This window comes from Rhinolophus ferrumequinum, chromosome 21, assembly GCF_004115265.2.
Source record: "Rhinolophus ferrumequinum isolate MPI-CBG mRhiFer1 chromosome 21, mRhiFer1_v1.p, whole genome shotgun sequence".
In the NCBI taxonomy this organism is placed as follows: Eukaryota; Metazoa; Chordata; class Mammalia; order Chiroptera; family Rhinolophidae; genus Rhinolophus; species Rhinolophus ferrumequinum.
The window spans coordinates 40,119,942-40,247,745 of NC_046304.1; the positions used below are offsets into that span (position 1 = coordinate 40,119,942).

Genomic DNA, 127,804 nt, shown 5'->3' on the forward strand with positions numbered 1-127,804 from the left:
CCTGCTATGCGGGACCCCGGAATCCCCTGCCCAAATGGCCTCAGGCCCATTTCCTCAAGGGTGGACCAAGGGACAGCAGGTTGCAGGGGGCATGGCATTTTGCACCCGTGGACTGGAGTGTCCACATGTGTACATCTGAACCTCTTCTTGGCGCAGGATGGTTCTGCGGGTGGGAAGCTCTTCTCATGCCACCATATTTGGGCACAGAATTTGGAAGAATCAAAAAAGTTTACATTCAAACCTGGCCGTCCAGGTCAGTATGAAAGTGTATTTGTCAGAGTAGGAGACTAGAACATATTTTATTGAACAGTTGTTAGCTTGATGTATAACTTTACAGTATTTCGATGTGTGAGTCCTCCATTTGTCTTGCCCCAGCCCTGCTGGCATTAGGGGGGGACTTGTGTCAGCCTGACCCACCAGACCATAAGCTCCACCAGGGAGGCATGTGCAATACCCCTGCCCCAGAGCACAGTGCCTGGCACAGAAGAGCAGGTAATAAATATTGGCTGTGAGAAACCAACAAGATAATCCAAGTAAAATGCTTGGAATGGTACAAATGTCAATAAATATTAGCAATTATTGCTTGTTTAATAAATGAATGGGTAGGTGGGGCAGGGGGGTTGAGACCCATTAACTGAGGTGGTTTGTGTATGAGGGAAGGGGGCCTGCTGACCCCAGGGCCCACACTTCCTTTACTGAGGTTATGTTCTCCTTCCCCCTTCACCCTGCATGCCTTCCTAGCTCTACATGGCAAGGTGGGCACTAGGTAGGCACACTTGACAGCCAGAATGCTGAGAGGGGCTGGGGGCTCCTGCTAGTGCTATTTCTCCTCCCCCCAAGTCCAGAGAGAACCCACCCAGCTTAGTTTCTTTTGCTTTACCCATAAGCCCATTCTGTAGTTTGGGGGTAGCTGAAATACTCCATTTCACCTCCCAGTAGGCTGCGCCCTGGTGTAAAAGGAGCCTGAGCTGGGGAGTCAGAAGATCCCCTGGACCCTGAACAAGTCACTTTGCCTCTGCAAGCCCGTTTTCTCATCTGTAAAATAGGATTGTGTGTGGAAATGGTGCATGTCAGAAGGTAGGTATGGGAAGAACCATTGCACAGCACACACGTGGGTCAGGGAGGGCAGAGGCCCAGAACCCTAAACAGAAAAGCAGATGAAATGGTCTACAACCAGCTAGTGACAGCGCTGGGCAGGAGTTTCATCCCTGAGGCCTGAGGGAAGGCAGGGTCAGCTGGAGGCCCATGCTGGAGGCCCAGGTCAGTCCTATTTCAGCAGCAGAGAAGTTGTCAGTTGCTACTTCATGACAGATGCAGTGCCAGGGGCCCCACGGGGTTTCCTGGAAGACCTCAACCAGGTGCAGGCCTGAAGAAGCCAGCAAGCCGTTCACCCAAATTCCTCTTCCCAGTACGGGGCGTGGGCCATCCCAGAAAACCGTCAACCCCCACCCCACATTCTCGCACACGCACAGTAGGTGGCGCTGTAATAAAGAACAGAACCCAATTACCCCAGAACAAGACAGGCAAGGGGGGAGGGGGAAATCACATTTTGTGAACTGCCCACTAGGAGTCACCATACCCTCAGAAGCGAGGGGTGCAGAATTCGCAGCGGCCTGTGGACATGTGGGAAGTAAAGGGTCTCAGAGTCCAGCAACGTGGCCTCCAGCTTCTGTGGCAGCACCACAGTCGCCGCCCCAAGTCTCAGGTCCGCAGCGCCAGCAGCGAGGGTCAGTGTGGAGGGAAGATGTCTAAGCACTGCTGCAGGATGAGCTCCACCACCTGGTTCTGGAACACCATGGTCATGGGCATGCTGGTTTCCTCCGTCTCAGGCCGCAGCAGCGTGGGCCCGAACACTATGGCCACGCTCTGCACGGACATGCGGTTCTGTTCGCCGTGCTCGATCACCCTGCAGCGGGGGTGGGGTGGGGTGGCATCAGGACCCAGAGCTGGGGGGAGGGGCTGGGAGCGTCCCGCGAGGGCCCGCCTCCCCGTTCCCTTGGCTCGCCCACTCACCGGCACAGGTGCTGGAAGAGCAACCGCAGGGTGTCGTGGTTGGGGGAGGGCAGCGATTGCACCAGGTCCCGCACACAGCGGCTGCGCTGGGCCTGGTCCTGCAGCTCTGGGGAAGGGACGGATCGGAGGGAGAGGGAGAGTCAGCTAGGCGAGGGGAACAGAGTGGGCTGGCTCCCAGTCTGTATGCGGGGTCCTGGCCAAGGCGATGCTGGAGAAGGCCAGCTGCACCCCTACCCCGTCCGCCCCACCTCCCCGGGCACTCACTGATGGCTGCGATGAACTGGCGGAAGTGCGAGAAAGGGAAGAGGGGCTCAGGCAGCTCCCGAAAGAAGAGCTTCAGGGCACCGGTAATAACGTGGACGTCCTCCCAGCGCCCGTCGTCCAGGTCGAGGCGCTCATCTGCAGCAAGGGCGGAGGTGGGGGGAGGGAGGGAGGAGAGCGGAGAGCGGGAGGAAGAGGAGGTCAGCATCCTTTCTAGCCTTCGGGCCCTGGGGCGGGGAATGGGGACCGGCTCACCGTGGTCCACCTTATAGCGTAATTTCTGGATGGTGGCTAGGTTTCCACTGATGCGGTACAGCCCGTCGATGTCCAGCCCTGGAGAGAGGGAGGCGCAGAGCCGGGGTTTGGTGGGATGGGGCAATGTCCTGTCTATGATTCCCACTCAGGATCTCCAGGTCTTTTCCCCTCCACCCTGCGTCCACCCGAGATCTGCATCGTGGGGTCCTGGGAGGAGGCGGTCAGGCGCACAGAAGGCCCGGCCAGCCCGCCGCGTACGTACCGCGGGCTTCGACCGCGCGGATGCACTGCTGCACAAAGCGCGGCACCGGGCTCTTCTCGCGTTCACACAGCGCGGCCAGCGCGCATCCGAACACCTGGTCTGGGGGAAAAGGCTCGTCAGCGCCGCCTGCCCGTGAGGCACCGGCGCCTCGCTCTCCAGGTCCCTCCGGTACCTTTGATGTAGCCCTTCTCCCGCAGTGACTGCAGCGTGGGCCGCCTCAGCAGGAACTTGCGGAGCTTTTGCCTGACCTTGCTCAAGTCGCTCTCCTGGCCCCCGGGGCTCGGGGCGTGCGCGGCTGCCGCAGGGAATGCGAAGCGAGTCAGTCGGTGGCGCCAGGGTGGCTCGGCCGGCCCCAGCCGGGTCCTGACACCCCGGTAAAGATGCCCTCCATGCTCCACCCTAACCCTGTGCACACCTGCTCCGGACCGCGCCTCATCCTCCCGCCAGCTTCCCAGGCGCTCACTGGACCCAAAGTCCACGCTGCTGCTCTCGCTTTCCTCCTCCGGGGGCAGGTCTGCGGACTGGAATAGCACAGCCTCAGAGAGGCAGAGCCTGGGGCCAACTGCAGGTCCTTCCGGGGGACGGTGAGGGACCCAAAGTGCCCTCCTAGCAGGCCTGGTAACGCACCCTCCACCCGCACCCCGAAGAGAGTTTACTCTTCCCTCACCCAGGTTAACTCCCCTCACGTCCACCAGGGAACCTCAGAACATTCACCTCCCTTAGCTGCAGGGCGCCCTCAGGTGGTGGAGGCCCCCTTGTTCCACCTTACCCACCTCCCAGATCCTGACTCCTTTCCCCATATTTTCCCTCAGCAACTCCACACACTCCACTAGGTCAGATTCTTCAGTATGCGGCTCCCAGTTCTCAGCTTGCAGTTCCAGCTGGGACCTGAGCACTGCCAACAACTGCACCAGCATCACCTCCCTGAGTCTGGATTCCTACCTCTAGCAATACAGCCAAATGCTGTACCCATTGTTGGCTCCTAGGGAATGAAGGGTCAAAAAGCCCCAGGTTGTTTCCAGGTGAATAATTGTCAGAGGGGGCCTATCCTGTATCTACTCATGAAATCAATATTTTGAACCTAAAAAAATGGTAGTCTCTTCAATTCAATCCTTTTAAGTTTTATCTTCTAGTTTCAGCCTGTCATTCTAGCCTGAGGCTGTTTCTTGAATATTTTCTTTTCCTTTTGCCTCCCTTAAAATAGAGGATGTGCCTCCACCCCTACCTGGACAGTCCTTCAGGGCCAATCTCAGAGACTGGATTCATATACTTAAGAAAGGCTATTTCTTTAACAGCCCTTTTGCCATCCAGCTATCAGGGGGTACTGCATTTGCAGGATGGGGCACTACCCACTGGTGCCATGGAGCTCCCAGGGCCTGAATGAAGGGCCCCACCCACAGTGGGCACATCTACCCTGCATAATGGCCCATCATCCTCTCCCCACCAGCCTTGGAAGCCCCGGGCTCTACCTACCAGCTCCTGGATGCCCTGGGCAATAGCCTTGTGCCAGGTGCTGATGATGGCCTCTGAGTCGTGCTGGATCAGGTACTCTGAGCCATCTCGGCTCCGGAGCTGGAAAGACACAAGCAGTCAGTTATCCCTTGTTCCCTGGGTCTAGGAGTCCCTGTCCCCAGGAACTCAGAGCCTAATGGAGCAAGGGTCCCACCCCAGGCCAAGGTATTCCACCTCATTAAAAGCAGTAGGTGACAGCATGTCTGTATTATAGATGAGCAAATTGAGGCTCAGAGACTTGAAGCAATTTCCTTGTGAACCCTAAGCTGGTGAGTGATGGAGGAAGGATCTGAGTGAAGTAGATCTGCACGGCTCAATTGTCTGGTCCATTTTCCCCTGCCCTTCCTGCCTCCCCATGAGCCACAGAACATGGCAAGCCTCTCCCAGAGCACTGGCTAGCAAAATGGTCAATGAAAGAAACTCCCTGTGGAGGCCCCTTGTCACTAGAATTAACAGCGAGGTAAATACTGTTGGAAGAAAGGCGCTGAAAGCAGATGATGGCTGATCCGAGAGAAAACAGCATCCCCTCTCCAGATACACACTGAGGCCCTAGGGGTGTTGTCCCCCTTTTGCAGCCAGAAGTCCCATCCTCTCCCAACCTCCAGCCTGGGCAACACATCCTCTTAGAAGCATAAATTAAAACTTGAGGGAAAAACTTTCTGACTACTCAAAGTTCTTTCTGACTAGCAGGCTGGGGGGTTCCAACCCACTTACTCTTGTTCACTTCAAGGACATGCACACACGGTTTGGAGAGGTCTGTGAGCTGGAGGAAGCACTGCCCTGTAAGTCTGCTGGATGCTCCATCCTGACCACAGACCATGTTCTTCCTTAAGGAGCCCAAAGTCCGGGCTTCCAAAGCCACTATTTTATACTATTGAGGAGCAAGCAGGTATCAATAGCCCAGGCTTTTCTTCAAACTGACTGCTGGTGAGTGTCCTTATTTCCTAACAAATCTCCGAAGAACAGGGCGAGGTGGTCAGCAACTTGGTTAAATCTCTCATCAGCCTCTGGCTCTGAGAACCAAGTGTTCAAGGTTAATGTGAATGTTTGGTTGTGCCAGTTCACACCAACCCTGGCCCTAGGATCCAGTGAGAGTCAGGGTCAGCAGACACTGTCTCAGACAACAGGGTACAACTTCCAGGTCAGAGGGGACTGTCTTTTGGCTGCCCACCTTTCAAATGTAGACTTGAATGCTATTTAAACAGCTTTGAAAAATGAAAAAAAGAAGAAGAAAAAGAAAAAACTGCATGTTCCACCCCACCCTCATCCCCACAAAGACTAGAGAAGCTTCAGCAGGCAGACAGCACACCATCACTCCAAGCCGACAGAGTCCTGCCTCTGTTATCCCCAAAAATGGCCTAACGATGCTTCTAAAACAATCATCATTTATGGAAGTTCTCTCAAAACATAATTGGTTCATATTTGAAAGTTTCATACAGAAGGTGAAGCTATATAGTTAGTTACATAGCAATATATTTCACAAAGCACTCATCCTGTCGCACAGACAGGCGAGCCACGCTGTCCCAAACCAGCTGTTTTCAGGGGACTATAACTGAAGTTTTCTGTGGTTCCTGGGTGACTAGGAAGAGTTGCTGTGACATTTTGCCAGGCCCAACTAACCTGGCCATGACATAGAATTGGGGGCTGTCTCTTGAGGAAAATCCTAGAGTTGCCCGCAGGCTACCCAAGTGGAGGGAAGACTGCCACCTGCCAGCTGGGAAGCAGGGGGTTCTTCGACTTCCATTCAGGACTGCCAGCCTTCCCATCAGTTTGGGTAGCTTCCAACAGTCCCATCTGCCTTCTAGTCCATGCCAGAAAAGATAACTCAGAAGTGTTTACTCTGAAAGTTTCATTTAAAGCCAGTCAGGGAGGTGACACTTTACAGAGGACGGGTTGAAGGATGTCCCTCTAGGTCATGGAAGGACTATGCCTAGCAAAAGTGATGTCCCCACTCAATTTGACACCCGTTGCAGACATTGCTAGTTGATCACAGCACTCTATACTGCTAAGCCCAGAGAAGGCTCCAGACCTACGGATCAGAGTAGCTCATGAGATGAAACCATTTCTCCAACCCTGCTCTGTGGATACTCTGGTACTAGAACTGAACGAAGCTTGGTGAATCATCAGAAAACCACACCCTCAAGCTCCTTGCAGAATTACTTTTTCTGTGCTGAGATGTACCACCGTGATTTTGGCTTTCATCATAAGTTGCCTGAAGAAGCCCCAAGAGTCCCTACTAAACTAGAACGGAGCTGCATACTAAAAAAATTTTTTAAGAGGTAAGGGCTAGGAAAAAACTTTGATTTCCCTCAAAATCTGGGAAGGTTCCTCCCCACCAATAATAAGAACCATGTCCTTTTTTCACTTTGCCTACCAGGAAACCCGGAACTAATTTTTTTCAGCAACAACTTAGACACCCACGCTTCATCTGCTCCTAATTCCTTTCCACTTTGACCCCCTTCTCTAACTTGTTTGCCTGGTCCTGGCCTTTCAGTGAATTTTATCAACTCACCATATGTATGTATTTTTGTCGTGAATTACTTCAAAACTTTTCGGAACTGAAGTGAGGGTAAAAGCAGTTTAAAAACAAGACAATATGAGGACAGTGAAAGGTGTGGCAGGTGAGAGTCCCACCGGGCCTCTGTTTTCCTGCTGGAGGAGCCTAAGAAAAGTGTCCACTGCCCTGATGTATTCACTGGGGACCCAGTCCAGTCGGAAGCGGGGCTCTGACCAGCCAGAGCAGGTTTCCCAGCCTGTCAGAGCAAGTAGCAAGGGTCTCCTGTCTGTCTCAGGCCAGAGCAGCTGGGCTGAGGGCTGCCCTTCTAGGCATGACAGAGTGTCATCCTGCACAGACCCTCTATTCCTCACCACCCGCCCGGTCCAAGGATTGGTGAACTATGCTCCGGAAGCAGAAACTGCAGAATCCATGATACCAAAAATACTGTGGACAGATCCCTGACGTGGGGGCAACTTTGGCTTTGAGCCCTGAGAATTCCAGCTGCAACTCTCCCCAGGTCCTCCTTCTTGGGGCTTGGGGCTTGCCTAGTTTGGGTCCCAAGCCACCAGTAAGCCCCTTCTTCTCCCCACCCCCACAACTCACCTCTAGCACATTCTTTTTGCTGGATTTGTCTTTGGGGGCCCAGGTAAGAGAGGCCCCCTTCAGCTCCACCGTGTACTCGGGGGTAGAGAGTTTAGAGGGCTGCCTCTGTGAGAGAGGGAGGAAGGGTGAAGGAGCCCTCAGGTCAGACAGGCCTGCCACAGCACCCCGGCTCCAACCCACCAGGCTCCCTCTGCTCTAGTGACAGGATGGGGGTGAGGGCCCCCTGGTGAGGGATTCCTGGAACCCAGCGATCCTGGTACTTCTTAACCACAGAGCCTGCAGGCTGGCTGGTCCTTTGCTGCCTGCCCACTCAGGAGAGGAAAGGAGAAAGGTGTGCAGCCCCCATCCCTGTGAGCAGGGTGCCTAGTCTTCAGCTGCCTGCCCACTGGGCAGGAGCTGGCGGGGCTCAAGGACTGCCCACCATGCCCAAGGTGGCTGCAAGCGCTTGTCCTGGGGTGAATCAGCTGTTGTCACCCCCTGGCAAAGGCCCAGCTCCCTTGCTACTCATGTTCTACTGTCTCAGATCTGGCCTTTGACAAGTTAGATCGGGTGAAGACCCCCAGGAGTCAGGAGAGGTGGGGCGATCCCAGTTCCGGGGGCCTGGGCCTCACCAGACCGCCTGCAGCTGAGGTCTTCGAGTCCTTAAAGAAGGTCAGGACGCCGCCCTCCAGCACTGTCCAGGAGGCACTCCAGTGCTTCTTCCTAGGTGGGGGTGGAAGTGCAGGGTGGATTGGGCCTTGGGCTGAGGCTCCCTTCCCAGCCAAAAGAGCAGGGCACAGAGCTTAACATCGCTGGGGCACCCAGCTGTGAGGGGGACTCCCTCCCTCTATCTCTCCGTGCCTCAGTACCCTCACAGGACCTCTTAAAAAGTCGCTATGAGGATTAACAAGAGCCTGGCATAGGAGAAATCCTCAGTGAACACAGTCATTAAGGCCCACCCTGCCCGGCTCTCACCGGAGCCGCTTTCCCTTGTCCACTGTCTTGGTGCGATGGAGCACGCCTGCCTTGTCCAGGGTCTTGATCTTAAAGAGAGAAGGGGAAAGGGTAGGCAGTTAAGGGAGTGAGCCGGGGAGGGTCTCCACGTCACCCAGCAACTCCCCACAGGCCAGGCCGGAGTCTCCACTGAACCCTCTTTGCCGCTGCTGGTGGTAGGGTGCCTGTTCCCACAGAAGCAGCAGCAGCAGGAGTGATTCCCCCCAGCTCCCATCCTCACCCAACTCTGGGCCTGGGGTGACCCAGTCCCAGGTTCATTCAGCCCAGGCTAGTGCTGGGGCCTATGGGAGAGACATGCCGTCCCAATCCCAGCCTCCAGGACCTCTAGAACTCCCCTAGTTCTTCTGTGGGGTCCTGCCAGGGCTTATGTGCCCCTTTCCTTACTTTCTCCTCAGGAGGGCTGGCCTGGGCTGGGGTCTCACTGTCCTGGCTGGATTTGCGGATGGTTCGAGGGGCAGGAACTGGGACCTGGGGAGAAAGACACTCTCATGTATAATCACCTCCTCGCTCCCCAGGACTCTCCCTTCCCCATTTGGTTACCTGGGGCAGCTCCCACCGAACTGAGGTATCATTTGGGTTGTAGAAGTAGGGCTTCCCATGCTCGTCTTCCAGCTTCACCCACTGCGGGGAGAGGGAAGGTCAGGGCTCCAGCGGGCCTCATGAGAGGGGAGGAAAAGGTTCCCTCTACCCAGAGCCCAACAGCAGAGTTTGGAGGGGCAGGTGCAGGTGACCCAGTGTCTTGGACTGGCTTGGGCCGGCGCAGGAGCTGCAGTTCAGTGTTAAGGGGAGCTACTCGTGAGGAAGGAAGGGTCGGAGGCGTGTCCCCGAGGCTGTCTGCGCCCATCTGCACACCGCCCCTACCTGCTCTAGAGTGAAGTTGTTGGTGTAGAGCGTCTGCCCGTCTGGGTCCACGTGGCAGGACCAGCCGGGGGGCGTGGCCAAGGGAGAGGCGGGCCCCGGCTCACTGAACGAGCCCGCAGGGGAATAGTCCTCCTCCGGGTAACTGGTCAGCGACTCCGGGTAGTCCGTTTCGGGGGTGGGGGGCTGCAGGGAGCAGAAGACAGAGTCAGATGTTCTCAGATCCTGTACTGACCCTGGCCCGCTCTTTGGGATCAGGCCAGACCCTTCACCGAGAGTCCGGGGGATGTAGGGAGCAGAGACTGGGTCAGGGGTCCTCAAAGCCGGCCTCGCCCACCCCCGCCCAGGCCCCGCCCCTCACCCTCTGGTCCCTGGGGCTGCCCGGGCTCAGGCCCGGCTGCATCTCCATCTCGTCCTCGTCCTCCGGCTGGTCCTCGGGCTCGTCCTCCCAGACCGTGTCGCCCGTCAGTGGGTTGTAGAAGAACACCCTGCGGCTCTCCTCATCCCAGTACTGGCCCCAGTCGGTCTCGAGGCTCTCGCGGCTGCCCACCGAGGCCCGGGAGGTGGTCGGGCTGGCAGTGCCCTCGGCAGCCTCGAAGGGTGACTCCCAGGTCGTCACGCCCGTGTCTGGGTTGTAGTAGTAGAGCCTCCCGGTGCCCGCGTCCGTGTGCGTCTCCCACACCTGGCTGGGGCGGGGGGCCGCGGTGGCGCCAGGTAAAGTACCCGGAGGCTGTCTCTCTATGTTCGCGTACACGGGCTCCGGGGTGTCGTCCACCTGTGCGAGGAGGAAAGTCAGTTCTGAGGCCACTTGCCACCTGGGCGACCCTTCAGCAAGTCACCGTACCTCCCTGCCTCCGTTCCCCTGGCTGCAAAATATCTGCCCTGCCGGGAAATTGTAATGAAGAGCGAATGAGGAAATGTTCTTGAAAATGCTTGGTAAAGTACGAAATGCCCCAGAGGCCTGGGACAATTACATGAATTATTGATTAGTAATAAAATATCGATAACCGAGTTCTCCCAGCTGTGCACTTACAGGGGTGAATCAAAGGTTGGGCAGGAACAGAGAAATGGCCTGGGACTCATCCTTTCTCCGCCTCCATTTGAGTCACATGGGGGCAGGGCCCTGTTGCATTCTACAGCCCCCACCAAGAGCCGCCACCCCTTCTTCCTTCCTGGCCCGGAAAACTCTGGGACTGGAATCAGTGCTTTGGATTTGGGGCTGGAACTTCCTGGATGTGGGGTTTGCAGGCCTCAGCATCCACTCCAGACAAGGGAGAGACAAAGGAGAGCCAGATGGGACGGGAGAAGGAGGGGAAAAGAACAGAGAGCACCCTTTCCCCCTCCAGAGGAAAGTGAGGTGGGCTGGAGGCTTTAGTCACACAGAATGTGAGGCTGCTCATGTTTAACACCCTCAGGGCTCCCTGCTGCCTGCAGAGCAAAGTCTAACCCTTGAACAGGGCACTGGAGGCCCCATCACCTGCCTGACTTCCATCTTATTTCCTGCCGCTCCTTCCCCTGGCCTTGAACTTTAAGCTCCTGTAGCACCCAGTTTGTGGGAGGCCCCTGTCCTCTCTTCTGTGTCTCCTACATGCCTCAGCTCAGTCACAGACTGCCCAGGCCCACGCCCACCCCTTTCTCACCCGGTGAATCCTTCTTTAGGACTCAGCTCAGGTGTCAGGTTCAAGACTTTTCCGGGATTTCTCCCATGTGCCCACCACAGCCTAACCCCCTCAGCCAGCCAGGGGGATCAGTAACTGCGCTATCGAACCCCAGGCAGCAGCACACCACCAGGAGATTAATTGTGTTTTCTAAGAATACATAATGCTGTGAAGGAAAAGCACATTTCAAGATGGTACACTTAGCAGAATTCCAATTTTGTGTGTTTTTAGAAACCTTCCAAAATGCTAACAGAGGTCATCTCTGGGCAGGGTAATTATAAGGATTAGATACATTTCATTTAGTTGTTTTTCCTTTAAACTTTTCTGCAGCCTCAACATTTTGTACCATAAACCATTTTTTTTTTTTTAAATATAGAAGTTTCTCTGTTGCTGTGACTCCTTCATGAAGCTGTAAACTTCTCAAGAGGGGAAGCAGCTCCTGCTCAAGGTGGCCTCTCCCTGAGCCTTAGGCAGGTACCTATAAAAGCATGGTTTGTTCAAAAAAGATTCGCCAGCTCTGCCCCAGGCACTGCTCTAGGCACTGGGCATGCAGCAGTGAGGAAATGGACATGAATCCCTGCCCTGGCAGCCTGCACATGTATGCAAATGGTGGGGGAAGGCTAGGGGAACAAGCAGGGCCGAGAATGAACGGCACAGCATGTCCATGATGGTTGCTGCTAACAAGAAAACAAAAATACTGTCGGAGAGGGGTTGTGCCTGGCAGTTTTACCCAGGGTGGCAGGTCCCACGCACGTATGGGGAAGGAAGAGCTGGGTATATCAGTCCATCAATGCCTCACTCCTGTCCATTACCCACAAGCTCCCGTATGGCCGAGACAAACTCTCCAGCCCACTTCTCCTTTCTCTCCACCCACTACACCTCCTGTGGCATACTGTATTCCAACCACACCAGCCTGCCGACTTTCCCCCAAACACAACGGTATCTTCCTACGTCCGTGCCTTCGCTCCAGCCCTGCCCTCAGCCTGGAACTCCCTGCTCTCATTCCCTGCCTACCAAGTCCTACTCCCCCACTGGTGCTCAGCTCACAGGCCTCACTTTGGGGAGGACTTCTCCTTCCAGAGAGAAGTCTAGCCCGCTGGCACTCTAGTCTGTTAGGGCCTGCTGGCACTCTGCCTTGGTGGTCAGTTGGTTGTCCACCCATCTGCTTTCCTTCTCTGCCCCCAAAAGGCAGGAGTGTCTTGAGAGCAAGACTCAGGATGATAGAATTGACCTCAGTTGCCGCCCCCGCACTGCCCAGCACATGGTCCAATGCCCTGCAGCACACAGAAGATCCACCAAAAGCACCCACTACTTGAGTACACAAGTCAAATCCATGCCAGACTTCAGCAACAAACAAATACACCTGACACTACAGAAGACGGGTCGCTTTGAGCAAGAACTTCCTGCAAACCAGGGTTCAAGCACAAGAACAGGAGACTCCTTGGGAGGACATGATGAAGGCAGTAGAGGAAGGTGGATGACCAGACACACCTCCCGTGCACCCCAGCTGGACAACTGAGGCACTGGCCTTGCTCATCCCTGGGACAGGGGCTGGAAGGGCGCATGGTAGTGGACCAGCCAAGCAAGAAGCCAGACTCTTTGGAAGGGGTTTCCCCCCTGGCTAGGCTGCTGGCCTTGGCTCTGTGTCCACAGGGAGTCCCAAGCTGGTTGGTCTGATGAGGATCTTGCACGAGGAACATCCCCAGCAGGTACAGCATAGACCTGGGAGGTAGAAGTTTAGGCTTCCAGTGTGACAGGCTGTCACTGTGGAGCTTCAGTCTATGGGGGCAGGGCAGTGCCCCTTCGAAGGAAGCACAGTCTCAGGATTGGGGCTGGCCCAGCTGGTCATAAGGGGTCTTCACTGGAGGTGAGCAAACAGAGTACCACCTTGTTAGGGATGTGGCAGTCCTGCGAGGGAGCTGGACTGCAGCAGCCCCGACGCCCCTTCAAACTCTAGAACCCTCAAGAGAGGCCCATAGGGCTGAGACAGAGGCACTTTCCTCTCCCGGCAGGGCCTCAGCCAGGTTCAGACCAGCTCCTGGAAGCTGGTGGGGCCAGTCCCTCCATGTCCTCTGGCTTTCATGGGGGAGTTTTTGCCCAGGTTAGAGTAGTGTCACCTCCCCACCCCTAAGTCCTACAGGCCTAGTTAACACCCAGATGTAGTCTATCAACAGGGGCCTGACTAGGACACCAAGGGCTCTTGGGGCCCAGACCCAGTCATGATAGAGACGCAGGGAACACTCATTAGCAAAGAGGAAGTGTTCTCCCACCTCAGGCCAGACAACAGAGCCAAGAGGGGCCCGGCTCTCACCACATTCAGCTTCCCAGCCCCAAGCGCTCCTCTTGTTTTCAGTTCTCACCCACAAGTGGGTGGCAGGCCTCTTTCCCTGAGCTGAACACTACCTCTCAGCATCCCTTTGCAGCCCCTCTCAGACAGGCAAGGCCTCAGAGACAGGAAGAAGAAAGAAGGGAAGATTCCAAGCTCCATGAGACTCCTTGCTCTGCACCCCAGCTCCCCCAGCTCCTGACAGGGCCAGGGGATGGAGGCCCACTGGCGGCCCACAGGCCCCCCTGCTACCCCATCAGAAGCCGAGTTCAGCCCCCAATGCAAGCGCCCCCTACCTGTCCCTGTGGGTGACGACTCTGCCTCCTGGTCAGCTTGGCAATCATGTCCACCATCCTGTCCCCTCTGAGCTGCTGGGACAGATCTCTGGGAAGGTGGAGCCAAGGGCACAACCCCGGGGCTGGCACAGGGCAACAGGGGAACAAGAAGTTGCCTTGAGATGGCGGGAGGCTGAGCCTTCAGCTTATTTCCTGTCAGGGCTGCGGAAGTGCTGCCTGAGACAGAGGCTGCCTGAGAGAGTGTGTGTGTGTGTGTGTGTGTGTGTGTGTGTGCGGCGGGGGGGGGGGGGTGCCTCAGATCTGGAGTACTTTTATGTGTCCAAGGGCACCACTGGTGGCCCCACTCAGTGCTCTAATTACCAATGAGTTCTAAATCCCAGGCCCAGACACAGCCACTGAGCAGGCTCCAACAAAGGATGGCATTGGAGCCCTGGGTGGGGGAGGGATGGGCTGTACAGATGGGACAGGCATGGGGGCAGCTGGGTGCTCGGGTCTGAGCTGACTTAGATAGGACAGTAAGTGGCCATTAACTCCCTCAAGGCCCAGGGAGGGTGTGATGGGAAAGAGGAAGCTTGCGTGGGAGGAGGGGTGTCTCAAAGAGGAAGGGGTCTGAGCAGATGTGGTATCAGCAGAACCAGTGTCTGAATCCCTCCGGCCACGTGGAGCCCAGGAGGGATCCTGACCACACCACCATCTCTCCACCCACCTGACCACAGCGTCTGCCTCCTTCAGCCTTGGTCACCAAGAGGCGTGCTGTCGTGCGGGCTGCATGGCCACATATATAAGCAAGTATGCCTGTGTCCCTCCGCCACTCTCCCGGGACCCAGAGCAGGGGAGGGGCGGGAAACAGCACCCCTTCCACCCTAAGTTTCCTCCTAGCCACTCCTCCCTTAACCCTGTCATGCAGGTGGGTATTCAGACCCTGACCATGCATAGCAGAAACAGTGTCTCCGGTGAGGAGCTGGGCCCCTCCGCTAATCCCTTGGGGACAATCTTGTCGCCACTAATTCCCTCAGGGGTGCTTCCTCCCTAGCCCCAAGTGCCAGGCAGCACCCTGCCCTCCCACTCACCAGCCTGAAGGCTCTCTCACAGGGGCACTCAGCTCCCAGTTCAGGCTCTGACCCCCACCCTCCCACCCTGGATCCCAAACCCCTCACCTCTTATTCCTCCATTTCGCTCATCTTCCTGCTCCCAGACCTGGCTTTCCTTTCTCCTCTGCCCATGTCCCCCAGGGCTCTTTCCCCTGCACCCACTATGGGCTCAGAACAGGAACACTCAAGTTAACCAGGCATGGTATGGATTTGGGGTGTGGGACACTTGGGGAGACTACATCCAGAGCAAGTCTGGGGTCAATGCCCTGCTCTGCCCTTAAAAGCTCCCCTATAGTCCTCTGTGCCCCAACTCAGAACCCCAGAGGTGGACTAATCCCCCAGAACACTTGACACACCACACTGCCCCACCTAGGCCACCCAGGATAGGACTGGGCCCCCCCACACACACACACACAGAACAGGTCAACAAGATTGCTGGAACCATGCCCAAGAATAGCTATAAATTCCAGAGCAACCAGAAACTCTGATCCACCAGGGAGAGGTCTGTAGCCAGGAGGGGAGAGAGGAAGGCAGGTGTGAAAATCCAGGCCCTAGGTCTGCCCAGCATGTGAAATTGGGGAGCTGGGGCTCCATGTGGTAGGGACCAGGAGTGACAGTGTGGGGGGCTAGGACCACAGGAAAGGCAGTGAGGACCCCACCCGCTGCTGTTCCCCAGTAAGAGGCCTGGCCAGCACAGCTGGGGTCTCCCAGTGGCTCTGACCCCAAACTACAGGGACCAAGTAAAAGCCACACAGCTCTGGCCTGTTCTTGGTCACTGAGGTTGGCTCCTCAGACCTCCTGTCTGGGCTTCCCCTCTCCAGCAAGAGGACATGGTCACCACAGTGGCTCCCCAGTGGGGTCCTCCTTCCTCCACCACAACCTCAAGTCTCCAGAGGCCCATGGTAGGGGAGGGGACAGAGCCAGCCAGCTAGCTGCACATCACCCATCTCTCCAGGCCTCTGTCCTTATCGCTTCTCTCCAAAACCCTCTGAGGAGTGTCGGGCCAACCAGAACAGGTGCAACCAGAAAATCCTATCAGCTCTCTGGGGCCAGAGGCCAAAGAAATGCCCAAAACCCGTGAGTGGAGCCCAGGGACTGGCTCAGGGGGCTGGGGAGGGGACAGAGCCTCCTTCTCTGACTCTGAGCCTGCTCCACGCCACCTGGGCTGGGTGGAGGGACAGTGGGAATGAATAGTGATCTTTGCCTCCGGGAGCTTAGCCAAGGGCACAGAAGTATTCTGGCGTCTGTCTGTCCCTCCCCTGAGCACACCTCCTCCAGGACGGAGTCCGGGCCTCCTCTGTATCCACCCCAGCCCTGAGCAACGTGTCCACCTACATACAGTGGGGCGGCTGGGGGTCACCTGCAGGGTCCCGGGCCTCAAGCCTCAGAATACCAGGGAGGCACGCCTGGCTCCACCCCCTCTGAGTCCGATGGCACTGGGCCAGGCTGGGGCCTGGGCAATCCATGTTGTGCCAAGGGCCACATGGCTCAGTGTTAGCTTATCCCAGGCACGTCAGAGATTCCAACACAACGGCCTGAGGTGAGTCTCTTCTCCTGGATTTGGGGCAGAAGATTCATCCGATTAAAAGGACAAAAGAATGGGGCTGGAGTCCAGAGACCCTGCGTCTTGTGTAGACTGTTTCAGTTTCTCTCTGGACGACCCCTTGAATCTCTGAGTCTAAGTTTCTTTATCTATAGAATGGGTGTTGTCATTCTCTTCCCCTTCACAGGGTTGGTTTGTGAAAAAGCTGAGTTCCCACACCCACCAGAAAGTGGGGAAGAGAGCAGGGCCACGCTTCTGCTTTTCTGGCTTTGGGTTTTGATTGAGTGCCCTTCGCTTTGGACTCTGCCCCAGCCTCTTGGTGACCTCACAGGGCTGCCGGCTTGGCCTGCTCCTCCAGGGCGGCTGGGCCCTGGGGTGGAGCCCCTTTATGGCTCACAGCCCATGTGCTCTGAGTAAGGCTGGCGGACACCGGAGGTCTCCTGCTGCTAGGCCAGGAGGAGTCAGAAGTGGTCTGTCAAGGAAGCCGCCCACCAGCGAAGGCCATGGTTATGAGTCAAGCTCTAAAGGTGGGAAAATGTGATGGTGGTGGTCCTTCTGCCCACCCCTCAAACTTATCTACACCTGCACCCACCATTCCTCCTCCCTCCCCCAGGGAGGGCACAGGGTGTTCTGGAGAACCTTCTGCCTGTCACTTGCTCAGAAGCTGCCTCACCTCAAATCTCTAACCCCTGCCACCTACCTGCCTTTGCCCCTTTGGCATTTCAACAAACTCAAGGTCCACTCCATCTTGAAAACAGAAACTATGGCCTTGGATCCAGCTTTTCCTTCCTCCTGTTCAGAGTCAACTTCGTGAAGGCGTGTATGTGCCCCACTGTCTCGCCGTCTACACACTCAGACACCCAGCCCACGGCTCAGGTCTCCCACAACTTCCCTGTGGACAAATCAGGTCCTCGTCTGGCCTGACTCCTCTCTGGTACTTAGTCCTTACAATCCTCTCCCTCTGGGACTGCCTCAGACATGGCCTCGTGGTTGGCCCCTCTTCCTCTGCCCGTCTCCTCGGTACTCTTCATCTTTGTTTCTCACTCTACTGTCCTGAGAAAGTTCAACTGACTTTATTAGGTTAACGGCTCACAAGTGCATGTCCAGCTTCAGAAATGAAACCGCCCAACTGGACGTGCTCGGACGTACACGGCAAAGCTGCATGTCCTGGACTGAGTTCATCTTCATCCTCCTCCTCCTCCGCATCTCGCATCCCCTTTGTCGCTCAAACAGAGACCTACTGTTTATCCTTGATTCCTGCTTCCATGGGATCATCTGTCGCCGAGACCTGGTGACCTGACCGCCTAAGCCTCTCAGACCTACCAATCCCCGGGAACACAGGGCTTAGAGGAACTAACCCCTGGGATCGCTGCCACAAGGAAGCACACATTTCAATCTAAAACAGACATTCTACAGGGCAACTGGTCTGGTCTCTCTAACAAGTCAGGGCAGAAGGAAGGGAGGGGCCTGTCAAGAGATTTAAGAGACAACCAGATGTAATGCACGGTCCTTGCCTGGGTTCTGGTTCAAACAAACTGGCTGTGAGAGACTTGTTTTAAGACAATGGGGGCAACTTGACTATGGCCTGGGCCTTAGATGATATTAAGGAATGAATGTTAACCTTGTTAGATGTAATAATGGTACCGTGGTGATGGCAGTATTTTTAAGAGGTGCATGCTGAAGTTTTTAGGGGCGAAATATGATGAAGTCTGGAATTTATTTCTTGGGGGAAAAAAGAATAAACATGTCAAATAGTAATTGTTAAATCTAGACAATAGGTGTAGTTATATTCATTTAAATATTCCCTTTATTCTTTTGTATGTTTGAAAATCTTCATAATAAAAAGTAAGAATAAAACCCTCCAACTTTTTTTTTTTTTTTTTTTTTTTTTTTTTTTTTTTTTTTTTTTTTTTTTACCATTCTGCATCCTCGGTGTTATTACTCTATGAGTAGTCCTTATTTCTTATCTGGAGACAGACTGTCCCCTACCCCCAATCTATCATAGACAAGGTCCTACCAGCTGTCCCCTACCCCCAATCTATCATAGACAAAGCAATGTCACTCCCTCTAGGATACAGCTCTAGGGCCAGGGATTCTGGGAATATGGCAGTTTAAGCATGTCTGCTCCCAACTGCTACCCTCTACCGCCCAAGCCAAGCAGGGTCTGGAGCTGCTGGATGGGCAGGACTGTCTGGCACAGGTGAGAGTGCCTGAGACAGAGGCTGGAACCTGGGAACTCAACTCGTGGGGCAGACTGGGCCCACCATGGGGCCCTCAGGTGAAGGCCCCGTGACCCCCGTTGCTCCTAGGAGCTGAGTGAGAACCAAGCAGATGGGCTAAGCACTCTTGGCCCTTCAAGCTGGGAGCACTGCGGAGGCGGGGGCAGGCAGAATTCTGGCTGGTGTCTTAGACAGCAGGGGCTAGCCCCGCTCCACAGGCCTGCTAGTAGAAGCCACCAGTCCTTCTCCTCGCTAGGGTCCCTCACCAAGTGGGTAATCCAACAGTTTGACCCCAGTCCTGGTAAGCAAAGACATATAAACTCCACTCCTCTGACAGCCCAAGTGGCTGGAGAGAGGGAAAAGGCAGAACAACCAAACCAGCCCCTGCTCTCAAACCCCAATACAACTGGGACCGGAACATGCTAAAGACACCCTCACAAATAATGGCAGGAAGAGGAACTTGTCAGTAAGAGGTGACAGAACAACTGGATAGCCATTCAGAAAAATATAATTAAAGGTGGGTCTGCATCTCACTCTGTCCACTCAGATACACCCCCTCCCAAAGGATGAAAGATTTAGCTGTAAAGAATGAAGCCATAAAATAATCAAAGAGGAAAACACGAGCAAAATTTTATATTAAAAAAAGACCTTCATAACAAAGACTCAAAATCTAAAAGCCATAAAACAAGTGATTTATACATTTGACTACGTAAATGTATTTTAAGAAAACCAGTGTGGCTAAAACAAATACCATTAGCAAAGTCAAAAGACAAACTTGGCAGGGGGATTACAACTTATACCATGGACAAAGGGCTACTTTCCTTGTTATAAAAGACCAACTACCTTATTATAGAAAAACCTCCTAAAAATCAATAAGGAAAAGACCGATAACTCAATAGAAAAAAAGGCAAAGTACATGAACAGACCAATCGCAGAAAAAGAGAAACGAACAGTTCTTAAATACATGAAAACGCAATTTCAAGGTACCTTAAGATAATATGTTTTACAGCATTTTGTACTAGCAAAAGATGGGAACAAACCAAGTGTCCATTAACAGTGGACTGGTTAAATGAATTGTGATATATCCTGACAACAGAAAACCATGTTGCTACAAGGAAGGAGATGGTGCTCGCTACGTAAAATCTCCAAGATACACTATTAAACCAAAAAGGCAAAAAATTAACACAATGTAGGACCATGTGCACTGCCTACTACCTTTGTGTAAGAGAGACAGAAAATCAAGGAATCAAATGTATACTCATGCTAGTTTGTAACTGTGTAAAGAAACTCTGGAAGAACAGAGAAGGAACTAATAAAAGCAGTGACTCTGGATCTGATGGAGAACAGGACATGGAAGCAGGAGTGTGTGTGGGAATTTTTACTATATACTTTTGAAATATTGCTTTGGTTTTTAAAAACCACGTAAATATATTACCTAGTGAAAAAATTCGCAGTTATTAGCAAGATAGAAGGGCTGGAAATACAAAGACAAGTTGAATTAAAAATAAGGACTCATGAGGAGATTCAAGTAAAGCACAAAAGAAAAAGACAGGACTACGTTCAAAGTTAAAATAGATCATTGTACTACAACTTGAAGGAGAAAATGGTCACTCTTGAGACTCAAATCTGCAGCCTGGAAGATCAAGCAGAAGAAATATCTTAAGCCTCAAAGAAAAAGTACACAGAAATAGAAATAAGGAGGAAAAAGATAAGAGACAAGGAGGATCCAGTCAGGAGACACAGGCAAATAAAAGAAAAAGTAAAAGAAACAATAATCATGCAACAAAGATTTCTCTAAGCTGAAAAAAGACCTGTACAGGCTGATGGGGTTCTGTGAGTTCCGGATGTCGGACTGCTGAGAAAGAATCCCCATCTCGGCGCATCTTATATAACACATTTGATTAGGAACCCCAGGGAAAGCAGAAACCCCAAATGAAATGGAAAGTGTAGCAGGACAACAGATTAACAGTGGGAGGAAAAGAGAATCAATAGCAAGCTGATTGAAGGGAAACATATATAAATACATGTAAAATTCAGCCATGTAATAAAATCAAGTACAGTGTATCAGTTATTCAACGAAATGTGAACAGATTAAATTATCCCATTAAGAGACAGAGTCAGCTTGGGTTTAAAAATGTAATCATATGATATATACAAATACACTTTTTAAAAAAGTGATAACAGCTGGAAATAAAAGGATACCAAGAGATACCAGTAAGTAAAAAAATAAAATGAAATCAGATCAAAAGTAAGAGTGGCCATATTAATAACAGAAAGGGGGAGGGGAATTTCCGTTTAAAAGCACTAAGCAGGATAAAGAGGGACACCACGTACGTAATGATACGAAGGCACAATCTGTGACGACAGAACAGTCAAAATCTGTACACTCCCAACAGCATTGTCAGTTAAATACAAAAAGCAAACACTATTGAAAGTTTAAGAAGAACTTTATAAGGAAAATTTGAGTGAGAGATGTAATAAACCTCTATCAGAATCAGAGCAAAAGATTAAAAAAAAAGTATACAAAGGAAATGCAAGTTTGAATAATATAACCAATAAACTTGATTTGATCCATATGGAACCTTAAAATATATACTTTTCTATGTCTATGAAAAACAGAAAAATCATTTGCTTGCTCACGAAGAAATCCATAAATAAATTTAAAGCAGAGATTTCATAAATCTAGAAAAAAAAAGAGTGCTTTCCTAGTAAGATATGAAATAGCCAAAATTAACTGGAGAACTAATGGAAAACTTGAAAAGACCAATTACCACTGATGAAAAAAAGTCTGCCACTGAAAAAGCACCAGGTCCAGAGGGTTTCAAGGAGGAGGCTGAATTGTAGAAACCTTCAGTATTCACCTCTGACATCACCTTCCTGGCCAGGAGGTGGTCCTAGATTTCCCTCTCACTAGTGAGATCCTGGAGGGGGGTGCTCCTCCAACATGCCCCCCACAGTACCTGCAGAGGTACTTGCGACACCAGATCGTTAACTGTGGGTTTGCTTGTCAATTTCTCCGCCTGGACAGACAGTAAGCTACCTGAAGGTAGGGACCATGCTTTATTTTTCATTGCCTCCCAGTACCCAGTACAGGACCTGTCATTTACTGAATCAATGAACACAGTACGTGAAAAATTATAGTATAATTGTCAGCATGCCATGATGTCCCTATGTCTATAAAACGCCCCAATACATAAGCCTAGGAAAGCAGAATGGATGGAAAGAAAGAAACCAAAATGCTAACAGTCATTAAACTGAAACTTGCCCCCATTAGCCAGATATTTATAATGGAGTGAAGCTATTTTTATAGGGAGGAAGAGCAATTTACAAATTCAGACAGGGCAAGGAGTACTCCGGCTGTGTGGAAGAGAAAAGACGATGGCTGGGAGGATCTGAAAGCAGGCCCCTCTGTCACCTCACTTCCTCTCTTGGGCCCAACTCAGGCCAGTCCCCAAGGCAGGCATGGAGGCTTAAGACAGAGACCTCTGCCCCACTCACCTGCATGCCTCAGTGGACCAGCCCCACAAGAGCCCAGAGCCTGGATAGAAGGGTCCGGCAGGGGTCACCTTGACTAGGCAGAAGCTCTGGAAATCCCCTCAACACCACAGTCCTTCCTCAATTTGGAAACAGTCTCCCTAATTTTAGCAAGAACACCTGTGCCCCTGGAACCCAGCCCTGGTAGCCCTACTTCCCTCCACACCAACCCATATCAACGGTCCCCTTGCTCCCCCACACTCTGGAGTGGAACCCTGACCATGTTCTGCTCATCTGCTACCCTGGTCGTGATGATGGAATTTTCCATGTCCAGGGTCTGGCACCAACCAGCCATCAGGTCTGACATTCAGTACCCACTGCCCGGCCCCACCCACTATAGGACACAGCTCCAGGAAAGGCAGAGAAAATAGATCTAGAGTGAGGCCAGCTGCTGGGGCTCAGGAAGGAAGTGGGGAGGCAGGTGGGCTTGGCCTGGGCCCATCTCAGGAGTCCCAGAGGCTGAAGGGAACCAGAGACTGAGAGGTGAAATGAGGCCCAGTCTTGGGGGAGATCACCCAGGGGATGAAGGGGCCACCACCAGCCTTCAGGGTAAGAGGTTGCTCCTTTCTGGCTTGGGAGCAGTGGCGGGGGGGAAGGGTTCTTGGTAGCCAGGAATGGGGGGTGAGGAGGGGAGGGGGCTACCCCAGAACCGGCTCATTCACAAGACGGTTCACAGCCTGGGGCTGCAGGTGAGTTATGGGGAGGGGAAGGTCAGGCCAAGAGGGAAGAAACCAGTTGGGCCACCCAGGGGGGCTGCCCTCTGCTGGAGGGTGGAGAGAGCTGTTGAAAGGAGGGCGTCCAGACAGGGGACTCACTAAACCCTCCCTCCTTTTGGCCTCAACTCCCTGCTTTTACCAGTCCTCCTTTCCTAAAGGCTGCCTGGCTGGCCCCAAAGACATTCAGGTGGGTCTGTCCAAGGCCAGTTCTTTTGTCTCAATCGTAGCTGCCTGGGGCTGCCCTTGGAGTTTGTCCCAGGGAGTGGGTGCCAAGCCTGGGATCCGGAGAGGATGGTGGGGGCACCTCTGAGCGAGTCACCAGGTGGGTTTTAGCATGAGTCCAGGGAAAGACTGGTGGGGAGCTGGGGAGGGGGAGAAGAGAGTGGGAAAACTGCCCTGGCACCTCTCCCCCAGAGCCCCAACTCTACTCCCGCTTGAAGGGTCACTCACAGTTCCTGGCAGAGGGAGAGCCTAGGGCCCGGGCTCCTTCCTTCCACGCCAGGCCGCCTACTCAGGTGAGGCGCCTCCTGCACTGTTTGCATAAGAAGCTGCAGAGGCCCAGGCTGTAACTCCTTCCTCCTAGTGGCCAGTGCCCCAGCGGCAGGGACGGGCTACAGTCCAGATGGCGGTCTGGGCGGGGATGGTGACGCACCCTGAAATCCCCGAGTCAGGAGGCCCCTCGCCCCGGGGTGGGCCCTGCAGCCACAAGGGTGGAGTCTCAGGCCCCTTCCTCACCAGGCTTCCCTGGGATCCTGGAGCACTCCTTGGAGGGGAACCGGGGTGTGGAGGTGGTGGTGGTGGGAGGGGTGGGGGGGGTGGGGAGGGGGGTAGAGTGCTCTTGGTCACCTCCCCCTCCCCTCCATCTCTTCCTTCTCAGAAGTAGGTGCTCATGCGTTCTCCTGGGACATCTCATTCTCCTACTACACCCAGCTAGCAAGGTGAGGGTTTGGAATTCATGCCTCCTTCCCTGCCACCCATGCTCACGACAGGACTGGGCACATAGAGGGCACTTGGAAACGAGAACACCTCCTTGCCTTTGGTTTATACTGTCCTTGCTGAGGGGACCAGAGTGGCCAAGCCTGAAGGCCACCAGGCTGAAACTGAGCCTGGTGCCCAGGGTAGGGTTTGGGGTCAGGAGGCCTCAAACTGACATGAGTGCTGCCACCTCCTGGCTGTGTGACCTTTGGCCAGTCACTGAACTTCTCTGAACTTCTATTTGTACTTGGGGCAAATGGGGGTATCTATGCCTGCCTTCTGGGCTGCTGGGAGGATGAGCCTTTGAAGGATAGCCCATGGAACCATGCTGTATGTTACCACGTTTTGTGTCCCAAGTGTCCAGCTCAGCTGGTATATGCTCATTACGTGCTGGTTGAGTGAGTGATGAATAACAAGTCTGTAAACTGCTGTACAGTGTAGAGGCTCCTCTCTCCTGGGGGCGGTCCCTGCCTTTGCCAACTGTCCTGCCCTCCACGCTACCCTCTCCCCTTGTCCAATGGCCCATAACCTGGATGCTGTTTCCTACCCTCCCCAGCGACCTCATGTTACCTACATCCTCACATCCTTGCCCACCCACACCCATCAGCCTCTTCTATGGACACCTCCCTCACTCTTTTCTCCTGGGGACCCCATCTCATCAATCCCCTCCTCGCCATCCTTAGTCAAGCCCTCTCCTGGCTCCTGCCCAGTCACGTAGGTTTGGGGGCGTCTCCACCCTGGACTTATACCTGCCTCTGGCCGCACAGCGTCTCTGCCTTCCCTGCGAAGCTTCTGAGAGTTGTCCACACTCTGGCTCCATGTCCTCATCTCCATTCCTCTAACTCTCTGCCTTCAGCAACCCCCGTGACCAGCTCCTGATAAGGTGGCCACTGACTTCCGGTGGCCACTGCCGATAATGTTTGACGGTCTTTATCTAACGTTCCCTTTCTTCTGGACACTTCTCTTCAGCTTCTGGGCCAGCCCTCTCCTGGTTCTCCTTCTTGTTCCTGACTGTTCCTTCCTCTCAGGCTCCTCTCTCCTCCTTTTGTCTGTCACCCAAATGCGGTGGCCCCAGGACTGTGTCAGGTGCTTCTGTTCCCATGTTCACACTCTCTCCCACCCACAGCTCCAAATCACATGCTGAAGGCCTTTTCCTGGGTGGCAGACCCAGCTATCCAACTGCCTCCTGGACCCAGCAGGGCCGGAGAGGTTTAGCCTCATTCCTCCATCCCTCTGTCCCCGTCATTCCCCCTGCAGTGTGCCAACTGGGAGGCTGGCGCTCATCTTGATTTCCCACCCCCATCAGCCATCAGCTACCAGGTCCCACCAAATCTACCTCCCAAATCTCCCATCATCACCATGTGTCCGGGAGACCATGAAGGTCCTCTGCCATCTTGAAGCTCCCATCACAGGGGTCTTTTCTCAACCCCACTTCCTGTTCTGCTGAGAGCCTTCCAACGTCTGCAGAATAAAGCTCAAACTCCTGGTGGGAGCCCATGAGGCTCTGCCCAGCCAGGCACCACCCACTCCCCAGCCCAAGCCCCATCCCTGAGCTCAGCTGTACAGGGTGGGGGTGGGACTGTAAGGCCCCAAAGATGCCTTTTTTTCTCACACCTCCACCTCGGCCCATGCACCTGAGTGTAGTTCGATCACAGACGGCCTGTGCGATGCTGGACTGAGGCATCTGGCCCCTCCTGCCAGCCTCCCTCCAGATGGTGACTGGGGCTGTGCCTCAGTCAACTTTAGATCAAAAGGCTCCCCTGGTGCTTGGCAGGTGTTCAGTCAATTCATGCTTAGTGAACGAGTGAATTGAGAGGAAGGTAGGGCCTGCTTCTCCTGCCTCTTTCAGGAAATTCCTTCTCTAAACGCTACTTTGAACAACTGAGAGCAAAGTGGGGTTTCCTTCCCAGGGGAGAACTAACTCCCCACCCCTGGAGTTTGTTGGGGATGGGGTGTCAGGAGACCCATCGCTGACAACAGAATAAAGCTGGCGGTCACAGGGAGTGTGGTGTTATACCCATACACAGGGAGGAAACAGGACCAGAGATGTTAAGCGACTTGTTGAGGTCACACAGTGAATTAGGGACAGAATTGGGATCGGACAGAGCCTCTCTGCCAGGACCCAGGTCTCTGGCAGGTGCTTTTTTCTCTGTGAGGAAGCTCCACCCCCACTATTACCTGTGTCCCCCTCTCTCAACACATCACTGCTGGGAGCTGAAGGAAGGAACGTGACTGACCATAGCTGCTGGGGTGATTTGGGGTCTTCTCCCCCTCCTTCTTCCACCCTGATCCTGGGCTCTGGGGTGGTGTTTTTGGGCAGACCTGCAGGGCCCTGGTCTTGGGAAAGGGAGCCAGCGCTCCTCCTTCCTCCTCAACACGCTGTTGCATAAGCTCTGGGCCAGGTCCTGTGCGGGACGTGGGGGTTCAGAGGGCAAGGCCAGTCCTCCACCTCGGGGAGCACACCTCAGAAGGACAGATAGACATTCCTACCACCACCAGAACAGAGAATGTGAAGAGGCCCAGGAGTGCGCCGCCACGAATCTGCCCAGGAAGCCGAGGGGAGCCAGGAGAAGGAGGGTTGGCATCCAGTCATCTATCCCAGTAAAGCTCTCCCCATAGCCGGCAGAGGCGCCGGGCACCAGGATCCCACTGTCCCCACTCCCCTCCCCAGGCCGGGTCCAGGTCCGCGTCCCCACCCGCCGGTTGCTGTTCTCAGCGCTGACCACAAGGAGGCGAGCTGCCACCTGCAGAAACCCGAGCGAAGGCTGCGCAGACCAGGAGGAAAGGTTATTAAGTGGGACTCCAGCCAGTCTTGGTAGGCCGCCTACTACGTGCCATAGGCGTTCACGCCTCATCTCGTTGAAGGCTGTCAACAATTTTAATCCTTAGGTATTGTCCTGCGACTACACACGAGAACACTGGGGCAGGGGGATTAAGTGTCTCCTCAGCAGTTAGCCAGTGACCCAGCAGAGTCAAATTCGAGTCTATGTAGATTCAAATTCTGAGCTCTTTGCACTATAAACCAGACGTGGCAGAAGAAGACCCAGGAACTCGCTGATGGGAACGGGCCTCCTTCCTCTGGGAAGCCTAGACTCAGTCCTGGCACGTGGCAGGGATCAATGTTTATGGTAATTATAATAAGTACAAAGAAAGAAATGAGAGCCTCATAAGCTTCAGGGGCCATCCAGCCCCTCGCCCCGTCCCCTTTGGGCTAAAACACATACTGAAACCCTGAGAGAAGAAGCGAATTGCTCATCACTACACAGCTGGTGGCAGATGTCAGAGGGGATCTGTGCATTCCCCGCCTCTCCCTCCCCTCCCCGCCCCCCGAAAAGTTCCTAAAGTACAAGATGTCAGGGCCGCCGGCAGACTTCTGAGGATGCAAGAGTGTTTTTAAAACGTGCTCTATTTTCGATTTCCCAAATTAATATAACTGGATTCTGAAGGGGGGAGGGGAACCCACACTCTCTATAACTGGACTTCTTTCTGAAACAAACCCATCAAGTTTCTTTTTGTTTCTTTTTCCAAAGAGGGAACTGAAATGTTGGAAGCAGACAAAACGGGAAGCAGACCTCTGACTTTCATATCCATTATCTCTGACTCGCCAAGCTCCAGCAAGAAAGGCGAGGCAGGTGGAGACGGCTGCAGGTCCACAATCCCCTATTTCATGCCAGATGCATTTAGGAATGGTTCGGATTTTACAAAGGTAATACGGCGCAAACACCTGCCATGGGTGCTATAACCTCCCGGCAAAGCTTGGGGCAGCATTCTGTAATCAAGTTCATTTGCATTTCTGCAGCAAAACCTGAATATTCACACTAAATAGGATTTAAAAAAATACCATCAACGGCTTCGCAACAGTTCAAATCAACGAAAAACCTTTGGGTTCCAGGGAGTTTTGGCATTTCGAAATTGCAGATACGAGATTGTGAGCCTGTACCCCTCGTTTAGTGGTTGAGGAAAATAAGGCTCGGTGTGAGGGAGCTCGTCCAAAGCCGGCAGACACTGCTGCTTCGCGTCAAACCGAACGCTGAGCCAAGTGGGTCTTCTCGCGCCCGGGCTCGGGCGCCGCAGCCCCCACCCGCCTCCCAGCTCCGCGCAGCTTACCTGCTCCGGGAGCTCCTCCGGCGGCGGGCCGCGCAAGTCCTCGATGGCCTCGTACACGTTCTCAGAGTCGCTGCGTGTCAGGGGCCGCGGGCATACCCAGGAGCCCGCCACGCTACAGGCCTTGAAGGGGCCGGCGCTCCCCAGGAGGCCGGCAGGGGGTGCGGCCGCAGCGCGCGCCAGGTCGTCCAGGGACTGCGCGGGCCTCACCTTCGGCGCTGGCCGCGTGTACAGGCAGGAGGGCTGGCCCGGCGTCAGGCTGCTGCGCTGGGTCGCGGTGCCGCGCCGCGCAGGGCTGCACAGGGAGCTCGCACGGCCCCGGGGCTCCGCAGGCGCGCCGTCGGGGCCCTTGGGCACCGGGGCGCTCACGAAGCGGTAGTCATAGGCAAGCGGTTCCGGGGCTGCGGGGCGCGGGAGGGGTTCAGGCGGCGATGGGGCGGTGGCAGGGTCGCCGATCGCAGGCAGTTCGCGCACGTACTGCGCAGGCAGGTAGAAGGGGCGTCCCCCGGGCTCGCGCCGCACATGCCACCAGTGCTCGGTGCTTCGGCTCAGCAACCTGTAGCGCTCATTGGGCTGGATGGCGACTCGGCGCCCATCCTTGCTGGTGTACTCGAAGGGGTGCTCCACCAGTACGTACACGTCCCCCTCGACGTCCGCCGCCATCGCGGCCATGGCCTCTCCCTGTGGACAGCAAGAAGGAGGGGCACAGAAGTCAGTGTCACAGAGCCCGGAAGCACACCACGTTAAGGAGACGGAAGACCTGGGTTCGAGTCCCAAGGTTGCATTCATCGCGTACGGTCGGGCCTCGGTCTAAAACGGGAGATTTAGATAAAACAATCTCTTAGGTGCGCATTCTTATACCCAATGATGGAATTCTGACAACCCTTTTATTCTGTGGCGTTGATTATAAGAGTTGAGCCTCGCTCAATCCCTTGGTGGGGAGATTGTGGGTAATACTGGTCCAGCTTTACAGCCAGGGAAGCCTTGGCTCAAAGAGATGGGGGTGATTGCTCGCGATAAATTCGACGCCACAATTTGCCCAAAAGTTGATTGGGCCTCAGTTTCCCCTCTGTGAAATGGGAAGAACAGCCCATTCCCCACCCCCACCCCATCCCGTCCTGACACCTCCAGTCCTCAGGGAATTTGCGTCCACAGTGCCTCTTCTCTCCAGGCATCTGTGCCCCAGGCCGCGGGGTCAGGGTTGGGGCGCAGGCTTTGGGAGTGTCTCTTCTCCGCTTAGCCCAAGAGCCTTGGCATAAAGGGCTGCGACTGCCAAGGCCGGGGAACCGGTTCTGTCTGTTTTTGTTTCCTTCCCCAGCGGCTTCGCCACAGACGTGAATCTGGAGCTCGGCCCGCCCAAACTGGCCCACACCGCCCCTGCTCTCCAGCTCTCACCTCCACCTCCGGAGAAAGGCTCGGCCTCCTCGGCCTGCCTAGCTGCCGTGCGATCTCTACATTGCCCCATGAGAGTGGCCCCTAGACAATGCACTTTGTGTCAGTGACTACCTGTGCGGTTTTTCCAGGGGTCCCCAAAACTCTCCTGGAGCCATCACCACAACCCCCACCCACTCCAGGCCGGCGCAGCCTGGCTCCAGGCGTGTCGGGGGAGGGGGTCAGAGCCTAAATGTCAATCTGCCTGTGTCCCTCCATCAAAGCGAGGAGTTGCTGGCCTCCTCCGGAAGTGACTGGTCCTTCTAATCCTTCACACTGACCACACCTGCCCCTCAAAGGTGGCCCGGGACCAGCAGCTGGGAGCTCGACTGCTTACTGAGGCTGAGGGACCCAAGGAACAGGGTCTCGCCGTGGGGTGTGTAGCGCTCCTTCTCTATTTTCCTCAAGCTTTCCTCGATGAGAGAAGAAGTGTAAACTGAGTCACTAAGCACACTGGGCCCTGGAGGAGGTGTTAGTGAGCTGCGGTAAGTTAGGCCAACAAACCCCATGGAGGACTTCTTGCTACCTTCCCCTGCCCCCGCCCCCCTGCGCCAGTCACTCACGTTGGCTGGGCGGGCCTCAGGGAGCCCATGGGCTGGATGGGCGGAGCCGGTGGATAGAGGCAGGTTAGGCCCCTGCCATCCCGTTGGGCGAGGTTTCCAAGAGTTATGCTGAAGAGACCTCCGGGAGCAGGAGCTGGCAAGGAGAGCAAAGGGGGAGAGGAACGCTCAGGAGGGTTGTCCCCAATCCCCAAAGCAGCTGTGTCTGGGAGGGACGAAGAGAGCCTGAATGGGTCTGTCTGGTCCGGTGGGGACATTGGAAGCGAGGCCCGGCGCCAGAGAAGGCATGAGAGAGTGACAGGGATAGGGAGGGCTGCTACTCAAGGGGCGCTAGCGGGTCACAAGCAGAGCCCAGGGAAGGTAGAGTCCCGCCCCTGCCCCTCCCCTCCCCCCACGCGGGATCTATAGTCCGCCAGCCTCTGTGTCTCCGGGACTGCTCGACCCGGGCTCGTCTCGCCCGGGCGTTTCCAATCTGAGCGAGGCCACTTGCACTCTGAATCACCAACTACAAGCCCTTTGCAGCCGGATTGCAGGCACTACCCGCTCCGAGCCCACCTCCTCCCTCCAGGCCCTTTCGCGGCTCAGCTCAGCTGGCCTTGGAAAAACTCATAGAGGGGTTCCCAAGGCAGGACACCGACCGGAGCGCAGGGTCTTGGCTTGGGTGGGGAGGAGACTCAGGCCCCGGCTCCTTTCCCCGACCATGGAGGAACTAAGAGAAAGGGAGGAATGCAGGGAGGATCACTCAGCGCAAGGACGGACCTGTCGCCAGGAGGTGCCCTGCGTCCATTGCCCCAGCGACGCGAGTCACAGTGGCGCCAACGCCTGGATCGGCGCTGGGGCCCTTCCTGCGTTCGTATGGGGAGCCGCCCTCAATCTTCCCCGCCCTCCTGGTGGTGGTGGTAGTGGGGAATCCGTCCCGAGCGGCCTCCTCCCGGGACCACGCAGCTTCCATCCCAGCGCGGTGCGAACGGGAGCAGGCGCGCGCTGCTCCCGGGTGAGGACCCGCCACCTGCGGTAGCCCAACCCCACCCCCGGCTCAGCAGCCCCTCTCCCGGTCCGGCCTGGCTTTGGCACCTCGGGGTGTCCACTCGCTAGCCTTGCCTCCACTTGTCCCGGCAGACGCGCGTAGATTCGGCGTCCGGCTCTCCCTCCTCCACCGCCCAGCTCCGGAGCTGCCGGGTTTCCTGTTCAACAATATAGCGAGGGAGGCACCAGCGGAGAGCACCCGGCAGAACTTCCTCCCGGGCAGGGGCTGGGCTGCGGCTGCGAGAGACAATCCCCGGTGTCCTGGCTTCCTGTCCCCTCTGGGCCGGGCCAGCGCCCCAGGAGCAGAGACACCACCCCTCCTCCAGCACCTCCCGGGATCCAGGGCCAAACCTGGCTATCTCCTGGGAGGCAGAGGCAGCAGGACCAGGATGGTGGGATCAAGGGAGGAGGGAGCCTTCTCACCAACTTCTGGCCAGATTTCCGTCCCACTGCTTGATCCCCACCCCCTCCGTGATCCTAGCGGGTGATCTGCCTAGTGTGATTCTCCAATCTGCCTATAGGGTAAGGTCAGAGCAACCTCCTGGGCTGGACTCAAGAGCCTCATCTGCACCTGTTTTCTTTCCAGTAAACTGGGGACAGTAACACCTACTTCACAGAATTGTTGGGAAGATTAAATGAGATGCACCAAGAACAATGTTATTTTCATATTATAATAACAATATATTATCATTATCACTACATTTATTATGAGATGAGCCGTCCTCCTCTTTGGGGTTGGATTGAGGTCTCCAAACCTTCCATCCTTTTAGGCAGGAGGGGGAAGGGAGAAACAAGTGTCTTCACAAGCACCTTGCTGAGGATGGAGGCACTGAGTCCAAAGGCAGGGCAGGTCACGTGTCCCTAGGTCTCTGGTGGGTCTGCCTCCCCCAGACCCTCAAACCAAGTTCCACTTGTCTTCCCGGAGCCCACCACCTACTCTCCTGGAGGTGGGTGAGGCCCTTGAAAGAAGCTGGGCTCATGGGATGGGCAGAGGGTGCTCCCTCATGGGCTGAAGGGACAGAAAACTGCAGACTTGAATGTTGTCTTCTTCAGTCCCATTTTCCTGCAACCTGATTTCCCTGGGAATTAGTCTGTTTCCTTCTTCTGTACTTACAAAGAACACTGCTGGGCTTCCCCCTGCAGGGGCCTCCTGGACCTCTCCTGGATTCAGAGAAAGGTCTGCAACTAAGTAAAAGCCACTTTGAGCCCTGAATCAGGGGCCCTTCTCAAACAGCCTGTCCTTCTGGAGCCCCTTCTCTCTTAACCCAGTGGGAAATGCAGGACTGAGGTTGTACATGTCCCAGTGTCAGGGGTCTGTGCTTTGACATTTAATGCACAAGGAAGAAGCCATCACGATGGGATTTCAGCATCAGCTTCAGTTGTTATATACCAGTGTCTGTGAGTAAACCTCCCAAAGGCTCTGAAATCTGACCCCACGGGGGGCCCTGCCTCCCCGGACTGGCCAAAGGTGGAGTACAGACTACCTGTGACTTCCTCTCCATGCCCACCACTGGCACACAAACCCTTTGCTTGCAAACGTTCCCCCCATCACACACACTCTCCCCTGTGCCTAGGGACTAACAGGACAGTGGAAGCCTCATCAGAGGGTAAGGAATGGCCCGTGGTCGCCCCCAAACAGTGGTAGAATTAGGAGTCAGAAGCCAGACCAGCGATTAGAAAGATCAGGTCTTTACTGTACAATCATTCAAAAATCACCCAACAGCAGTTCCTTCAGTACGTTGCAAAGCACTTCTCAGGATCCGGGCCCCTCACTGCAAACACTTTATTGAATAACATGACATTTTAAAAATACGATCTGAACTACTGAGGTTCACATGAGCTTTCCATTGGAGGTGAGGAGGTTCAAGTCGCTCATCTGAAAGCGTCAGCAGCAGCTTCTGGTAATGCGGAGGGTTAGCTGTAATGCTACTCGTCTCTGGGAGAGCAGGGCTGGGGTGGGCTGAGGGCGGCGCCTACAGGGCCTCAGGCCTGCTGCCTCCTAGGCTTCCTTCCGGAATGTAGGATATATTCACAGGCCCGAGGACACAGGGCCAGGCTAAGGTGGCACTGCCCACCCCATCCTGGGTTCCTGCCCACTCAGAGATATGGGGCAATTCCGGCTCTCATGACGCTCTTTCAGGTAGAGCATTAATGCTGCTGTCAGGGGGTGGGATGGAGGTAAGAATCCACTTTCCAGTACCGGAGGCTTTGCTGTACTGCGCCCAGGTGTGCACCACCTTCTGTGAGGGGACAGAGAGGCGGTGTGGCAGCCCTTTCCCCAGCGCCACCTGCCTAGCACCTTCTGTTCTATTGCACAATTTACCCAGCTCCACAGGGCTGCGCAGGTGACTCAGCAGCCAAATCACCCCAAGGGAGAGGTGAGAGTAGGTTCATCTCTTGACAGGGACAGGCAGATCTGCACCTGAGGCCCCCGATCCAAGCTGAGTGCAGAGAGGATGGACAGAGGACCCCAGGGCTGAGGGGGAGGCCCACTGGGCCCAGGAATGGTGGGGGAAGGCAGCAGAGAAATCATGCCCCCCAAACCCCAAGGGTCTAAATATCACTTTGAAAACAATTCCAGGATCCCACCGCACTCCAAGACCCCTTCAAAAGGCAATGGTGCTCCAATGAAATTGTCCAGTCTCTGGCAATGACCCTCCTGGGCCAGTCCAGCAAAGCGGTGTGAATTCATGGCTTTGTAAACGGGGATGAAGCATCCTTCCGTGAGGTGGCTTCTCCCACAGGTCCCTGCACATCTCAGCAACAGGGCTGGCACTCTTGGTGGAAGGACAGGGTCACTGCTCCAGTGTGGGGCCTGGCAGTCAGGGTGCAGAGGCTGTCCCCTGCCTGGGCTCGCTGCCCTGTGGGCCCAGCCTACCTCTGTCCTGTAGATCTCTGTCCCAGGGGTCCTCAGGTGGCGGTGGGTCCCCCGAGATCTGCAGCAGCATCCCCCACCCAGACATGGATGCTTGTGTGTGGCAGGAGTGGGGGGCACGGGGCTCAGGAGAGGGCAAGATGACGACCCTTCCCTGGACCAAGGAAGGCGCAAAGTGCTGACAGTGCTGGTTCCAAGTCATTCCCTTTCTCCTGCAGCGACCAAGATCCAGGCTACAGAAGAGCCGGGGGCTCTGAGAAAGGTGACGGGGTTTTCAGGGGGGGATGATGGGGGCAGGCAGTAGACAGAGGGAGAGGAAGCAGGGTGATCAGGGCCGACCACGCCTGGCCCCATGGGCAGTTTGGCACGTTGCACTTGAGCTGTTGGCAGCAAGCGCCTGGTGAGGGTGAAGGAAAGGCACTGGGTCCAGCAGACGAGCTCTGTCCCAGGGGTGGTCCGCTCACCCAGCCGCCCAGCCGCCTGCACACCAGGCCTGAGCGGTTCCTGCACATTTGCTCAGATGAGAATGCCTGGATTTTTTACGTGACTTGTGTAGGGTTCAGAATAAAAATATATTTTCTGTTCAAATGTGAAGGGAAAAAAACCCACCTTAAAAAACTAGACCTTTTAGGAACGTGGAATTGAGAATGCGCCCCAAGTCTTGTTTCCACAGTGTGTGAAGAGCCCTGAAGGAGGCGCCGTGCCAGTGAGGTGGGCTGGGGCTGATTAGTGCAAAGCCCCCTCCCCCAGGATCTCAAACAGGGGGCATCTGTTGGTGTCCCCATCTCCTGGAGCAGATATGGGGGTGTAGGGACATCATCAAGGGCTTCCTCTGGTCGGCTCGTGCTCTGGTCACATCTGACAAGGGAGACAGCTGTAGCCAGGGCTGATGGCAAAGCCAGCTGGGATGGCTGAGCTGAATCCTCACCCCACACCTCCGGGGTGGGGACAGGAGGCTGGGTTAGGTGAGAGTGTTCTGTTCTTGGTACTTGCGCCGGCGGGCACAGCGGGGGCAGCCCTTTTTCACCACGGCCTGGCAGCTCTGGTGGAAGACGGTCTTGCATTCGCCACACCTGGAAGAAAGCGGCAAGTGTGGCTTATGCCAACGGGCTGGAGGCCTCCCCGGGGCCAGCCAGTGTTCCTGCCCAGAGCCCACAGTCAGGCTGTGCTCTACCCACAACGCCAGGCACGCAGGCGCTACTTCTCCCTCTCGGGACAAAGGATTCTTGCAGCAATGTTTACCCTAGGTCACGCAATGCCTGCTGGTACTATTTCATTTTTTATAAATGCTGCTGAGACTCACCAAATGACTTCCTATGTTTAAGACATTCTGCAGTGTGTCAAAAACTCAGGCCTAGGAATGTTTAGGGGCTGAATCCAGGACAGGGGACACCCACTGAAAATGAAGTAATGCTCCCACCAGTTCAGGCTTCCACTCCTACATGGGTTGGAATGGAGGTTTCATGGATGAATTTGTCCATTTGGAAGCTTCTGATAATGAGCGATAATGGGGGACAAGAACGATCATGACGGGAACAGAGGCAGTGGCAGGTACTACCCACCAGGTGCCCAGTTTGTGCTGGACCTTGTGCCGACACTTCAGGGCAGTAACTCTTTCAGTCCCTGCTCAACCCATTCACAGATGACAAAACTGAGGCCAAGGGAGGCCTCCCACTCAGAGAGCCAGCAGCCACCCCTTCTGTAGGAAGATGGATGGCTCAGTAGAGGCCGGGAGACTTGTGAGGGCTTGTCTCGTCCCCTGAGCTGGACTGGGGCTGGTCATGGCTGTCCAGGGCGCCAGCTGGACCTCAGCACTCCGTGGCACCAGCACAGAAGGGAAGTCCTATGTTCCTGCACGATGGCGCCAAATGCAGGCGCCACCCTGCAACGCTGGGGCAGCTGCGGGTGTCCTGCATACCTTACTGTGGTGTCAAACTCAAAGGGGAAGATGATGTCCTGGTGGTGGCAGATCTGACAGATGAAGCCACGCTGGGTACACAGGTCGCAATGATAGACGTGCTGGGAGGCACATTCGATCAGGGCCTTGAGGAACCCTTCATACACGCCCTCCGCGATCTGTGGGGACAAAGGCAGGCCACCAGGCCACGCAGGCAGCTGTGCTGAGGCTGTGGCCATCTGCCAGACGTGGCCTGCAGCTGTCCACGGCAGCCTTCCCCATAGAAGTGTCTTTCCACTTGGGCAAGAAATCCTGCCCAGATCAGGCTGAGCAATGCAGGCGTCAGCCCTTGTGCACACGGGGGATAAGAGGCTTGACAGATGAGACCCAAATCCACTGTTCCCTCCCCTGACGAAAGGAATATCCCAAACTCTCACCCCTGTGGCCTTTTCTCCCTCTGCCCTCCAAGCTGGGGACGAGTCCAGATGCAGGAAGGGGCTGAGGAACCCTGTGATCCTGGGCTTTGCTGCAGTGCCTGCTTATTCCAGGGGGGTTGGGGGCTCACTCACTGTCCCAAGAAGCAAGGGAGAGTGGGACACCCGTTCTGAGGTTCTGAACAGCTGAAGACTGCTGTCTTGCCTCAGTGAACTCAGGTCTCAGCACCCCCATCTCCCTTTCTGATTTCTCTCGGAATGGCGTCCCTCTAGAGAGGTCTAGGGGGGTGATATTCTCACCTGCTGGAGGTCAGCGACACTGTACTTGTGGGGAGACTCCAAGAGATAATTCCTGTGGTTGAGCCTTCAAAGAAAACACAAGAGGTTCCTTAGAAGGGTTTCCAAGCCTGGGGCTCAACCCTGTGTTTGTTTTCCTCGCTCGCTCAGCCTGCTGACCAGTTGGAAGGACCTCCTGCCTGGGCGTGGGACCGGGGCTCCCAGGTGACTAGCTGTTGGGACCCTGGCGAGTTCCTTAACCTCCTTGCACCTCAGGTTTCCTCACCTGAGAAACGGAGCTGTTTTGAGGATTAAATAATTTATTTAAAGCATTTGGCAAAGTGCCTAGCACATAGTAAACACTGAATAATTATCTGCTATATTGATAATATTGTATTGCATACTTGAAATCTGCTAAGGGTACAACTTAAAATGTTCTCACCAAAAAAATAGTGACTAAACAAGGTGATGGGAGTGTTAATTAACCAGATGGGAAGAATCCTTTCACGGTGTGTACATATATCAGATCATCAGGATGTACGCTTTAAACATCTGACAATTTTATTTATTAATTATACCTTAATAAGACTGAAAATTTTAAAAAATTTAATGGCATAAAAATTAAATACATGTCTATAAAAAATAATAATGAGGAGGATGAAAGGTAACAGTTGGTACCAGGACCTGGGTTGAGAGCTTTATATATAGTAACTCATTTAATCCTCACAGTAATCCTGTGACGTCGGCACTATTATAACACCCATCTTGAGAAGGAGAGGCAATGGAGGCACAGAGAAGTTAAGTAACTTGCCTGGGTCACACAGCTAGTAGGTGGAGTTTGAATGCAGGATCCTGTTTGGCTTCAGAGCCTGCATCCTTACCCATCCAGTGAAAGCCTATTGGTATTACCTGTTGTCATTATTGCCACCATTACATGCCAGGGACAGTGCTGGGGACAGAAATGCACAGGGCATGGTGTCCGCCTTCCTGTAGCCCCTGGTCTAGCTGAGGGACAGACATTTAAGCATCTGGTTTCGGTGCTACATGAGAGGAACTGAGACCTGTCCTAAACACCATGGCAGATCCTGTTTCAGAGGTGGGGTGGGGAGGCAGGGAGACCGGACGAGGCTCAGCCACCAACTGGGCTCTCGTCTCCACCTCGCCAGTGGCAGGGATCCCGAGGGTTACATCCTGAGGGGAGGAGAGGAAACACCTGCAGAACTTCCCCTGTACAAAGCCTGCCTGGCCTTGCTGCATGTGTCTTCGTGGTGCTATAGGGGAGCTTTGAGGGGGAGAATATTCCAAGTCCAAGAAAGCTGGGGACACCTGGGGGCAGGATGGGGCCAGGCCCTGGGGCATCTGGAATGAGGGCTTGGCCATGGCTCTCCTCACCGCCTCAGTTGTGGGCCAGGGGAACTCAATCCAGGGCAGAGATGGCAAGTCCCACCAAGCAGCTGGGCAGGCCACACTGCATTCCGTGGGGTGGCGACACTGCCGACTGGCCGATCAGTTCACTCTGCTGGTCTCCCCAGGAAAATCCCAGCTTTCTGGGAACAGGAAGCCACCATTTATCACCAGGAAAACACGGGGGTGGGGGGGTGCACAGGCTGTTCCTGAGCTGGCAGGAAGGGTGGAGCTGATTTGAATGGAGAGTCACCTCTGTCATCTGCCCTCTGCTCAGTCATGGAAGCCCTGGGGGCCAGCCAGACTCAGAGCCACTGGATGAGCCACTGTAAGCCACTGGCAGCTGGGTCGGTCACACTTAGAGAGACCTTACGACTGAGGTGGGAGGTGAAGTCAGGGAGGAGCTCCCTTTGCCAGTGGCAGCCCCCTGGCCAGGTCCTCTGAGAGAAAGGGGATCCCACATCCAAGACCTGTCCATTCCTTCTCCGCCCTTCTCGTCTTCTCACCCTCCACCCTGGGCAACTCACCTCACCTGTACTAGCCTGTGCCCCACTGCTGCCAAACTGGGTCTTTTCTAAACTGATCAGAATGTGACAATCTCATGCTCAAAGCCCTTCAGTGGCTCCCAATGCAGGCAGAATAAAACCCCAACGCCTTTGGTGTGGCACATAGGACCTCGAGGTCTGCACCCACAATTAGGCTGCACTGAGCCCCTTGTAGGTCCTGGCGAGCCACACTCCCACCCCCCGCACCTTAGCCAGGAAAGTCGGGCCCCCCTTCCCCTTTCTTCTCTTTAGTTCTTCTTTTAAGCCCCGTTTCACTATGTACGGGATGCTATTTGTGCTGCAGCAACGCTGTCTCCCTCTGTGTAAGGACAGAGCAAGGTCTGGAGAATACTCTGACAATACTGACGAGGGTGGGGCTGGAGCAGGGGTGCGCCCAACTTCCGGCCTGACTCTTTCATACTGTTTGAATACCACCTTTGTAAAGAAGAAAAGCATATTTTTTCTTAATAAAAAAAAAAAAAAAAAAAAAATCCACAAACCCTCAGCTCAGACACCATCTTCTCCCGGAGCCTCCCTGGCCCTCTGGGCCCTGCCAGGCCGGGTTAGGTACCCTCCCTCACGGCACATGCCATGCTGATCCAGGGACATCTGTCTGCTGAAGCCCTCACGTAGACTTCACCACAACGCGACTCGGGAAGGCCACGTGCATGCAGGGATGACTCGCACATTTTATGGACAAGAAAGCTGAGGCTCAGAGACTTGAAGCAATTTCCCCAAATCACACAGTGGGTCTGAGGCCAGGCCAAGTCTGCTCTTGTGCTCTTTCCTCTATCTGTGCTGCTTCTAGAATGGGACTTCCATAGGTGTGGCTCTGTTCTCACAAGCCGGGCACATAGTAGGTGTATAGAGCTGTCGCCTAAGGATGAGGACAGCAGGGTCAGGGAGCAAGAAGAGGGACTGCAGCAGCACCCAGCACAGGCCAGCCCAGACAGGTCAGTGAGGCCAATGACCAAACCATGTCAGCAGCGTGGGGCTGAGTGAGTGGGAACAGCTCCCAGGACTCATCCTGCAGGCAGCTGATCTACTCAGGTCTGCAGAGACCCCCTGACTGGGTCAGGTGACGAGGTCCCACCTGAACCCAGAGATTTCACCACCCTGGTCACGGTAGGGGGCAGACTCTGAAGCCCTGGGTCCTGGAATGTCAGAGAGGATGGGAGTGAGTGAAGACCCAGGCCCGCAGCTGATGGCTGAGATGTGCAGAGCCTCCCAGGGAAGCAGCCTTCTAGGGTTCCTGATAGTAGCCCCCAGAGGGCTTCTGTTCTTCCAGGCGCTGCAAAAGAGACCTTTGCTAAGAGAGCTCCCTGCAGCAGCCCCCTCCTTGAGAGCCCTGGGGGACCTGCACTGGGCATGGCCCTGGCCCCACAGAGCCAGGCCTGAGGAGGCACAGCCAGTCAGACAGGTGGTCTCTGTGCCAGCCCTGTGGGGAGGGTAGCTGGAGGGGGCATGTGGATGGGCTTGTGAGCTGCTCCAAGCCCCCAGAAACACAATGAAACCCACCTGGGTGGCAGGCACCAGCTCCTCTACCTGAGGCCTGCTCTCCTGAGGGCCCCAGGATAGCACAGTCCCACGGAGGCTGCAGCCTGGGCTGTGACCTAGGGGCTAGGAGATATTTATGACCGGCACAGAAAGACCCTCTAAGCCGGTGCTGAAGTCCAGTGTCACCTCCCACCCCTGAGCAGGCCCCCAGGCCCTGGATACCTGGAGGGCATCCCGAGGGTCCCACCCCAATCTCGCCTCTTCTGAGGATTGTGGAAGGGATGCTGCTATGGACAGAAGCAAAGCAGCCACAGGATGGAGGGCTGGCTGGGGAAGGGAGGAGCCAGGGCAACTCATCCTTGGTGGTCTGGTCCTCACTTGCTTCTACAGCCTTCCTCTCACCGCACGCCCCACTTCCCTCCTCACTCCCTCTGAAGTTTTCTCTGTTCTTCCCACGTATGAAGCCTTCATTCATGGCCCGTGCACATCATTCTTTCTGTCTGGAACACTCTTTCCTGTTTCGCTTCCCCTTTCTACTCCTACTCATTTTTTAGGTTTCACCTTAGATGCCAGTTCCTCCAGGAAGTCTTCCGCCCCTCCCCCCTCCTCCAATCCGCTTAGACATTTCCCTTTGTACTTCCAGGGCCAACCTTTCTCTTCTGGCCCTTAGCCCTGGCCATAGCTGCTGGCTGATTCATCTGCCTTCCCTTCAAGAGGGTAGGACCCAGGCCTACCTTGCCCTGCGTTGGATCCCACACACCTAGCTCAGTACTGGGCACTGAGTACGTTCTCAATAAATATTTGTTGAACCAATGTATGAGTGAATGAATACATGAACAAATAAAAGCCATTCCTAAAGCATGTGGTAATTTCCTAGGCCCAATAGGCAGATCTCCGCCCAGCCTTGGCATTTCTCCCAAGAGGACACGTTGAGTATGCACTGACCCCTTGTGTGTGCGTATGTGTGTGTGTGTCCGTGTCCAGGGCTCACCTCTTGCTTAGCTCCTTCAGGGCTCCACTTCGGCACAGGCCCAGGTAATCCCCCAAAAGCTTCAGCTGCTCTCGGCACCGCCCAATGAGGTGCATCCGCTCCTCGTGCTCGTACAGAGACGCGTTCACCAGCTGCAGGTTGATGAGGGGCTGGGCCCGGATCTGCATCAGGAACTTCAGGGCCTGCCGGCAGATCTGGGGGCACCACCAGGGGGCGGGGGTAGGAGAGAAAGGCCATTCAGTGAGCACCTCTGGGCTAGAAACTGGATTACCTACTTATTCACTCACCCTGCCACCACTCTCCAAGGGAACTGGTGCCATCTTCATTTTACAGATGAGGACACTGAGGTTGAGATAGACGAAGTGACTTGGCCTAGGTCCACAGCTCATAAAAGCCAAGATTGGAACCCAATTTATCTGATCCCCAAGACTACTCTCCCTCCATGGAACCAGCTGGTGCTCCTCCCAGACCATGCTGGGATGGAGGAGGGGCCCTTCTCCTCCTGGGCCTCACAGACCCTTTCCACTTTTTCCTGTTCTCCCAGCCCCCATCTTCCTGACTAAAGGAAACAGTCCCCTGGGCCGCCTTAGGAGTCAGGTGACTGGTCTGAGTCAGGCTCCAACCACAGGAAGCCACAGATCCAACACAGCTTAACAAGAGGTTTCCGCAGTTCCATCAGTTGTCACAGGCAGTACCACCCAGGGCTCTCCTGCATCTCCATGTGGAGTTGAGTGATCAACCCCACCTGATAGGGCACTGAAGGCTCCACCCTCAGGCTTGATCCTAATGCCAAAGCCAATTATTGTGCACAGACTCTTTGCTAGACGCTGGGCTAAGGACCTTGACCACAGCCTTTCTTCATCCTTTTAACAACCCGAAGGGAAAGTGGAGCCCCGGTCTGGACTGAGGTGTCGTTTCCACACACCAGGCTGCCACACCAACTAACCAGGAGCCTCTCTCCCCTGCAGTCTCCCCCTTGTTGTGATAAGAAGGATGGAGGAGAGGAGCTGGTCTCCACTGCCAACTACCACGCAGTGGTTAGGAGTCTGGCTTTCAAGTCGGACTTGGATTTGAATCCTGGCTCTGCCATTTCCTAGCTATGTGACTTTGTAAAACTTCCTTAAGTTCTCTGTGACTCAGTTTCCTCATGTGTAAAATACAAACACCTATATCCGGGGATTATTTTAACTTTAGATGGAAAGATAATCTTCATAAGCTCCTGGCATGTAGCACATGCTCAGTAAATGGGGGCTGCCATCAGACTCTGTGAACGCCTGTTGCGGCCCCGTTGTCCCCTGGAGGGTGGGGGATGTAACGGGGCCCTCAGGAGACTGTTACCCTGGGGGGCTGTCTCCCAGGTCCACCAGCCTCTCTTGCTTCCCCCAGCAATGGCCAGCTCCTTTCCCATTGCCCAGAGCCCTGAGGTAGCAGCGCCCAGACGATGGGCAGCCCGCTGGCAAAGCCGCAGTCACTCCGGTCAAGCTGCTCTTCCCAGCCCTGCCCACGACAGCCTTAGGCCTTGGGTGAGGCTCAGATGAAACAACACACAGGAATGTGCGCTGTAAACTGCCGGGCGCTGCAGACGGGCAGTGGCTTTGTGCTCCCCAGGGACTGTTTCTATCCTGTGGGCGTGGAGGAGACAGACAAAGAAAGAAGCCCCAGTCCTGGGCTCACATCCTGCTAAGCCCGGCAGGCCTCGTACAAGTGGGTCAGCCGGAGCGGTAACGGTGAGCAGGCAATAGGTCCCTAACCCGCGAGCCAGCCACTGTCCAGTTTGAATTTCCCTGTCTTTCCAAAGCCAGGGATCTTTGAGAGAGAGCTGGATATTTCCTGATCTCAGCTATGCTGAAAAAATATTGTAATTTTCTAGGGGGAAAGGAAGTGGCACAAAAATTACAGCAATGAATAAGGAGATGGCTCAACAGAAGTATCGGGTGTTGTAAACAGTGTGTTTTATGGCCAAAGGGTTCTTTGCATTTGTGGTGACTTTGAGATTTCATTTCCTCCACGTACTGAAATCCTTAACCCTCAGGGTAGGGGTGAGGTAACCAACCAAAAAGCCCAAGTGAAGCTATGGGGTTCCTGTCCCCGGGGGTGGAGGCTGGGGTGGCACAGACTCTCGGCATCACGCTCCCTGCGCTTTGATGAGGACACACCCACATCCCAGGCCTGCACAGCCAGCAGGCCTGGGTCTCGAGAGAAGCTAATAGCTTCTCCCTTGTGTTTCTGTGTCTGTCTTAGCAAAAATCTATGCCTTTAGGAGAGAGCCACATTTGTGTCCCTGGAGGTAAACCCTGGCCCCACGAATTGGGGGGCAGAAGGTGCGCAGGTCTCAGGAGAGGGGAAGGGCACTAATGTAAGCTCTGTCTAAATGACTGTGGGCACTGCCTCCTTTAGTCCTCACACAAGCCCGAGAAGACACTGTTATTAATCCCCATGCAAACAAGGAAGCTGAAGTTAAATAATTTGCTCATGGTAACAGCTAGCAAAGTGGGTAAGCTCAGTGGGAAAAGAGGAAAACCTGAATGATCTTAGAGTATATCTCATTCAAAAGCAGTTGGTGAACACAAGAAAGTACCCCAGATATAATACTAAGTGTACAAAGCATGTAAGGGTCCAGCATAATCCCAACTTTACAAAAAGTAGATGCGTACGTAAAATGCACGGTGTGGACAAAAAAGGCACTGTAATTAATTTAACCAAAAGTAACCTCACAGGGTGATCTGATCACAAATTCCTAACTGGGCAGGTCAGGGTGGCCATCACACCCCAGGCAGAAAATTTCTTTCGTAAAAGGCTTCTCTTTGCCTCAAGCAAGCCCTGTCCATTGTTTCTGTGCATCGAGGTTAACACATCTTAGAAATGCTCCCTTTCAGATCCTTCTTTCTAAAGCATGACCACCCTCAAGAGAGCATATAATCTTAACTAATCTGTAAAATCCCTGCCTTGCTCTCTCCCACCTTCATGTAACCTTCCTTACGCTCCCTCCTTAATGCCAAATGTATAGAAGAAAATGCAAAACTGTCATTCTCTGGAACATGTGAGGTCTTGATCCCTGGCAATTGTCGTCAGGTTGGCTCATAAGTTGTCATTAAAAAATTCTTTACAGGTTCTTTCAACGACAATAGAAAGGGCTGACTGCTCCAAGGGGGAAGTGCAGCCAGCTGGCCAGCCAATCTATCCATCCACAGCCATGTATCCATCCATCCATATATCTATGCTCTCCCTCCATGTATCTAAGCTATCGTATCTATCCTTGCTTCCCATCCATCCATCCATCCGTCCGTCCATCCGTCCATCCATCCATCCATCCGGCCATCCGGCCATCCATCCAGCTGCTGGTACCTTACACAGCTTGGTCTGGAGCTGTGGGCAGCTGCAGAGGACCATCCTCAGACGCCCACCTGAGGAGCGAGGCAGGCACGGGCAGCACTGCCCAGGGGCTGTGGACCGGCACTGAGTTTCTCCTTGGTCAGCTCCCCCACCTCATGGGGCCTGAACCAGGGACCCTGGCTTTTTAGAGCCAAACTCCTCCCAACAGATGGATAGCAAAGAGGAGTGACCACTCAGCAGCCCCGTGTGGCCACGACAGGCTGGGCTCGAGACTTACAGGGCGCTTGGTGAGGTCCCAGTTGTGGATGATCCTGGCGGGAATCACTGAGGCATCATCTTGGTGGCAGATGTCACAGTAATAGAGGCCAGAGAAGGCACAGAGCTTGGGTCGTACAAATGAGAAGCCGATCTGCCGGGAGCAGCCTGGGTGGGGAGAAGGATGGTGGGAGTGAGTAGCGGTGGGGGCCAGGGTCAGCTCCTGAATAACACAAACTACTGCGGTGGGCAGGGCCTGCTATTTAAGGAACATATGAAGACAAAAAAGGAGGACAAAGGTAAGAACCACCAGCACTCATATTCCCACCACTCAGAACCAACTCTATTCATTAACCTCTACAGCAAAACACTGTAAGAATTACCATCGCCATTGTATAGCGGAAGGAAGTGGTGAACAGATGTTAGGAAACCTGCCAGGCACACGATGATGAAGTGGCACTAGGACTCCAAGCTGGGTTGCGCTGGTCCTAGAGCCTGCGTTCCTTTGTACCTGGCTGCCTTGTTCAGTGTTCCTAATGCTTGCTCACCATACCCACCTCTTCTGGGGCCCCCCTCCACTGGGGCCCAGAAATGGAGGCAACCAAGTGCAGGGCCTCAGCAAGCAGGGAAGGAGCTGGGGACACAGGGTCGGCCCCAGAGAGTGGGGGGAAGGCAGAAGGAAGCAGAGCAGTCTGGACGCTGCCTGGTGTGAGCTTGAAGCCAGAGCTGCCGGATACTTCAGGACAGTGGTGCCGGGCCCAGCTTCAGCCCTCAGCGGGAGGTCCCTCCAACTGGGGGCAGAGGAAGTGGGAGTGGGGTGTGCCGAGGGTAAAGCAAAGGCCTGGCTCAAATCCTGACACACGCCCAGCCTCCCATGGAGCAGAGGAAAAAGTCCTGCGGCCCCGAGACTAGAAGGGCCGGCTCTTCTGCTTACCAGCTGCTTCATCCTGACCTTCACTAAATTTTTGCCAGGTTCTAGTTCAGTACCTGTACAAGTTAGCTACTACTGGTTATTTTGTGGGGTTATTCGCAAGTGTAGATGAGAGGTTTTGAAAGGGCCCTGCAAACTACGCAATATAAGCCAAATGGCAGTGGCTGGTACCTGCTTGGCCACTGAGCTGTGCTTGTGGGCGGAGAGGAACCCCAAGCTCCCCAGTTCCAGACTTGCCGGCAGGATGGCGGGTGGCAGGCACGGTGAGAGCTGCCCCCACCAGTGTTCTTTCACACCCACAAGTGTGAATTGTCTGGCAGGAGGAGAGGGGTGAGCAGGGGCTTGAAGAGGTTTCCACAGGACGCTCTGCTCTGCCTAGCGTCTCCCATCCTCCAGGGGTACTGACCGCAGACCACTTCCTCCTAGACGCCTGAAGCAGGCTTTCCCCTCCAGTCCCACAGCCTCCACCCTGACAGAGCAGCTCCTAAAGAGCTTGTAGCCAAGTCTCCTGCCTTGGCACTCTGCATCAGACAAGCTCCTCACAGCTCACCCAGAGGCCACAGGTTGGACTGGGGAGAAGAGCTGAAGATGGAAGGTGAACAGTGGCACATCACAGCCTGGCAGGGGAGGGGAGAGGGCCTATGGGCACCTGGCTAAGAGCACAGGTTCTGGGACCATCACGGTCCTCATGTGGCTCTGCCACTTACTAGCTGTGTGAATTTGGGACAAGATTCTTATCAGCCCCGTTACTCGGTTTCCTCAGCTATAAACAGATAATAGTAGCACCTATCCCTACAGGGTGGGTGAGAGGATTAAATAAGACATCCAGATAAAGCATCTGGCCCAGTGCCCAGCACAGAAGACTTAGATTTGATGATGATGATATAGCAGATGTACGGTCTTGGAATAACATCCATAATGTGTTCTTACCCAGAAAAAAACCAAGTTGCAAAACAATATACACGTAGCTGCGTTGTCTGACACAATGCCACCAGCCACAGGTGCCCTTTGAAATGCATTAGGTTGGTGCAAAAGTAATTGTGGTTTAAAAGGTTAAAAATAATTGCAAAAAACCGCAATTACTTTGGCACCAACCTAATAAATCCATTTCAATGAAATAAAATCAAAATTCAGTTCTTTAGTTACACACTAGCCACATTTTAAGTGCCCAGTAGCCACATGTGGCTGATGGCTCCCGTACTGGACAGCACAGATCTTGGTCATTTTCATCACCACAGAAAGTTCTATTGGACAGTGCTGAGTAGTATGAGCCCATTTTTATAGTTAAAAAAAACCCAAACAAACAGCTGTGTGCACTTGCAAAAGCATGCAAAAATATTTGAAAGGGTACCATGCCGGTAACATGGTAAGGAAGCGAGTGGAGAGCTCGGCTCCCTGGAACCCCTGAGCAGAGAGCAGTGCTCAGCGGAGCTGCCACCCACAGGTCCCACCCCTCAGCAGGCGGTGCCAGGAGGGGGCTGCTTGGAGCAAACAGCCTCATTTGCTGCAACACCCCAGCGATGGGATGGGGGCACTCCTGGAGGGCTGGGAAGGGGTGCAGAGCTGAACCAGGAACTCCACCCGAGGAGGAGGGAGGGAGGCTGGCCTGCCGGGGGCGGTGGGAGGGCAAGTCGGCACCTGCGCAGAAGCAGCCCTGGGAGTCCAGGCCCTTCTCCGTGGGGATGGCCACCAGGTACTGCAGCAGGAAGCCGTTCTCCCCGGTGGTGAACTTCAGCACCTCCTGACAGTTTTCATCCAGACTCCCACCCAGGGTCACTGCCTCCTCGGCCGTCTCCAAGTAGGATGCCAGGACCTTGCGCACCAGATCTCTCCACAGAGCGGCCTCCTCAGCATTGGCGGCCTGCAGCTTCAGGATGGCCTTGGCCGTGATGAGTTTGAAGAAGGCCGGGCCCCCGAGGCTTGTGTCTGGCAGGATGTCTCGGATGGTCTCGACTCCATGGCTGTCGCATAACATCTTTTCGTTGTTTCTCACGCGGAAGCATTTCAGAGACTCCAAGGACAGAGAAAAAATGTAGGGAGTCCAGGTCCTGTCCGAATACAGGTACAGGAGGGATTCTTTAATAGCATCTGGCTCGGGAACCTGGGCAAAGGACCAATCCAACTGCACGCCCTGGACGGTCTCGGGCTCCGTGAGCAGGTCTGATTGGGAGGGGAGGCCATCCTCAGGGGCCTTTGGGGGATCGTCGGGCAGCTCGGGGTACTGGATGTTCACCCACTCGTCGTCCTGCTGGGGCCGGCACTTCTGCAGGGCCTCCCGTACCCGGTCCAGCCAGTCCTCCGCCTCATCCTGGGAGGACGCACGCAGGGTCAGCTTCTTGCTGGAGAAGACCAGCTCGAAGCGACCGTCGCTGTGTGCCGGCCCCACAGCGTCACAGCGCAGCAGGGAGCAGTTCTCCACACAGGTGCGCTCCTCGCCGCTCAGGTAGAGGCGAAACTCCAGGGGGGAGAGCTCGCAGAAGAGTTCCTTCCAGATGCCCATTGCCCCCCGCCGCTCCACTGTACCCAGCTTCAGGAGACCCCGGAAAGGGTTGGACAGTCCTGGAGGTAGAAAGAGGCACGTTAGACAGTGGGCCTGTCACTTTACTACCTGAGAAAACCTCTGGAGCCCAAGGTCCTGCCGTGGGTGTGGACAAGGGGACGCCACCAGAACACAGGCCAGCCACGGGGCTGCTTGGGAACAATTGTTTGAGTGCCTCCAGCCCATTCTCACCCTCAGCTGTTGACCTGGTTTCTAAATTTCACTGAGAAAATAAAAACACTCAAAAGATTACCTTCATATGCCCCCACGACACCTCCTCCACTCCCAGCGTCTGTACCCACTTTCTGCTTCCTCCTGTCACCAGGGGTGAACTGACTATGCTTCTGTTTGAGGCCAACCCCTCCATTTGTACAGGGGTCCCTGCTCTCCCTGCCTACTCAAGGACAAGGATATCTCTCCAGCAATTCTCCCTCCCTCTCCTGTGTCCTTGTGTACACACACACACACACACACTTCTCCTGTCTTTAAAAATACCTCTCTTGACTCCACTTACATCTCTAATTACCATTCTGTTTCTCTGTCTCCTTCACAGAAAAACTCCCGAGGAGGTGCTACTATATAACTATCTCTAGTTGCCCTGCTCCCATTCCTTCTTGAACCTGCTCCAATCAGGCTTTTGTCCCCTCCTTCCACTGAAACAGCCATCACAAAGGCCACCAGGTCCTCCTTGTGGCCAAATTCAAAGGCCAATCCTCGGTCCCCATCTGGCCTGACCAGTCAGCAGCACCGGACACAGCTGAGCCCTCCTCCCCTCGTGAAACACCTCCCTCACTTGGTTGCTGAGCCCTCACTCTCGGTTCTGCGCTGTCACTGGCCACTGTGTCCCTCGGGCTCACTCCGCCTCCTCTCAATTGTGCTCCAGAGCTCAGTCCTGGGTCCTGCCCTCTTCTCCACGGACACCACTTCCTAGGTGATCTCACCTGATCTCAGGGCTTGAGGCCAACAACTCCCCAGTTCTTATCTCTAGCTTGGACCTTGCCCTTGAACTTCAGATTCAGATCTCCATCTGCTCCATGCAAGTCTAACAGGCTTCTCCAAGTGGATTAGGTGTAAAAATGCCTTCCTGATTCTCCCGCTCCAAACCTGCTTCTCTCCTGATGTTCATCTCATAAAACAGCCAACTTCATCCTTCCAATTGCTTGGGCCAAAAACCTTGGACTTGCGCTTGATTTTCTTTCTTTCACACCCCACATCAAATCCCCCAGCATATCCTACTGGCATATCCCGACTCTTCCACTTCTCACCACCTCCGGCACCACCTCATGAGTTCAGGCCACTGTCATCCCTCGCCTGGGTTATGGAAATACCCTCCTAACTGGTCTCTCCCCCTCTGCAGTCCTTCAACGTATGAGCCAGGATGACTCCCCCATTTAAAATGTAAGTCAGATCATGCCCATCTGCTTGAAACCCTGCAATAGCTGCTATCTCCCTCAGAGCAAAAGCCCAGAGGCACGCCATCACTCTGACCTCATCTCTAACCGCCTCCTTTCCACTCCTCTCTTCCAGCTATTCTGATCTCCACTGTTTCCTGGACACGGCAAGCACGTTCTCATTGCAGGATCTTTGCATTTGGTCTCCCTGCTTGAGCCAGAGGTGGCCTCGTGCCTCCTTCCCTCCCTTCTTTCACATTTCTTCAAATGTCACCTGATTTGTGAGGCTCCCTTGGCCATCCTATATGAAACAGTGCACTCCCCACCTTGGTACTCCCAGATTTATTGTTCTCCATAGCTTTTATGATCACCTCTCCATAGTATACGTGTACGTTTACTTGGTAATTTTCTTATTTCCTATCTCTCACACTAGAATGAAAGTCCCATGAAGATAGGGACTTTGCTGTTTCCTGCCGTGTCACTAGCACCTGAAACAGCGCCTGACACATCACAGGTGTTAATAACTATTTGCTGAGTGAGTGAGTGGGTGCCCACGTAGCACACACTGCTCAATGCTCCCTGATCCCGGGGGGACTACCGCCAACCAAGAGATCCAAAGGATACACAATTCTCTCTCTCTCCGCTTGGACCAGCCTTGGAGGTTTCAAACCATTGCAGTGGGTCTTCCTACCCTCAGGAAACCCGATAGCCAGGCACAAAGCACACCTCCTCTGGCATGGTTACAACCATCGTGTAGGTTTTTCTGACAGGAAAACCTACAAGAAGCCAGCGTGGCGATCAGAGTCTACCCATACTCCCTCCCTCAGCCAGGCCCCCAGGAACTTGGCCAGAATTCTCTGCTGGGTCACTGTAAACAGAAAATGAGACAAAGAGACTGAGTCTAGGGCACACTTTTTTGTTTGTTTGAAAGAGGAAACCCATTTATGAGGGTTACAGAAAAATTTGGTTATGGCTATTTAACGCTTTCTGGAATGTCACAGGGTGTTACATGCGATCCAGCTGGCCTCATTGTAAACAGCACAGGGAGGACACTGAACAAACAGTTGATCTGATTAAGCCCCTATAGCTGTTGAGTAAACTGTCTAAGATAAAGGCCTTGGGAAGGAGCACTTGAAACTCCTGGGTCTTCAAGAGGCAGGGTTTTCTCTGGACTACAGACAGAATCAAGGGTTCTGTAAAGTAAGATTTATAGGGCAGCTTCAGAGAAAATGTTTTCCATTTCAACATAGGAAAGAGCATTTTTTTACTCTGTAGTCAATTTGGAGCATGGCGTTATTAAGATTGTATGAGAAAACGTACTACTTTTCCTGAAATGCTTTCCTGAATTACTCAGCAAGGGTGCTCCTCATTACATTTTGGGACAAGGCTTTCCTTGTGAGAAGACACCACCCAACTGGTAATGGAAAAGAGGACTTCAGAACTGCTTTCTGACAGGCAGCGTCCCTGCAGTGAGGCCACCCCAGCACTCTGCCGTCACCTACCCATCTGCCGGCGGTGCACTACCCTGAAGTTCTTATGCTCCTGCGTCGCGGCTGCCTTGCTTTTCCCGCTTTCTGGAGAAGGCACACAAGCCTCGTCTAACGCTCCCATGGAGGAGCTCTTTCTTGGTCCTTGAGAAAAATGCCCGAGAAGACCAGGCCTTGCGTCTGGAGACCCTCTGGAAGCAGCTACGGGGCCATGTGAAGGGCTCTCTGTGGCTGGTTCCTGGGGAGGCCGGTAGAAGTCATCTTCTGAGATCCAGCTCTTGCTTTTCTATCGGGAAAGAAGTAAAGACATAGGCTGTTTTGAAAGTTTTTTAAAAAACATCTTCATTGAGACGATTCACATACCATAAAATCAACCCATGCAAAGTGCACACAATTCAATAGTTTCATTAGAGTATCCAGAGTTGTGCAATCATCCCCACAACCTAAGTTTAGAACATTTTCAGGACTCCGTAAAGAGGCCCCGTATCCATTAACAATCACTCCCTGTTTCCTCTCAACCACTCCAGTTCTAGGCAACCAACTATCTTACTTTCTGTTTCTATCGATTTGTCCATTTTGGACATTTTGTATAAATAGAATCCTAGAACACGTGGTCTTTTGTGTCTGGCTTCTTTTGCTTAGCGTAATGTTTTCAAGGTTCATCCACGTTGTAGCATTTATTAGTACTCCATTCCTTTATGTTACCAAATCATATTCCAACGTATGGACATGCCACATTTTGGCAATCATGAACAATGCTGCTATGGACAGTCACGCACACGTTTGTGTGGACGTTTTCTCTTCTCTTGGGTATATACCTAACAGTGGAACTGATGAGTCCTATGGTCACTAGGTCTAACTTTTTGAGCAACTTACAAATTGTTTCCCGAAGTGGCTGTACCATTTTGCATTCCCGTCAGCCAGCATGAGGGTTACAATTTTTCCACGTCCTCTACAACATTTGTTATTGTTTTTTTTATTATAGCCATCCGATGCGTGTAAAATACAATCTCATGGTTTTGATTTGTGTTTTCCTAATGTCTAAGGACCCTGAGCATCTTTTCATGGGCTTACTGATCATTTGTATATCTTCTTTGGAGAAACGTCTATTCACATCTTTTGCCCATGTTTAAATTGGTTTGTCTTTTTGTTCTTGTGCTGTGTTATGGGTTATATCATATCTCCCCAAAAGATATATTGAAGGGCCGGCCCGGTGGCTCAGGCGGTTGGAGCTCCAGGCTCCTAACTCCGAAGGCTGCCGGTTCAATTCCCACATGGGCCAGTGGGTTCTCAACCACAAGGTTGCCAGTTCAAGTCCTCGAGTCCCGCAAGGGATGGTGGGCAGCGCCCCCTGCAACTAAGATTGAACACGGCACCTTGAGCTGAGCTGCTGCTGAGCTCCTGGATGGCTCAGTTGGTTGGAGCGCGTCCTCTCAACCACAAGGTTGCCGGTTTCGACTCCCGCAAGGGATGGTGGGCTGCGCCCCCTGCAACTAGCAATGGTAACTGGACTTGGAGCTGAGTTGCACCCTCCACAACTAAGATTGAAAGGACAACAATTGACTTGGAAAAAAGTCCTGGAAGTACACACTGTTCCCCAATAAAGTCCTGTTCCCCTTCCCCAATAAAAAAATAAAAAAAAAAAAAAAAAAAAAGTAGAGTTTAAGAAAAAAAAGATATATTGAAATCCCCTAGTGCCTCAGAATGTGAACTTATGTGGAAATAGGGTTGTTGCAAATGTCATTCGTTAAGATGAGGTCATACTGGGGTCGGGTGGGCCCTTCATCCAACGCGAATGGTGTCCTTATAAGAGAAGACACCTGCATAGAGGAGAATGCCAAGTGAAGACAGAGACACAGAAGGAGGCCATGTGGCGACAGAGGGAAGGATCAGAGTGACACATCTGTAAGCCAAGGAACGCCAAGGGTTGCTGGCAACACCAGAAGCTAAGAGAGAGGCATGGAACAGATTCTTCCTTGAACCCCAAGAAGGAACCATCCCTGCCAACATCTGGCTTTTGGACATCTAGTCTCCAGAAATTGCAGAGAATACATTTCTGTTGTTTCACGCCATCCAGTTTATGATACTTTGGTTACAGAAGCCGTAGGAAACAAATACAAGTTGTAAGGGTTCTTTATATATTCTGGATACCAGGCCCTTATCAGATACATGACTTGCGAATAATTTCCCCAGTTCTGCGGGTCGTCTTTTCACTTTCTTGACGGTGCACTTTAATGCACAAAGTTTTAAAATTTTGATGAAATTCAATTCATCTATTTTTCCTTCTGTCTCTGTGCTTTTGATGTTGTATCAAAACCCTTAAGACACCATGGCCTAAGCCAAGGTCACCAAGATTTACTCCTGTGTTTTCTGCTAAGAGCTTTATAGTTTTAGGTCTCATATTTAGGTCTATGATCTATTCTGAGTTAATTATTGTGCACGGCATGGGGAAGGGGTTCACCTTTACTCTTTCCTGTGTGGATATCCATTTGTCCAAGCGATGTAGAGTGTTCTGGCCCTGCCTGCAGGGTGTGAGGTAAGCGGGACATAGGCAATCAGGACTGAGTCCTCACTCGCTGCCTCTGCCTCTGCTCCCTACTTCCGAGCAGGCCCGAGGACCCCCGGCCTTGTGCCTTTCCTTCTGTTGCTGTCTCTCTGAGGCTGAAGCCGCTCACTGGCTAGGAGAGGTGGGGTGGGTCTGGGGTCAGGGGGCTTGTGGGACTGGATTCTAGTTCTTTTCTTCACTATTTCAAGCGCTCCCTGTCTTTCTGTGCCCAAGTGTGGAAAAGCAGAGGCAAAGAAGCTGGCTGCCCTATGTGGCTGTCTACACAGAGGAAATGAGTCATGCAAGGGGTGGGACCAGCCCAGCTGTTTTCCTAAGTGCCACCAACCTCACCCTGATGTTGCTATTTCCAACCCCGAAATCAAGACTACTCTTCCTGCTCACCTAGACAGGGAAGGGGAGCAGGGCTGGGGCTGCACCAGAAGGACTGGTTTAGACAGTTGAATCAATTCAGATGCTACAGGACTCCCTAAGCCCAGAGTGGGAGTTCGGAGTCAGGGGCCTGGGGGGACCTCACAGAGCTGGACCTCTAGGGCTTCCTCTGAAAAGCCTCAGACTTGGCAGGTGCTTCCTTCTGCCAGTGACAGGGCAATGTGTCACTCAGGGTGGCTACTGGGGACCATTTACCACACAGGCTTCTGAACAAAGGCTGCCTAGGTCATTGAGACCCAGGGGAACTCCCCAAGGAAAATGTGCAGGCTGTTTAGGCAGCTCCACGGAAGCTGGCACACATACCTGGGAAATCCTGTGCCTCTCCAGCGCCTGCTAATGGCCCCAATGGGAGAGACCACTATCCCTTACGACTCAGCTCAGGGGTCATCCACCACCTCCTTCTGGAAACTTTCCTTACTCATTCCCAATCTGCCCCCACCCACCTCCCCAGCTGGGTTAGGGTCCCCTGCAGCCTTGGGCTCTCATGGCGTTCTGTGCTCAATGCCACACTAGCACCTATAAAGCTGTTTGGAATGGTCCCTTTTCTTTGTGCCTTGCACAGCGTTATAATAGATAAGGGAATAAATCTTGACTTTGTGAACATCTTTAATGGAAAATAACAAGGGTGGTGCGAGGAAACTGGAAGGAAGGAAAAGGTGACTTCTGAGATGATGCATGTTCACGGGTAAGGGCCCCTCTTTCCATGGAGGAGACGGAGACTACAAGGAAATGGTCAGACGCACCTCAGTGACCACGGGTCGGCTGCCGGGAAATCATACTCTAGGGAAAACCTTTTGTGCTTTTAAGCAATGGAGAAAACAGTGGGAACATTAGGGCCTTGGAGTGTCTGTACACAGACGCCTGGACTGAGGTCTGGGGCTGTGCCCCACACGAGGCCCCCAGTTACACAGTGCAGAGGGAGGTGGGGGAGAGGGACCACATCACTGTCTCCCGTCTCGCTCCCCTCTCATACCGCCTTCCTACCTCCTGCTCACGCAGGGGCCCACCTCTGGCCAGTTCCCTGCCCCTTGAACAGTGGGGGAAACTCACCATTGATGAAGGATCTCAGACAGAGCACCACCTGCCACCAGGGATCCAAGAGAGAGGGGATGTCACCTGGAGTTACTAAGGCGTCAGGATGCTTTATACACCTGCTAAACCCAGACAGGAGTCTAGCTGAGGAGAGAGATACGAGGTCTCTGGACCGCTTTCAAAAAGCATTTTTTGTCCAGTGTGCCCTTATTATGTCAGGCAAAGGGACTTCGCCTGTACCCCTACCTGGAGGAGGGGACCATGTGCCGTAGGAGCGTGAGGGCAGTGATTAGGGCCACGTTTTAGAATTCAGACTGTCCTCTGCAAGTTACGCTGAGAAACCAAGTCACTTCCCTCCAGGACCCACAAACACAGTCACCCTAGTGTGCTCCCCCACTCCCTGCACCCTTCTTCCCCCAGCACTTATCACGGCATAATTATGATGCCTAATCTAGTGTCGATCCCCAGCGAGCAGGGCCCTTGTCTGTCCTGTTCCATCACTGTACCAAGCATGGTGTTTGGCCCACTGCAAGGGCTTTGTATTGAATGATTTTTTAAAACAAATTTAATGAAAGACTGAATGGATCTTGGGGTTATAAAAGTTGACAGTGATCCCCCGTCAGTGTCAAATAAATAGCAGTGACTAAGTGACGGAAGCATAGAGAGATGAGAATCATAGAGGCAGCACGCAGGGCACAGCCCCACCCACCCTGTCCAAAGGCAGGGAGGCCACCAGGCCAGTGTGAGCAGGCAGGCTGCACGTGGTGCTGGGACTGTCTACAGAGTGGAGGAATGAATGGACCCACGACTCCCCTGTGGAGACAGACTCGGGGAGGGGCGAGCATCCGAGGTGCTCAAGCTGGACTCGGCAGCAGCTGCTTTGAGACCACGTTACCCAAGCAACCCTCCAGCAACCAGACCCCCCTGAGGCCTGCACGGGGCCTGCCCTGGTCCGACCAACCTGGCCACTCCTGCACTTGATGAGGTACTTCTCAGTGTAAATACACAAGCAGGCATTTCGAGAGTCTCAGGAGAGTTCAAGAACTATTCATTGATACCTACTTTCTCCCAGGTCCAGTGCTCGAAGCTGACAATACAGAAGTGAACAGACATGGTCTTTCATACCATGGAGCTAACATTCTAGTCAGGAAGACAGAAAATAAACAAGTAGACAAATAAAGAGATAATACAATTAATTTCACATAGTGATGAGTGCTACCAACAAAGTGAAGCAGGTAAATGGGAAGGAGTCACTGGGGATGGTGCGTTGGAGGCAGGGTGGTCAGGGACGGCTGAGGCAACAGTGAGGAAAAGGAGGAGTCGGGAAAGGATCCCGGCAGAGGGAGGAAACACCCAGGGCTGGAAGGAGCTTGCTCTGCTAGGAGCTGCAAGGAGGCCAGTGGGTGAAAACTTGGTGAGTAGAGGAGGACCTTTGTTAACAAGTTGAGCTGCCCTGTCCCATCAGCTCTGGGACCCTGGCAAGAAAGGATGTCTGAGCCGGCAGAACAGAAGCCAGACCCTGGACAGGAGTGAACTCAACAGGGTCAGTGGCATTCTGTGGAGCCACTGTCCCTACAGGACATCCCTCTGTCCCCTGCTCAAGCCAGGGGTTGTAGAGCCTTTCTTCCCTCAACCTCCAGTGTGTTGGCAGTTTCTTAGTCCCATCCTCCAGGGTTCTGTGACATTCTGGGCCCTGAAGCAATCTTTGGGATAGTAAAAATGGAGTCTGACCTTCATTTACAGTTACATGGTTTATGTAGTCATATTCAATAAATGGTGCTAGTCAATCTGATATCCACATGGAAAAACATGAACTTTTGCCTCCTGTCTCACACCATATACAGAATTAATCCCAGATGGATCATAAACCTCATTGTAAAAGGTCAGATATAAGCTTCTAGAAGAAAATATAGGGATTTTTATAGCTTTCATAGTCTTGAGGTAGACAGATTTTTAAGAGAGACACGTAACACATTAACCATATACAGAAAGATCGATAAATTGAAGATCATTAAAAAATTGGGAACCTCTGTTCAACCGAAGATACTACTAAGAGATTTAAAAGGCAAGCCATAGACATTTGCTACACATATTTTGTGCTCCAATAAAAGAAAAACCTATTATATATAAAGAGCTCCTACAAACCAATAAGGAAAATACACATCATTCAACCTGCGAATGAAACAATGACTGAGACACTTACACAAGGGGATCCAATTGCCAATAAGCAAATGAAAAGGTATCAATATTATTAGTTATCAGGGAAACGCAATTTAAAACCACAGTGAGCTACCACTACACACATATTAGAGTAGCTAAAATTAAAAAAATCTATGACAGCATTGGCAAGATAAAGAACAATGAAAATGCTCCTAGATTGCAAACAGGAGGATAAATTAGTAAAAGCACTGTTAGAGAACTGTTTGGCAGCATCTACTGAAGGTAAACACACACCTACCCATGACCTAGCAATTCCACTCTTAGATATATACCTACAGAAATGGGTACAAGGCAAGCAAGTACGAGGATGTTCACAGCAGCTTTCTTCATAACAGCCAACAACCTGGAAACAACCCACATGTCTGGTAGCAGGAGAATAAATAAATACATTGTGATACATTCTCACCATGGAATACTACAGATCAATGGAAAAGATCAAACCATAGCCTCATGCTTTTGTACAGAGGCCTCTTACAGACGTAATGTTCAGTGCAAGCAGCACAGGAGTATGGAGTGCATGATTCCATTTATATGCAGTTCCAGGACAGGATAAATAAATCTGTGGTGCTACAAGGCAAAATGGCTCCCTCGTTAGATGACTGAGAGAGGCAGGAGGGAGCTGGAGATGCTCAGGTGGCTGGAAACGTTCTGTCTCTTGAGCTGGATGGTGGTGACAGAGTACACATCACATATAATTACTCACTGGGGTGCACGCTGAGGACCTGGGTACTTAGAATCCATCATTCCTCAGAAATGTTTAAAAGGGGGAAATAACAGTCTTATCAATGCATAGGGCTGGTGCAACTGTATATCCATATGCACAAGAATGAAGTTGGACCTCATCCTTATACCACGTATGAAAAGTGACTCAAAATGGATCACAGATCTAAACAACTATAAAAATTATAGTAGAACACATAGAAGTAAGTCATTACGACCTCGGATTAGGAAATGGGTACTTAGATACATAACTCAATAGTAAAAAGACAAATAACTCAATTTAAAAATGGGCAAACGTTCTGAATAGACATTTCTCCAAAGATACTCAAACGGCCAATAAGCACATGATAGGATGTTCAGTATCATTAGCCATCAGGGAAATGTAAATCAAAACCAGAATGAGATACCACTTCTCACCCATTAGGATGGCAGTAATAATGATAACTAGCTATTATTATATTATAATAACTATTATTATTATTAAAAAGACAATTACAGGAATACACTGATGGTGGGAATATAAAATGCATCAGCTGCTCTGGAAAACAGTTTGGCAGTTCTTCAAAACGTTAGATATGGAGTTAACATACAATCCAAAAATTCCACCCCTAAGTATGTATACAAGAGAATTAAAAACATGTCCACCCAAAAATTGGAACATGCATGTTCATTGCAGCATTGATCACAGCAGTCAAAAAATGGAAAAAAACCCACATGTCTGTCAACTGATGAAGGGATAAATAAAATGTGACATATTCATACAGTGGAATCTACAACGGAATATTACTCAGCAATAAAAAGGAATGAAGTACGGATACAGGCTACAACATGGATTAACATTGAAAACATTATGTTAATTGAAAGAAATCAATCACGAAAGGTTACATAGTATATGATTCGATATGTGGTACGTCTGGAATACCCTATCTATGGACAAAGTAGATCAGTGGTTGCCAGAGGTTGAGGGGAGAAAGGTAGGGGGAGGGGAGAGCTTAGGGAGTGGCTGCTAATGGGTAGGGGTTTCTTTTATGGGGGATGAAAATGGTTTAAAATTAGATTATGGTGATGGTTGCAAAGTCCTGTGAATATATTAAAAAATTTAATTATGTACCTGAATTAGGTGAATTATATGGTATGTGAATTATACCTCAATAAAGCTGTTTTAAAAAAGGGCGGGGTGTGCCTCTTCTAGTCTGTTTCACGACCCTGGTCCCATCCTGCGTAATAGGATCTGGAAGCTCCAGGCCAAAGGAAAGAATGCATGGATAGAGCTGAAAAAGTAAACTGTGCCCCAGCACGAGCCCCAGACTGCAGCTGGGATAAACGCCAGGCTTTGTGTGTCCATGTGCACACGTGCATACAAATTGCTACCTCTGCGTCCCATGGCACAAGAACAAATGTGACGTGGCCAAAGAGCTTGGCTTCACAGCTTTGACTACTGCTTCACTAGGCCAGTGGTTCTCAAGCCTCACTATCCATGGCTCTCTCCAGGACATTCCCAGGGCTGGCTTCCCTCAGGTTATCGACATACCGGACTGACTTATTCTAGAACAGCGCTGTCCAACAGAAATGCAATGTGAGCCACATATGTTCTAGTAGCCACATTTTTAAAAAATGTAAAAAGAAACAGGTGAAATGAATTTTATTCATGTATTTTATTTAACCCAATATATCAAAATATTTTCTTTTTAATATGTAATCAATAAACTATTAATGAGAAATTTTACGTTTTCTTTTTCCATACTAAATCTTCAAAAATCCAATGTTTGTTTTACACAGCTTATCTCAATTCAGACTAGCTTCATTTTAAGTGCTCAGTAGTCACAGGGGGCTAGCAGCTGTCAAATTGGATAGCGCAGTTCTAAGTCTGGTTCATGTGCAAAAAGAGTATTTTTGAAGCCTGGTATCACCTAAAAATATTAATTCAATAATAACAAGTACTGAAGAGGAAGCCAAGGCACCGTGAGGTGAAGCTCCCTGCCCAAGGCCATGAGCTGCGAAATGGCAGTGGTTAAGAGCAGAGATCTGTGGTCAGATGAGAGTTATCTTCTCACAGATGTGAAGACGACAGCAGGTACCCATGGGAAGGGATTGGCACGGTGCCTGGCTCATTTCCACGACTCACACACAGGAAGCATTAGCTCCGTCATCACGATGCTATCGACACTACACCACACAGGGAGAGGGGGCTACTGGAGCGAAGGCACAGAGCCTTCTGAGACATTTCACCGAGATCTCCCCCTGAACAGCCTGGACCACTCACCGGACTGATGGGTGAGGAAACCACAAGGCTCAGTACAGCTCCGTCATCCACCGAAGGCTTCTGCCAGCCACTCCCTTGGCCGACGGCTCTGGTCGTCTCTCTCACAGGCCTAGAAGGCTGCTGGTCTGACGTGCTCTCTGAAGGGACAGCCTGGGCAGTGCCCAGATGCTGCAAGCCCAGGGTGCCAGGTGTCTGGGAAAGTGGCTCCTGCTGGTGGCTACCGTCTCGAGAGCCAGAGGCTGCCTGGGCAGGGGGGGGCTCTGCAGGCACAGCCAAGTGTGGGTGCGTGCTGGCGTGCAGGCAGAGGCCGTGGAGGGACGGGGAGGCCTGCAGCGTGGGAATGTCCGGGTCTTCGCTCAGTCCGTTGGTTGGCACACAGTTTACCTGGGCTTTGCTGAATTCCGACAACACCCTAGAAGTTTTTGAACAAAGAAACCTGTGTGACAGGTTGTCAGCTAGAATGCCGGAGGCCACTGGGGCAGTGGTAAGAATGGAAAACTGCTGTTTTGTGATTTACAAAACGAAATGAAACAAACAACACTCTCTTCATCATCCACAGCCCTCCTCCTCTGACACCCCCCCCCCCCCCCGCCCCCCGAGTTCCTCCCCAGCTGGGACGGAGGCAGACTGGGTGGGCAGGGGACTTGTGGAGCCCAGGATCTCAGGTGAGAAAGTTCACAAAACATTTTGAGAAAAAGGGCTTGATGTGAATGTGAACTGATTGACTCTGCCTTCTGAACAGGCCCACTGTGGGCCTGGAGAGTTTACTGAGCTGACGGATGCGTGCGCAATCACTTCCCCAAGCCGACTGCGGCAGAGCCTGGGCGACCAGGGTGTCTCAGAGCTCGGCTCCCCAGCAGCACGGCAGCAGATGCATCAAGACTCCACTCCTGGGCTATGGACTTGGCTGAAGTGAGGACCCACTTTGTTCCTGGAACAGCAACTGGGCAGCAGGATTGGGGTGAGGTGCAGGGGCCGGTCTACCTCAGAGCTGGACTGAGTGTGGAGTCAGAGAAGGCTCCCGTTGCCAGAAAGTGTTGCTGGAGATCAGTGTACACAAGGTGTAAGAGTGTGTACACCAGTACACATGGGGTGTGCACCTGCTCACTCCTCTGAAGGGGACTTGCTCTTCCTGCCCCTAAGTGGCGCTGCTGGGGCCACAGGGACCCAGTGTTTCTGCCTTTTGTACATACACACACGTGCGCACAAGTGCGTATATGCGCGCGCACACACACGCAGACATGCACAAAAACATACTTCTGGGCTTTCTGGAATGTGCACTGGCTAGTGGTCCCTCCACCCTCCCTCTCCTCAGGCTTCTGAGAATCCAAGTTCCATTTCTGAAGTAAACCTATTTATTATCTCCTCCTCTGCTCATGAATCCAGTTGAGTCTGTCATGGATGAATGCAGGTTCAGATGATAACAAAGTTGTCTGAAGCCCGAGAGATTGCACACATCTGCCCTAATGGCTCAGACTGGGTCTAGAAGACACATCCAACTCCCCTTAATGCGAGTTTACACAAACTAGGATTTTAGAACTCAAGGTTTTACATGAGTGTCTTCTAGCTGAACTCCGCTCTGATCTATACCGTCACAACCCCGAACAACATTCCAAGACATTCTAATCAAAAACTGGTGACCAACCACACATTTACGGGCAAACTGATTTTCAATATGAGCGTCAAAACATTTCCATGGGGAAAGAATAGTCTTTTCAACAAATGGTGCTGGGATAAGGGAATAGTTCCATACAGAAGAATGAAGTTGGACTCCCTTTCTCACACCATATAAAAAAATGAACTCAAAATGGATCAAAGACCTAAAGGTAAGAGTTAAAACTATAAAACTATTAGAAGGAAACAGGTGTAAGTCTTCGTATCGGATCAGGCAATGTTTTCTTAGATATGATCTCTCATGCATAAGCAAGCAATAAAAAAGAGAGAAACTGGACTTCATCAAAATTAAAAACTTTTTTGCTTTAAAACATACTACCAAGAAAGTGAAAAGACAACCCACAGAACAGGAAAAATATTTTCGTATCTTATATGCAAATATTATCATATATACATAAGGGTCTAGTATCTAGACTGTATAGCACTCTTACAACTCGATAAAAAGACAAATAACCCAATTTAAAGACAGGCAAAAGATATGAAAAGACATTACTCTAAAGATGTACAGAAGGCCAAGAACATAAAAAGATGTTCAGTATCATTAGACAGTAGTGAAAGACAAATCAAAACCACAATGAAATACTGCTGTATACCCACTAGGATGGTTATAACGAAAAAAGAACAGAGACTAACAAATGCTGGCAAAGATGTGGAGAAACTAGAACCCTCATACACTGCTGGTGGAGACAGTAAAATGGTGCAGCCTCTGTGTTGAGCAGTTTGGTAATTTCTCAAAAAGTTAAACAAAGTTATCATACAACTCAGGAATTCTACTCCTGGGTATACACTCAAGAGAATTAAAAACATACGTTCACACAAAACCTTGTCCATGAATGTTCTCAGCAACATTAATCACAACAGCCAAAAAGTGGGAAACACCCACTGTCCATTAACTAACGGATGGACATATAAACCACCGTGGTGTACCCATACTATGGGATGTTATTCAGTCATGATACATGCTACAACATGGATGAACCTTGAAAACATACTATGTGAAAGAAGCCACATACTCTGATTCCATTGATGTGAAATGTCCCAAATAGGCAAACCCATAGCTGATGGGGAAGGGGTTTCCTTACAGGGTGAGGAAAGTATTCTTGGATTAGGTAGTGGTGACGTTGCACAACCTGGCAAATGTACTACTGAATTACACACTTTAAAATGATGAATTTTATGGTATGTAAATCATATCTCAATGAACAACAAGGTGACCTATCAGAGAAATGTGCTCGTGGAATAGTCATGGGAGGGGGGGCAGGTGGGTGTTGGTTCTTGCTCACGGCCTCACTCTAAAAACACACCGATGCAAACCCAGGAGTGCAAATTGCAGGGAGGAGGCAATGATAAGTTCTGGAAACAAAGGGCTAGTTTCCAAGAAAAGAAGGAAGGGACACTTCCTAACTGGTTATATGTGCCCAAACCACTCTAACAGAATGGGGCCACCTTCTGAAAGGAACTAAGGACACAGACTATTGACAAATGTCCCCTGTGAGGTCCCGGCTCCTCATGGGTTCCTGAGAGGTGATGAAGTGAGTGAATAAAAGCAGGGCTCCAGAGTCCCCCTGGCCTTGGTTAGCACATTGCTGAGAGCCCCCAAACAGGCACCTAAAGTTCATAGATTTAATTCCCTTATCAGTAAAGCAGGCATGGTATCAGCACCCACTTCTGTGAGTATGACAAAGAGAAAATGAGATAATGTAGATAAAATGCTTAGCAGAGTGTCTTACACAAGTTAAGGACTTGAGAAATGTTAACCTCAGTTTGTTATTGCAGCTGTTTTTATTGTCACTGATAAGACTGCTTAGCCTCCATGCACACAAATAGAAAAATCTAAGGAAAGGAACGGGATTATGGAAATACTCGTTAGCATTACCAAAATGGCTGTCAGTTATAAATAAATCCTAATCTGTAAAACGGGTTTTAAAGATAGAGCAGACTGGGTGTTAAATACACAAGTTACTTAATTCCTAAAGAAATGCCACCAAACAGCAAGAAGCTTGTGTGATAAATCAGAGCTTCCACCAAATCAAAACCAAGGTCAAGGTGAAATCAAGTTCATGGAGCTTCACCAGAATCAGCTCCGGTCTTCAGGACTCAGAGAGAAGAGAGACAGGTACATCAAGTGGAAAAAGTGCTAGAGCTGAGATTTTGAAGGAAAAGAAAGAAAATTTTCAAAAATGTTGAAGAAAATGCAACATAAAAAGGAAACAGTGAAACTGCTAGAGTCCTTCCACTTCTGTCCCGCTCAGGGCAGTGTTTTTAAAAAACTTTCTCTTCAAAAAATTTAAAACGTTGTGCTTTCATTTAGAAAGCAATCTGAAGAAGTATATTATTATATACACATGCATATATGTGTACATACATGTGTATATATGAAATAAATATAAAAAGCATGGCCTGGAGACTCTGGATGGCCACCTTAAAAGGAACCCCTGCCAAGTGATTCTGAGCCTGGTTTTCCTGAACATGTGGACTATTGTGTTGCTGCTACAGGGTACTATTCGGCAGTCAAGGACCACTAATAAATGCACAAAGGTGGGCTGCATATGCTCAGAATCATGTCTCCCAAGGGAAGGCCTCATGACGACGTCCGACAAACATTACTAACCAGCGTTTGGCAGCAGTGTTTACAGAGACAAGAAGTAGAACTGATGGCATAGGTACTCAGCAGTGAAGACAATGACACCACCTATTGGGCACTCACTATGTGTCAGGCACTGCTCTAAGCCCTTTTCCCATCTTAACTCATTCAGTCTTCCCTGCATGCCTTTGACGCATTCTTAGCCCCATTTTACAGATGAGGACATAGGGGTCAGAAAGATTGAGTAACTGCCCAAGGTCAAAAAGCTGGTTAATGAAAGACTCAGGGAGTCTGGCTTCTGAGTCCACATTCTTAACCACTAGACTGTAGTTCTAGTGATAATTTTAATGCAGACCCAATAAACACAAAAGAAGCTACTCAGGGCAGCCAATCCTCTCTTTGCAAGGCAAACTGCAATTTGGTTTCAGCACAAAAAATTATATTAATAGACTTCATTTGGAATGTTAGGTGTTTTGTACTTTAATTTGCAGATGTTTTGATTTTATAGTTGTACAAGTTATAAGTACAAAGTATTTATAACTAATTTTAAGTTATAAACATTTAAGTAATATAAGAAAAATAACTGAAGTGAGCTCTTAAGTGCTGGTGAGAATCTTTTATCCTTGACATATATACTCCAAGGAACGCCGGTCTCTGTGGACGCTCAGACCGACTTCAAGCCCAGCTCTACGAGTGATGGAGCTGGATGTGTGTTTGTGCATCTGTGTGGTTAGTGTGTGCTGGTCCCTACATCACTGTCCAGTGTCGGTCTGTACATCCTGACCCGCTTCCCTTGAGTTCCCCAGAATATCCAGGACAACACTTCCTACACAGGGTGGATGGTCACTGGTTCAATGACCGTAAGCTGGAATTTTCCAATCACAAGACTCATGGAAGACAGAGGCCAAACACATGACAAAGAGAAGACTGGTCTGTGGGAGGAAGGAGAGACAAGGAAGGACCAAGACACATGAGTGACCCTAAGTCACGCCACAGGCCCAGCCATGCTTGGCTGGGGACGGCTCCTTTCCAACATGTTCTAGCTAAATCTTTCGTTTGACATTTGAAAATTCTATCTAATGCACTCAGTGCTCAGAAACCATTTCTGGGGCCTACCAGACATTCTTATGTGTACAACTCCCTAACATCTGCTTTGATCCTCAGACAGCTCTCTGAGGGATCTCCATTTTAAAGAGGAAAAAACAGAACCTCAAAAAGAGTCAGCAATTTGTGCCTGACGTTCCTGGACTTGTTAGTGGTGGAACAGCGCTTGAAACTAGATCTGCTCCAAACCAGTCCATCACGCTACCTGATCCTGCGTATTCCGTACCAGGTGGGAACTCTGTAATGACTTGAACCAAAGGTGGGAGGGGGTAGGGAACAGCAGGTGTGGAAAAGAAGGTCCTAAACACAGGCTGACGGACGTGCGTCCAAGTGAAGGAAATGCTTAATAAAAGGCTACCATTTTTAACTGATGAGACAAGAAACACCAAAAGCTTGACAATACTGTCTGCTGACCAGGCTGAGACGACATGGGGACATTCTTGATGAAGTCTAAATAGGCAATTATCTGTGAGAATTACAAATTCATTTATCCTTTGGCTCAGCAGTTTTGCTTCTGGGAATTTACTAAACAGAGATAATTGCAGAGAACAAAAAGGCTGCATGCACAAGGTTATTGAAAACACTGAACTCCTATGTTCCTCAAATACACTAAAGTATGTTCATACAATGGAAAAATATACCATAGGAAAAAAATGAAGATGCTTTGATATGAAAAGACCTTTTCCAAAACAAGGTGTAGAACAGTGTATTTACACTAGCTTTTGTGGAAAGAGATGGGGGAATAGATGTAAGAAAGAAATTTTTAAAATCTGTGTATTCGTATTTGTTATAGATACACTTAGAAACATTGGAATAATATACAAGAAATTAATAATGATGGTTATAGGGGTGGGAAAGACTTCACAGTATACATGGCAGATTTTTTTTTAACCATAAAAAAAGATTATCTATTCAAAAAATAATGTTAAAAAGCCCACATGAAGAAGGCTCTGCCCCGGTCCCTTCTCCAGTCAAGGTCGTCGCTCCATGTACTCCTCCTCCACACACACACTTGGCCCCACTGTCTACCCCTCTGCCAGGCATCGTTCAGGTTTCGTGTCCTCCAGGAGGTCTTCCGTGAGGTCACAGATCACCCTTATGCATCATGCGTCATTGTATTGTTTATCTACGTAAATACACCTTTGAACTATTAGTTTCCTTCTTTCAAGATGAAGACAACAACCGACAACCGGTATTTTACACTGAGTGTCAGAGAGATTAAATACCTTGTCAAAGGTTATTCAACCAGCTCTGAGCCCCGACTAAATTCATTTTCTTCACTGCCCGTTTTGCCTCTAGTGACAGCTCCCAGCAACTCCCGTCCCTGAGTCCCTGACGAGATAGAGACGTTCCCTTTGTCTTTCTCGCCCTAACAGAGGTCAGTCCTCAGTGACAGGCAATCACATGCTATAGGAAGGAAGGAAAGGAGGGAGGGAAAGAGGAAGAGAAGAAAGGAGGAAGGAAGAAAAGAGGGAAGGCGTGTAGGAGGGTACTCACTCTTGCAGAGACGGGTCTGAATCATCGGCATTTGCTGTCCCCACGTCTGAGTCGTAGGACATGGGCTCCTCAGAACGGTCTGGACTCTTGGAGCCATTCTCTTGGAGGCAGCTATCAGAGTTTAGGCTGCAGGACAGCTGGGACGAACTGGCCGTGTCCAGGCTGAGGGAGGAGGCAGTGAGCTGCCTGCTCCGTCGGATCTTATGGCCGGAGTGCTGGACTTCGATGTCTTCCGAGCCTGAGGAATGGGAAATGGAATCCAGAGACTCCTTCCGCTGCAGTTCTGTACCAGAGGGAGCGAGAGGGTCGAGCTCAGAGAGGGGGCAAAGCCCAGAGAGGGCCAGTGGGGTAAGCGTCCACTCGTTCAAGATCGCAGACTTATAGGAGAGCTCAAAGGATAAGGATGTCAGCCCCTGCAGGAAGCTGAGGAGGAACTCGCCCTCCTCGGCGTCTCGAAGCAGGGCGGTGGGCTGATAGTACTCGCACAGTCGGGCCTGCTCCTGGAGGAGCAGCTTCAGGTAGCACTCCATCAGGCCGTCGTTGAGGGCCAGCCGCAGCCAGGCCCGGCAGCGGCCCACGTCCGTGCTCACGAAGATCAGGTGCTCCAGTTCTGAGATGGTGTGTCTGGAACGGGGAGAACGGACTTGTCTCAAGAAATGACTCTGAATCACTGAGAGGTCGTCTTATCCACTGGCTGACAAGAGCCAATAACGATGATGCAACTAAACATAGGCATGAAAAATTCTTGCCTGGCAAATAGGGTACTAAGGGGAACCGAGAAATATTAAGCTGTAACCCCCAACTTTTTGAGGTTGCTGCCATGAAGGGTAATTGCCATTTTCATTACAACTACCCCTTGGGCCCGATACCGTCTGCTTGCATCTAGGACATATTTATTGTGGAAGGTCCCTTAAGTGCAAGGTCCTTGGAGCTGTGAAGACACGGGGTAAAGACATGGTCCCCGCCCTTCATCCAGATGACCACCTTTCAAGGGCACACCTGTTGTCAGAGCTGGGGTGGGGGCTGGGCAATCATTTCTGGGTTGGAGTAAGAAAAATGCCATAGAAAGGGCAGTATCTGAGCTGGGCCTTGTGGGATTTCAACAGGGAAAGAGGGAAGGAGAACCTTCTAGGCAAAAGGGACTGACAGAAAAAAAGGCATAAAGGGTAGGAAAGCAACAGCCCTGTAACAGGAGTGGGGAGCACTCCAGTTACCACACAGGTTGGAGTGGGTGATTTGGTTGCAGAGACAGGTACTGCAAGGTCTTGAGTATCAAACCGGTGAGGCAAAGTGGGGCAATGGTTCCCACGCCTGGCAGTGTCTCAGAAACACCAGGGGAACTTGGTCAGGATACAGAATCTGGGGCCCCAAATGAGTGAATCAGACTCTGGACTACCATTTGGGAGCCTGTGGCTATGGGTGTTTGCACAGGAAAGTGACTGGACTCCAGCTACGCAGACTTCAGGATGGGTTGCTCTGGGTAAGACCAGACCCCAGGCAGACCAAACTCAGCCCCCAGTTGCCTTGGTCTGATGTAAATGCCGCCCCCCTCTGACTACCACAGTCCCCTGCGCACGTCTCCTGCACAGGAGTGCAGACAGTCCTCTGCAGGACTCAGTGACTGGCTCCAGTTGGCTTAAGCTCCGTAAATGTTAAGAAAAGACAGAATAAGATAAGGCGACAATTAGAAAGCCATTGTCACCCAGGAGTGAGGTGAGAACCTGAGATAGGGCAGTGGCAGTAGGCATGGAAAGGAAGATTAGAGACTGACGAGGCACCTTCGTGCTGAAGGTGGCATTTAATAGCCCTTAGAGGCACAGTGCCAGCGAGCTACTTGCTCCAAAGCTCAGGCAGTTAAGGGCAGGGCCACAAAGACAAGCATCTCAGGGTGAGTATTCAGATGCTCTACCTGGATTCCACTTAAAAGGAAAAACAACCCATACCGTGTTAGGAGTGTAATACTTAGCACCCAGATGTTCAAACATTCTAAGGCGGGGTCAGCAAACTTCAGTAAAGGGCCAGAGCAGTAAAGATTTTAGGCTCTGCAGGCCACACGACCTGTTGCAAGTACCTAACTCTGTCAAGGTGTGCTAAAAAGGCAGCACCTGCTAAAGGCGACCACCCCAGTGGCTCGAAGCAGTCCCAGGCCGTTACCTGAGGGCTGAGGGGCTGATGAGGCTTGGTCTAAGAATAACCTCTATCTCAGCCATCTCTATTCTAGAACACAGAGCGCCTCTGTTGCTTTCTCGCACAGCTGGAGAAGAGCCCAGCGTCCCCCACTCAAGCTCTTCCCCAAAGCAAACCTGCCCAGCTCATCTCACTTGTGGGTGACAGCTTTCAGGAGGGGCCAGAAGACAGGCTGAGGCAGAGGCTTCTGGTGGGCACTCTTCTTCCTTTTCCCGCCGGCCTCGGCTCGGATGTGCTTGGCGTGCAGGCCGTGGATAAACACGGCCTCCAGGGCGCTGCACATGGTGTTGGCATCTCCGTCTTCGCTAGTGACCACGGTGTCTGAGGACACGTACTGCCTCTGCAATGCTTTCACGGATCCCACGAGCTTCTTCTTGATGACCTAGGCAAGGCCAAACATAACACCGGCCTTTAGAAGGTCCTCTGGTGACCCCTGCAATGTCACTGCCTGTCACCCAATACGTGCACAACCCCTCCCCCCCCCCACACACACACCTGTGGGGATAAATATATGCCTTCTGCAAAACTAGTGCACGCTAATTCTAGAAAATAAAGAGAAAGCATAAAGAAAAGGAAAATCACACACACTATCCAGAGACATCGTTATTTTTGTGCAAAGAAATTTGTCTTATCTTTTGTTTTTTTAAACCAAACTTCAACGAATTCATAGCCATGTAAATCTTGTGTTTAAATATTGGCTCCGTTAGAGGTGCAGCGACGGGACTTGGGCCAATCCTTCTAGGACAGGGCTTTCTACCTTAGTTACATACCAAGATTCCGCAGAGTCAAGAAGCTAAGAAGCAAAAAGTGCTGCTTTGAACAATAAAAAGACCAAGACAACAGGAGCATGGTCTACATTTGGAAAGATTCTAGACCTGCAGCCCACGGTTAGTCCCAGCTCTGTCAGTCACCAGCTGGATCACCTCAGATATTTCACTTAACCTCTCTGAGCTGCACTTCCTCATCTGCTAAATGGAAATGATACTTCCTGATCTACAGCATGGGGTCGGGGGGATTCCTCTCTGAGGGCAGGACTAGGTTTTCATTCAACCTCATGTCCTCAACACTTGGCATGGCTCCTGGCACATATAAGTACTAAGTAAATGTTTGTCAATGAATAAATTATAAAATATATGTAAACTCCTTTGGAAATATAGAATAAAGACAATTCTATCATAATATATCAAAATTACCTCAGTGTTTGGAAAAGGACTAGAAGGGATTGCAGAAAAACTGGTTTGAATTGTTAAGTCAAAGGATTTTGGATAAACGTTTTGCTGTTTTGTTTTTATTTTAGCCAACACAGTTAATGTTCTTTGCAAAGTTAAATATTCCTTTTTTTATAATATAAGAGCTTTAATGAGACATAATTTACATAGCATAAAATTTGCTCATTAAAAGTATACAGTTCAATGGTTTCCAGTATATTCACAGAATTGTGCAACCATGACCACAATCCAATTTTAGTACATTTTCACTGCCCTAAAAAGAAACACTGTACCTATCAGCAGTCACTCCTTAGCCCCCTTTCACCCTCCTTGGCAACCACTGATCCACTTTCTGTCTCTATGGATTTGCCTATTCTGGACACTTCATGTAAATGGAATCATACAATGTGCAGCCTTCTGTGCCTGGCTTCTTTCACTTAACCCTTTTCAAGGTTCATCTATGTTGCAGCACGTAGCAGTTCTTCATTTCTTCTTATGCCAAATAATATTTCATTGCATGGATTTGCCACATTTTATTTACCTATTCATTGACTAATAGACATTTTGGTTTTTCCCACTTTTTGGCTATAATGCTGCTATGAACATCCATGCACAACTTTTTGTACAGACATAAGTTTTCCATTCTCTTGAGTATATATATCCTGGAGCAGAACTGATGGGTCATAGTGATTCCATATTTAACTTTTTGAGGAACTATCAAACTATTTTCCCAACACCTACACAATTTTACATTCCCACCAGCAATATATGAGGGCTCTTAATTTCTCCACCACCCGAAAACACTTATTATGGTCTGCCATTTTGATTCTAACCAACCCAGTGGGTGTGAAGAACTATCTCATTATGAGTTTCATTTACATGTATCTAGTGTCTAATGATGGCGAGCATCTTTTCATGTACTCATTGGTTATTTGTGTATCTTCTTTGGAGAAATCCTTAGTCTTCCGGCAACCTGTATTAAATCCCCACTGTTTTCTGTAAATTCCCATTTTATCACCATAAATGGTGATCTACCCTGTTTCTCCGAAAATAAGATCTAGTCGGACAATCAGCTCTAATGCATCTTTTGGAGCAAAAATTAATATACGATCCGGTATTATATTATGTTATAGTATAGTATAGTATATAAGACTGGGTCTTATGCTATAGTAAAATAAGATCGGGTCTTATATTAATGTTTGCTCCAAAAGATTCATTAGAGCTGATTGTCCGGCTCGGTCTTATTTTCGGGGACACACGGCAGGAAGGGCAGGCTCTTATCAGAGCCCGTTTCTGCTATAACTTCCGTCAGCCCGAGGCCTCCCTGGATAGTGCCCATTCATTTCAAAGTGAGAAAAACCAACAAGTGGCTGTCCTGTGCACCCTTCCCTCGCCCCCCCTTGACCCCCTCTTGCCACTTACCGGGATGGCAGCCCGGGGATCTAGTCCATTCTCCACCACTGAGAGCATTTCCGCTCATGCAGCAGCTCCCAAGGAAAATCACATGACACCTGCAGAGACAGATGACAGCCAGCTGAGCCAGCTCCCAACTCAGGGACCCAGCCAATATTTCTCAACCCCGCACCCCGCCCCCAGCGGGCAGCCGCACGTCAGCCCATTTTACTCAAACTGCAACTGAAAGGCCTTTCAATACAAAAGCAAAGATGGAGAGTGGATTTTACGGAAGGAAAAAAGTCTGAGGGCCTGGATCTTGGGCGGTGAGGAGCCCTGTGCGCTGGGGTGGTCTGCCCTCAGTAGTGGGTGGAAAGGGCCCTTCACACCACACCAGAGGCTGGCACAAAAAGCAGGGAATGAAAGGCTGACGATTTAGATACAGAGCCCAGGGTGTGAGGGGATGCTGCAGCCGAAGGCGCCAAGAGCCCACAGGGACCAGGAAGCAGGCCTCACAAGTCACACTCAGGGCTTGGGTCTTGCAACTGCCCCCTCCGACTCCTGACCCAGTCCAGTGTCTGACAAAAGTACAACTGAAACTACTTCAAAAGGGAGGCTCTCCCGCTACACGTCTGCTTCTCCTTTGGGCTGAGAGTCCAGCTTGAGTAGCAAGGGGACATGTGTAAAGGGGAACAACATAAATTCTAAGATCAATTTGCTATTAACCAGCTAGGCATGCTGAGCCACTGCACCAGACTGCTCACGCAGAGATTACGTCTGTGGAAAAAGCCTAGTACGAGGCCTGAATGTACCAAGGGCAAGTGGTACCTATAATCCCAGGGAATGTGGCCACCGAAACCTACAGGTGAAGAAAGCCATTGCCCAATGAATATGTTCAAGTAGCTGAAGTCAGTACACAGGTAAGTCCCTCAGGTCTGCTGGCTTCCTGTGTGTGTAGGGGGCAGGCGGGGTGGTGGCTAAGGGTGAGGGGCCTGCTGGCTGTCAGGGGCATGGGGAATGGTGGCTTCAGCCTGAGGGGGCCGCTGCCTGGCCTCGCCCCACGCCAGCAACTTGGACAGACCAGGACCGGGCAGGCACATTTATATCTGAACAAACCTCTAGTGACCACACAGTTGAGCACGAGGGGACACCAAAAATGACAGGTTATTGCCGTCTCTGCTCTCAAAAACTCATGGCCTAAAGAAGTTAATAAAACCAAGGCATGCTAAATGCGTTTTGTACTCTTTACATATATCGCCTCATTCCATTTCTCATAACCACCCTGGGAGGGCTCTTTTATTACCTTGACCTGACAGATGAGAATTAGAAACTGACCCAAGTCAAGGAACTTCCCCAAATCCCAGGGCTGATATGGCCGACTCCCCGACCCACCACCAGGACGATGCCAACCCCAGCTCAAGGGCAACCTGCAGACCCCTGGGTGCAATCACTTCCCTTCTGGGGGGAAAAGGGACAGCGGGGACTGGGCGAGGGCTCATCAGCTGGGGGCCCTGGTGGAAGACATTCAATCCCTGGCCTCTGGAGTTGGCAGAGGGTAAACAGGACCCAGAGCCAACCTCCCTAGGTACGGACCTGCAGAGGGAGGCAGGTGTGCGTGGAGGATGGTGCTGCAGAGCCAGCTGCAGTCAGGGCCTGACAGAGCGCCAGGAAGAACACTGTCTGCCTGCCTCACCCTTCAACCACATTGCAGCTCCCACCGACGCTGGGTCCCCCGGGCCCTCCCTCTTCTGGACCAGCAGGGCAACAGGACTCCACACTCTGGCCACCACGGCAACAGGGCAAGGGGCCTGTGCTGCGGTTCGAGTCCCTTCAGAGAGTATGTCTGATCCCGAGGCTGGGTTCCTTGGAGGCTGCCTTGCGCTGCCCAACAGGCCAAGTCTAGGTTCTCTGGCTCCAAGACCCTGGGTTCTAATCCTTTTCAGCAATTCCAGTGGCCTAAGGCCTTCCCTCAGACCGGACCTACTAGACAGAGCCTCAAGCTCCAAAACTGCCCTTTCCTCAGCCCCACAACCCCAGGCCCTTGATGGCTTAGAGCTCAACAACCTGAATAACAGCCTGAGCCCATTAAGGACTCATTAACGAATTGACTGGAAATGATACAGTATTCATTGGAGGGAGGAGGCTCATCAGTAAGTGGATGCTCCCAAGTAAGGATCTGCTGAAAAACCAAAGGAAACTGAGCTGAGAGGTCAGAGTGGGCACAGATAAGAGACAAGTAACTGTGGCCTAAAACAGTGTCAAGAAAGCCACGAAATGACAACAGCGAAGAGGAATCCAGGAGAACAGCCACTGGGCAAATCACAAATAGGACTGAGACTTTGGGGTTCGGGGCACTATTAGGACACGCCTTTCTTCACAGGAAGCCTAAGCACCTGACCCATGGTGTGTGGTCCAGAACGGCTCCCGGAGGCAGGAAAGCAGCTCAGAGGCGGGAATCTGATAGCACGACTGAGCTCGCCGGGGGAGCTGGAACAGGGCTCTGGGTGTCCTGCCCGCTGAGCCAGTGCGGCATCATTCTCGTGTGGCCCAGACCCCCAATCTACTACCCTACGGAACGAGTTTCACTTCCTGTCCTCAGAACACTCTTCATTGACACCAAGAACCAAACCAAAAAGAGGTCTGGCTCCAAGGAGACCTAGGCTGAAGAAAGTAAGGAGAGAACTTGGGCCACCCTGATACAGGGTAGCTAGCATGTCCCTAGGTAGACAGGGAGGTCCCTGGTGGAATAAACAAAGACAGCCACATCCTAAAACTCCAGGTTTTGAAATCACTCCTCGCTCCAGGACAAAATGTGACAAGGCCCTGAGATTAATTATAAAATTCCTTTTGGCCTGACAAACGGAGCAGATCTGATAGATAAGAGTGGGTTGCTTTGCTAATTCCTTTGGGATGGGCAAGCAGAACAAACCTGGTAGACGAATTTCAGTAGAAGGCGCCAGTTCCCTTCTTCAAACAGTTCCCTTCTCCAAACAGGCAAGGGAAGGTATAAAGTAGGAGCTTTTGCCTCAGTCACGGGGCCACTCCCATTCGGGATCCCTTCCGCTCAGGAGCTGTGACTCTTTGCTTTCAATAAACTATCCTCTTTTTATAACTCTTTGCCTCTCCTGGGTCCGTGTTTCCTTCCATTCTTTGGTCTCACGAGACACGATCCCGGCCCACACCCAGAAAGTGCCGGCAGATCCAACATCATCTATATCATTTGGGGACTCACAGGAAAATATTCTTCCATCATTACTACCAAAGGGCTCTTCAAATAGCACAGGCAGAGTTTAGCAGAAAGGTGACTTCTGTCAGCCCTTTAGGAAACCCCAAAGCCTGCTAAGTCTACCTTTTCCCTAACAGGGTGTGTGATTCACCCTGACACAGCTTCCCAAGCTTCTCTGATCTCAGTCTCTAATCTCATTAAATCCTTACAACAATCCTCGGAGAGAAGGGTGATTACCTCTGTTTTACAGAGGAGACTGAGGCTCAGTACAAACGAGCCCCAGGTAACGGACAGAATTCTCTGGTTTCCTCATTCCAAGTCCTGTACCTTTCACTAGACTAAAACACCTCAGATCTTTGGTCAAAGACATTCAGGCAAAATTATTACTTATAAACTCTTAAGAGGCACTTACAAGCTCCATTTTATCAACTCAGGCTTAAAATAAACACGAAACAATTTTGCCAATCAGATCTGTAGCCCCAAGTAGCAGAGCCCAGGTCCTTTCCATGGTACCCAAGTTTCAGAGTTGTCCTTTCCTAAATGTTCCAATACACAGGAAGGAATCGTTCTGGTTGTTTTTCTTCATTATGCTGCCCAGCATTCTAAATATATGTCCGATTTCACTTCCTCCAGAGACCAAGGAAGAAAGAGAAAAATAGATTATATGAGACTTACGTTAAAAGAAGAAATGGATGACCGGGCTTCACTGCTTTCAAAACACTCCAGCCATCAGTAAACAGTAACCTCTTCTTAGGCACTTCTCAGCCAGTCCCCACAGCCTCCTCTCTACAGCCTAAACCCAATCCTGTACCTGGCTGTTCAGAACAACAGCCTGGTGTGTAAGGCGTCCAGCTGCTGTACCAACTGATGAGTCATGGTTTTCAGTTGGAAAGAATGACAAAGTTATTCTCTGATTCAGAAAGGCAGCTGATCTTTTAGCCATGTGACTGATGAACGAGTAAACAACACCCCTTCTACCTGAAGAATACTGGATTTCTGGAGCAGTGAGGGGTGGGATGGAGGGGGTGTTCTGGGGGAACTGCCTTTCAAGCAATTGAATATCAGCTGGAGGGTGAGAAACTTCTAGCTTGATTCCCAGACCAAGGGCTAGTGGGTGAGGCAAGAAATGTGAAGTCGATTAACACTGGGTAGCTTTTTTTCTTCCTTCTTTCCTTTTATCCAATTAACACACCGCTCCCCCCATATTCTTGTTCAATATCCTTAGGATTCTAGCAAGGGCCAAACTCTGAATGACTGAAAACACGTACTCTGCCCGACTCATCACCATTGCACTTCTAGTGACTAGAACAGTGCACATAGCACACAGTGGTGGGTGCTAAAAAAATACCTGCTGAATGAACTGATGAATAAAATAAAAATAAGGCTCAGGGCAGGTATCTCCTGTTCACACACTGTGGAAAGTTGAAGTATACAACTCTTCAGTGGGGGAAAGGGGCATTGTGGAACTCCTTCCATTAAATCAAATTGCCAAGAGGCTGAAAAACATTCATCTACATCACACCTTAATGGGGAGATATAGGAGGTAGAAGGGCATTCAATTTTCAAAGGAACAAGACTATAAATAGCAAGCAAACACAATGGTCCTGTTTGGAGCCCTTTAAATTTGCTGTCAAATGGGCAACCCTCTGAACAGGTCACCAGAACTTTGAGGAAATGTGCACCCAATAAACCCAGATGATAAATGCTGAGCATGGGGCCAGGATGCTTCTGGAATGTCCCACTGCCTCATCTACTCTGAGATAACTCGGCTCCCTGTGTTCACAGGAAACCAAGGTGGCCAAAACGCAATGATCCAGACCCTGCAAAAAGAGGAAGCTATTCAACATCCTCCATACACAGCGAGGCCTCAGCCTCCCCAGGACCACTCAGCTCTACTCTTTACAACATGTACATCATCTCTGGCAGCCACCGGATTCCGTGTTCAGTTTGGGGACTAATCTGTTATCAGCTCTGGCGGGGGGAGCACTGGCTGAAAGTCCTCTACAAGTGCCAGGACAACACACATGGACACGGTTCTGGGACCACCGCCAACCCACACGGCGGTACTCCCTGAGTTTCTGCAAGGCCGGAACACCAGCCAAAAGTAAGTGATGGCTTCTGTGGCGCTAGGCTCACTGAGCTGGAGGAGTGGCCGTTCCTCACCTTCCAGGCACTTGGAAGATACCTGTCACTCCAGCAGCCAGCACAAGTAACTAAATACAAATGCTAGAACCATAATCCCTGGGGTTCGGCACAAGGACCAGACACCTAGGAAAATCCCCGGCCCCAAGGGGAATCTCTGCTCCTCCACACTTACTTACCATCTGAGGCCCTGCACGTGCCAGTCAAGGCTGCTCAGTCTCTATCTGCCTGGCTCTGAGCAAGGACCGCGAGATTTGGCTGTTGAAGGGCAGCTGGTGGGGCTGACGGGGGACTCTGCATTAAGTTCTCAGATTGACGCAGACTGGTCAGGGGAGAATGGGTGCCGAGTTGGGGTGAAGAGTCAGAGGTGGGGACAGCAGAGGTGAAAGGACATAAAGACCTCACTTTAAATAAGATTGGGTAAGGGTGGTAGGAACTGGGGCAGCAAAAGTTGGGGGCAGTTTAGCAAGACGTACGTGATGAGGGTTCTCGGGGGGTTCGAGATGGAAAGAAGTGTATGATGGGCCGGAAGTTAGGAGTTGAGTCTGTGAGGACAAGAAGATACATACTTGTAAGACCTGGGACAGGGCTGTGAGCACAGTTATCAAGAAAGGAGTGCGCTCCAAAGGGCATCTACTTTGGCTGGGTCTTAAATGCGAGTGGGGTAGAGGTGGGGTGTCTACAATGAGCAGGCCATGGAGAGCTGAGCAGGGGGTGATGGGAGATAGGGATAAGAAAGCTGATCCAAAAAAGGGCAAACCACAGTGGTGGGTCTCGAGGTTTGCGTGGAGCATTAGGATTGCCAAAGGGGTTGGGAGGTGAGGATGAGCTGAGTTAGAGGGAGGCGGGGGGATGTGGCCGATGGAGGTTGGAACTTGGCTAGAGTGGGGTCAAAGGTGAGGCTGCATTTACGCAAGACCGGTGGTGAGGGGGTGGGGGTAAGGGCTGGAGTCAGGTCATGGGTGGGAGAAGATGTAGCGACGGGCCAGCGGTGCCAGTGCGAGACGAAGGCCAGGAACCGAGTGGGCAGTGGGGGCAAGGGGCTTGGGCTGGGAAGGGTGAGGACTCTGAAGCAGGACAGTCTCAAGGCAAACGGGTTTGGGATCCGGCGAAGGCTGCTGGCCCATCGCCCGTTCGCGTCCCGGCCCCGCCTCCCCTCCTCGCCCCCGACGACAAACTCACCAAGGGGAGCGGGGAGCAGGGTCGAGGTACTCCCGGCCAGGGCAGCACCAAATCCTCCACGGCGGCCTCCAGCCTACTGACAACAGGAAGTGGCGCCCACGGCGCCTGACGCCATCACGTCGGCTCAGTTTCCGGCCCCGCCCCGGCCCGCGGAGCCAATCGCGGAGCCCAAAGGAACCCTGGGGCGGGGCCAGCGCTCCCGCTGCCCAGGCTTCGCAGCGCCCGAACAGGTGCTTGGTCTTCGGAGGCTCGGGACCCCGTTAGGGTACGAGCATTACATCCGTTACACCTGTTACCGGAGAGGCGTGGCCCCTGGCGTCCGACGGAATGCGTCCTCACTGCTCGCTTCCCTTAGGGTCCACTAGATGTAGGTCCAGGGGGGCGTCCGGGGTGGCTACAGGGCTGGCTGGGGAACAAGCCAGTTCCTGGAAGCTCCACTGATCTCTGCCGCGGGTGGCGTGGGGGTGGGGTGCGGGGGGTCCTGTGCTCCATCAGCCTTTCTGGGATCCCAGTGCCTGTTTCCACGTATAAAATCAGCTGTTGGTGTGTGGCCCCCCACTGTGTGGGGGCTGTTGCCCCTTCAGAAATCCTCCAGGTGTGATAACCACCCCTTCTCGGTTTTAGCCTGGATGAATGCTGAGTGCCTTCACTACCGTCGATGGCAGAGCAGGAAGATTAGAAATAAAAACTTGGTGAAATATGAGGGCCCCCGCTCTAACCTAGGCGACAAATGGTTAGGAATTTAACCGTTCGTGGAAAACAGAAGCTCCTACTGTTTGCCAGGTAGGAACTGTGCTTTGTCCTTACCAACCCTGTGGAAGGGAGGTGCCATTGTTGCACCCATAGCACAGATAAGAAAACAGGCTTGAGAGAAGTTGAGTAACTTGGGGGCTCAAGGCCACACAACTAATAAATGGTTAGAAGCAGGATTCTCACCCAGCTCTTTCTGATTCTAGTTGGGGAGGTGGCATAATAGTTCAGTGAAAGCAAGACGCCTTTGGAGCCAGGAAGGCTTAGGTTTGAATCCCAGCTCTATCCCCGGCTGTTTTCTGAGTCTTCCCTAACAGTGGGGGCCCAGGGCAACCCAACAAGTGAGGGGCCAAGACAACTGTCATAGTGTATTTCTTTTTTTTTTTTTTTTTATTTATTTATTTATTTATTTATTTTTATTTTTTTGGGGAAAAATATCCAAAATTTATTCTCCAACAGTCAGCATCAGCAGGTAAAACTACAGGGATCTTTCCATAGATCATACATTCACAAGGCGGTATTACCGTATCATAGTGTATTTCTCACAGGTCCCTTGAGATGGCCTTTAAGATGGAACTTCTCAATTGAATTTTACTGATGTTCAGAAAAGAGAAGTCAAGTCACACCACACATGGCCCATTAGCCTCAGGCAGAGGGGCTCGAGTGGGTGACTGCAGGGAACTTCCCAAAGCTCTCTGAGCCCTAGTTCCTCATCTGTAAGTTGGGGGAAGAATATCAGTTGACACGAGGACTTAATAAGGTAATAGCCTTAGGGCAGTTTTTGGTCTGTAGTAAGCACTGGAAAATGACTGGCTATTATTACAGTTCTGGCAGTTCTCACCTTCCCTATCCAGTTGGGTCCCTGCGTTTTAAGTGCTCTTCTGAGCACTGGAGTGACATCCTTTTTGTTTGAGCCCCAGATATATCCTTACTTGGCATCTGATTGGATTTGTCCAAGTAGTATTAGTGCAACTATCTGTGTCCTTGCGGGAATAGCTGGTGTTCTTCTGGGTTCTGTTGTAGGAGGCTGGTTCTTCTCACGCTCTCTTTTAAAAAATGGATTTAAGAGTTTTTATTACTGTCAATTATACCTCAATAAAGCTGGACAAAAAAAATCACAAATAATGAACTGAAAAACGAAGAAAACGTACCGGATACATAGTTCACAGTTGAAATAGTACTACATGAAATGACGGGGTGATAAAATACAATGATCCACGGCAGTTCCTTGCACCAACCCTTCTGCCCTCTCCAGCCAGCTCATTGGGGCTGGTTATTTCTGGGGGGAGGCTTTTAGCTGAATCTTCTGGTGCTTATCTCTATGTCTCAGGCACTTCTAGGTCTCGATTTAGCCATTTTAGATTTGGTCTACTGAATTCCTAGTAACATAAGCAAGGACTTAGTCCTTTTATAACCTCAACCCCCAGTCCATTCTTAACGTTCAGTTAACTATTACTATTTCCAGTCAGTTAATAGTGTTTACAGATGTGTGACTATGTAAATATTGCTCACTTCTAAGTTTAATAATGTACTTTGTTACATTCATTGTTAATTTCCTCGCCTTGTCTTTCTGTACAGTGTGCCATGATCACACCCTCAGTCCTCCTCCCTTTTCCCTCAGGGCCCTCTCTCTGGGTTCTGTTCTCCAGTGTGTTCTAGTAACCTCCTCAGCCTGTCACGCAGCTGCCATCCTGGAACGTCCCCTCACTGCTTCCTGGGTTGGGCCTTTTCCTGGCTCCCTTCTCTTCTTGCTTTCTCTCTTCTCTCTGGAGCACATCCTCAGTTAAGAATCCCTTTCTTATAATAAAAAACAAAATGGTCTTTGGACCTCCTCATGACAGTAGTCATACCTTACTATCCATTAATTGGGGGGAAAATGCATAAGGACAAAAAATTACCATGAAGGCACAACCGCTTTGAAATGAATTTTACTTACAATAGCATCTATGAACTTGTGAAAACCTGTTAAGAGTTTAGGCTTAAGCGTTAGTTCAAACTATCTTCAGTCTCTGATCCTCCACTCGCCATCTCAATCCCTTCTCTGCTTGTTATAGAAACTCCCTCTTGACTTTTGGTCAGCCTCCTCTGCAACCTGTGATTAAATGGGAAGAAAGTACTGGTTTGAGGCCCTACCCCTGCATGTGCACGTGACTATGGCTGCCCAGTCAGAGTCTTCTTTCCTCAGACACATGGGCCAAGCAAGCCAATCAGAGAGCTTTTGAGAACTGGGCTTTCCTCTAATAAGAGATTTGCTCTCCAGTTAGTGGTGTAGAATAGGAATTATTAATGACCATCTTTGCAGCCAAGGGGTATGAGTCCTCCAGACGCTGAAGCCATCACAAAGGAAAGCAGAGTCGAGGGACAGATGGGAAGAGGATACCGTTGTTTGAGTCCTGGATGCAGCCAGTTTTAAAGTCTTAGGCTTCCTGGTTATATTATATGAGACGATATATACTGTCTGCCATTTTTGGTTTAAGCATATTTTGCTTGGATATATTTCACTTGGAACATAAAGAGCGGTGACTAATATATGGAATTTGTCAACTTGCACAAGTTATTCTCCCCCTCCCACCCTCTCAGTTTCCTTTATCTATTAATTGGGAAAACTACCCTGTTTCCCCAAAAGTAAGACCTAGCCAAACATCAGCTCTAATGCATCTTTTGGAGCAAAAATTAATAGAAGACCCAGTCTTATAGAAGACCCAGTCTTCTAGTAAAATAAGCCCGGTTAGCTGGACATTAAATAGTCCCTTTTAGGGCCTGGAAGAAACAACTTACCATGAATCACTACCCTCGAATACACTTTCCACCCATAGGCCTGCATTTCAGTGGTGACGGTGGCATTCATTAGCGGCTCTCTTTAAGTGATTTTCCTTTAGAGTACAAAATTCACGATGGGCTCTTTCCCCTGTACTAGTGCAGTAGTACATGACTGATTGAAATCTGTCCTTACCGCTTTAAGTAGTGTCTGGCTTTGTTTGTTTTTTGACAAGGGGAGGTGTCCAAGATTAGCCTTTTCTCCTTCCCTCCCTTCTTTCTTTCCTTCCCCAAATCAGCCTTTTCAATATGCATCCCAGGGATGGTTGAGTATTGAGGTCCATAGACCACATCTTCAGAAATTCTATTTATCTATGGATACCTTTTCTCTGGCAGCCCTTTTGAATGGGGGCTGTATTTTCTCCCTCACTATATTGCCTGCAGCCCACCCACTGTTTCACTTCAGTGAGAACATTCCAGAGACCAAACTAAGGATCAACTCCAGGTGTTTCTCTGGTCATCTCTGGAGATGGCTGTATTCCGTCAGCATTCAGTATCTCACCTGCTGCCCAGCTAGAATGACACCTTTCCAAGTCTCCAACTTAGCCAGCTCGCCACCATGTTACTCCATGTAGACACCACCCACCTTTTACCAAGCCATGGACACCTATAAGCCTACAAAAAAAGGAGTAGGGCGCCAGGACCCCTTCAAGTACAGGTGCGTCTCCTCACCATACCTGTGTATGGAGGTATGCTGGCTAGTGTCGGTTGGCTCTTGACACCCATTCCTTCCCCCTTCTCTGCAGATGCTAGATGGCCGGGAAGCACATTTCACAGATTCCCTTGACAGCAGGGTTCTGCCAAAGCAAAGTACTTGTGTGAAACTTGGAAGGTGGAAAGGAGGTGGAAGTCATCCTTTTCTGGTCTGTAGCAGCAGACATGCAGGCTGCATATCGGACTCCACATTCCCCACCTGTCAGCAGCCTTGGCATTGCAATCGCCTCAGCAGTGGTTTCCCAAAGTTTCCTGATTGCTGAGTGGCAGCAGCGACTTTGAATCTGTGGAAAGCAGCTATGGCAAAGGAACCCGAAGGTAGTGGTGCAATTGGCCCACCCCCAACTTTCAGCACCTTAGTTCCTCCGACGATAAGCACCTATAAAATCTTAAAATATATATATATTTTTTTGCTGGACATAATCTAGAGTGGTTTCTTTTTTCCTGTCTGTGGCGGTTTTAAAATATGTCCACAAGTTCTTTGACTCTTTTTTCTTCAAAAGGTGGGGCCTGAATCCCCTCCCCTTGCATGAGAGCTAGATTTAGTGACTGACTGCTATGGTAACTATTCATGTTGTGTAGCGGAAGTGATGCTGTGTAGCTTCTGAGCTAGGTCACAAAAAGGGTAACTTGTGTCTCTGTGTCTGTCTCTTAGATGGCTCCCTCTGGAGGAAGGCCAGCATTGTGTTGTGAAGACATTCAGTCAAGTAGCATGTGGACAGGTCCATATGGGGAGGAACTGAGGCCGCCCTCCAACAACGGGCACCACCTGGACAGCCGTGCCAGTGAGCCACCTTGGAAGTGGGCTGTCCAGCCTCAGTGAAGCCTTCAGGTGACCGCAGCCCTGGTCAGTATCTTTAGAACCTCACAAGAGACCCAGAGCCAGAACTTCCCAAGTCACTCCTGAATTCTTGACTCATAGAAATTGTGAGGAATGTTTATGTTTTAAGCCACTGTTTTCACGTGCTCTGCTACATAGCACCAGATAATCAATACACTGTCTGATACAGGGGTTGAGCCAGATGCACTTGAGACCCTCTGAGCTGGTATATTAATACATGATGCTGGGGAGTTTGGCCCTGAGCTCCAACTCTTCCCTTCCACCCCAACACCTGGCATGCCAAGAACCCATAGATTTTCCTGGGCAGAAAATGCTTTGACCCCCTGTCACGTAAAGAGGACAGTAGTACCAAAGATACAAATATAAAGTAGGGTTTTGTTGGTTTTGGGGGGAAACTTACAAGCAGAACAATAACAGAGTTTCCTCATTCCGAAGCATTCAGAAAAGGCCAGACTTAGCTGCACTGTGTGTCCCATGGCTAGAGCTCCTGTCGAGAGGGAGCCTGCCTGGAATGCTTCCCGTTTATGGGGATGGCGAGGCAGGGAACATCTGTACCACTAACGTGGAAACTGTTTGATGAAGGAAACGAACTCATTAGAAAGGGGGGTTCGTTGTTAACACTGCTCGCTGGGACCTGCTGGACTAGCTCTCTGCTGAGATGCTGAAAGGAGAAAGCAAATTAGTCTCCAAGACTGTCTGCCTTGTTTCTCCTCACTTCCTGGATTCCCAGTGCCCCCTCATCCTCCTCCCTGGGTAGCGCTTTACACACAGGAAATGTTGGTTGGCTCACGGAAGTCACCACATGGAGAAAAACACTTGTTACTCATTCTCAGTAAGAAACTTTGGGAGGTAACTTGGGCCAGCACCCAGAGAACAGCATGCACAAGCTAATAAGCCAGATGAGGGACTGGTAGCCCGGTAACTGTGCCTGGAGCCCTACCTCACCAGCAAAACATGCCGGGCTATTTCCCAGTCCCACTGCTCCTCTGGGGACTCTGTGCTATTGCCCCGTGCACGGTTTGGCACCATTCCTCTCATATTATAAACCACCGCCATTTATTTGCTGCTCATATAGGTAGATTATTAAATCGTTTGTTCCAGAATTCTCTTTACTCTCTAAGGCGTTTAACTCTCACTGACTCTACCAATTGATTTCTTGTTTTTATTGTTCTAATAAGTGATTTGAACATTTTCTTTGTGAAGGAAGGGGAACGCTTGCATTTCCTGCAGATTGCGCTAGTGTTATCCCTTGAAATCATGCCCCCATGGATCTGTGTTGGGCGAGGAGGGCAGTGGGTGGGTTTGGGGCTGGGCTGAGCTGGAGAGGAGCGCAGCACACGCGTGACCCTCAGTGGGTCGGTAGGCCAGGGCGGTACCTGTGAATGGAGAAGTGGCCCCCACAGTATGTTTTTTAAAGGAAAGCCCTGAAAGAGGGCAGTCTTGGGCAGGTACTGCTCTCACGTATTCTTCTCTGCCCTATCCGTCCAGCACCTCCCTGCTAGCTATCCAAGGGTTGGATTTTTAAGGTTAAAAACACCAAAAAACCCAGTATGAATTTTCCACTAGCTTGTAAGGTAGGAACCCCCTACACCAAGACAGGGTACACATTTGTACATGAGTTTAGAGTTTGGGGACAAAAACGGCCCTATGATGGAGGTAGGTTCAGTGATCCAAATATCGCGGCAGCCCCAAAGACCTGACGGGAGGGGCCGGAAGTGGATGGTCCTCGATGGGTAAGAGGTCAAGGATGTTGGACATAACTGGTCCTTGGCGAACCGGGAAGAGGACACCAGGATCAGTGGTTATTTGCCTTAGTAACCAACACCTTTTGGGGATGATGTGTCCTCAAGTTCTGACGTTTCTGGGGAGACGAGGGAGAGAAGCCCCTCTTCATCCTTCTTTGCCAACACTGCCTCTGGCAGAAGTATTGGCTATCCCAGGGATTCTAACTTCAGCCCTGCTTTTCTTGCTAAGGACCTTGTTATTTGTATATAAATACTTAGCTGTTTACATCTTAACTACTTATCATGTGGGCAGAGTTGGTTACGGATTTAAGTATTTCAACACAAGGAAAACAAGTATTTGATCAGCAATGCTGAGAAGCCAATATTACAAAACAAAATGTGCAGGTGGCCTGAGGCAGGACAGGTTTCACGCTGTGGTGTTGTCATGAGCTGTGTCACTTTCTTCACCTGGCTCCTCAGTAGTCTATTCACCAACCTGATTCTTCTCTATGATGATTCCAGATTCTTGTCTATTATGACTTCGCGGAGCTCCCTGGGGTGAGAAGAAGAACGCCAAGTCTTTTACTATTGAAAGGCACATTTAAACTATTCATTATTTCTTCATTTTAGATAGGAATTCTAAACTGTCCCCAATCATTTACCCTGTATCCTCATCGGAGGTCTCATCCTCACTAGAAGAATCTTGGATACGTAGTTTCTGTGCCTTGTTTTTCTTGTGTGTGGCATTGGGAAGCTCATACGTATCCTGAAGCCAAATTGGCTGCCTTCTCGAGAAAGAGCTCTTCTAGAAAACAGACAGGGAAATATCAATTGTGCATCTCCCCTGCTTTCTCCTGCCACGGCACTTTATCCTCCTCACATTTACCTGACTCTCCTGTTCCGATGGGCATTTCTTACACGGCAGGAACCGAAAGAAGCCCCTTGGAGGAAAACACACACCACAATTACTCATTCACGCCACTTTCCACGTCTCTACAACACACAGCTCTGGACTGATTAGGACTAAATGGGTACCTCGGCCCATAATCACAACGAGCAAAATCACCACAGACCTGGGACCTTGAAGTAATTCCATGCGAGCTGGACTTCCCCAGTTCTGTGTGTCTGTCCACAATGGCCCAAATGTCTCTGGGGAGACTCGTATGTGGCTTAGCATGGAGAACGGGCAGGATTTTCTGCCCACTCAGTCTCTTGGTCTTGGCCAAGAAGCTGCCCTCGTGCAGTGAAAAGAAATGTACCACAGTCCTGGGCAGAAGCACTTAACTCTCCCCAGAAACATTTTACTTCAGTCCCCTTTGGACTTAGTCTCACATGTGTCATTTGCTGGGGGTGGGGGAGAGGGTGCTTCTATTTTCCTAGCTGCTTTATCCTATGAGTCAAATCACACCATAAATGCCTGAGTCCAATGAGCCAACTTCTCCAGCTCGCTGATTTCCTACTGCTGGCTGTCCCTGATGAGTGAGGGAGTCGTGAAACCAGTTTAAAGGTCATGACCAGCACTAAAACACAAAATACTCTTTTCGAATACACACAGAATAGAAAGAAAATGAGAGTGCGTAATAAGTGTGTCTTAGAAACTAGTTATGTCTCTATGGTATGTGTGCACTGAGTTGTGACACAAAAGCTACCTCACAGCCCAAGCTCAGTATAATCAACACAGAAGTCCCCACCGGGAAAGGAACCAGTTCTTTCTGGCACTCACTGGCAGTGTGACCATGGGACAAGAGCTTTTCCTTTTCTCCTTTTCCATTTCCTTTTTATAAAAGGAAGAGACGAACTATTGTCTGAGGCCTCTCCCAATTAAAATTCTACGCGGTTGGGATAAAGGGAATAGAGAGTGAGGGTGTGACAACCAGTAGGATGAGAAGGGCAGTTCTCCTGCTACTTGTCAGAAAGGACCCATCTATCCTCCCTTCCCTCAGCCTTGAAGGAGACGAGCCCTCTGACCCCATGACCATGTGGCCTTCCCTACCCCTTACAGAGCCTCTGAGAAGGCCTCTGGTCTGACCTCATGCCTCCCACCAGCAGCAGCAGGTACAACCCAAAGCCCTCCCTCTGCACCCTCTGTCCTTAAAGGGCTAGTACAGCACAGGCATCTGTGCCAGTCTCATTCTAGTCAGCTTTGGCTAAGGAGTGAATGTGGCTGAATCCAAGAAAGTATTAGAGTAAAGAAGTATTCTTCCTGACTTTGGTGGTTTCTTCACTGTAAAATGAGGAGATTGAAATAGACGAGTTCTAAGTTCTCCTCTGGTTCTAAAACTCGACTTTAAAAATCGCCAGACTATTATTTACCTTGAGCTTCCTTCTTTACCTTCCTCTGATGTTCTTCTATGAGACTGAATCTGTTTTGGAAGAAAACATGATCATGATTATCCATCACTATGGCCACTCTCTCTATTCATTCCTTTTGATTTTAAGTCTTTTCTACCCAGGGAGGTGATAACGTTTTCTTTTATTTTCTTGAGGACAGGCATTCCATCCTGTTTACTAGTCCTTTGACTCATCCACAGGACCTAACTTAGGATCTTGCGTGCAGCTGGCTATATATTTTATTGACTGTATTAGCTAACATTCAACAGATAATTCCTAATGACTCTTAGAAGTAGGAAAGAAACTAAAAGTATCTACGAGACACCTAAATGGCAGTGTTGTTTTACAGTCAAGAATAACAGAAGGATGCCCGTTATTGCTGCTCCTACTCATCATTGTAGAGGGTCCTAATCAATTTAATGAGAAAAATGAAGCCCTGGAAAGGAAGAAACAAAGTGTATTTGCATATGAAATGATGGACAACCTAAAAAGCCCAAGTGAGTCAACTAATCTTTTATTGGCAGTAATGTGAGAATTGATGGCTGGATACAAAATCAAGAGATCAACATGCAAAACTCAATAGCGTTGCTACATACCATGAATAACTGACTGAAAAGTGGAAGAAGGACCCGCTTATAATATCAATAAAAAATGCATAAAGTACCTAGAAATAAATTTAACAAAAACTGTGTAAGACCTATGTGATGAAAACATTAAAACTCTACTGAAGGACAGACAGGAAGAAGACTTGAACATATGACATGAGATACCATATTCCTAGAATGTTGTAGACATGTCAATTCTCCTCAAATTAACTGACAAATTCAATGCAATCCTATTGAAATCCCAAGACGGTTTTTTAACAAAAGTGGTCAGCTGATATTTGGTAGAGAAAATATGAAGAATAGCTATGAAGTGTATGAAAAAGAAGATCAAAGAGCGGGAGCTTACCTTACCTGATATCAAAATAAGCTATAGAGCAATGGGAATGACACAGTGTGATGCTGGTACTGGTACAGGTACAGGAAAAGATAACTGGATCAACAGAATCGAGTCCAGATAAAGACAGTATTTTACATCAGTGAAGAAAGAACGAGCCATTTAATGAAAGATTTTAAAACAATTGGATCTTCATGGAGTGAAACAAAGTTAGATAACTGAGCCACACTACAAAACAAATACGACGAATTCTAGATGGATCAAAAAATACGAAAAAACAACAAATGTTATAAAAGTTCTAGAAGACAATATCAGGGACTATTTTCATGCTACGAAGTGACAAAGGCCCCACTAACAAAACCCAGACCCCATAAGCCATGAGGAGAGGACAGACTGTAAACAAACACACATCCACTCTTCACAGCCCGTCCCTCTTTTGCCCTGATTGTCTTCTTCCTGTTGATTTACAAAACTCTCTTAAATATGAAATACATTAATCCTTTCAGTGGATTTCACTGAATTTCAATGTTTCAGTATTGCCCAGTGTTTTTGTCTGTACGGAGACAGACCAGTGGAGTAAACAGCACAGACTTTGCGCTCATGCGAAACTGGGTTCTGCTTTCGGTTTTGCCCCTGGGGCCTTAAGTTGATGTCCTTCATCTGTGAAAGAGGGTGGTAATATCGTCCCCACGTGGGCATCGACTCAGACAGTATATGGAAAACTTCATCCTATGCTTGGCCTAAATGATGCCAAGTTTGCCGATGGGGTCACAGACAAGGGGGCAAATCTCCCACAGGGCTCTGCCTGTGGGATCAGGCGCAGAAAGCTCTTACTCACCACTGATTATAAAAATGCTGCTTCTATTTTCTTCTAATACTTTTATGGGTTCTTTTTGTTTACATTCACGTAAATATGTTTGCTTAAAGTGAGAAATAGAGATCTGCTGTTATTTTTCCCTTAAATACTTAGGCAGCTGTTCTATTACCACATATTTATTTTCCTCCACTGAAAAGAAGATTAAAAGGTGACATCTCAGACGTCTTAGGAACACATGGGTCTATCTATTGCTGGACTCTGTGCTACTTCAAATACATATTAGGTTGCATTATTCCTCAGTATGGAATCGACAGACAGACTCATCTCTCTCCTGTTGAAACCACTACTGTCCACTAGAGGAAAACACAGCAGGTCCCTGTCCTCCAAAGGCTTGTCATGTAAGTGACAAGTGAAAATAATGAAACCATATAAAGAATACAAATGCAAGGTTAAACTACGTAGAAATTATAAACAGTACAGGAGTTAATAGAAATTACAAAAAACCAAAGGCCATGTGCCACCTGGAGATGGAGAGGGTGTGGTCTGGTCAATGGCCAATGACTCTCTTCCCAGAGGCCTGCACAAGCTGACCCCATCGGAGTCCCCAGCCTCCTAGGTTGAGAAATCAGACTGTCCTCACCGAGAGAGGACTCCCTTCTACCTACTGAGGTAGTGTCACCTTAAGTGTACAGTAACACAGGAGTGATCAAAACACAGAATGGCAGATTGTGACTTGACAATCTTGAGTTTATCTGTTCCACAGACAGCATCTGTCTACACGACCAGGGAATTACATGGCGTAGAGGTAGGCCACCGCAGCACACTAAAGCACAATCGGAAGGTTACTTGGTGAGAACAGAATTAGAACAATAGGAATCCAATGAATCCAGCATTCAATGCAAACGACTGGGGCGGCCAGATCCATCCATCTACCCGACAGGCACAGCCTGGCTAGTGGGGCTGACCCTCCACATCTGCTGCCTGAGGTGCCATCTCTGCTCTAAGGTGGTGCTAGGATGGGCACTGCCCATGTTGTGAAGGTCTCTTCTTCACCTTTTCTATGCTTTCACCACTGACCAAGCCTCCTGTGGATAGAAATGCTGCTCTTTAGCAGTTAACACCAGTCAGGTTGTCCTCACGTCTGACACACCAGGAAGTCATCTGGTCCTCACACACCTCTGCTCTGCTCCATGATGTGTGTTGACCTTGGTGTTTCTCTCTTGGGGAACCACCTTCTCAAAAACTGTTGACCATATTTCTAAGTTCTCGGGTGGGAAATGCCTCCCTATTTCCCCTACAAACTGGTGACAGACCTCACAGAAGGACAAGGATTAGGAGGCTCGTAGTATTTAGAGAAGGCTGATGAGGAAAGATGAATTGCCTTGATTTTTGAGAGATTCAGAGGACGTCCACAGGCAGAGCAAATAAGGGAATTCGAGACGGGTCAAGGCACAGACAAAAGGAGGAATGGCTAGGTTACGGTGAGGGGCTGCGTTGGCTGGAGTGCAGGGCTGCCAGGACAGGGTAAAAGGGAAATACGGGAAATGAGGTTGGGTTGTCGGGTACAGTCAAGACTGCCAGCTTATTAATTCGCTCTTTTCAATGTTAGCACCTGCCTGTTGGGAAAATACACCATTATAAATATTCAGCTCCAGGACCAGGTGACTATAAAGATGACATGCTTTAGAGCAGCCTGATGCAGATTTAGGCTGCAGTGTGGACTGAACCTATTTATACGATGCCTTACACACTGGAGATGAAACCTGCTAAGTAAACCTAATGCATCAACAAGATCACACTTTTTATCTTTTAGCCATGTCCTTTCTCCCAGGGTGACATGGCTCCATGAGGACAGAGATTATACATCTCTCCTCATTTCAGCCAAGGAAACATATCAGAGGGATTGGTGAATACATCAAATTGACATCATTTTGAGTTGAAGAAATTTTGCTAACATGTTCACTCTGGCCTTCTAAATTTAACTTCTCTATAGAGCCTAGTGGCTTGTTATCATGGTTGCAATTCCACAGAGATCTCTGGGAGTGGAGCTCCTTCAAAAATTCCCGGGATATAATTTGCAATAAAAAAAACAGAGCGATTCTCACTCCTCATGACTGAATAGGAATATGAAGCAGTAGCAGGTGAGATTTCAGTTTGGGGTTCTGAATGTATAATAAAGACAGAATATATTTTGGACCTGAAATTACTGTTGCTTACCTTAATGAGACAGATAATTATAATCAAAAGCATCACTAGTATAGTCACAGATATTGCCAAGATGAGTTTGGTGTGATAGTCAAATCGTGGAACTTCTTTTGTGCGCTAAAAAAGTAGAGAACAATTTTGTTAAAACAAAGAGATGGAAAGGATGAAAACTAACCATTCATAAACCTATTCTAAAGCATAGCTATCCTTAAACTACTCCTCTGTATAATAGCCTACACGTTCTTAAAGAACATACCCAATCTAATGGGTTACGTAATCTTAACATTAGCATTTTCTTCTACAATTTTTTTATCTTGTGTGTTAGGTCCTCTTCGCGTTTACTCTAGGAACAGTGATACCATTCTCTAAAGGAGCAAAGTGGGAGATCGCTGTCTTAGCCAAAGTTACGTGGCCAAGAAAAGATACAGACTAGGCACTCCTGGCGTTTGTGCTTGGGCGCTTTTGTGGCATGTCCTAAAAGTCCAGGTTCCCTGTTTCAGGAGCTGTCCTCACCTCTCGTGGCTCCTGCCCTTTCTGTTCACTCTGGGCTTCTGTGCTCTCGCTGATGTAGTTCTCATTTTTCCATGGATCCGTATCCCACTCTGCCTTGGACTCCTTTACTTCCTGCTGTTCACTGAGAAGCTTCATCAGGAGGCCTGTTCTGGAGAGGAGCCTGGCACAGGGCAGCTGCACGTTGACCTCAGAGCAGTCCATTTTCAAAGTCCGGATAACATGAGCAATGAGCTTTCTCACATCATTGTTGGGGATGAGGGACTGTAGCTGTTGGTTCAGCTGATTTTCAAATTGATCGCCGGGGGATGAGAACAATGGGGAGTTGGAGAGTAAATCAGTGGCCACAGAGGGGTATTCCCCTTGTGTTTCATGGGTTTGGTGAACTGTTGGCAGAAAGTGGTCTGCAGTAACAGCCGAATCTGCCGTGAAAACACTCGCACGGGCAGGGATTTCAGGGGTCGTTTTTTCTGGCTCAGTAGCCTTTCGTGTAGAAATATTTTCTTGAAAAGGAATTTGTGCAGTACACTTTTCTTTAGAAGTTTCCAAAAGAGAAACTGATTCCAGAAGGCGATTTTCCTGAGATGTCAATTCTCCTGAAGATGAAAAAGCCTCTCGTGCAGGGGAATTTATGAGGCTCCTCACTGCAGATAGCCGAAATCTCTTTGCAAGCATCAGGCTTTTGAGACCATCTTCCTTTCTGAACTCTTGACTCATTTTGGCCTTGGCTTTTTTGTGCATCACATGAGAACGACTTTTATGAAAGAGGTGTTTCTTTCTGGAATGTGAGATTGGCTTAGAAGCCTTCATGTTCCTAACTAGAGCATTTGCCTCATCTAAAATGAAAGTAGTATCGCTTAAGTCTTTTGATTTTTTAACCTCAGATAGAGATTTTGGAGCAGTGGAGGCCGAAGGCCTGCCCATCAAGTATTGTTTCAGGGTCGAAGAAACTGCTGCCTCATGTTCCTTTAGGAAGGAAGGCTCTGCATTGAAGGAGTTTCCCACGAATTTCCCGGGCCTGTGTACCACGTGCAGCTGTCCCAGCTCCCTTGGTGGCCCCCTGAGTCTCCTAACTTTGACAGTGTTCTCCACAATAGGCGGGGCATTCTGTTTCCTGTGGATGCTCTGATAGGCCACTTCTTTGAAGTGCCTTTTCCGGATGCCCTTAGGGCCCTTGAGGACCCTATTGACTCTCAGCAGCCTTTTCTGGACATGCTGAATCTTTGCGAGGCTGTAGCCCTGTGGCTGGTCACTTTGCAATTCCTTCTGAAAGATTTGGCGTTTCAGTTTTGGACCTAAAAGGTTGGAATGTATAAGCATGGCAGCTTTTTCTTTCTTTTTAACCTCATCAATTTTTTCTTGAATTTCTGCATCTAACAAATTTTTCAGACAATTGAGTTTCCTCAATTTATTTTTGTAAGTTGCATCGTTGGATTCAGGCTCAAGGGAAGGGTTCCTTGCGTTGTTTGTCAAATGACTCAGGGGCGTGTCTCCATCTTCTGTATTTAAAAAAAGGAGTTTAATGAGTGGTAATAATTTTGATTCTACATCTGTTAGATTTCCCTTGGAGAAATAAGGCAATATATAACTTAGTGCACTAATGGCATCATTTTCATCACTGAAATCTAGCTGGTCGTTCCCGAAGGCTGACAAATTAATGCGATTTTTGTTTGAGGATGGCTTCTCAGGCTCAATAGTCAGCACAGTGCTTGTTTTCTTCTTCCGGGCTTGTAATACCTTCATGAACGATCCTTCTGCATTCCCTACAGATACTTCTCCATCTGTCAAAAAAGAAAAGACCGCTTTTGATAGTGAAAGACTGATGGGACAGCTTTTTGTCCACCCACAGCCGTGCATCCCAGTTAAATAAATCAGGAAGCAGCAAGCATTTGAGTGCCATTTAGAGAGGAAAATATAAACCCAAACTTAAACCCATAATTGGCAACACAACAAAAGGAGGATAAGGTGTCTTTTGAAAAAGTGGCTACCTACTCAGAACATTCCATAGCGTGAAATACAGCAACTGTACTTAGAATGATTCTGTTGGTCCCCAAGGACCAATGGCCCGGTACTCAAGAAAAGCCAAGGCTGGAAGAACCCACTCAGTGAGACGCTCTGCAGATGTACTGTGACTCCTCACATTCCTGTACCCCAGCCTGTCCTGCCTCACATGCACAGGGAGCATGAGGCCTCCTTTCTCCACCTCTTCAGTGTGCTCGCTCGTGTCCTTGTCACCATCACACGTGACCATGACCACACCCACTGCTAACACTTCCCCATCTGGACATGCCCTTCTGCACTTACCCCGGGTTCCTTTGCTCGGACCCTGCTCCCACATACCCCCGCCCCCATAACAGAATGCTGAATACAGAAAACACACTATGTCTACCCTCGCTCTTTGCTTAAATCTGGGTCAGGCATCTAGGACGCAGGTTATGAGATTTGCCAGGTTTATGCCAGTGTGGAATGTTTAATAAATCTACAGATTAATACTTGAGGTCCTAAAGTGCAGAAGGGAAAAAGTAACTTTCGTTGGGTGCCCACTTTTATTTCATTTCATTTCTTATCTTTTCAGCTTTACTTGGGGAATCATCCAAAGCTGCTGACTGTGACAAGGTCAAGTGTACCATTGCACAGTTGGGTTTCGTTTCCAGAAGAATTAAAAGTATTGTTGGTGCTGGTGAGGGTCAGAGGAGGAGGAGGAGCATGGGTTTGCAGAGAGCCCCAAACTGGAAGCAGGAGCCCTAGATTACAGCACTTAACACTTCTGATCTCAGTTTACTCACCTGTGAAGGAGATTAAAGCGCCTGTTCTGCCCACCTCTGGGGGAGAAGGCAGTAATTGAATTGGTAAAAAATTATTTTGATCAATAAGCTGCATTGTCTTTATGTCAGTAGCAAAGTGTTATTATTTATGACGTCCCCCAGATCACGGGCAGAGACTGGTATTCAAGCTATCTGGGCAGAAAAGCACATTTTGAAAGTTATCCAGTAGGCGCCAATAAACCTAATACATAGAAAAATACTTAAAAGCACCCAAGTGTTTTGTGGATAGAAAATTTTGAGCTTCAGAGTAAGTTGAGGGTTTGGCCGTCTAAGAATACACGGACCCTCTCATCCGTTAGAAGGGCTGGCTGGCAGCTTCTGGTGATGGAAGCGGAAACTCTCAGGTTCCAAATAAAACAGCTTGTGCTCTTTTTATAAAATTGCAAAAACAAACGAAATAAATAAAGTGTATCTATACCTGTCCCATAAGGCAAAGAGCACTTGAGACCTAATGCATATAAAAATCGCTTTATAATCTGTGAGGCGCTCTATGAATAAATTCTCCTCTGGAGGTAAAGCAGCAAGCACAGAGCAGGACACACAATATGTGGCCATTACCGTTAGTTCCCTCCCCCTTTCCATTCTTTTCTCTTGGTCCTTAATCTGACTGTTAACAAGGGATGCGTTTTAGACACTTACGGAGTTGAACTCTGCCTGAATTAATATAAAAGATACAGTTACATTATTAGTTTAAAATTTTATCATAGATTAAAAATTAAAACATAAATAAAATAAAAATTGTAGAAAGTCTCATCAGGCAATTCAGACTCACCACAATGTGTGATGTCTGTCAGACATTCAGTGTCACAATGCAGTTTTACTGTCTTACAGACGACCTCAATATCGCTTTTAAATGGGCAGAGGCAGCAGGTCGTACGAATGGGTAAGATCCTATAAATGGAAACACAGAGAATTAAATTAGTGGCAAAGGAGTTACTTAAGTAGGTAGAAGCGTAGGTCAAGGCTACCACAGGGCTGTGCAGAAAGGAGCTCTTGGGGCATATGGCCTGGACAGTTGGGTAGGGACCAGTTGTCCATTTGCTACTCTTGAACATTGTAAATAAATAGAGAGGACAGGGGTGTCCAACAGAAGGATGGCAGTGGGTATGGTATGCCTACAATAAAGGTGAGAGGGATTAGAATTGGGTGTAACTGATCTGTGGTTTAATGCAGAAGTATCTCCTCCCATTCCAAAAGTCTCACTTTGGGTTGAGAGTACACAGGAAGAGGGAAGACTTCTAAGAAGCTTCTGATAACAGAGCTTCAAAATATAAAGGAGAAGTGAGACTGACAAGAAGAAATAAAGAAATCTGGATTTTTCAATATCCCTCTTTCAATAATGGATAGAACAAGTAGGTAGAAAATCAGTAAGGATATAGGAGTCTTGAATAACACTATCCACTTGCCTGACCTACTTGACATTTATAGAACACTCCACACCAAATCGGCAAAAGGCACATTATTTTTTCAAGTGGACACATAACATTTTCTAAAATAGACCATATTCTTGCTTATCGTGAGAATTTATTGGCTATAAAATGAGTTTCAATAAACTTAAAAGGCTATTAGTCATTCAATATATGTTCTCTGATCATAGGGGAATAAAATTGGAAATGAACAGATCCGAAAAAAATCTCCAAACGTTTAGAAACTAAAAAACATGCAACCTTACGGGTCAAAGAAGAAATCAAAAGGGAAACTAGAAATTATTTTGAAAACACAAATATCAACGTGTGATGTTACTAATGCAGCACTCAGCTTCTTCAGCATCTACCTAAGGGAACTAGAAAAATAAGAGCAAATTAATCACAGAGTAAGGAGAAGAAAGGACAAAATCAAGATAAGCAGAAATAAATAACACAAACAGAAAAACAGAGAGGTAGAGAAATGACCAAATGGTTCTTAGAGAAGATCAATAAAGTTGATAAACCTCTAGCCAGCTTGATCAAGAAAAGTCCCAAATTATCAAAATTAGTAATGACAGGGGTGACATCGCTATAGAGTCTACAGATAATAAAAGGACAATAAGGGAATATTATAAAATACTTTGTGCCAATAGATTCAAGATGAAATGGACAAATTTCTTGAAAGATAGAAACTACTACTGTTTACTCAAGAATAAATATGTACCTTAAATAGCACTATAAAAGAAATTGAATGTGTAGTTTAAAACCTTCCCACAAAGAAAGCTTCAAGCCCACATGTCTTCATTGTGAATTCTGCCAAATGTCTAGGGAAGAAATAATGGCAATTCTACACAAACGCTATCAGAAAATTGAAGAGAAGGGAATACATCCCAAACCGTTTGTAAGGCCAATTATCCCCTTATCAAAACTAGACAAAGATATTACAAGAAAAGAAAACTACAGACCAAAATCTCTTGTGAACACAGATGCAAAAATTCTAAACAGAATTTTAGCATATAAAATCCAACAATATATAAAAATATGATACATCATGACAAAGTGGGGTTTATCTCAGGAATACAAAATTGGTTTAATATTAGAAGATCAATGTTATTTACCCAAGTTAATAAACTAAAATGGAAAAATCACACAATCATCTCAGTAGATGCAGAATCTAACAAAAATCTAACATCCATTCCTGATTTTAAAAACACCCCCTTAGCAAACTAGGAATGGAAGGAGACTTCCTCAACTTGATAAAAGACTTCTACAAAAATCCTAACATCATATTTAATCATGAAAGACAAAGTGCTCTCTCTCCAAGATCAGGACAAAGGCAAAAATGTCGGATCTTATTACTTCTATTCAACATTGCTCTGAAGAGTCTAGCCAGTGCAATAGGGTAAGAAAAAGAAATAAAAGGTATTCAGAATGAAAAGCAAAAAGTAAAGCTATCTTTATGTACAGATAAAGTGATTATCTACGTAGAAAACCTGATGGAATCTGCAGAAAGGTTAGTAGAATAAATGAGTTTATTAAGTTGCAAGATACAAGATCAATATGCAAAAAATTAATTTATCTCTAATGCCTCGCAGTGAACAATCAGAAATTTAAATTTTAAAAATACTCTCTATAATAGCAGCAAAAGTATAAAACACTTAGGAATAAGTCTGACAAAAGATATAAAAGATTCGCACACTGCACACTACGAAACTATTGCTGGGAGAAATTAAGAAAGACATAAATAAATGGTGAGACATAATGTATTCGTGGATCAGAAGATTCAATATTGATAAGATATCAGTTCTTCCCAAATTGATTTATAGATCAAAATCCCAGTAGGCTTTTCTGGGGAAATTGACCAGCCGATTCTAAAATTTGTACGGAAATGTGAAATTCCTAGAATAACCAAAACAAGTTTGAAAAACTAAGCACACAGTTAGAGGACCAACACTACCTGAGTCATGACTTATGAAGCTACACTTTCGAGGCATTGTGATACTGGTGTAAATAAATAAAGATAGACAAATGAATCAAAGGAGCAGAATAGAGAGCCCAGAAGTAGAGAGATACGGATAACTGGTTGTCAAGTTCAAAGGCAGTTCAGTGAGACAGGATAGTCTTTTCAGCGAATTGTGCTGGAACAATTGGATATCTACATGTAAAAAAGTGCACTTCAAATCATATGCACAGATGAAGTCAAATTAATGGAAAGGTTAAAATGTAAAACCTAAAACTATAAAACTTAAAGAAGACAACAAAGGAGATAAACTTTATGACTTTGAATTAATTAGGCAAGATTTCTGAGATAAAATACCAAAGCATAATCCATAAAAGATAAAAACTGGATAAAGTCACATGATTAAAATTAAGAATTTCTGCCCCGCAAAAGATACTCTTGAGAGAATACAAAGACAAGCCACAGAAAGGAAGCAAATACTTAGCAAATTACATATTGGATATAGGACTTGTTTTCAGAATATATAAAGAACCAAAAAGTCAATGAAAATATAGACAAAAGATTCGAAGATATGCAAAAGGCAAATAATCATATGTAAAGATGTCTGACATCATTAATTATTACGGAAATGCAAATTAAAGCTACACTGATATACAACTACACACTTATTAAACCATCTAAAGTTAAAAAGACTGACCATAGCAAGTGTTGGCAAACATGTGAAGAAAATGGAATTCTCATACACTGCTGGTAGGAAAGTAAAATGGTACAACCACTTTGGAAAACAGGTTTTTAAAAAATTAAACATACACCTATAGCATGATCCCGCCATTCCACTTTCAGGTATTCACCCAGGAGAAATGGAAGTATATGTCCATAAAAAGACTTGTACACAAATATTCATAGCAGCTTTATTTGTAATAGCCAAAAACTGGAAGAATGCAAATATCCATCTATGGTGTATAAATTGGGGCATAGCCACATAATGGAATACTATTCAGCAATAACAAGAAATGAATTATTGATACACACACAACACGAATGAATCTTAAAATAATTACGCTGAGTGAAACAAACCAGTTAGAAAAGAGTAGACACTATGATTCCATTCATATAAAATCCTAGAAAATGCAAACCAATCTATAGCAACAGAAAGCAAATCAATGGTTGCATGGGGATTGGGGAGGGCAGGGAGAGATGGGAAGAAAGAATTATGGAGACGTGAAAAAACTTTTTGAGATGGTGGACATTTTGATTCAATTACATCTCAAAAATCTGTTAAAAAGAAATGATATAATTGGACAACTGGTAAAATTCTAATATCAACTCTTTATTATATAATATTATTGCGTAGGAATTTGATTTCTTCAGCGCAGTAATAATATTGTAGTTATACACAGAAGTGGTTTTGAATATCCAGAGAGGGAGCCATCTAGCTGACCAGGGAGGGATGGACTTTGGCAGATGCTGTAGGAGGCCGAGGAACATGAGGCTAGAGGAGTGACCAATCGATTTGACAATGTGGTGAAGACAGTCATTTGTAGGCTGACTCGTCAAAAGCAGTTGGAGCATAACGCTTTCCCATACTAATCTCGTGTAATCCCCTCCACTAGCTTTAGCATAATAGCAGATTTCTGATAGCCTGCCATATTGGAGTGGGGATGGCACAATTTAAGGTGCCGTAAGTTCTGTCATAAACTGTCAGAACAGGACCCTAGAAAACATATTTTTTAAACTGCAAGGAAAAAAGGAAAAAGAAGCCTGACCCTTACTTTACACCATATATAAAAATTAACTCCAAATGGATCATAAACCTGAACGTAACTAGATGACTCCTGAAAGCAAAGAGGAGAAAATCTGTGTGATTTTGGATTAGACAATGGGTTCTCAGACAAAATGTTCTTAGATAAGACACACAAAAAAACCACAAACCATATAAGGAAAATATTGCTAAATTGGAGTTCATCAAAATTTAAAAATGAAAACCTTCCAGTCTTCAGAGATACTTTTACTAGAATGAAGAGAAGCCACAACCTGGGAGAAGATATTTACTAAACATATATCTCAGAGAGAGGCCTTATATAAAGCACTCTTAAAACTCAATAATGAGATAAATATTCTATTAAAAATGCATTTGAACAGACACTTCATTGAAAAAGACATTTTCACATAAACAGACACTCAACATCATTAGCTATTACGGAAATGCAAATTAAACCCACTATGAGATACAAATACACACCTACTAGAAACTGAAATATAAGGATAGGGGGAAATGTGAAACAATTGCAACTCGTAGACTGCTGGTGGGAATGCAAGATGGTACAACCGCTTTAGAAAACAGTTTAGCAGTTTCTTAAAAAGTTAAACATGCACTTAACATATGATGCAGGAATCCCACCGTTAGGTATTTGACATCAAAGAAATGAAAACATATGTTCACATGTTTGTGACCAGCATGTGAGTGTTTTTAGCAGCTTTATTCATAATAGCCTAAAAACCAGAAACCACTCAAATATCCATTAACTGGTGAATGCATGTACAAACTGATATATTCACGCAACCGGAATACTACTCAGCAATAAAAGGGAGTCATCTACGGACAGGTGCAACAACATGGATGAATCTCAGTAGGGTCGTACTGAGTGAAGGAAGCCAAACACAAAAGGTTGCACTCTCCATGATTTCATTTGTAAGACATTCTGGAAAAGGCAAAACTACAGGGACAAAAATCAGGTTGGTGGTTGCCAAGGGCTGGTGGTGGGAGGAGGGACTGACTGCAAAGGAACGTGAGGGGCCGTTTTGAGGGGACAGAAGTGTTGTAAATCTCCAATGTGCTGGTGGTGACATAACTATATATTTTTCAAAGCTCACTGAACTGTACACTTAGAAAGAGTGAGTTTTATTCCATGAAAATTATACTTCAATAAACCTGACTTAAGAAAATAATAAAACAAACCTGAAAAAAAAAACTAAGTGAAAGTAAATGTATGAAAAATCAACTTACAGTTTTTCCAGTTGAAGGGACATCATGAGGACGCTCTCAACTGTTGTAAGTGACACTTGCGTCCTCCCCATGTCTCTGAAGGAGAGAATCCAAATGTGCATGACATGGACCCAAGACAAAAATTCCATACTTAAAAATGTGATTACTTTAGTGGTTACCAGAAGGTAACGGGGGTGGGGGGTGGGAGGTGAGGGTAAGGGGGATGAAATATATGGTGGTGGAAGGAGAACTGACTCTGGGTAATGAACACACTATGGGATTTATAGATGATGTAATACAGAATTGTACACCTGAAATCTATGTAATTTTACTAACAATTGTCACCCCAATAAATAAATTAAAAAAAAAAAGTGATTACATCAATTCTGGTTCTCTGTCAAGCCAGCTCGAGTTTACTTGCCATAGATGATCATTTCAGAGAGCTCTTATTGAAAAAATTTATTTGCATCATCAAAAAAATACCTTAGTGCTGAATAGTACATTCTTTTTATTTTTTCCCCATTATCCTACTATTCATTCTCAATTGCATCCACCTCTCAATTACTCTTTTTAAAATATACCAGGGGTGCCAAAAAATGTATACACTTGACTTGTATTCATCTTTTGCTGTTGGTATATATTGAGTACTACAAATTTACTATAGTTTTTCCTTTCTTAAAATGTGTATACATTGTGAGTGGGCACACTCTGTATATAACATGCCTGTTACTCCTCTTTGCTTCCTGGGGTAAATGGTATTTCTACATGCTTCTACACGTTCCATATCTGTATGTGTTCTTCAACACTGCTCCCTCCTCTGCTGGCTGTCTGGCCCATGTACATTCTTTCCTAATTATTTTCTGTGTTGATATCTCTTATTCAATAACCCAGATAAAATTTAATTTATGACGTTTTAGCCAAAATGCAAACTACTTCATCTTTGGTGAAAGTAAAAAAAGAGCAGAAATCATCTCACAACCCATGCGATTATGGCCATACTTACAAATATCTCAGTGCTGGCAATTTTAAAAGATACGAATCTTCAACAGTTGTCAGAGGATTACGATCAAGAATTCTGAAAAATGCAATGGAATTAAAATTATCTGCGCTTTTCAATACCTGCTATGAAAGTTTATATTCATCTTTTTGGTATGCAAGTTGAAGGTAAAAAACCATTTTCTGTCCTTACCTATAAAATCACCCTTCGAATCTATAAAGCACTATTCCTTTGGGAACTACCCAGTTCTCTAGACGATCAAGTGGAGAGGAGAGAGAAAGAAAAAAAGTGGATAGCAAAGAAAAAGTATGCCAAGGAACTTTTCAGATTGAAACCCCTAGAAGTGACCCTGCTGACAGGAAGCTCTTGCTCTATAGGAAATACTATTTCTAGTGTCCTCCTTAATTCAAGGTGCTTTTCTTTCATCACCGGCAATTTAAAAATTCCACAGTTTAAACCACCCAGTTCAAGAGAAAAATAGCACCAATGCCTTGGTTTTGGAGCCAGAGAAGGGCTAAATGTCAGAGGAACTGGTGAAAGACATACTTCCATGATGTATTCCCATGTATTCTTGTATTACAGCCTTTGTAACATTGTACGTCTGGGACACTTGTCTGGGACACTCATCTGTTTCTTGGACTGTCAGCTCCTTGATGGCAGGGACAACCTTTATTGCCATTTTGTCCCTGTACCTGACACAGTGCCTGACTGTTACTAGGTATTTAATAAATGTTTGTTCAATAAATAACATTTTGTTTCCATATAAATAAAATAAACCAATGAGTTTTTTTGAAATCGATATTTATTCCAAATGCTGGACTGGATTTTCTTCTCATTTTTAAAAAACAAATAAGGGAAACAAAACAAAATACAAAGAAACAGGGAGAAAGAAAAGAAAATCTGCCTTTACCTTCACTCTACTCAAGAATCATTAGTGTACTTTTGCAGAATATTATAAAGATAATTATCACGGCTAGCTATCTATTAGGCTGCCAGGCATATGTGATAAGCATTTCACATTTAATCTTCCCAATAACCTTATGCTATACATGATATTACCCCATTTCACAAATGAGGAAACTGAGGCACAGAGAGGTTATATAACTTGTCCTAGCTCGTCAAGCTAGTAGGAAACAGAGCTGCAATTTGTAGTCAGGTCTGACTCCAAAGCTTGTGTTTAACCTCTATGAAGAAAAGGGGTTTAAAATGGCTGTTACTGTAACCTTAATTTTGAGACGACTAAATATAGAAATTCAAAATTTCATCTTTTTCAAATTTATCTGCCCATCTGAGAGAGCCTCTCTGAGAATTACATTGTCTGTTTTGATTCCTTTTCCCTAATCATCTCCAATGGTTAAATATTTCATTAGCCTATAGTCATGGAGACTTTAGAGATTTAACACCAAGTTGTGGGCAAAACAGTACAAAAGGTGCAATAAGGACATCTGAAAAGTCATCCCTAAAACAGCCACAAAAAAACAACTGACAAAAATTGTCAGAATCAACTTTTCATACTCTGGACATCTAACCGACAGTTTGCAGCAATCCAGGGAGCATTTATTCAAGAACAACGGCGAACTTCTGTAAGAACAACGATCTGTGTTGCTCTAACTCATCTTAGACCTTTGGCTCTCCACCCCAGTGGTAATCTTGAAAAACAGCCCATTTCCCCAGTACCAGAGGGAGCAGAATGGAGCGAAAGTTCCTTTAAAACCTCATTCCCAAAGAACTGTCACTTTACCTGTCTGGTGGTTCCCTGGAAGACCTCACTTGAAAGGCTTATCTTTGACCTGACTGAGAGCTGCCTACTGCTAAAAGCCTCTTCTCAGGGGGCAATTTGGAAAACAATTACAGGTAAACATTTTAACATGGCAGCTGCTGAGGCAATGGATAATAGAATACTTGGGGCACAAAATAGCCTAACCAAAAAGCTAAAGAGGCAGAGCTGAGAAATGAGATATCCATATCAAAAAGTGATGACAGTCCCCTGAATTGTGTCAACTTTTGTATGTTCACAGCTAGCTAAAGGAAACCAATGCTGGTTGACTAGGGGAGCATTGGGGCGAGTCTGTGCCAGCAGCTCCACTGGCCTTCATACGGTGGGCACACCTACCTCCTTGATGTTCTCAACAGTGGGGTCAATAATTCAACAGGGATAAGCTTGGCTTTTCCCTTGGTGTTCTTGGCACAAAACTGATGTACCACAGACAAGCCAGCATGTGACTGTGCTCTACCTGGATAAGGTATAAATAAGCTTCCTACACCGTAAAGTCCGTAGGCTTCTAAAATCATGGAGCTTTTTATTGTTAGAAAAAAGAAGTGACTCAGAATTTTTTCAATAAGCCATCAGCCTGCACCTGTGTAGGTGAATGAAGGAAAAGCACCTTAAATTCAGGAAAAAAAAAAGTCTACTTAACATTTAGGATTCTCAGCCACTGCTGGCTTTCCATACTATATTTCATTCCTCAGTTCATCCGAAAGACACATGATTCTTACTACCATTCAAAAAGTGGTACTTTGTAAATAACCCTCTTGGCATGTCGTTGAGACGGATTTCAGACTGAAAATAGAGTCTTGACCACACCGCTAACTTGTTCACTCGGTATTTGTCAATAACGTAGAGACTTCATTCAAGAAGCTTACTGAGTTATAATTACCTGAAACCCAGGGGTGAATCAAGGTCTTGGGGAGCCTGAACCTCACCTATTCTGGGAAGTCCTAACCGAAACATGGAAAATTATGAATATACGAATTGCTGGGGTCCCTCCCAAGACCTCTGAAGGGGCCTATGCAAGTGAAGAGCCCTGGATCTTAAGCCTCATTCAGTTCTTGATAAATCCACGTCAAACTTATTACAAACTTATTTAATGCTGGGAAAATATTGTTCCAACTTTTAAACACCCCAGTAACATGTCATATAGATGATAAAATGACTTAACTCGAGGGGTGCCATCTTCCCTAGGCAACTTGCCTTTGGAAAGGGATGCAATAAAGTTTATATGTCACTATGGCAAATGATTTCTGAAGCAAATTAGCTTTGTCGACTAAAAATATTTGGCCCCAAACAAAGCAGCAGCACAGGCCCCTATACAGACTTTCTGTACTGTGACAATCTTCTGAAAGTAACCGTGCATTAGTTTTAGGAGTACAGCTCTATTCAGATCACATGAGGTGAGTATTAATTTATTCCTAACACCATGTAGCTCTGATTCTTTCATTACCTTTTGCTGACATTTAAGATGAACCCAGAAACTCAAGATAAACTCCTCCATGACGAATCTTTTCTAATCTACCATCCGTTCCCTACGTTGTCACCTCCCCACACAGCCCCACCCCATCTGTTACCCTGCTCTATAGGCGCTGGCGTGGCTCTCAGAGATGCTGACATGCAATGGTATGTTTGCCATCAACATCCATCTTCATCCTTTCAGTATGAAAGTAGCCTGGGGACAAAGTCCCTGTCCTATTCTCCTTTGTACCCTCAGCACGTAGTAGAGCGCTGACACACAGTGGGCATGGTACTCTGTGAATGGTTTTGAAGAATTCCTTAATTGTTATCAACTGTGATTCCACAATTTGTTCCCCGGCGTCCCCTTCAGAACTACAGTGAAACTCAGATTCTTACAAGGGACTCACTCTCAGTGTCACGAAATGCTTAATAAAGCTGGTAGTTTAAGACACTATATTGACGCTCCTAGAGGTCCTCTTGGTGGAGAGACCCAATGAGCCTGCTCTCTGATGCGCTGACCACAGGAAAACTGACCCTCAGTGTCCTTTCCCCCAATTAGACATCAGCAAGTTAATGAGGGAAGAGGGAAGCCCGATACAGTGGGGTATCTGCAGGAACCGTTACTCCAGCTCCAGATGCACCCTAAGCACCTTCATCTAACCCGAAATGAACTCTGTGAAACCGGCTTTCTGAACCACAAGACAGGTGAGACAGTCTTCTCCCAAAGTCAGGTTTACAAGATGATCTTCACCTTGACTCTAAAGTCCCTTTTACACCATTGAACATACCCACTATGGTTTGCTTCTGTCACAGAGAAATCACAGAATTTTCCAGCTGAAAGGGAATGAAACCCACTGTTCTTATTGAGGAGTATTCAGGAAAGGAATTGGAATGAGGCTACCGCAGTGTATTTCTTTAGGAGTATTTTTTCATACTACAGCTTAATAGAAACAGCATCTTTTTCCGTAACTCAAAGTTTCCTGTTGCCCACAGATAATTCACGTCAGAGGCATATACTTTTCTGAAAAATAATGCTCTAGGTGATTGGGGAGAGAAGTGCCCTGGGGCAGGTTTTTAGGAATTCTTTCTGTTTTCCCATTTCAAAGACACTCATGGCTGAGGAAGCACCCACACCTTTCGCTCCCTGGAGAACTCTGCACTGAACTAATCCTTCCAGCTCTTTGCTGCATACATTTTAGCAGTTAGGTGCGTTGCCCACGAGCAGGAATCAAACTTAAATTCAAAAGCGGGATTTCCAGCACCATTCACATGTGGGAGCTGCACCATTGGGATTCCCACGCCAAGGCCACCTCAGTGTTATTGGCTTGGCGCCTTTACTGTCCCTGCCCGAGATCAGTACCGGGGGAAGAGAGCGTGCCATCCACGAGTCAGGCGAGTCTCTTGGCCTCTTTGTACCTTTGTTTCCTCATGTGAAAACGTATGAATGGATCTTAGGACATAGTTTTCAGAGTTCACACTGGGCTTATGCCCAGCTAACCAATCGCTGTATGATGTTGTTACACGCAGTTTTTTTTCATGCATTCATCTCCTATTTCACTTACACCTTGTGTAAAAACTGCATTCCATGCCAGGCCTGAAACGTTCCAAAGCTCAGTTCTGTGATTGAATTGCACCCAAGATTTCTATGAAAAATAAACAAACACAAAAGACACAAGCAAAAGAAGATAAAAGATATTCTTTCAGAATGTTTATCCTTTGGCAGTGATTCTAATTTAGATACGATGAAACAACTCTCAATACTCCCTCCATACACTAAAGAAAATCTCCCTGTGGAAGATATTTGCTTATGATTTATACTTGCATGTTTATACATGTGGTACATTAGATACAAAACAGTAAGTGCTCGCTAAATACACGTATTAAAGGCTCGGTATTTCTCTAGAACAGGGTTACATAACTTCCACACTACTGACATTTGGGCTGGATAATTCTTTGTCATGGGGAGCTGTCCTGTGCATGGTAGAATGTTGAGGAGCAACTCTGGCCTGTGCCCACTTGTGCCAATAGCACAACTGCAGTTCTGACACCCCAAAATGTCCTCAGATATTGCCAACTGTCACCTGGGTGCAAAAGCGTCCTTGTTGAGAACCAGTGCTGTAGAACAATTCATTCTGATCTGTGAGATAATTCTCACACTAATCTTTGCTAGAGACAAAAGGCTTCGCTACATAATTTTAATAGTTTTCCACTAACAAAATGTTAATATTTCCAAAAAAATAACAACGAAGTTTGCAATTAACTTTCATAAAAACTCCAAATATGAGGAAGTTATATTTATAACTTACATGTACTGCAGAAAAGGTAGCGGTTCAAATGTACGTCTTTCAATAGATTCTAGTCTATTGCAGGACAAATCTCTAGAGAAAGTAAAAGAAACATATTGCCTCAATTAGCTGTCAGCTATCTAATTAGTAGGAATGACGAGTAGAGGTTCGAGTGATAATATCGCATAAGTAGCTTTTGTCTGAACTCTAAGCCTTAGGAGATGTTATTTGAACCTTCCAGGGTCCCTAAGTCTGCCCTTAACTGTTGAGAGTCTCACCTTCATGGTTTCATAAATAAAACAAACAACTATATAATCTTGATAGATTTTGAAGGTAATCTTTCCTGAGAGCAGAAGAATTGATTACGTGACCTTTTGTGGTCTCATCAAACTCTGGAGTATGAGATCAAAGTTTTTATATGTAATTATAATTTCTAATATTAAAAGGAATATCCTCATATTTACACACTGTTCTTGGTTTGGTTCTGTTTTTCCAGGCCAATCAATACCAGAAGAAATAAAAGACACCCTTTCACATAACTTGCAAGGAAGTTATTCCTCTAACATATCACTTTGAACTAATTCGGCTTTCTAGCATAAGAATAGAAATTAATTTTTGGTTTTATATTGTCTTACTATTCCATGAATTTATCTGCTTCAGTTGCACGGTGTGGGACAGCAAACAACAACATGGCATTGGATCTTTATTTGAAAACACCGAGTCCTGACTATAGTTGACTCTTATTGCTATGGATTCCAGCTTAGCTCTTCACTTTTCACCTCGATGGGTATAACTGTCTTCTGACTGGTGTTTCTATCTCGTGTCTCCCTTTCTAAGCCATCATGCACAGCGTCACCAGATTACCTCTCCGGAAGTGGTGCTCCAATACCAGCATCACTCGGGAACTTGCTGAAGATGCAAATTCTCAGCCCCACCCTGGACTGACTGAGTTAGTCCTGTGGGGTGGAGCCTGAGTTTTAACAAGCCCTGGAAGTGATTGCCTTGCAGGCTGAAGTCTGTCCTAGAGCACTGCTGTGACGACATGGAAGCCGGGCTTGTTATCCTTGGCGTGGCCTGTGAAGCCCCAGACGTGGCTCTAATCTCCTCTCCTGGCTTGTACTCCACAGGGACTCGGTATTTTTCCTGTGTTGTGCCTCTTCCTACTCTTCCTTCTGCAAGCTTATTCTTCCCTAGATGTCAATCTGATGATTCCCAGTGGTCCTTTGAGGTCCCGTTCAAACAGCATGCGCTAGTAACATCTTCCCTGATCCAACATGAAGTCTTTGCTCCCTGTTCTGTGCTCCAAAACCGATTTGCATCTCTCATTGCCGATATCTATTTCTCCTTTTTAGTACCGTTAACTATTTTTGCATCCCATTTCCTCTGAGCATAAACTCCTTGAAAGTGTGGACTAGGTCTTGCTCATCTGCATTGTCTGCCATGTTTAAAAGTGACACATGAACATAATGCAAACCAAATATTTACAAAATGACCAAATAGCTGGGGAGTGAGTAGAAGGAGGAAAAAGACCGTTTTAAAAGAAATGCAGTTTTCTTACTTCATGGCTCCCTCTTCTGTGCCTCTGCAGCACTTTGTCTGCAATTTAGTGCCTGTGCACTATGGTTTGAGCTCAAATGTTTATTTTCCCTGTGAGATCGTGAGATCCTAGAAGGGTGGGAACCCTGTCTTACCCATCTGTGCCTACCATACTAGGTACAGTGCTTGGCATATTCTTTGTAGCTTTCTTATTGATTGGCATTTTAAAAATGAACGAGAATCCTTCTGCTAACACGAAATAACCAGCTGACAAAGTATTTCACAGTAGAAGTAATGAACGACCTAGTCTATTGAGCAGTTACCTCATTTTTTCCTTCAAAATGTGTTCATGAGGTTTGGAGCCCAGATGGCAGGGGTACCCAAAAGACCGATACAAAAGTGGTCGTCTGCCTAAGGTTTGGAAAGTTTCATAATACAAAGGACTGTTTTTAGTGTCGTTTGGGGCTCTTTATACCTACTTCCCTGAAGCCTTGTACATTTGCAAGAAGAATCTATTTTCTAAAAGCATCATTAATTAGACTAATACAAATTAATGGCATACACAGCTCTGGATCCATGGACAAACGATAAAAATTGAGCTTTTCATGCCCTGTAGGTGACAATTTGAGGTTAACTTGAATTCCTCTCATTTTACTAAATCAATTTTTTAAAACCTTTTCTGTAAAGGCCCAACAGTAGATATTTTAGACTTTGCGGGACACATGTAACCACATTTTCTTCTTTGTTTCTCTCTTTTACAGATCTTTTAAAACTGTAAAAATCATTCCAATCGTAGTGGCTGTATAAAACGGACCACAGGCCGTATTTGATCCATGGGCCATAAACTAAATATAAATATAAGCAGATGGTATGTGAACACTTATATAACAAGGTTCATATTGGTGTCTATAATTATTCAGACCTCATTACCATTTCCTGTATAATGGAAAAGCTGTTCCTATGTACATCTTATCTGTATAACTAAAAATTGAAAACGCATAGGAGGTATTTAATGTGGGAATGGGGTGGAACCGTATGCAGACTTACAGAATTGTGGAATTTTATTGCTGGAAGAAATCGTAGGGATTATCTCATTTGAAACGCTTATTTATTTTACTGCTAATATAACTAAAAACTCATAAATAAATATAATAAATTAACTTACAAATACTGGAGGGATAGGAGGCCTTCAAATGAATCCTTATGTAATTCACTCAAATTATTTTTGCTGAGAATTCTGAAAAACGAAAAGGTTATTTCCGGATCAAAATGCAAAATAACTACAACTATTTACTACACAGAACTCTATGTGGGGGAAACCTAGGTAATGGTGCCACCGAAATACACGAATTCTTATTTAACTTAGGGCTGGTGAGCGGTGCTCTGTTTTCAGTCAAACCTTTCTCCTCATGTCCTCCTTTGTGTCCATCTCGCTCCACCCCCCCCACACACATACCCTTATCCACTGTTCCCAACAAATCGGATAATTTATGCCTACGTTCTAGATCACGAAGTCTCTGTTAGAACCCAACTCTGGGTGGCACCAACATAGGCAGAACTGCCATTTCCTCCTCTCTTTCCGCAAATCTTATGGAATTCTTATACAGAACTATATCAGGGCTGCAAGTAAAGTCATTCCATTTTTTCCCCCCATTAAAAATTTTTTTGAGAACTAAAATGTACATAAAATACATGCAACATAAATGTTCACTTGAATAATTATAAAGCAAATACCCATGTAACAACTTTCATGGCAAGAAAGAGCACTGCAAGCATCCCAGAAGCCACAGCGTGCCCGTTTCTCTGACTCCCTAGAGGTGACCACTGTGCTGACTTTGATTAAAATACCCTTGCTTTTTAAATGTACTTTTACCTATTAAATGTCAGCCATAAACAATAGTTTAGTTGTGCCTCTTCTTGAACTTTATATAAATGGAATCCTATTAGCTGTATTACTTTCTATGTTGCTTCTTTCATTCAACATGATTGTGTAAAGTCATTATATTGTTGCATGTGGCTGAGTGTGGTGAATTTCAGTGTCTAGTGTTGCATGTCCAGCTACATGTGGCTGCTGAATATTTGAAAGAGGCTCCTATCACTGAAGAGCTGAATATTTAACTTAATTAATTTTAGTTGATTTAATATTTAAACTTGAAAACTGATAATTAATGCAATTATTAGAAAACATGAAGTATGTTAGCAACAAGTTGAGTATGTGATGTTACTTTTTCAACTGTAAATTTTATAAAATCTAAATACAGATCAAGTATTTCTGATACACATTTAGCCACCAAATTGAGACTTCAAAGACTTAGTATGGAAAAAAGAATGTAGACTCTCTCATTAACCATTTTTATACTGATTACATATAGAAATGACAATCCTTTAGATATTTTGAAGACTTAATGTGAAAAAATGCCAACATCTTGCTAATAATGTAAAAAATGATTATGTGCTGAAAAGATAATATTTTGGATATAAAGATTAAATCAAATATAGTAGCATTTATTTCACTGTTTCATTTTACTTTTATTGTTTAAGTGGCTACCAGAAAATTTAAGATGACTTATGTGACTTGCATTATGTTTCTAATGAATAGTATTCCATTGTATGACTGTACCGCTCCTTATTCATTCTACCATTGGTGGATACTTAGATTTTTCTAGTTTTTAGTTATTACAAAGAGTGCTGCTTTGAACATTCTTGTACTTGTATCCTGATACAGATTTGCCCGAGTTTCGCTAAGATATAATAGGGCTACAAAATTGTTTTCCTCAGAAGTTATGCTATTTCAAGTTGGCAGATTGAACATGCCAAGTCCTACCCCTCCGACCTCCACCAAAGTCCTGAACAATAATAGAAAAGATATCGTTTAAAAATCACAACATACATGAATTAGCTCAAAGCCTGGGAGCAGCTCCACAAAAGCTCCCCCACCAGTAATGTCCTGGGAGCAGCCCGAAGACTTCCGCCCCTTGGACCAGGCAGCAAATGGTGTCTTCCTCCAGGGAGGAGCATCTGGTATTAGAAAGGGGGCAGGGTCCCAGGAGCCTGGAGGAAAAGGACTCACTCCCTGATTAGCCACCAGAAGGCACCTCCACCTCTTCCTTATTCTACGGGGATCCATGAGGAATGACAAGCCCTAGCAGTTCATTTCACCTCTCCCCTAGAGCCGGAAAACAGAAGAAGTAGCATCTCACTTACAAAGATGAATTGCACTCAGGAGTGATCAAATAACATGAGAAAGCCAACTCCATTAAGGACAGAAAACAAAAACAATCACAAGAGCTTATAGCCAACGAATCAGAGTTAACAGAGAAAGCGCAAGAGGACTTCAGAAGAGCATAATTAATATCCTCAGACAGATGTAAGCAGGTAACACATCTACTGAAAAGAATCAATTCAAGCTTATGCAAATGAGGTGTTATCATTAATAATAATTTAAAAACTCAGTATATGAATGGCAGAAATAACAGTTGGAGAATAAATGAGAAAACTGAGAGGTCCATCCAATGATTTCTCCATAATGAAAAAGGAAGGGACAGGAATGATCCACAGACAAGCCTGACAGCTGGCTCAGCCCAGGAATGTTAAGGCCTTTGCTTTACCTAGTCTCGCAGTCAAGACTAGAAACATGCTTGGGTCAGAGGGTGGGGGGAGTCTGCACCCGTTTCCTATAGCTGATGAGCAGGAAAGCACATAGTCAGGGTCATCAAGAGAGGAGTGAGGGAGTGGAGAGCCAGTACAGAAGATGCTCTAGAGGATGTCAAAGGTAAATGTCTCTTGCGGGGAGAATCCCCATCCTTGCAGCTAATATTAAGTTGTGCATCCTTCAGGAGCCTTGAGGAGCTGAGAACATCCTATGTTGCCTTGTGAAACTATAATATTTCTATCGTGTTCTGCATTTAAAACATTCTACTTTCCCCCTCACAGTGTCTGTTGGCCACATATTTAAATGAATTCTATCTCATAACTTAATTATTTTCTCATAGCTTAATGCTTTACTCATAGCTTTTGACAACATTTTACTGCCTGGAAACTGCAACTGAAATCAAGGAGAGTTCTCAGTTATGAGGTAGTTATATTGAACAGAATATACTTTCACACATTGAAAACAGATCATTAAAATAAAAACTCAAAAACTTTAATTCCCACAAAGAACTCTGAGTCCTGAGAAGGCATCAAAGACCCTGACCTCAATTTGAAATTGACAGCATTAGAAGGAACAGCCGTGAGGGTGTGAATATGTGTGAATATGTGTGAAGAATCAGGTGATGCTATGATTGATTGTGTTCTCACCTCTGTTAGGTAATGGTTTCATATTTCCATGAAAATGATCCGAGAAGAAAACACAAATCAATATGTCCAATGATGTTTATAGTAACCCTTTCCATAATTATAAAAAGTTAGAAAAAACTTTCTTTCCCAATCACGTAACAAAACTGTCTGTGTGTAATATAGATGATATACAAAATGGTCGTAGGAAACAATGATATATGAAAAAAAACTAAGCCAAAATGAAAGTTGTCTATACTACGTACTACTATTTTTTTTCAGAGCGATGTTTTTGTGAGCTCTGTTAAAAATTTCTTTTATTTTTTTTCAGTTACAGTTGACATTCAGTATTGTTTTCTATAACTTTCAAGTACACAGTGTAGTGGTTAGACATTCATATAATTCATGAAGTGATCTCCCAATAACTCTAGTACCCACCTGGCACTATACATTGTCATTAGAATATTATTGACTATATTCCCTGCACTATACTTTACATCCCCATGGCTATTTTGTAACTGGCAATGGGTACTTCTTAATCCCTTCACCCTTTTCACTCAGCCCCCAAAGCCACCTCCCATCTGGTAACCATCAGTTTGTTCTCTGCTTCTATGAGTCCATTTCTCTTTTTGTTTGTTTTGTTCTTTACATTCCACATATAAGTGAGATGATATGGCATTTGTCTCTCTCTGTCTGACTTAATTTCACTTATCATAATACTCTCTAGGTCTATCCATGTTGTCACAGATGGTAAGATTTCTTTTTTTTTTTATGGCTGAAGACTAATTGTGTCTTTAAAAAATTGTAAAGCTGCCGAGGACAATAAGCACAGAGAAGAGATGGGGCTGATCCTCAGGTGTTTGTGACAAGGTCTTCTCTGATTGGCTGATGCCCATGTCAGACTGTTTGGTTAGGAGTTTGAATTTCATGGTAAGACAGGAAGTAACTAACGAGCATGTATGTATTTTATATCAATTGGGTTTCTTTTTGTGAAGTTGTTTGGATGATTGGATAGTAAAATTTTGAAAGTAATTAATTTAACCTAGAAGGAAAGTTTAGACTAAGAATGAGTCAGTCACCAAAACATTCCCCCCAAAAGAACTTCAAATAAGCAACTAAGTGGTATAAAATATGTTGATCTGTAGAACTCCAAATATTCATTTTGTATGAAGCACAAAATTTAAAACTACCAGGAATCAGAGTTAAAGCCAGATCTAAAATTTTCTCTGACCACGAAGATACCAAAACCAGGCATGAACTAACATTTAAGAAACATCCATGATTAACCTCTAACAGAATAAATAAATGTTATTTATTTCTTGTGCCAAATAACATTCATTTTTCTTACAAGTTTGGGAAATAAGTCGAATGTCACATGGGCCAGTGAGCTGCACCCTCTACAGCTAAGATTGTGAACAACAGCTCAACCTGGAGCAGGGCTGCTGTGGGCTGCTGTGGGCTACTGTGGGATGCCATGGGCAACTGACTGCCTCAGCCGGGTGGAGCGCCAGGCTCATAATATAAACAAGGGCGGCGAGCTGCGTCCTACTCAGGTAGACTGAGAACAACGGCTTGAACCGGAGTCGGGGGTGGGAGTGGAGGTGGCGGTGGGGGCGGGAGGGGAACTATGTATAGTTTTAAAGAAATACATACTCCTAAGTTAAAAAAACTGCCTGGTTGTAGCATTTTCTCCTTACCAATAAGATACCAGTCTAAAGGTGGTCGTAATCCCTATTTTTAGATTACTAGCGCTATTGTCTTTTATTATTAATTCAGAAGTCATTTATGACTTGTCTACTGAAGTTGAACTAATGACATGACATAAACTCTCACAAAAAAGTGCCAGTTAATTACTTTAAATGTAAATATTTTTCCCAAAAAATCTGACATGCCTAAACTTACTTTTTCTACACATCATAAAAAAAGATAAACAACAAAAAAATGGACAAATGACAGGGCAAATTCCGAGAAGAAATAATGTTCAATAAACATGTAAATATATTTAAATTCATAAGTAATCACAAAAATTCAAATCAGATGGGACCCCTTTTATTCACCGATGATCAGATCAGTGAAAAATGGAGAACAGCACTGGTGGCGGGTATGGAGAATGAATGCTGTCATGGCCTATTGACCTGAGTGTGAGTTGGCACAACTTCTTTGAGGGCAATTAAAAGTTTATGTCTATATAGTCTTCACCCCAACAATTCCACTATTCTACAGAGACACCTGCCCACGTTCACAAAGACGCATGTACAAGAATGTTTGTTGCAGCAATACATGTAGCAAGAAAACTGGACATAATCTGAACACCCATCAGTAGGGGAATTATTCAACTGTGATACATCCATACTATGGAATATTACGCAGGAGATTAAGTGAATGGGGTAACCTCCAGGATGTACTGGGAAGGAAGGTAACCTAACACACAGCATGAGGTGAAAGAATCAAGTTGTAGGATATTACCATTTATGTAAAAAAGAATGAAAATCACACAACAAACTTATTTTGCTGTCTGTAAATTTGCATGTAGGCAAATGCATGAGAAAAGGTCAGGAAGGATATATACTAAACTCAGAGTAGCAGTTACCTCAGGGGTGGGGGCCGAGGGCACAAGGACTGTCACTATGCCTGTTATTTCTTTTCTATATATTGAGAGTATAATCACGTATTATTTGTCATAATGGAAAATCAGTTTAAATTGACTGTATTTGAAAGAGGGCCTGCCAAATTTAATTTTAAAAATAAACATAGAATTGCAATCAATAGAGATTCATTTGAAATATGGAGGGGGAAATACCTTATCTCGGAGTGACTGACTTCAAAGTTCTGGACCAAGAAGGACCTTACCAAGCAGTTAGTTTTTGTATTCATAGGTAGAGAGAACATACTCACAGTTTCGCAACCCAATGGTATGACTTCCATATACCTTCATCAATGTAAGAAATAGAGTTTCCTTGTAAATTTCTGTGAAGAAACACAGTTCATATCCTTCAATAGGTAGCAAAAGGATGAAAAAATTAGTAAAAGAATCATGGCAGCCTTGTGGGGAACATTCACATGCAGAAAATACCAGCTTTCTAATTTCCACAGCTACCAGCTTCCCAGTTTGCACAATTAATAAAGACATCATTGTAGTGCCACTGGCCAAGCAATGAGGCATCTCGTCACAGCATGAACTTCCTATCTTGGGTAGGCAATGCCGGCTAATGACTTTGAATGTCTTTATTCCAAAATCACTTCTGTGTCTAAAATGACTCTGTTTACAAATCAATGAGAACATGATAAACCATTCAACAGAAAACTGGCAAAAACATTAATAATGATTAACAAATAAACGTGACGAAACCTTATGCCAGGACACACCAAAGTATGGCTCAGTGGCCTCTAGTGAAATCTCTCCCGGGGTTGGAGGATCCGGGCAACTTCAAATGCGAGGGACTGAAATGGAAAGATCTCAAAGACGTATTGCATAGGGAATAGCACAAATCACTGCGCAAGGAGCAAAGTATTACCTCATGGGGGGGAAGAGCACAGGAGAGATTGGAAGGAAGGACACACACCAAAATGACAACAGGAGTGGTAGGGAGGGTTGGGCGGGATTTTCACATTTTATCCTAACATTTCTGTGACTTGAAAAAAAACAAACAGTGAGAATGTAGCCATGAATTACACATGTTTAAAAGAAACTGTTAAAATCCTAAGGTTCGGTTTCAGCCACTAACGCCGTGGAGGACTTGGAATCATTATCTTTTGCTTTGTCCTCTTTCCTCAGGAGCAACTTACCTATCCAGGTTATATGCACACTTTTCAGGAAGGTCACACAAAGTCAGACACCTGTCTGCCCCTCTGCCTAGTGGGCATTTCCACAGCCAGAGGCCTCTGGTTGCTTTACGCTCACCAATAAGAGAGGCCTAGAACTGAACTCATCTCCCTCAAACGGGCTCTCCTTCCCAACTGCTGTATTTCCACCTGTTATCCCACCGTCGTTCTCCTCATCAGCCAGGACGGGAACTTGACAGGGTCATATTTGATTTTTATCTTTCCTACACACCCCAGCCCCAACTCTAGCCAGTTCTTCCTTTACAGTGGTCTCAGGATTTTCTTTCTACTCCTGTCACAACCACTCTGATTCAGCTCCTTTTCACGTTACTCCTAGATATTGCTAGAGCGTTCTCTTTGGTCTCCCTGAATCAAGCTTTTCTCTCCAGACCACTCTACATATGGAATCTAAAACGATCCTCTTATTTTAATCATTTGTCTCTCTTGCTTGAAAACTTTCAGTGGCTCTCCTTATCTCACAGTGGAACTCTCAAACCCGTATAGCTGACAGCCAAGGTTTTCATAATCATATCTTTCATTGCTTCCTAGCCCAATTCTTTACAGCCAGAACGGTCTATTAAATACTCAGAATTCCTGCAGCCATGGCTTTGCCTAGACTGTGCTCACCTTTTTCCCTCTATTTACAAATCATAGCCATTCTTTAAGTCTCAGCGAAAGTTCTAGCTAATCCATGCAGCCTTCCCTGATCTCCACACCACAGTGACTACAGATTCTGGTGAGATACAGCACCTGTGGTCTGTATCTCTTTCAGTACTTAATTATCCATCACCTCCCTTTTTATGTGTATTCCCTTTCTTCCCCCCTATCATTGTCAAGTTCTAGAGAAAATGTCATAAGTCTGAGGCTGCCACAGTCCTTAACCTGGCTTGGGCACAACATGGGGGCTATCCATAAAACATGAGTTCTGGGCGTAACTGAGGGATGAAATCATAATAACAGCTCACACACACACACACACACACGCACACACGCTAGGCACTGATATAAGTGCTTTACATGTATTCACTCAGGAAAACCTTACAACAATCCTATGCCATGGTAACTATCATAACCCCTATTTTACAAATGAGGAAGCTGAGTCACAAAGATATAAATGACAGACCTGGGTTCAAACCTAGTCAGCCTGGCTCTAGAATCTCCACGCTAAAGCACTTTGTTGTATCGCTACCAATGCGACCCGGGGACGGCCAAGTTGCTCTAAAGAGGACGGAGCAAACGTGACAGGAATGAAATGATGGGGCTTAAAAAACGGATAAGGAAAAATAATAAAGTCAATTACTAGTGAAACACTTGAGAAGAGGGGAACATTAGTAAGAAGGAGAATGAAGATAAGGAATAGTTGACGAGCCTAAAGGCAAAACAGAAAGTCAGTCACGGGGGCTGGGGAGGTGAGAAAGGTCCAGGAAGATGCTGAGGGAAAGGCTGCATGTCAGGCAGGATGCAGAGAAGGAGTGAGGAAAGGGGATTCTTACACGATGGTCAAGGTGCCGTTGTAGCTGTGGGACTTGAGCTCAGGCACTCTGTGGAGCCGCTGCTCTGGGCTGAGACCTGTGCACGACAGCGTCCCATCTGTGCACGCACACAGTTTACAGATGTCCCTGTTTCTGGAAGCACTCTGCTCAGTTGTTGCAGGAAGTGTCTCAGATGACTCTGTTTCGCGAGTTACGGTAACTTCCAGGTCCACAGGTTGAACTGTGACTTCAGTCAGGTTTGGATGCTGGCTCTGAACCTGCTCTGGATGTGGAAGTGTCACCTCCAGGTGCCTAGGAGAAGGAGCTGTAGTCTTGGCCAGGGCTGCAGAAGACTTAGCCTCCGTGGTAGGTTCTCCAGTTACGGCAAGGCCCAGGTCCGAAGGGGGAACTGTGACGCTGGGTGACATTGGAGGCTGATACTCGCCCTCACCTTGAGTTGGAACTGTCACCTCCTGATACAATGGAGGTTGTACTACAACCTTCTTAGGTGGTTCTGGAGACTGTTGTGGGGCCTCGGAAGGCTGAGCCTGGACCCCCTGTTGTGTCAGAGAAGGTTCTGCCTTCTTAAGGGGTTTTGGAGTTAGATCTGGGGCCCCCTGCTGGCCTGGAGATGATTTTGTCTTCTCAGGGGCCTGTGCAGGGGCCTCCTGCTGGCCAGGAGTTTTCATCTCTTCATTGGGCTCGGGAGTTAGGGAAAACCACAGATCCATAGATTTCATTGTGACAGGAGGCGATATTGGATGATGAGCTGCACCTGAACCTAGAGGGGAGACTGTCACTTCAGGATGCACTGAAGGTTGATCTAGGACACCCGGGGAGGATTCTGGAGGTTGAGCTGGAGTTGAAACTCTCAGTTCATCATGCTCTGGAGGTTGAACTGGTTGTTCCTGCCTGGTTGCTGAAGGTTCTACCTCCCTTGGAAACTGAGCTGGGGTCTCCTGCTGGGTTGGAGAAGATTCTGCTGCATTAGGGGGCTCTGGAGGCTGAGCTGAGGCTTCCTCCTGGGTTGGAGAAGGTTGAGGTCCAAAAGGCTCTGGAGGCTGAGGTGGGGCCTCCTGCTGGACTGTGGAAGATTCAACGTCCTTAGTAGGCTCTGGAGTTACAGTAAGTTCCACATCCACGGAGTTAAGTGTGACATTGGGCAGGTTTGACTCATAAGCTTGAAACAATCCTGCAAGTCCAGGTACAATGTCATTACTTACTGGAATGGTAGGGAACTCAGGGGCTTGAGTTGGTGCCTTTTGCTGGACGAAAGAAGGTTCAACCTCTTCAGGAGGCTGTGCAGGCTGAACTTGGGACTCCTGCTGGATTGAAGTAGGTTGAACCTCCTCAGGCGGCTCTGAGGGCTGAGCCAGGTCCTCCAGTTGGAGTGGGGAAGCTTCATCCTCCTCAGGGCGCTCTGAGGGCTGAGCCAGGTCCTCCAGCTGGAGTGGGGAAGCTTCATCCTCCTCAGGCGGCTCTGAGGGCTGAGCCAGGTCCTCCAGTTGGAGTGGGGAAGCTTCATCCTCCTCAGGGCGCTCTGAGGGCTGAGCCAGGACCTCCTGCTGGAGTGGGGAAGCTTCATCCTCCTCAGGGCGCTCTGAGGGCTGAGCCAGGACCTCCTGCTGGAGTGAGGAATCTTCATCCTCCTCAGGGCCCTCTGAGGGCTGAGCCCGGTCCTCCATCTGGAGTGGGGAATCTTCATCCTCCTCAGGGTGCTCTGAGGGCTGAGCCAGGACCTCCTGCTGGAGTGGGGAAGCTTCATCCTCCTCAGGGCGCTCTGAGGGCTGAGCCAGGTCCTCCATCTGGAGTGAGGAATCTTCATCCTCCTCAGGGCCCTCTGAGGGCTGAGCCCGGTCCTCCATCTGGAGTGGGGAATCTTCATCCTCCTCAGGGCGCTCTGAGGGCTGAGCCAGGTCCTCCTGCTGGGTTGGAGAAATATTAACCTCATTAGTGATTTCTGGAGTTACGGTAACCACCAGACTCCAATATGACAGCTGAGCTTCATTCTGACTTGGAGATGGAATATATCCCCCATGATGCACTAACCGTTGAGCTACAGCCTCCTCTGGAGGCTTTGCTGGGGCCTCCTGAGGGGTTGGAGAAGGTTCTCCTTCCTCAGGGGCCTCTATAGGCTGAGGTGTGGCCTCCTCAGGTAGCTCAGGAGGTTTGTCTGCCTCTCCCCCCGGCCCCCTCCCTCCCAGAAATTTATAGGTAGCTTCTCAGGATCAATGACATCCATACTGGGATCTCAGTAATCATCCTGCAGCCGCTCTAGAGCTGAGGTGTGTTTGCAGCTGGCCTGGAGGTCCAACAACAACTGGCAAGCATGGCAGCTGAGCCAGATCTTGCTCCAGGTGTGGGGGTGACACAATAAGCTTTGCTGGCTTTGAACTGGCACTACCTAGAGGTGGAACAAGTATTTCAAATGTGTGGTGAGCCTGATCTAGACCTACAGTCTGACTCTCAAGTGGAGGAGGCGGAGTCACGGCCTGACTGTGATCCCAGCTGAGCTTTGGAACCACCTCTGGGAGCCTGTGATGCTGGGTTACCTTGTCCTTAGGATCCTGAAGTCCAGCAGCAAACTGATCTGGCCCTGGGGGGAGCTCTCCAGCGGCATCCGGGAAAGGAACCAAAGGCTCAGTCAACTCCTGAGGGGAAGCCACCATCTGGGCTGCAGCGGAGGAACCCAGGAAATGAAAGCTCCCCGGGTCTGCAGGGGTGGTGAGCACATGGGGTGATGTGCGAGGGAGGTCAGAGGAGTGTAAAACCCAGGGCTCGGTTGGCGCTGGGGGATCGGAGGTCAGCCGCACAGGGTCCAGGGCCAACTCCGGAGGCTGAGCTGCCATGACCAGCGGCCACAACAGTTGCCACGTGAAGATGAGCGCTGGGGCGCAGAGGCTTAGCCGGGACATGATGTGTGAACGTCGATGGTCCGTGGGCGCAGCGAGCGACCAAGGGCAGTGCGGCTCCAAGCGGGAGCCAGACCATTCTGACAGCCTGTGACCTGTGAGCAGCCCCGCGCCCCGCCCTCACCTGGAGTCCCACCCTTCATTGTCGACACCTTTATTAGGCGGGGGCTGTCACGGGCTCTGCACAGGAGCGAGGCCTTTTCCCAAAATCACCAGGATCAGAGCGTTCCTTTTCACAGGCGACAACTACCTCCCATTGGGGTCCCCTTTCCCCCTCAGAGGAGGCAGGATTTAGGCTGCACACCTGGGTGGCCATGGACTCCAGCAGCCCAGGGGTGGGGAATGGGGCGGTGCAAGGACGTGGGGTTGGGGGGGGGGCAGAACTTCCCCAGGAAGCCACGGGGCCTGGCATCCCAGGACATTCAGAAGTTTTAGTCCACTGCGGGCAATCTGAACTCTTCCTCCTCAAAGCTGAAATCGGACAGGCAGTCTTCCTCCCCTTCGCCATCGTGCTTCCAGGAAAAGTAGCTGGAAAAGTAGCTGACCTACAAAACGAACGCAAGTTAGGTCGGTAGGAGGGAAACACCTTACAGTTAGTTCTAACATGTTGCCATTTCCTCTAAATTCTCAGTATCCATGTCTGATTATTAATTCACTACTCTGTTAGATAGGGGCTGCTACTGAATCAGTGATGACTCCACAGTTTCTGTAACAGGAGTTTCTAACGGTGAGCAATTAATTCTGGGAAACACGGTCTGAAAGCAAGTGAATAGCCCTTTAAGAGAGCGTGGAAAAACGTCCACCATGCCACCTTGCCTCATCACAGCCATTAATCTAGAAAGCAGCAGTGCCACTTTTCAGAGGTCCACCCCATGTGCACACGTGGGGAAGACATGTAGGATCTAAAAGCCAGCATGTGAAGTAATTTTGTTGAGATTCTGTAACTAGCACCCAGTTTGCTTCCTTCACAGCCCTTTTTATAATCTATTGGATTTCAGTCCTTATTTATTGTCTGGCACAACTTCTCACATGGAAACTCCAAGAGAGAAGCCTCATCTTTTCCCAGTGTCTGGCAGTAGTAATGGTTTTTAAATGGCATTGATTCCAAGACTGGCCCCATCTAGAGATAGATCTGTTGTCACAATGGGGTTTCTGAAATCTGTCGCGTCAGTTCTGAATCCCTTCCTCTCACATTTCACAAGGAAGCGAGACTTCTTAAAGCCCCAAACTTGGAGAAGTTCGAAGTTTCCTGGACTGGTTTGATTTAAATTGAATTAAAATAATTATTTTGCACAGAAAAAAACTTCAAATACCTTTTCAGAACACAACCACCTTTTCTTTCTCTACTTTCTTCCTTTCAAAACTAACTTTGCAATTTTGGGGTGAGTTAAATAATCAGAAATCTAACCCGAAATTAAGTTTTCAATGCCATGAAACACAGTTTTTACTCCCCTGATTTTAAACATCCTATATGTAGTCATTTAATATGTTCTTATAGAAATTACTTTGGCAACTTAATCCCTAATTCAGGGCATCCATATGAGTGATTTACAGAAAGGTTCTTCAGCAAAATATTTTATACAAGGTATATATGAGTTGCTGAGCGCTGGGTAAAACACGCTGATTGAAAAGCATAATAGTTTTCAAATGCTGTAGTATAATCACACTTAAGATCATAGTTATATTTTGATTAATATTCTTACTTGGACTTTAAAGTATAAAAGTTGGAAATCTTGTCACCGTCTTCATTTTCCCACCCACATTTTACTGGTTTATGAAATTCAAAAATCTGGACATCACTATAAAATGAGTCAAGTCTCTCATTTTATAGCTGAAGAAGTGAAAGCTCAGAAGTGGGGACATGAATGGGCTAAGATAACACCCCAGTTCAGTCACACACAGCTGACGGTGGCTGTGTGCGGGACACTCCTCCAATGGCCCCTTCTCTGCCTCTGCATTGTCCTTAGGCAGGTTCTTCTCCACATCAGCACCTTGCAGGCACGTCAGATCGTACCTGGAGAAGTCTTTTTATCACCTAGATTCTAGCCCTTTCTCCCAAAGCACCCCCAAATCATTGGCACCTAGCACCGCTTCCCCACCCCACCACTACTTTGTCCACCTCAATATACCTGACCCTTAGCCCCACCCATTACCTACTTCTGAGCATTTTCTTTTACTTCCAAAACAGTTGGCTTTGGTGGAACTAGTCAGATCCTGATCCTGTTTCTAACCAACAATTACAGATGTTATTATCTACTCTATCCATTGTATGTATCCATTCATTGACTGTGTCCATTACTCGTGGATGTCTCTGCTTCTCCACCTAGATTAGGAACGCCTCAAGAATAACAGGTGTGTCTTATCTTCCTTCTCCTAGTCCCCAGCACACTCCTACTGTATTAGGTACTCACATACAGAGGGTGCCAAAAAATGCATAAACATTTAAGAAAGGAAAAAAGTATACTAAAACTGGAATACTCAATATATACTGATAACCAAAGATGAATACAAGTCATGTATATACATGTTTTTGGCACCCCCGGTACATGTGGAATTAATAATGAATAAATTAGCACATTCTTTGCACAAAGAATGTTTTAATAATTTCAAAATATAGAACATCTTCACTGTGGTCCTCTTGGTTTGCAAATGACAGTCAGGAACCAGGAGACTGGACCTGGATGGGAACAAGGAGGAATCCCCAGAAAACCATTAATTCCTGAGGCTCTGGTCAGTTTTCTTTGTCAATGGGAAGGGAAGAAATTAACACGAAGTGGAGGCAAGAAGAAAAGGAAATAAAGAATTCCAAGGGAGGAGAGGAGTTTTAAAATGATTCACAACAGGCCTGCACCCTGCCTCATCCCAGGTGACATCCACTCCATACTAACCTGAGCTTATAACCGTTCTTTTGTGTCTCTCTCCCACCCTAGAGTTGCCAGAGTCAACAAATAAAGTTACAGGATGCCCCGTTACGTTAGCATTTCAGATAAACAACAAACCCCTTTTAGTATAAGCATGTCTCATGCAACCTCAAGCTGCCCTGACTCAGTAGTTTCCTTCAGACAGGTGTCACTGAGCCTTGGGAAGCAGGGAGCTCCATCTCTGCCCATGCTGTGCCCTCTTGAGGTCCCCTTGGGGGAATACAGTGCATCGCTACCTCCCCTTGCAATGCTTATCTTTCTCCTATCCCTCTCCGCCCCCAGGTCGTACCTGGCCCAGGAATTTCTGTGAGAATCTGTAGAAGTAAGTTGTTTGGGTGGGAGCCTCCTTTTCCTCATGAACTATATATATACTCTAGCCTCACCACGGTCACAGTTCTCCAAGTTCTAAAGAAGGTGGGAGTGCAGAGCCACCCCACTCCCCAGCCTTCTGGAACCCCAGTTCTGTGACGTCATCACTCTCCTGGAAATGCTCTGGTCTTGACCACGCAAATCGGCCCTGTCTTCAGGCCTGTTGCAGCTTCAGGCAGAAATGGCAGATGGGCCTGGAAGAATAGGTAACAACTGTGATGAAGACCACTGGGTGGGAAAGGGTAGAGAGCTCTGGTTGTTCTTTCTGCCACCGCCTTCCCCTTCTGGAAATAGCACCACCTTTGGGTGAGCTCCGTCCCCCATGGGCTTTAATGGAGGCTGCCAGTCACGGGCTCGGCCCTCCAGGTGACAGTATATTTTGAATTGAAACTACGTGGAGCAGCTCAGCTTCTCACAGGAAGCCTGCTAGTGTGAGGCAGCCAGAGGCCAAGAGTTTGGAATCCTGTGGATACAGCCCATCTGAGAAGATAAGCCTCCTCTCAGCGGAGGAAGCGGATCCAGGTAGGCTTCCAATCCCAGAGCCTGCCTTTTCTGAGACCTAAACACACTCTTGTCCTACTGCAATCCTGCAGTTCAATAAATGTCCCTTCTTGTCTGAGCAAGTTGAAGTTGGGTTTCTGTCACTTGCAACCAAAAGAGACCTGCCTAGTAGAGTCGGTGTGGGCTTAACCTGATGACCTGACATCCTGTCACCTGCTCATGAAGGCCACTCATCTTAGTATCATTAGTCACCAAGGAAGGCTGGGAGACATTTCCACCAACTGTAGCAAAAGGAGACAAGAGAAAGTTTTGTTACCAATGGCCACTCTACCTCCTGAGACAGGATGGCAGGGTGTGACAGAAAGAAGTTAGGGAGCGATTTCTAATGGGGCTGTGCTGCCCCTACCCTCTGCCTGTGGACTTCTCCCAGTAGGGCAGCAGCACATTGCATTTGGTGATGTGAAGCCAGAGAAAGCTTGGGCGAAGATAGAGCTCTGGGAGAAGGTCATTCCCGGAGTACCACTTTATGAGCAGCCATTTGTGGCCCAGAAGCTACAGGTGGCTCAGATGACCCAAATAAACTCACTTGTACAGAATTAGAGCCCGGGGTTTGCATGCGGAGGGGAGAGGCTTCTGTAACCCAGGACCACATGCTGGAAATTTGGCCAGGAGAGGCTCTCCCTATAGCTTAAAATCTCGGAGGGGATGATGTGAGCCTCAAAGGGGGACCGGGAAAACCCACTTTCCCCACCTCCCCAAATGTGACAGACACGACCTTGGGTGGATTCCTACCCACTCAAGGAACTGGAAATCCCAAGCTGGGGCCCAGAATAAATTTTGAAAGTCACAGCCTGGGGCATAAAGGCAAATAGAGGCCACAGATCATTTGCCTAAATATTTACAAGTTGTAAATCAAACTGACAAGCTGTTAAATGAAGTATGTTCTATCCTCATATTCTGACGAAACTTCCGGTAAAAGGACAAAATTGTTAAGTGTGCATGAAGCTATGATTTGTATATGACAAAATTATATGCATAATTAATAAATGGTATAAATATTCCATGAAATTTATTTTCTTATCTTTTCAGCAAAATCATGAATCATGTTATTATCAAGATTTAAAAATATACTTAAGGATTAAAAGCAATTATAATCAAAGTATAAAATTTACTTTTTCATAAATATATAAACACATGTAAAATTTTTTAATTAAATATTTTCCAGTACATTTTCCCAGAAAATAGCTTTTTTAAATCTTGAAGAGTATTTAATAATTCAAATGGCAAAATACAAATTAGAAATAATGCATATCAAATTTTTGTATCAAAATTATTCACATACATTAAAACATTTTCACTCTTTAAAAGCTTACCTCAATTATAAGTTATTTTTAATTTTACATTTTAATTTAAAATTTTTTTAAATTATAAATGTAACTGAAAATTTAATTGAAAACTTAAGAAACTCTTTAAATAAAAACGTTAAAATTCAGAATTCTAGTACTCAATCTCCATCTGGTTGCCAATGTAAAGAATCAGTATCAAGTTACTACTAAAGTCTAGACATATCGACAAATATAAGAGTAATGTGTAATGGGTCTTATGTAATATTCCAAAAATAGTTCCAGCTTCTATTTACAACTCAGGCGAATACTGTAGCAATTCATGTGTACCTCCAGAACCACTAACAGGAACACGAAAACAAGAAGAAATTGTACACTCAGCACTACTAGAAAGTGATATTTCATTGTGTTGAAATCTATTGCATTCAGGCTATCTGAGAGGAAAGCTCTGACATGGTCATTCATTTGTTTCTCTTACCTAAGTACTTTTCTACTCAGAGCCTCTCTGTGATCCCCCATAGGGCGTAGCAGGGGGCTCCATTAAGCTTTCATTAAACCTTTAGAAGCAGTTGTAGTTTTTCCCCATGGATATGGGATAAGACGTGAAGAAGCATCTCCCTGGGCCTCGAACACTGTTACTCCAGAGAGTGATGTTTCTGGTTGGGTCCTGCTGTGCCAGTGCTGAGCGCCAGGTCCTGACTGACAGAGGCCTCTGTGGTCCTTAATAAATCTAATTATCTTGTATGTGGGGACTCTAAAGTACAGGGCCAGTTAGGGGCTCCTCTTGCCAGTTCTAAAGGCAGTATTGGAAAAGTGTGCTTCTGGAAATAAATTGCTATAGAAAACAGAGGAAAATTTGAGGAAATGCCCGCTTTGACTTTGCAATGAAACATGAGAAACCCCCAAAATGATACTGCCTGCGGATATGCAGAATACAAAGAACTAAAATCCAGTGACAGAAAGGAAATGTGCACTGAAGGCAGATGAGCACACTGCACGAGTCCATCAAGGCTGTAGGTGCCCATTTCAGAAGGTCCCCGACAGACGTGTGCAGAACAGTGAGACAAAAGATGGACATGGACAGGAAGATGAGAGACTTACACTGGACAGGACACCAGTGCTGACGAAGGTGAGTGTGCAGATCTGACGGGGATGCTTCGTCCCGGGAAGAATAGATAGAAAGAAGGACAGTCACCACTTACATACCATGTATTAAAGAGGGTGAAATGTTGGCTCTATTATCAGGCTTGTACTTTACCACACGGCATGTATACCTTCTCCAATTCTTTACAAATTGATTATA

The 127,804-nt window shown here is 48.1% G+C and overlaps 3 protein-coding genes across 6 annotated transcripts; all 3 read right to left on the bottom strand.

The window, feature by feature from the left end:
* Positions 1-274: 274 nt before the first annotated feature.
* ARHGAP27 (Rho GTPase activating protein 27) lies at positions 275-31,213 on the bottom strand. Its single transcript, XM_033090945.1, has 19 exons — positions 31,085-31,213; positions 30,782-30,970; positions 29,711-29,843; positions 27,720-28,397; positions 9,616-10,029; positions 9,258-9,440; positions 8,937-9,017; positions 8,781-8,864; positions 8,358-8,425; positions 8,015-8,105; positions 7,404-7,508; positions 4,265-4,363; positions 3,207-3,312; positions 2,964-3,086; positions 2,792-2,890; positions 2,530-2,607; positions 2,278-2,412; positions 2,014-2,119; positions 275-1,906 (listed from the first exon to the last, which is right to left on the bottom strand). Exons 4-19 carry the CDS (start codon positions 28,386-28,388, stop codon positions 1,729-1,731), a joined length of 2,619 nt encoding a protein of 872 aa, XP_032946836.1. The 5' UTR covers positions 28,389-28,397; positions 29,711-29,843; positions 30,782-30,970; positions 31,085-31,213; the 3' UTR covers positions 275-1,728.
* Positions 31,214-32,406: 1,193 nt separating this feature from the next.
* PLEKHM1 (pleckstrin homology and RUN domain containing M1) lies at positions 32,407-78,112 on the bottom strand. Of its 4 annotated transcripts, none has more exons than XM_033090188.1 (12): positions 78,015-78,112; positions 71,495-71,583; positions 68,999-69,246; positions 66,678-67,301; positions 59,819-60,230; positions 50,604-50,874; positions 46,810-47,730; positions 44,263-44,408; positions 40,653-40,846; positions 36,240-36,303; positions 35,527-35,684; positions 32,407-34,681 (listed from the first exon to the last, which is right to left on the bottom strand). In XM_033090188.1, exons 2-12 carry the CDS (start codon positions 71,540-71,542, stop codon positions 34,570-34,572), a joined length of 3,198 nt encoding a protein of 1,065 aa, XP_032946079.1. In that variant the 5' UTR covers positions 71,543-71,583; positions 78,015-78,112; the 3' UTR covers positions 32,407-34,569. The 4 variants fall into 4 exon arrangements, with proteins under 4 accessions (XP_032946079.1, XP_032946080.1, XP_032946082.1 ...); XM_033090189.1 differs by lacking the exon at positions 78,015-78,112 and adding an exon at positions 75,366-75,498; XM_033090191.1 differs by lacking the exons at positions 71,495-71,583; positions 78,015-78,112 and having other exon boundaries at positions 68,981-69,117.
* Positions 78,113-84,817: 6,705 nt separating this feature from the next.
* LOC117013499 (leucine-rich repeat-containing protein 37A2) lies at positions 84,818-119,013 on the bottom strand. Its single transcript, XM_033090715.1, has 15 exons — positions 118,477-119,013; positions 116,057-116,128; positions 110,052-110,123; positions 107,372-107,443; positions 106,628-106,708; positions 101,843-101,914; positions 100,861-100,935; positions 95,260-95,378; positions 93,302-93,443; positions 91,666-91,966; positions 91,165-91,269; positions 87,174-87,223; positions 85,747-85,801; positions 85,523-85,665; positions 84,818-85,413 (listed from the first exon to the last, which is right to left on the bottom strand). The coding sequence occupies exons 1-15, from the start codon at positions 118,881-118,883 to the stop codon at positions 85,368-85,370; spliced, it is 1,812 nt and encodes a 603-aa protein (XP_032946606.1). The 5' UTR covers positions 118,884-119,013; the 3' UTR covers positions 84,818-85,367.
* Positions 119,014-127,804: the final 8,791 nt, after the last annotated feature.

Bases quoted from the DNA above. Each gene is read 5' to 3' on its own strand.
- LOC117013499 (XM_033090715.1), bottom strand. From the start codon at position 118,883: ATGTCACCCAGCGTCACAGTTCCCCCTTCGGACCTGGGCCTTGCCGTA. The intron at 101,915-106,627 runs GTAAGTGAAATA...TGCATTTTTCAG, and splicing joins ATGCAGTTTTTACACAAGGT to AATTCTTGATCGTAATCCTC. The intron at 91,967-93,301 runs GAACGACCAGCT...GTTCTCATCCCC, and splicing joins ATTAATTTGTCAGCCTTCGG to CGGCGATCAATTTGAAAATC.
- ARHGAP27 (XM_033090945.1), bottom strand. From the start codon at position 28,388: ATGGCCGCGATGGCGGCGGACGTCGAGGGGGACGTGTACGTACTGGTG. The intron at 9,018-9,257 runs GTAGGGGCGGTG...CTCTCCCCGCAG, and splicing joins ACAACTTCACTCTAGAGCAG to TGGGTGAAGCTGGAAGACGA. The intron at 1,907-2,013 runs GTGAGTGGGCGA...CCCCCGCTGCAG, and splicing joins CTCTTCCAGCACCTGTGCCG to GGTGATCGAGCACGGCGAAC.
- PLEKHM1 (XM_033090188.1), bottom strand. From the start codon at position 71,542: ATGCTCTCAGTGGTGGAGAATGGACTAGATCCCCGGGCTGCCATCCCG. The intron at 67,302-68,998 runs GTGAGATGAGCT...TCCCCGTTCCAG, and splicing joins CTGAAAGCTGTCACCCACAA to ACACACCATCTCAGAACTGG. The intron at 34,682-35,526 runs GTATGCAGGACA...GCTTTCTTCCAG, and splicing joins GAGTTTGACACCACAGTAAG to GTGTGGCGAATGCAAGACCG.